We start from the raw sequence: 144,179 nt of genomic DNA on the forward strand, positions 1-144,179 counted from the left end.
GATGCAGCAGACGTCGGTGGTGATCGGGGCGTCGGCCGAGTGCGCTGCCTTGGCGAGGGCGTCTGCGGCTTCGTTCCCCTCAATGCCAACGTGCGAGGGCAGCCACTGCAGGCGTACCGCGCTGCCCTGGGAGGCGACGGCGCACAGTTTTGCGTACAACAACGCCACCGACGCAGTATGCCCGTGTGGGCGCTGGAGTCGCTGTAGCGCGGCCTTATTGTCGCAGTAGATGGTGAAGCTGGCGTAGTTTGCCTGCTGATCTAGGGCCATGTCTGCCGCTAGGTGTAGCCCTGCCAGTTCGGCCGTGGTGGAGCAGGCGGGGAAGGGCAGGCGGCATTGTGTGTGCGCGTTTAGTTGTGGGGCGACGCACGCTGCCGCGGCGCTCTTCGGGGGCCCTGGGGTCACCGACCCGTCGGTGAAGAGGGCGAGCGCTTTGCCGCATCGTGGCCCGCTTCGGCACGCTGATGTTAGGTGGTTGAAGCGGCCACATCTTTCACATTGGATAGGGCGGGGGTCCAGATGTTGTACGCGGACCCGCACGCCGCGAATGTAGACGGCGTCAGGCGCCTGTGGGCCCTCAAATGTGACGAACATGGAGCTGCCTCGTAGGGTGGCCCGCAGGATGTTTATTGGTGTCTCGATTAGCGAAATGATCTCCGTTTCGCTGCCATGGAGATCGATGTCCCGGAGCACACCCCTGGCGTTGCGTGTGTTTTGGGCCACTTGGGCGCGCACCTCTATTCCACACAGGGTGCGAACAGCCAGGAGTGCCTCGCGGGAGCGCTCACTTTGGGTGTCCACCGCCGCGGTGTTCAGGCGGTGGTTCACTCTGTAACCTCCTATTAGTGGGATGTCAACCAGCTCATGTTCGATTTGAGTTTGAGTTTATTTTCTTGAAATGGTACATAAACAGGCAAGAAAATGTTGGGCCAATAGCCGAAGCTAGTGGAGGCCCATATACAAATGCGTTTGCAGCAAAAAACATCAACACAAGGTTTACGCTAGTAAATTTGAAAAGAGTAAATACACATCAGCATATATGTACTTGAATTCATTCTGCAGATTATACATACTGTAACGCAGTATTTTTGTTACCTACTGCCGCTACTGTAGCATGAAGATCGGAAGGAAGAAGTCGAGACGTCGAAGAAGTTTTAAGGTTAACTTGTTTACTTTACGGATGACATTGATGACATTTAGCACATACAAAGTTGAAACAATTACACTTATTACATAGATGAAAAAGACAGTCAATAGATTCAGAGTACTTAGCGGGACATAGCTGGCAGGCGAAGGGCTCCCGGCGGGAGGGCACGTCGACGGGTGGCAGAGTTTCTGACGTGAGCTGGTGCAGGCCGCCCTCTCCCGCTCTCAATCAATAGAGGGGCCGTGTTATATTTGCTTTGGGGGGACGCATTGGGGGAAAAAGCGCATCCTAGCGTGTGCGGACCGGGTGGAAAAAGGCTAAGGCACACCCGCAGCCAATCAGGAAGACGCTTCTTAGCTCCAATCAGACATGTCCCCGCCAAAGTGAAAAGGACCAAAAACACAGACACAAGGTTTCGACTCGAAAACGCGCGCTTGGAGAATTACGGGCGTAGAACAAGTAGTTAGACAAAACGCACTAAAGTAAACAGGGGAAAAGGGAAGGTCGTCGGAAGCACACAGCAGCCCGCGTAGGCGCGCAACGGGGGTCGGAGACGCCACGGCCGCGGTAACAGAAACCGAGGCGAGGGTTCGCTTCCCCCAACAGCCGCGACTCTCGGTTTCTCTCTCTCTCTCTCTCTCTCTCTCGGTCGGTAAGCGCGCAGAGACAAACTTCGCATGCTCTTAGAAAAAACGGGGCAGGGCCCAGCCGCGTCCGAAGCGCCTTCACACAAACACTTGTGAGGAAGAGCCCCGGCGGCCGCACAGAACTAAAAAACAACCAGAAAACATCAAGGGATCTCCTCTTCGCGACACCTTCCCCGACGGAAAAAAGAGTGCCCTCACTCTTGCACAAAGTTTAAAACATAAGAAAACGTTTTCGCCAACTCACAGAGATACTGAAATGACATGGCATGCGGACTCGAGAAGACAACAGGCTCGCACACATGTTGGTCGATGAAGTATTTAGGCTGGCTCAGTCACCACACACGCGTGCACCTAATAGAGTTCCGTTCTTCACTTCACGCACGCATAGTCTCTTGTCAAACACAGGAGAAACCGTTCCATTTACATATACGAACAAGAAAATAACAACACGGGCACTGGGAATAACACAGGAATAAGCATACACACTGTAAAAGTTACATCTTAAAGAAATCGACATCGTAAAAGCAGTTCCGCTAGCCAGCCCATGTACTGAGTTCTGGGGATTATGGCGCGAAAGCAATAATCTGCCCTTGGACAACAGGTCGCATAGACCATAACAAATCAAACTGCTAGCCCACGAAAAGTAATCCTAAAATAAAACCCAGAAATACTGTTACGACAATCGCCACTCCAGTAAATGCCTTACAGAAACGATTACAAACAATTCATAAGAAGGCACTACAAGATAGAAATAAAATTATATACAGGGGCTCACTGTGTCGAAGTTACGTCTGACGCGCTAGTTGAAATCCACGCACTCTGGGGCACTATACTCAACACATTTCCACTTATACTCAACTCTACTTGTTCTGCCGCCATACTCGTCCATTATGAAAAAAGAATACCCAAAGTAGATCTTCCCGTTCGTTCAAACACTCGAAACTAACACAAAGGAACGGCTGCGAAAACGAGTTGCAAGAAAACTACTAGACACCAACACAACAAAATGGCTAAAAAAACTACTTCCGAGAAAAACTGTCAACCATCTAAACATAACAGCTGCAAAAATAAAAACTTGGCGGTCGCGCATATGAAGTATGATACAAAATGAACATTGACGCCTGACGAAGCCCTTCAGAACAGTTCAAACGCTCCTAACCGCTCAATGATCCGATACAAACAATAAAACAAAAAAAAGAACATTGATACACACTTTTTCATGAACAGGAGCGGTAACGATATAGGTAGAACATGATAAAATAACAAAGAGGACGTTAAAGCTACATTACAGTTAGTGTTCATGCTTACAAATGAAGAAAAGATTGTCACATCTCAGCAGCGGTGAGAAACTCTCGCCAAACCGACGTATTCGCAAAACTGCACGCCCGCGAGCTCTCCCCGTCCGCGGCATCCCGGGCACCCCTGCTGGTGTCTGTTTGTACTTCGAGTAGCGTCGTGCAGAGTAAACATCTCGTCTGAACTCCTCGTTTCCCTCAGGCCCCCAACCCCGAAGTGGCTGCCGTATTTGCTTCAAGACATAACCTAACTCCGGTGGAAAGGAGCCGAGGAAACGGATATCAGCAGTCTCTAATATAGCGAGATCTGCGTAAAAATCAGCCTTTGCATAGGCGCGTGGGGGCTTATTCTTCGGGGCTCCTTCGCCGGGAGAGCCGAACGCCTGTGCCGTTAAGATTCTGATTACAAAGCTGTCCAACTCCCGCGCGAAGAGCCCACATACCCCACGATAAAACTGCTGCACGCTCATAAATGTTTGCCTCGGCATCAACAGCGGCTAGTTACATAAGCCGGCTGGTGCTGGCAAAGAAAATGAAGCAAAGACAACCAATCAGTGGGCGCCCCGGACACGCGGAGAAGAAAAGCCTACAGGCCCACAGTCATGCGGTGCGCCGAGAGGCGAAAATCTCTCACCTTACTGCATGCGCGGGAAGCTCGCCGCCGCGATGGAGATGGGCCGTCGCGGGGACGGTCGGTCGGCGTCTGGCCCGGGGGCTCTTCTTTGAAGGAGCGGGTGCCGAGCACGACGGGCCCGGCTTGCCTCGGGCTGGTGGCGCGGTGGCGGCCGTGAAGCGACAGTCTTTTACGCTGTCGAACATGTCGCTTGCACTTGCAGGCCACGGTGTCAGGACGAATGACGCGAATTTAGATGATTCTTGCTCGGCAGACTGAATGGAGAGGCCGACGACGAGCAGCAGGAAGATGAACGATGAGTGGGGGGAGCCCATGATGGCAGAGGGGGTCTTCGGTACCCCGCACCTATCACCACCTTTGTAACGTAGTATTTTTGTTACCTACTGCCGCTACTGTAGCATGAAGATCGGAAGGAAGAAGTCGAGACGTCGAAGAAGTTTTAAGGTTAACTTGTTTACTTTACGGATGACATTGATGACATTTAGCACATACAAAGTTGAAACAATTACACTTATTACATAGATGAAAAAGACAGTCAATAGATTCAGAGTACTTAGCGGGACATAGCTGGCAGGCGAAGGGCTCCCGGCGGGAGGGCACGTCGACGGGCGGCAGAGTTTCTGACGTGAGCTGGTGCAGGCCGCCCTCTCCCGCTCTCAATCAATAGAGGGGCCGCGTTATATTTGCTTTGGGGGGACGCATTGGGGGAAAAAGCGCATCCTAGCGTGTGCGGACCGGGTGGAAAAAGGCTAAGGCACACCCGCAGCCAATCAGGAAGACGCTTCTTAGCTCCAATCAGACATGTCCCCGCCAAAGTGAAAAGGACCAAAAACACAGACACAAGGTTTCGACTCGAAAACGCCCGTTTCTGGCAAAAGAATTACTGGGGAGAATAAAGTAAAGGTATACAAACTCGAAAAGGAGATAAGACAGGCGGCCGTTTGAAGGAGACCGAGGGAGAACATAGCGGCCCGCGTCAGCGCGCAACGGGGGTCGGAGACGCCAGTGCGTGCGGTAACAGAAACCGAGGCGAGGGTTCGCTTCCCCCAACAGCCGCGACTCTCGGTTTCTCTCTCTCTCTCTCTCTCTCTCTCGGTCGGTCTGCTCCCTGCGGGGGTCAAGGTCAGGCGGAGCGAGCGATCCTGTTCTTGCATTTAGGTCCCCGCAGAGAACATCTCTTCCGCAGAGGTTGCGTAGAGTGCGCAGCTCCGACGGGTCCCAGGCGCGGGAGGGGGGAACGTAGATGGATACGACGGTCGTATCGGTGCGAGCGTATCTCATCGTGGCCCCCACGCACTCCATGTGCGGGCTGGAGAATCCCGTCAGATTTACCTCCGAGTGAGCACAGCCGCTCCGTGCGTATATGGCCGCTTTGGAGCAACCCGGCTCGTGCGCTGCTTCTCGGCAGTTAGTGGCTGTACAGTGGGACTCCGCGCAGGCCGTGGCACTGTGGTACGCGACGTAACCCGGTAGCCTGTGCTCACTGGGGAGGCAGTATGTCTCTTGCAGACAGATAATGTCGAACTGACTATTGGCCAGCAGAAAGGTGTGCGAGTCTGCGTGTCGCATCCGCAGGGACCATCAGTTCCACTGCAGGATGTTGGGGCGGGGCAGCTTTTCGGGGGCAACGTTTGGACTATTGGCCGCCATTTGTTAGCAGAGCGATTGCCGCGTTCAGTGCGTTGGCAGTGGTGGACAGGATTTGGGCCACAGCGAGTCCGGGGGGAAGTGGTTATGTGCTGGTGGGGGCTGGGAGGGGGACGACTTGGGAGACTTGCCGAGGCGCCTGCAGAACCTGCAGAACTCGATCTTCTGGAGTGTTCTGGAGTCCGCAAGCACTGTACCCGCTCTTTCTAAGCCGACTGGGGTTCAGTGCTGTCCGGGATGGGCGCTGTGGGGGGGAACAGGGGGGTGAGCACTCACCCGAGCTGCTGCCGCTTCTGGATGTTGTTGTTGTTGAAGGCAAGATGGAATCCAGGGTCGTCTCGCCGTCACTGTCGAGTTCACTTTCGTCATCCCTCTCTCGAGATTGAAGCGCCGTCATCCCAGAGACGAGCGCCATGAGATAGGCTGGAGAAGCCATGGGGCAGGGAGGAGAGTGACAGTTTGAAAGAGGAGTGCTGGCGGAGAGAGCAGGGTCAGCGCATAAAGAAAGTAGGAGAAATTAAATTATGCAACTGAAAATGAACTATGGCTGAGCCCTGAAAAGGGCTTGCTGCGGGGAGTGGCCTAAGGAAAAACTAAATATACTGGGAAGAGAAGTTGCATAAGTATGGGTACAAATGGTGGAGCAGTAGAAAAACGTGACTTTCCGCCTCGGATGCTCAGCATCCACCCGAAAACTCTACTTGCTCGTGGTGTTCGCATTCTAGTTCAGCAGCAATTTCTTCCTCGGTCACGCTCTTTTTCCTCTGGTCCTTGTAATCCGATAGCCCGCTATTCCACAGGATGGGCCGCTTCTGTACAGCTGCAATAAATCTGTCGTTGAATTCGATATCTGGCATGGGTTACGAGACCTTGTGGACTTGGGCCCCGCTACTGATGTCTGGGTTGTGGACCTTGAAAAATTAGGCATGGTCAAAGTGCATGCTGAGGAGCCGAAGGCCTGCTGGGTCAACAAACATAATGGATCTGTTCGCTGCAACAGATCTCATCTGGTCGCAGTACGTCAGCCTGCTAACAAGCCGCAGCAACAAGATGCAGGCCCTTCAAACCCACTGTCCACAAGCAGTGACCATTCTCTCAGCAGGAGTGGGCAGTGCGTAGCTCCACCATTGAAGTTTGCACCACGGCCTTTTTAGAAAGGGGACGATGTAAAACACTCCGCTACACCCACATGTGTACACATGAAAATAGAATAATAAAGCACTCTTGCCAAGTGCCTCGCACCACGGCCCTGTCATGTGCTAGCCGATGGACAAGCATTCCTTTCAACTCAGCACACAAACGTGCTGTGTCAAAAGGACGAAACATGATCTCGTACACTGCTCGAAGCGTCAGAAACAACACACAATTCGTGGATTTCTGTCCACAAATCACACGGTGCTGGGAACACAAAAATGGAGTGGAAGGCTCCGCGGCACAAATAGAAACACCAACCACTAAACCACTAACAAATAAAACCACAGTAGTGAAGTGCCCTCCGCACAAATCAACGACTGGCAGCCGCGAACTGACAGCCACGTAGAATCAATGCCGCCGCCGCAACTGGCGGTTAACCCGTCGTCGTAACCTCTGGAAATATGCCACACGCCGGGCACGGGGCATGGCAAAGCGAGCAACAATTCGGTCGCGGATCAGCCTCCCCCTAATTAGCAGAAGCCTCTCCCCGGGGGGCGGATCCACCACGGCTGCCTCGTCTGCCTCACTGTGCTCGCCGTCACTGCCACTGCTGCAGCTGTCGTCATTACTGCTTCGCTCCTGAAGGCACAAGTTGTGCAATACGCAGCACGCTCCGATGATGCATACTGCCGGACGAGGCTGGTAACCGAGCGTTCTGTGCCGTTGTAGGCAGCGGAAGCAGCTCTTCAAAACGCCGATGCAGCGCTCAACGGCAGACCTCATTGTACCGTGTGTGGCATTGTACTTGCCCTTGGGGGTCTCGGGGCCCGGGTGACCGGCCACTGGTGTCATGAGCCATGGCTGGAGCGGGTAGGCGCTGTCCCCCAACAGGAACTCCCCAGGCTCAATACAAGAGCGAGAGGTTAGGCGGCGAGAAAACGCTGATTGCCGCCACACGAAGGCATCGTGGCAAGACCCTGGAAAGCGTGGTTCCACTGCCAAGATCTTGAGGCTGGCGTCGCAGATCTAAAAAAGTATGGAAGCAGCTTTTATTGGGGCATCCATGAAACAGTACGGCGCTAGTTAATAGATTTTAACTTGATTCAGCATCGTATGATCTTTGGACTTACCCAGCTTATGTGTAAATGTCACACTCCATTGTCTGGGGCTTCTATATCCTATTGGCCCCACTTATGCTAAAATATCATTATAATGCGAGCGGTTAGAGGTTATATTTACTTGCGTATTTTTATATATTCACAGCCGACCAACCAACCTTGAAGATCAGAAAGCGTGCTCTATTCTAGCCTTGTCTTTTCCTTCCTTTGCCTTGCCTCTGAACACCTCGGGTTAGACTCTACGATCACATAGATAACCCTTGGACCCAGTGAGCATCAGCCTTGGTATGATGCCTGCCACTTGATACTGACACACGGTACGTTAGCACCACACAAACACTAACATGGAGCAAGAGCAGATACTGCTTGTCCAAGCTTTCGCCATTGTGCCTCTATTGTTCGCAGCGCAAAACCTTTTGTAAAAGTAAAATCAATGGATCCTCCTTCGCCTAGGTGTGCGTAGGTTATTGAGGCGTTGTAGTTGACAGACGGCTACATCCAGCGGCAACAGCGTGAAAATGATCGTTGAAAACACGCTAAGGTCCGTCGCCGAACTATTTGGTGTATACGCTTGAAGGAGGTGCTTATACGCCCCATTCGTCACGCTTCTTTCTCCTTCGATGATTTGGGATCCTACTTTTAATTCCTGAACCGCAGTAAATTGGATTTATGCTAGGCCTCAATAAAGCATCTCATTAGGGCCTTTGTAAGCATACAATTGGAGCAGAAAAGGGCACAGACAAGAACTTGGCCATTGATTGCCACCACTAAGAGTGCTTGCCGCTGTTTGGCGAATTCACTTGTGCATTCCTTGACCCTGGTCGGCGCACACGGGCAATTCGGAACTGGAAAGTCTACCTGAGATGCCAACCCTGGTAGCAGATATGTTGGAGATGGGCTGGTGGCTTTCAGTTTTGGATCGCTGGCGCAAATCTTTAGTATACCGCCCGTAATAAAGAAAGAATAAAAGTAGAAAAAGAAGAAGAAATCCGAGAGAGAAAAGGCGAGGGTGTCGGAAAGGCATGCGCACATTCCTACTTTCAGGCATCTCCATGAGCTGCTGCGCACGCTGCTTTTGCTCGAGAATCATTCCATGCAAGGCCATGAGCCTCACGAGGCTGCGGGAGCAGTCGTAGCTGTTGGTGGTGCGGCATTGCAGTATATCCTTATGTGCTGCGGACACACTTGTCCAAGGTGGCGGCAGGCTGTTGCTCGAACACGTGGTCATGCGCTCTGGCTGATGAGTTGTTGAACTGTTCTTGGAAATGGTCGTACAAGAACAAACCTTTAGTACACTGCCTGTAGGGGTGTGGGTAGAGAGGGGGTATTTTCTTTGTGCGTCGCAGTTGGGATCTTCTGGCGCAGCCTGCTGTTCCCTTGATGTGGGCTTCTCCGCAGAGAATGCATGCTCCTTGCAGAGGGAATGCTTCTCTTTGGTGATCGATTACACGCAAGAATTTCGTGGTATATACGCCTATATATTTCAAGTAACAAAACTTTATCCCTCACTATCCCTCACTCTTGAAAACGTTAGCCTCAAGGCACTTTTTCTGCGAGGCCAAAAGTTCCAGGAGAGCCTTATTCTGCTTCTCCTACTGCAGGGTTCTCTCTCGACACATTTCCCCCTTTTTAATCCCTCTCATAGCTCAGTTTATCATTGTCGGTGTTTGCCGATGTGTCGTCCTCAGCGGCTGCTGAGCAGTCGCTCAGGCGGCTGCCAAGGAGGCGGCTGCCAAGGACTGTGAGAAGTTGGACAACTTCCTCAGTCCCAGGCTGCCAAGCGTCCTGCCACCAAGGAACGCCTCAATGTGCTCGACAACGAGCGGAGGACCAACTTTGAGTGCTGCCAGGAACTGTTCGACAAGGCCTCCGCAGCTGGTCGCCTGCGGAGGTGTCGGGGCGCGAGCGCATGTTTGCCTGCCCGGCGGAGCTGCTGGGCCAGAAGAGCGAGCACTCAACAGTAGTACCCTGCCGCACCTGCGCAGCCTGTACGAAATCCTCGAGTACCGCAACTGCTGCAGCAGCGACCAGCGCGATGCCCACGCGGCTGTCGTCAAGAAGGCGAAGGGCCCTGGTGTAACATGGGTGGACAAACAGCAGCCCAAGGACCCGTCGTCTCTGAGCTTGGGAAGCCTGCTGTCTGCTCCGGACTGGCGCTTGTAACGTGCACTTTTTTCACTGCATTTATTTTTAGCACATGCGAGATTGCTAGTATGTAGAAAAAAAGGAAGACAGTCATGTATTAAAAACTACACAAGCAGCAGTATGCAGGCCATCAAATACTTCCAGCTGGCATCTGTAACTAAAAGCAACTATGTGGCCATTGTTGCATTTGTAACAGGTCTAATTTTTTATTATACCGAGGCCACACTTAAACATCTACATATGAAGCAGTACTGCATTGTCCATTATTTCCAGTAGTATGATAATTAACTGATTACATGAACAAATATATATGCCCCTAGCATCCTTGCACAACCACTAATCCAAACCAATGGGACTAGAAAATTAAGATACAACAAAATTCTGGGGCAATTTCGGCCCCTACCAGGAATTTAGGAGGTTTTCATGCTCCATTTACATGTTAGGCAGACAACCATTTAGGCAGACAACCCTAGACAGTGCAGTTCCAACTCGTACACGAAAGGTTCTTTGAGACAAGTAGCTGGCAAGTGTGTTCATCATGTTACCTGTTATGCCGAAGGACTTGAGGTCACTTAGGATGCCATACCGCCACGCGGTATCGTACGCTTTTTCCAGATCAAAGAATACCGTCATACAATATTGTTTGTGGAGGAAAGCATCCCTTATATAGGACTCGAGCGCGACGAGTTGGTCGTTGGTGGACCGCCCCGCCCTGAAGCCTGCCTGGCAGCTCTCGAGAAGACCATTGTACTCAAGAAAGTACACGAGTCTCCTGTTTATCATCTTCTCGAGGAGCTTGCACAGGCAGCTTGTGAGGGCGATGGGCCGATAGCTAGCAGGAGAGGAAGGGTCCTTTCCTTCCTTCAGGAAAGCCACCACTATAGCCTCCCTCCAAGAGCGAGGAATGTGCCCCGAAAGCCATATGTTGTTGTATAGATGTAGGAGTGTTTCAAGAGTGTCTGGGTGTAGGTGTTGTATCATGGTGTATGTGATTTTGTCTGCACCTGGAGCTGAAGGCTTACATGTGCTGAGAGCAACCTTCAGCTCATGAATTGAAAAAGGAGAATTGTAAGAAGTGTGCGACTTGTTGTTATCACGCAGACTTCTTTTCTACAGATGTTTTGTGTTTCATGAAAGTGTTTGTGTAGTGTGCTGAACTGGACACGTGTTCGAAGTGTTGTGCAAGTGTGTTAGCCTGGTCTTCCAGTGTGTCCCCTGTTGTACTAACCAGGGGCAGGCTGTGTGTCTGTTGTTCTTTTAGTTTTCGTATTTGTGTCCAGACTTTGTGTGTGTCAGTGTATGAGTTGATGGAAGTTAGGAAGGTGCGCCAACTCTCCCTTTTCGCCTCACGACGCACTCGCTTCCCAAAAGCCTTTGCCCGTTTAAAAGAAATGAGGTTATCTGACGTGGGGTACCGGCAAAGGACACCCCACGCCTTGTTCTGGGCCTCTCGCGCCCGCCTGCAGTCCTCGTTCCACCAGGGCCTCCTTGGGGTGCGGGACCCACTGGAGGCCTGGGGAATGGACTTTTCGGCGGCGGCGAGGATGTGCGCCGTTACGAGTTGGGCGGCTTCATCCACGTGTAGGTGTTTTAAGGATGTGTGGTGTAGTTGAGATGTTTGTGTGAATGTGCTCCAGTTTGCTTTTGATTCATTAAACTTTTTATGGGAAGATGGACTGCTCGGGCCTATACCTATATACGTTAATGAAGTGGGGAAATGGTCACTACCATATGGGTCTGTGCCCACACCCCACTCAAGACATGGAAAGAGAACTGCGGAACCAATCGCCAAGTCAAGATGCGAGTATGTATTGTGTCCTAAGTTATGGTATGTAGGCTGTTTTTTGTTGAAGAGGCATGCTCCGGAGGATGTAAGAAACCTCTCTATCAGGCGACCTCGGGCATCCGTTCTGGAGGAGCCCCAAAGAGAGTTGTGCGCATTAAGGTCGCCTGTTAGTATGTATGGTTCGGGCAGCTGGTCGACCAGCGCTTCGAAATCAGAGCTCAAAAGTGCATGATCAGGAGGAATGTAGATGGAGCATATCGTTATCAACCTATTAAATATTATCGTACGGATCGCTACAGCCTCGAGGACAGTGTTTAAAGAGAGAGGGTGGCATGCTAATGATTTCCGGGCGATAATGGCCACACCTCCTGAAGAGTGGGTGCAGCCAACCCTGTCCTTTCTGAATACCATGTACCTATTTAAGAAATTTATTTGTTTAGAATTGAGGTGGGTTTCCTGGAGACACATGATACTTGGCTGACTGGCATGCAGAATCTCATACACATCGTCAAGATTTTTAAGGAGGCCTCTGCAGTTCCATTGAATGATGTTTTCTGTTCCCATTATTTAAATTTAAGAATGACTGGAGTGTGTGTGTTTGTGTGTGTTCATGTGTCGTCTTTCGGGGCTGTTACTCTTGGATTAGGCTTTTTAGGCCTTTCTACTGGCTTGGTCGTCGGAGGCCACTCCTTGCGCTGCGTTGCAGGCAGGAACGGCCCGACATCCATTTCGTCGTCGGATGTCCGAGGGGTGCCCGACGGACCGGGCCCCCCGGACTTGGTCCCCCTTCGGGAGCCCTTCGTTTGAGCCGCCACCGCCGCGGGCGTCGGGGACGCCAGAAGTGGCACGGGCGGTGCGGTGACGGTGGGAGCCGATGCGGGGCCCCCGATGTCCATCCCCTCGACACCCTCCAACGCACTGGAGGACGGGGAGGAAGCGGCGGGAGCGGCACCGGTCCCGACAGAAGAGGTTGGCACCACAACCGCTGCTGCCTCAGCAAGCTGCATGGTGCCGGGTTGGGCTGCCTGAGGCAACCCAGGGAAGGGGGGGGGGGGCCGAAGAGGGACCAGGTCAGACTCGCGTAACTGGGTCCCTGTGGAAACCAGGCGCCCCAGGGGGAAAAGAGGCGAACCTCTTCCGCGCCTCTGGGAAGGTGATGTTCTCGGTTACCTTGATGTTGATTATCTTTTTTTTCAGTTTGGAATTTTTCGCACTTGCGGGAGTAGGCTGCATGCGCCCCCCCCGCAGAAGAGAGGGTGTCGGATGGACAGTTGTCGCTGGGATGGTCATGCGATGCGCATTTTGCACAAGTCGTTCGGCCACGGCAAGAGTTTGTACCGTGCCCGAACCGCTGGCACTTAAAACAGCGCCGCGGGTTCGGGATGTAGGGACGGATGGAGCAACGGATAAAACCTGCATTTATATGTTGTGGAAGAACTGCGCGGTCAAACGTCAAGATAATGTGCTTGGTGGGAATCTCCTTGTCGTCTCTGCGGGTGGTGATGCGTCTCACGGCAGTGACGGCGTGATCCTTCAAGCCGGCAAGGAGATCCGCATCCGTTTCGTTCAAGAGATCCGTCTCGGATATCACACCTTGCGAGCTGTTGAGGCTCCGATGGGGTGTGACCCTGATGTCTAGATCAGCCAGTCTAGTCTGAGCTAGAAGCTTCGTGGACTGCTGTTTGTCATTTACCTCGATTAGTAGTTCACCAGACCTTTGTTTTTTGCACTTATGTGATTTTCCTATTATGGCTTCAAGATATTTTGCGATCAAGAAGACTGACTGCGATACAAGAGGTTGGGTTGCATTGAGCGATTCCATCACAGAAATCGAGAAAATTATCCGGTTCAGGAAATGTTAAAGATGGCAATGAAGGAAAAGATACTTCGGTGCGGCCATAGGGCGTACCGTAGGGCGTACTATAAAAGCAGGGAGACTGGGGTACTTTCTTCTTTGACCTTACCCTGGTAGTCAAAGAGGTCCAGGAGCTCCCTGCCTGGTAGACAGACAGGGAGCCCATCGGCCGGAGCTTGACCAAGGCTCCGACGGCCACCGTTTACGGCTTCTACCCTTCACCTGTAAACACCTCGCCACGGTTGGACACGGCTTACGTTGGGAGCTCGGGGTCCGCGGTGTCGCTGCTCACCGTCACCATGAATACTCAAGGTGCCCCGTGTGGGGTGTTGCAACATGAATAAGCATATCTCATAAAAAGAAAAAAAAATATTCTGCTTATAGTTTCTAAAATACAGCTTTGTTGCCTGTGGGCAACACTAGGCACGAGTCATAAGGTAGGCTTCACTGCGTGCTTCTTACGGGTTAGTGTGGAATTTGTACATGCAATCCTTTCCTGGAGTGAAACAGAGGTGTATGTTGCATTTCCTGCACATGACGCGCGTGGTTCCTGTGCAGTTTGGGTATTTACACCGGCCTTTCTTTGGAGAAAACATCGGTAGATGGTCAATAGTATCGAGCCTTATCTCCTTGCATGGAACAGGAGCTGCTGGCTCGCGCCGCTTCTTCGCCTGCAATTCATTCTCGACTTTTGATGGGCCCAATGGTCGCTTCCTGGAGGGGGTTGATACCTTTCCCTGTTGCTTCAACGCGCAGGCAATGTCTGCTTTGAATGATAGCAGGCTCATTTGGTCCTTGCAAGGCACGTTAGCCAGTGTGGCATCTCGGCGGTACAGGAGCCTGCAGTTGACTACTACTACATCCAATAAATGAAAAAAACAGCCTCCTGTACCACTTTGATCTTATGTCGATGCGGTAGAGTGCCACAAGCATGTCCATTAGGTCAACACCTCCCATGCATTCATTGTAGATGCCGACTATAGCAGGGCGGGGTATGCTCACCGTCGTTCGGGTCTTCTTGTCAAAGTGCTTCACAGCCTGCTCGGGTGACGCAGAAGCAAACGTGGACAGTAAAGTAACGGGGCGGTTGTCAAACCACTTGACAGCCCTCAGGCACACCCCTTCAAATGTGGTCTTCATTTCCACGTAAGAGCCACGCCCTTTCGTTTTCAGATCTTTGTCGTCGGATGGAAATTTGCATCCTTTTAGGCGAGCCTCGCGTACTGTCCCTACGGAACTGATTCCAACCTTCTTGAGGACTACTTGTAAGTCCACACCGCAAAACCAGTTATCAAAATACAAGATGTAGTCTAGACCGCGGGGCACGACACTCGCCATTCGCAGGACGATGTTGCCACTTGCGCCGATGTCAGGAAAACCTTGCTGCTGAAGAATTTTGCTTGTGTAGACTTCAAAGTTGTACATTATGCCGCATTCGTCACAGAGAAGGAAAAGCTTATAGCCCCATTTTTTGGGCTTGTTGGGCAAATACTGCTTCAATGAGCTGTGACCTTTGAATGGCACCAGCTGCTCATCAACGCATAGCTTTTGAGACTTTGGTATCTCGTGGCATTTGGCGACCAGGTGGTCCAACAGGGGCCGCACTTGTACAGCCTGTCACGTTCGGGTCATTCTGGTCTGGTGCTTCCTGGTTGTCACTAAAATGCAGTGACTGCTTGATTTCATCCCACCTGTCTCTCGTGATGGTGTCGGCGACTTGACTGACTCGGAACCTCTGCGACCAGTACATGTGTGTTTGAGGCAGCTTCATAAGTGACATAGTTAGCACTGCATCGATAAACTGCTCTAAATCATTGACTGTCATTGAAGTAACTTTGTTGGGATTCCTCTGAGCGCTATACAGGGAGGACTGCTCACAGATATGAGACAGGAATGTCACGTCAAAGAAGTGTCTGAAATAGGTAATGGGAGACTCCACCGGAGATGGGTAGGGTGGTACGTCTTTCCACTCAGGCATGGTATTACCCGAGGAGCCTTGGACAGCCTTAAATGTGGGAGAATCCTTCAAAGGCTTGGGGATTTCTTCAGGTGCATTGTCGATACTGCCGGTGCTCAAATCTCTTCAGACCTCTTCATCTTGACTGTCAGCTGACGGTGCTGTAAAAATTGCACAGAAAACGGTTGCGATGTCAACAGTGCATGAAAAGCCAAACAAAATTAAAAATAGTCTGTGAATTACTTTTGTAAATTTCATCAGTGCTCCCTGTGTTCAGTACAATCAATTTTCTGCTAACGAAAAAAGTTGCGGAATTACTGTTCCTCTAGCTGGCCTAAACAATGATACTGTTTGAATCACAGAGCCAGGTTTGCTGCGAAGCGTAAACAGAAGTACAGACTCTATAAGCATCCCACGTAGAGCTGACGAACTTGGGAACGCCTAGAGCCGCCTGCCATGAGAGACGCTGGCAGCCTCAAGTGGGAGCGCCGAACCACACGGCCTTTGTACTACAAGCCACCCCTTCCATCACCTCATCCCACTCCCCTTTATTATGCAAGAGACCTTACTTCATTCGTCAATCGAATGATAACGTAGTTCTGACTGACACAACAAAGTTAATGCTTACCTGTCCGGGCTGAAGCAGCATTTTCAGGCTCTTCGTCGCTCGTTGAATCCAGGTCAGAGTCAGGGGGCACTTTTTCTGTAGTCAGGGGGCACTTTTGCAGCAAATTTCCCATAAAATGCGCCCGGGTCCATTCTTCGAACTCGTTGCTGAGTCTACGTGTCCTGCGTGAGGTCGTGCAGCGAATATGGTAGCGGTGCAGGCAGCGGAGCGCGCTACCAGAGAAAATTGCACAGCGCAAACACAGCGGGATAAGAAACACAGCATAGTGCCTGATGTTGCCTGTAGGCAACAAACATTTCACCTGCCCGTACGGGCACAAATTAGCAGCGCCGTTTATAAAATTTGATAACGTGCAATATGAGGAATTCTTCTAAGCAACTGAGAAAAGCCAGAGAGAGAAAAATGAATGCAAACCCGGAAATAGATGTTTGAATGCTGAAGTCGCGTCGTCGAGCGCTCTGCAAAGATTTGCGCGCCAAACTTCTTTTTTCTCTTCGTTGCTTTCATAGTTATACATCAGATGGCGCCACACGTCCATGTGTCAGTAACATGGGCAGACGTTGGAGGGAAAAAGAAGCGTGTGAAACCGAAAGTGAACCGCAAAAAAAAAATATTTTCTGCTATGTTGCCTGTGGGCAACGTTCGTCAATAAAGGGTTAAACGTGGTACTGCCACATTAAGAGGTTGATTTTGTCCAGACAACAAATGCGGCTTGGTTTCGAATATATACGTCGTAAAAAAATGTTTCATGGATGTGATTACCAGAAACCTGACAATATCTTGTGCCTTTTATGGGAATATAAGCTACACAACAATTTTAAGTATATTCCAAGGCACTCCGTCATTACGTACATGCACACTAATGCCCTATACCAAGAACCAAGTAAAGTTAGTGAAACCATAAAAAAATAAATGGTCTGCAAGCCGGACGAAACGGACTAGCTTGCACGGGAATGTACAACCCAGTGAAGCCTCGAAAATGCTAAAGAAGTTCCCCTAAACGTAAGCCAAGTAGGAATCACAACTGGCTTTGTAGATAGCGATCTGCCCACGCGCGCTGATTCTGCGTGCCCAATTTGTTATTGCTTGTTTGGTTCTTTTTAGTTCTTTGGCTCTTCTTAGCTGGCACTGGTTTTAATTCTCACTTCTCCGCTGAATACGCGTTTTCTTTTTTGCTCGGCTTGCCATTGTTATTTCATCTTTCTCTCGGCCCGTTGTGCTCCGTCGTTGCCGATTCACAATGGGGGTAGTGCAAACTTTCTGTGAGATCGGGAGTGTGCTGAAATATGAGTTTTTTTAAACGCGAAACTGTTACATGGATAGGCTGGCGAAAGCACGCACTCGGCTAGGGTCCACTGAACGTGCACCCACCCGGATATCGTCTGCAAAAAGTGTCCACGGCAGATAACCCTTTGCTAATGTGTTCAATCTAATTCGATGGCGTGCGTACATTCACAAGGATAAAACAAAAAACATATCCAGTGTAGTTTTATAGCATGGAATAGACAAAAAGGAACAGAAAGAAGCACTTTGCGTGCAGCTTCATATAGTGTGACAAAAGAAAAAGAAAGAAACCGGAAGAAACATTTGCCGCGTGGTAAACTCCCATTGACTTACAACGCATAGCACGAATATTACAAAAAGAAAAAATATAGCGGCGTCAGAAATTTGCCCTTGGCTGTTAGCTACCGAGGCAGTGTTGGAGCAGCATGAATAGTTATTGTTGAAAGGGTAGCTGCAGTGAGTCTGATGCCAAGGTTGTAGGTTATAGACGACTTAGGCAGGAGGCGCTTCGACAAAGCTAACAAAAAAAAAACATTCACGAAAGAATATGTTGAAAGATCCTGCAATATTTTTGCACCATGCTTTCAGTGAAGATATTGTACGTGATGTTCTTTGTTGCGTACAGCTGAGCAAGCCCGGCATGTGCACGGTAAATGCAATGATTGATTGATGAAATGATTGACTAGCAAAGCTGTGGCTACATTGCCTCGATCTGGACCATGACAGCATGTACGATTAAGTGGTTGATCTCCTCCCTTTCTTTTGCAGTGGATGGAAAAATCGTAAAAGGGGCTATCATCCGGCTCCTCACTCGCATAATTCAGTTTGACGAAAGGGATCAGCCATCTTTGCTTCAAATGTGAAAATGGAAGCCGTAAATCCTTGTATTGGGAACACTTGAGGTACAGAAAAGCATACAAAAAATAGGAGCGTGAGCTGGGGAGAATTCTGCAGAGAAACGGCAGTGCCGGAGGAGGGTTCTGAGAAGCAGTAATGGACCGCAGAACACTGTGGATGCGCCGTGTATAAAGCGTTGCCGCGTGGTGTCAGAGCTTCATTGCACATCCCGATGGGTGACGGCATACAAGGCCCAAGTCTCAAGCGGTGGAAATGCATGGAAGTATCCAACGGCAAAGGAGGCTAGAATGGCCTGAAATGCAACTGCCATAGGGAGGAAGCGGCTATGGAAGCAACTTGAAGAAGAAAGTTGTAAACATCCCCCACAATTTCCGTTCTGTCTGCAATGACATGAAAAAGCTGTAAAACTAGAAACCCTGTTAAAGGAAGGCGTATGCATTTTCCTTAGTAGAAAAATCTTGCCACACTGTTTAGTCGGGACTTTACAGCTGATGTCATGGAATACTGAAGAGTTGAGGATATCCAGAATCTCTGTGCATGTCATGTATTTCCTCTTCAGATAGCAGCACATTTGTGGCTGCCGTTTGTCGCTGCACTTTGGGGTCCACAGGGGCCAGTTGAAGATGGGGAGTCATTTCGTCGATTTTGCAGAGCTGTACATTGCGCTTGGTTGCAATGCGGCTGCAAACGCGCGCTTCTCCTGCCATGCAGGTACATCCACCTCGCAACACTCTTCAACACACCTCCGCCAAAACACAGGCACGATGGTTTGGTCTGTTCACACTTTGGGAAGGTCCTACCTTGGCCTTTAAGACGGCAACCTCGGCGTTAACATTGTGCATCATGACCTCCCCTGTTGAGCGACGGCAGTGACTTGTAGCAAGCTACATCTTTTAGGTCGTTCGTCTTTCTGCGTGGTAGGTAGTAGGTAATGTCAGGTCCTCTGACGTCTGGCCAATCCCGCATGTCGGCTGACCATTCATGGATGTTGACAGGGTGGGTGTAGACAAGGGTTTCTGCAAAGGAAAAGAGAAAAACAGGTTGGTAGGATCAAACTTACCGAAACAATTCAGCTTTTACGACAGGGAGATGTTGCGACAAGCTGGCAGCAGGCCAAGCAGCGGCGTCAAAAACTGCACCGGTCTTGGCCATCAGTGACATATCTCACCTCACACTAACACTACACTACAGGTGACGCTACAGGTGACAGCTGTACTGAGCTGGTTGGTTCTTCCTTACATGTGCCAGCAAGCAAAAATAATCACTGAAATGTTCAAAGAACTAGAACAAACCCACAGATTAAACGATATTTAGGACACCAGAACACTTTATTAAAACAACGTGCCAGAGGAGGAATCGAACTTGGGCTCAAGTGCTCTAACATCACTTCCCTGTCGCGAGGAGTTAAAAAAAAGTGATGGTACACACATACGTGTGTATACCAGATAGTTTCATCTACTTTGTTTTCCAACACCCGGCGTGGGCGATACACATAGACCAAAACCAGCAGCTGGCCAAAATCGTAGTGCGTAATTTCAGCGCACCATTTTGACAGTTGTGTGTATGTATTCCAGCTATAGCAACATTCGTAATTGCTGAATGCGAATGGAACAACGGATGAAGCCTGCATTTACATGATCTGGGAGTGACGAGCAATTGAATGTTAGTACAATATGTTTGGTGGGTGTTACCTTGTCATCTCTGTGCATTGTGATGCAGCGCATGACTGTGATGCCCTGTTCTTTCTATCCTTCGAGAAGGTCGGCATCTGTTTTGTTTAGCAGAACTGTCTTGAAGATCACACCCTGCGAAGCTGTTTAGGCTGTGGTGGGGTGTGACCCGGACATCTGGATTGACCATTTTAGTCTGCTCAAGAAGTTTTGTGGCCTGTTGCTGGTTCTTTACCTCAACAAGGACTTCACCTGTTTGTTGAGTATCTGCATCGTATTTTTTCCGAATTTTTCTTTCGAGATACTTTGTGGCCCAAAATACATATTCTGAAACATTAAGGCGGGCTGCATCCAGCGATTTGATGACCAGGAAACGGGAGTAGTTGTCAGGCTTTGGAAAGGTTATGGTTGGGAGTTTGGAGTTGAGGAAACGAGACTTCGGTGCAGCCTCTTTTCAGAGACCAAGCACGTTTTGAGGGGGAGCGTAGGAAAAAAGCAGGGGACGGGGGTACTTTCTCCTCTGACCTTACCCTGATCGTCAGAGCAGTCCCAGAGTCTTACAGAAACCAAGATTTGTACAGAATATGTGTACCGTCTTGGTTTGATCAACTAACCTACGATTAAGGCCCCGCAAAGTTACGACTGAGTGCAGAAACACAGTTATCTATGCGGGATTATGGGGGCCTAAACAGTACCCAGATTATGCCACAAAGTAGTTAGCTAGCTACTGTGTCTGCCTCAGTCTTTTTTTCTAGCACTTGACAAACAGGATGCATGAATGACTTTTTGTTGTAATTAAACTTTCCTGCATGAAGCCATAAACAGTACATTTTTATAAACATTTTCATGAACATTTTTTTTGTAAGTACGCTGCTCAAAAGCAAAATAAGACGTGTCACCTTTAGTAGGCTGGCACATTCAGCTTTATGCTTTGGGCTGAAAGATGATTCTAGTGAAAAGTTCCTGTCTGCCATAATCTCGTCACCAGGGAAGGGACACAGTACTCCTGAACACCACAATCCTTCACAATGAACTTGTCTGACGCACGGCCCCCATTATCTTTCGACACAGACATAATAAAGCCATTTGGGGCAACCGCAATCAGGAACCTGACCCTGTTAGCCTTATATTGGCTGTAGGCTTGCGCTCTGGCCTTCGTTTTTGTTCCTTTGCAGTGAAACCTTCGTACAGTCAAGGATGCACATGGTGCGCTCATAGCCACTTTTGATGAATGACTGTGGCATGCTCCTTTGTATTCATGAGCTCGGTATCCACACCACAATGTAGCTCATCATTTTGTGAACCGCCTTTGGCACCTTGTGCAAAATCTTGCACATGCCAGAGGACGAAATTTAAACCCCCCTGTCTGCCGCAATCTCGTCACCAGGGACACAGTACTCCTGAACACTGCAATCCTTTACAATGAACTTGTCTGAAGCGCGGCCCCCATCATCTTTCGACACAAGCATAATGAAGCCATTTGGGGCAACCACAATCAGTAACGTGACCCTGTTTTTAGCCTTATATTGGCTTTAGGTTTGCGCTTTGGCCACCTGTTTTTTTTTTTATTTGGCCTTTGTGAAGACCTCCTGAGGTCTATCCAACTCCACCTTTTTGGAGACCCAGCCTCTTATCCGACCTACCCGGAAACACATTACACCGGCCAGGCAAATGATGAGTTGGACGCACCTTTTATCCTCGCCGAGCTCCATGCTGTACTTGCCCGCTTGAAACGCAATACTGCACCAGGCAAAGATCAGATAACATATCGCATTCTCCGAAACCTGGACGAAGACACCCTGCACGCGCTCCTGGACCTGTACAACCGCCACTGGGTTGAAGGCACCTTACCTGAACAATGGAAATATTCGGACATCACTCTAATCCCAAAGCCAAACAAGCCCGTCTCCCCCACGACCCTTCGGCCCATCTCCCTGACGTCCTGCCTCGGGAAACTTTTCGAACACCTGGTCCATCAACGTTTATCTACGTACTTGGAAGATCACAATCTGTATCCATTAACAATGTTCGGGTTTCGACAGCATTTCTCTACGCAAGACGTACTAATTCAGCTCAAGGAACAGGTCCTAGATCATCTGAGCAGAGCCACTCCTAGGGCCATCTTAACACTTGACGTCAAGGGAGCGTTCGATAACGTTACACATCAAGCCATTTTGGAAAACCTCAACACGACCAATTGCGGCATCAAGACTTTCCACTTCGTAAAAGCTTTTCTCCGAAACCGGACCGCAACACTGCGACTTGGGCCCCTTCGATCCCCCATCTTCCACACTCCGCCCAAGGGCACCCCACAAGGCTCCGTTATTTCGCCATTGTTATTTAATATTGCCCTCTTTCACCTTCCGAGTCGCCTACAAGCTATCCCCGGTCTCCAGCACGCTCTTTACGCGGACGATTTGACCATTTGGACAACGCAGGGCTCCAGCGGCGCACAACAAGACGCTCTCCAACAAGCGATCGACACAACTATCGACTATCTCTCGCCCAGAGGTTTGACATGCGAACCTAACAAATCGGCTCTCCTAGTCCTTCGCGCTTGCACGCGAGGTCGGCCTGCTGTGGCTACTCCCGATCCGCAAGTTACCATCCAGGGCTCACCTATTCCCCAAGTCCCCACTCTCCGTATATTGGGTGTGCCTATCCACTACGATGGTTCCGGCGCCACCCTCCTGCCACAGCTACAGAAAACGGTCACACAGCTCACTCACCTAATACGACGAATAAGAGGATCCACTCACGGCCTCAAAGAACAAGACACCTGCCGCTTGGTCCAAGCACTGCTGGTCAGCCGTATAACCTACGGAACTCCTTTTGTCAACCTAAAACCACAAGAAATCAACAAGCTGGATGCTCTAATACGGAAAACGTACAAAGCTGCCCTTGGACTCCCAACTTATACTTCCAATGCGCGTCTGCTTCACCTCGGCCTGCACAACACGCTCAGCGAACTACTAGAAGCACAGCGGACGTCCCACCTCCATCGCCTCGCCCTCACTCCCTCAGGTAGACGCGTTCTCCAAAACATTGGCCGGCCCTCCCCTTCCCCTCAACACGAACTCCAACGCATCCCCCTGTCCATTCGTCAACGCCTGAAGGTTAGCCCGGTACCCAAACACATGCACTCATCTTTCAATCGAGGACGTCGCGAAGCCAGAGTGAAGATGCTTGATAAACGGTACGGCGCCGACTCTCAAACCCGATATACGGATATTGCTACAACTCCCGACCGCACGCGCACCACCCTAGTTACTGTGGACTCGAACGGACATCTGGCCACAGCCGTCGCCTATCGAAATCTGCCGGTCACCTCAGCCGAAGCGCTTGCCATCGCCCATGCAACTACCACACACCAGCATCAACCATACTTGACTATCATTACGGCCTCCCAACAAGCCTGTCGGCTGTATCAAGCTGGCCTTGCACCACCCCAGGCCCTCCCTGTGCTCCAACACCTTCCCGAGGACATTGAAATTTCTATCGTCTGGACCCCAGGCCATGCTGGCCTTGCCGGGAATGAGGCGGCTCATGCCGCAGCCCGCGATCTCCTTACCCGGGCACTCCCAACCGCAAGGACCGACACCGCCGGGCGCCTCATCTCTGACCATGAAATCCTAACTCCGCTGGACTCTACCTACAGCTCCCTCCTCGCGCACTACACACACACACCAGAAGAACATACCCTCCTCCACACCACAGTCTCTCCAACCACCAAGCTCACATATATCGGCGTCTACAAACAGAAACCTTCTACAACCACACTATCCTCTCCCACATATCTCCGTCCATTTTCCCCCACAACTGCCCACAATGTGACATCCCTCTCACAACCTACCACCTTGTGTATTCATGTCCCCACCACCCCCACCCCATTCACTCCCCCTCCCTTGAGCAGTGGGAGTCTGCGCTGACCAGCTCGGCGCCGGAGCATCAAATCGCCCTGGTGCAACGAGCCCTGGATTCGGCGCAGGCTCGCGGCCTCCTGGACGTAGGAGGCTGACCACGTCCCTTTCCAGCTCCCTTGGCTGCTCAATAAAAAAATGTTTTTTACCACCACCACCTTTGTGGAGAAACCTCTGTGCAGTCAAGGATGCATGTGGTGCACTGCGGCATGCTCCTCTGTATTCGCGAGCTGGGTAGCCAATGTAGCTCATCATTTTGTGAAGCGCCTTTGGCACCTTGTGAAAATCTTGCATCGTTGCATCCGTGAAAAATCTTGCACACGCCTGCTGGTGAAATGGAAAAGCTACAATCAAGGTCTCCATACAGAAGGCCAAGCCTTAGCTGACCTTTTTCCAGTAGAGATCTGCGCATGCGCGACTCTCGCACCCAGTGCCCGTGTCGCCATTTTTGGCAGTAATGATATACAAACCGCTGCCATTTTGCCGTCTTGCTTTTCTGTCAGTACTCACTCTCGCAACCCAGCCTCGTACCCTAACGTAGCACGTTTTGTTTTAAGGCATCTGATATGCGCAGCGCGGCTTGTCGAGCCGGGAAACCAAACGCAGCGCGCACGATGAAGCTTATCTGTCGCGATTGGGCTCTCGCCCAAGGAGCGGCAAGGCCGACCCTGCTACGTTTGCTATCGCTAGTTCCGTTCTGAAAGTAACGAAGGAAATAATGCTTACCCTGCTGGGCATTCGCAGTACGCTGCGAGAACGGTCGCAGAGCTGGACTCCAGGAGCGCAAGCTGCTTGTAGTGCCCAGATTTCATGGACGGGGCACGCATGTGCTCCGCACGTAGATGCCAGCTTCTGCCTCCCGCCACATCGCGTTTCTGATAAAGTACTCGACTTTAAAGTTCCACCCGCGAGACCGTTGCCGGTCACAGAATCCGGCAGCCACATCGCCGAAGTTTATTTTTACTAAAATGATTTACTTTTACATTCATGTCACTTAAATGAACAACCATTCTTTGGCGCTCTTTTCCCTCAGTCGGCCTTGCGCCACAAAAATCCAAACATCATCATCATCACAGAATCCGGCAGCCACATCGCCGAAGTGCCGGTACAGCTGCGTCTTTGTGAACTGAGGCACCTCGCGGAAGTCACTGTTCCATTTACCTTCATTGTACGAACTACAAAAACGTCTGGCACGTCGCAGAGGGCAGGCTGCTTGCGCATGCCATCCTCGCGGTCGCAGGGATGCGCAAGAAAAACGTGTGCGTCAACTGCAAGGAGAAACACATACACACGAACCGCGCTGCGAGGAATGGCCGAATGGCGGTCCGGGCAGTGTGCATCGGGATCCGTGAGGGGGCGGGGTTGCTGCCAATTTTAGTTCATACAAACGGCCGCTAGACGGAGAGAGAGAGAGATGGAACTTTATTCAAGCATCCGGCGTGCAAAGGACACGATTCCCGGCCACGCAGGGCTCGGTCGCGTCCCCTCTATCTAATCACCCTAAGTCGCAAAAGTCCTAGGGCGTCGGGCTTAGACCCCGAGGTGGTTGGTCTCGGCGTCCGCTCGAGCTACTCGGAGCGCTCCCGGCCGCCACCGTCGGCCCCCGACCCCCACCTCCCGCATGGGAGGACGGAGTGCCAGGAGGGACGGGCGGGCGCGGGGCCCCCTTTCGCCTTTGCAGAGCCAGAGCCGCCTCGAGCCGCTGGATGGCCCTCCTCTGTTGTTGGGGCTCCGCAGAGCCCACGCATTCGCGCACGTCCGGTGGGTACGGGTCCTGTGGGTCCTGTCCATCCCCCCCCCCCCCCCACCGTCGCGCACTGCACAGTCACAGCCCCACATGATATGGGTCAGGGTCGCAGTTTCGCGTTCACACACACTGCACCGAGCACTCTCGTAGAGGTCCGGACACACGTGCCGCGCGAGCGCCGGCGTCAGAACAGTCTCTGTCTGTAATTGCCTGAGCTTCACCGCCTCCGCCCGAGACAGGTCCCGGTGCGGGAGCGGAAAAGCACGCCTCTGGTCCCAATGCCAACGAAGCACCCCGCCGTAGTCGGTGAGGGGCTCCGCTTCTTCGTCGTCGTCGATGTCAGTTGTTTCACCGCAGTCCTCGAGGGATGACGACAGCGGACGGGCTGTCGCGACCCGGCACGTGGCGAGACCACGGGCCGCAGCGTCCGCCTCCTCGTTGCGGTTGCATAGTCCGGGTGCCAGCTCCCAGCCCGCGTGGGCCGGGAACCACTCGATGATCGTAGTCCTCGTGACCCCCTGCGCTGCCGCCCCCGTCGTCCGCCAGGACTCCAGGAGCCGCGCAGTGCCACCACATACCACGCCACGCCGCGAGCAAAGTTTCAGATGGCCGTCTTTGAGTCACTGAGCACCATGCGCACACCCGGCAGGCCCAGGGCCAAGGCGATCGCCGCCTCCTCTGCCTGGCTCACCGACCGGGCGCACACGCTGCCCGCCGTCAGTAGTTCACCGGTGACCGGTACTGGAAAAAGGTCCATTGGTCCTCAAGAGGCAGTTGTGCCGATGGCTGCAGCACTCTTTGCAGGCCCACTAGGATGCTCTCAAACATATCTTTGGACACTCCTGTATAGAGCAGGTTTTCAGCAGGTGACATCTGTGATTTGACATATGGGCGTACACTGTAGTTGACTGGTTTGCAGTAACAGTGGTCTACCATTGTGGGGTTCTTCCACTGGGTGGCTTCCTCATGTTTGCAGTTGGAAGGTCAGCTGCAGCAGAGTGCTGCTGTTTCTGCAGTCAATTTTTTTTGCGATGTCAAGTGTGGAAACAAGAAATTTCCAGTGCCTTATTATGGCTTATTTTTTACTGTCGAAAATTTCGTAAAAAAATTTTTGACAGTAAAGAAAACTCAATGGTTTTGGACGTACCTTCGTCTTACTGAAGTTAGAATACCTCCAACCTGTGCTGAGGTGTCTGTAAACATTCGGATCCATCGGAGCAACGTTGCATCAAATTCTCCTGGTGGTATCAAAGCTGTGCAGAGGCAAAGATGCGCTCGGCAAGAAAACTGCTTAGGAGCATAAAAGTAGCAACAAAGGAGGTGTAGTCATTAATGCCCCATGAGGATGTTTGCTACTGGGTGCAGCTTTTCTGAGTGCTTGTTTTGGGGCTGGGTCTGGTGGTGTTCACTTTATTGTTGAGCAGCCAGCCAACAATTAATTGTTAATTATTTTATTTGGACTCCTACTTGTTTGTCCAGATATGGGCAAACTAAATCTCTTTCTTGCTTTTATTCGTTCTTTCCACATCATGGTGATCAGGCTGTTGATGAGAATTCTCTTGGTTCGTCCATTTACAGTACTCTGTGTTCGGGGAGTTGTGTGTGTGCTTTCTTTTTGCAGGAGCTGAGGTTGTGGAGTTGCAGGCATGGGCCACAACAGGTGTGAACAGGGGTGGCTGGAAGCAGTGATTGTTCCTGTTTGGTGCTCTCTGTCCCAGCTGGCCTCTTGCACGGACAATGGCAATAGACAATGGTGCATTTATGCCTGACTTGAAGACATGACGGGTTCCAAAACTGTTGTTAGCCAGCAAAGAGTGGTACCATTTCCTAAGTAATTGTCTTTTGTGATTCCAACAATTACAAATTCACTTGACTCTATTGCAGCAGTTGCATCTTTCTCACATGCAAGCAAGTCTTCTTCTGCCTGACCGTTTCGTGTATTATACACATTAAACTTTGCATAAAATGTGGTCAAAAGCACATTGCTTTGTTTGCCATGTAGCAGCAGCTCCTGAATTTGTCAACTCCTTCGGGTTCCCTTTAAGCAGCTTCATCGTCTGCTCCCACAAATGCTGGACTATTTGCTGCATATCTGTATGAAAATAAAAACGAATAAAAAACAGCAGTATGCACTGTAAGTGGATGTCATGTTACAAAGTGCTTAAACAAAAATAGATCACCAAGCCATGTTTAGAAAATGAAGGAACGTGTCTCAAGAGGCATTACAGGAAGAAATTGAAAAAATAAAGCATGCGCTTTAGCTAATGCACTTCTGTACATGCCCTTAAAAACTTATGCAAATACATATTAATTTTTTTCAGGCATGCCTGCTGAGGTGCGGACCAGTCAGGACTTGCGTGAAGAACCAGTGGAGCCAGACATTACCATCTGCAAGGACCTCCTGCTCCTAGAGGCTTGTGTGCGGAGCTGCTCTACCGTCTCGTCTCATTGCATGAGCCGTTGTTATAACAAAGGAATAAACGTTGTTTAAATGAAATCTTGCTTCAGTGTAGGCTCTTTAATCGATTGCAAGGAAGGCCAAACGGCCGACCTTGTGCGGCTCACTTATAGCCCGAAACGTTTTAATGCGAAATAGTTAACTCGTAGGACAGAAATTTGACAGTGGGGCCAAGAGGTGGCGCACAAAATGTCCAGCATCCCAGACTAAATAACAGGTGGCATGGTGAAGACTTCAAATTTCTTGGCTCGTTGCGATATCAACATTCAGTTACCAGAAGTACCAGTGCTACTTAAAAAAAAACACGGGTTGATATTACGATGGAAACTGAAAAAGTGTTAGAGGTGAGATAAAAGTCAGAAGCGACAGGTGTCTCCCTAAGATGCCCCAAGCGCAGGAGAGACACAAGATAAAAAGATGTGTGCTAAGCAGTATCAATGCAGGGAAGTTAAGTTAACCATAGTAAAAAGGCTGCCTAAGTGGTGAAATGGAGGAGTGGGATAAGAGTATTTACATGTGCATGAGGACAGGAAAAGAATGACAAGACAACACGTTTACCAATTTAATGCGCCTTCGTTCGCTAAGAGAACCTCACAATTTTGTTTGCGGTTTACAATTTGGCTCAAACGAAAAGTTGGCTGCAAAGTGGCTAAGCAGCATTGCCAACAATCTGTTGGCATCAGGTAAGTATTGGCAAACCCATTCCTAAATCGGCATATCTTAGCCAGCTTGTTAACAATGGAGCCGTTCTAGGGCCGGACTTGGCGGCAGTCCGTCCTGGTATCGTGTTACACTCCCTTGAAAGCAAGTTTCTCTGCCCTACAGCAACGGGTTGCAAGTATAGAAAATATTCAAAAAATACAGGATGGTCCCAGGGCCTTCTTATTTTAACGTAAGACTGCTTACCCCTGGAAAAATATCTTCCCAGCAATGCAGTTGTAGATGTGAGGCCAACTTTAAGCAGATTGGTGTAAGCTTGGTTCTTGTAAACTGGCTTTCCCACATTGCCTGTTGCGCAGTGCAGTACGGCCACCTACTGAGGGAGTGTGACTACAGCAAAATAAAAGTATCTCGAACCAAATTATGTGACAATTCGCCACGAAGGGGACTCTACCATTCCGCACAAGAAAGAAGCTTTCGCACTGGGTAGAAGTGGGTCTTGGGCATGCTGCTGTAAGGAGCTCCTCTTTGATCGTCATGGCTCCAAAGAGGTACTGCTCTGAAACATTGTTCAAGCGACGCAGGGTCATTTTATTTGCTGGCAGTGAGAACTGAGTGCCATTGCGCATACTTTCCTTGCCAGAGGTAGGAGGGAGACCAGCGTAGGCAAGGCAGAGCCATATTTTAATGCGAGGTCTTGATGAAAGGATTCAGTCTCCCACCACAGATGTTTTTGAGAACTTGGTGGATGGACGGGGAAGCATAGCGAAAGCAAAGCTCAAACTACAAGCCTAGTTACAAACCATTAAATGGTTTGTAACCTTCAACTTTGAAATGTGTTCGAAACGTGTACTCAGTACCACAGAAGGAATTTGAACACGGTAACTATACAAGTAGCAATTAGACTTATGTTAGGCTAACAAGGACCTCTTGGTCATACTGAGAAGAAGAAATGCTACAAAGAGAAAAAGATGGTGGTGGTGATGATGTGGGCACGGAAGCAACTGCAGGTACGTCGTCATTGTGTGTAGAATGGATGCGTAGGCTTTCATGTGCCACTTGTCCAATCAGTTTCATTGGTGCGGTAGCGATGAACTCTGAACCATCTACATCGACAGCAGCTGTGAATAATGGCGGCACACACAATACTGGTATGTCCGTTTCACACTTCAACACCCAACCTTTTATGCTCACTACATCGCGAGTGCCCTAGTGAGCTGGAATTAGCATTTTGGGATACTCATCAAGCAGTTTATAGTCTCCTGATATTCCTGTCACCATCTTCTGGCATCATCAAATCTTAGCGCCACCTATGAACGAGAGATGACGTATTTAACTGCACACACATTCTGTACGAGATCACCAGAACGTTTGTAGGTATACCCAGAAGTGGGAATTATCAGATAGGGCTGAAGTGGTTCGGGGCACTCATTTCCATTCATATACCTCTCCGCATGTTCACTTTGGAGGTCCTTATGTCAAAGGGCCTCCCCGTAAGGGGCACCTTGAGCAATCTTGGTGGCGGTAGTGGCGACACCGCGGAGCCCGAGCCCTCATACATAAGTTGTGGTCAACCGTGACGATGTGTTTTAAGGTGAAGGGTAGAAACCTCAAACGGTGGCCGTCGGAGCCCAGGTCAAGCTTCGGCGGATGGGCTCCCTGTCTGTTTACCAGGCAGGGAGCTCCGGGACCTCTCAGGCTATCAGGGTAAGGTTTGAGAAGAAAGTCCTCCCGGCTCCCTGCTTTTACACGTATGGTATTTTCAACCCCCCCCCAAACGTGATAGATCCCTGAAAAGGGGCGCACCGAAGTATCTTTTCCCTTATTGCTATCTTTAACATTTCCTGAACCGGATAATTACTCTCGATTTCTTGTCATGGAGTCCCTCAGTCTATCCCACCCTCGCATCTCAGTCAGTCTTCTTGATAGCAAAATATCTTGAAGCCATAATGGGAAAATCGTATAAGGCCAAAAAACTAAGGTCTGGTGAACTCCTCATCGAGGTAAATGACAAGCAGCAGTCCACAAGGCTTCTAGCTCAGACTACACTGGTCCAAGCCTACAGAAAGGCCCAAAAAGCCAAATCCTAGAGTAACAGCCCCGAAAGACACATGAACACACATAAACACAGACTCCAGTAGCTCCTAAATCTCCATAATAGGAAGAGAAAATAGCCAATGGAACTGTAGGGGCCTCCTTAAAAATCTTGATGATGTCTATAAGATATTGCATTCGAACCAGCCAAGCGTGATGTGTCTTCAGGAAACACATTTGAATTCCAATCACACAAATTTCTTGAATAGTTACATGGTATTGAGAAAGGACAGGGATGGATGCACACACTCTTCTTGCGGTGTGGCCATAATCACCCGCAAATCGTTAGCATGCCACCCTGTCCCATTGAACACTGTCCTTGAGGCTGTAGCAATTCCACAATAATATTTAATAGGTTGATAGCGGTATGCTCCATATACATTCCTCCTGATCTTGCACTTTCGAGTCCTGACTTCGAGGCTCTGGTTGACCTGCTGCCCGAACCATACATCTTAACAGGCGACCTTAATGCGCACAATTGTCTTTGGGGCTCTTCTCGTACGGATGCCCGAGGTAGCCTGATAGAGAAATTCCTAACATCTTCAGGAGCATGCCTGTTCAACAAAAAACAGCCTCCATACCATAACTTAGGATTCAATACGTACTCAAATCTTGACTTGGCTATTGGTCCTGCAATTCTCTTTCCATGTCTTAAGTGGGGTGTGGGCATGGACCCATATGGTAGTGACCACTTCCCCACCTCACTAACATATATAGGTAAAGGCCCAAGCAGTCCATCTTCCCAGAACAGGTACAATGAAGCAAGAGCAAACTGGAATACATTTACCGAAACATCCAAACTACACTACACATCCATAACACACCTACACGTAGATGAAGCTGCCCAACTCCTCACGGCGCACATCGTCAACGCCGCCGAGAAGTCCATTCCCCACGCCTCTGGTGCTCCGCGCAACCAGAGGAGGCCGTGGTGGAGTGAGGACTGTAGGCGGGCACAAGAGGCCCAGAACAAGGCATGGGGTATCTTTTGTCGGTACCCAACATCGGGTAACCTTATTTTGTTCAAACGAGCCAAGGTGTTCGGAAAACGTGTGCACCGTGAGGCAAAAAGAGATAGTTGGCGCTCATTCATAACATCCATAAACTCACACACAGACACGCAAGGTATGGACACGTATACGCAAACTCAAAGGACAACAGACACACAGCCTGTCCCTGGTAGTACACCAGGGGACACACTGGAAGACCAGGCTAACACACTCGCACAACACTTCCAACACGTGTCCAATTCAGCACACTACACGAACACTTTCCTGAAGTATAAAGACTCTAGTGAAAAGAAGTCCCTACACGACAACAACAAATCACAGACTTCTTACAACTCCCTGTTTTCAGTACATGAGCTGAGGGCTGCTCTGAGCACATGTAAACCCTCATCACATACTCAATGTTACAACACTTACACGCAGACATGAAACACTTCTACATCTATATAATAAAATATGGCGTTCGGGGCGCATTCCAAAGTCTTGGAGGGAGGCCATAGTAGTGGCTTTCTTGAAGGAGGGAAAGGACCTGTCGTCCCCCTTAAGTTACCGTCCTATAGCCGACAAGCTGCCTGTGCAAGCTCTTCGAGAAGATGATCAATCTTTTTTTTATGAAACTTGACAAAAATCGGCTACCGCGAGCTGCAATACTGCAGCACTTTCTTTGCAGTTTAAATACACATGTCCAGAATTTCAGTGACGCTTCTAAAACCTCCACTATGGTGTCGTGCGCTTCTTATGGTCCAAATTTCAATGCAGCCAGAACCATGAGCATGCACACAACAATTTTTTCAGCAGAAGCGTATGGAATTTTACTGATTGTACGACACATTCTTGAAAATCAAATTCTCAAATCCATTATCTATACAGATTCCTTGAGTGTTACTCGCGCACTATCATCGCAAAAGCCACCCAAAAACCACATAGTTAATCTTGTATTCAACACTATCATGTCTGTGTATGCGCAAAAGCATGAGCTGCTCCTCTGCTGGGTCCCAGGACACGCTGGGATTGCTGGGAACGAGTTGGCAGACGAGAGGGCCACTGCTGCTGCACTCGGGAACACTGTAGACATTACAACGATACCCTACACAGACCTCAAGCCACACATAAGACAACACTTGCGTAGAACATGGCAAACACACTGGAGTGAACAGTCAGACAACAAACTACATGTAATAAAGCCACACTTGGGACGATACACAACTGCCTCACACAACAGACACACCGAAGTGACCTTAGCAAGTTACGGATAGGCCACACACGGATAGTGACCTTAGCAAGTTACGGATAGGCCACACACACGTAACACACTCCCACCTGCTCACTGGATCGCCAAGACCCATGTGCAGCGGGTGTGGAGAGGCCCTATCCGTTATCCACATGCTCATCCCATGCAAGGCACTTGACAGAATTATGACAGAATCCCGGCGTGACCGCACCGCTTTGTGCGGACATCAAAACACTGCGGAGGCCGGTAGGGGCGTTGTTTCGACCACGGCGCTGCGGGAGCTGAACGGCTGAGCTGCCGAAAGGTGCTAGGCCTACCATTGCGGCAGAAATTCGATGACCGCTTTCAATAAAAGTCCTGATGGCGACTTCTATTGTGATTCCGGGCTATATTATCGCTTTCTTTCCCGTGTGTGGAACTTTATTTTTGGCAACAGTGCTTTTCTGGGCAGCGGTTATGCCTGTAGCTCGGGGTACGTGCACCCATTTGTGAATGTGCCGGCGGCCCGGCGCCCGCTCGCCATTTGCGGGGCCGTGCACGTGAAGTGACATCACGAGTTTTGGACAAGCGCTGTCGCATCACTTCTTTTGGCTTTCACAGGATGATGTCACGCTGATGTCCATTTGCTGATTGTTGCTCCGCGCACTGCTCCGTCGGCGCGATAAATGACATCCAATTGAAGTATGTTCTTCGCGTCGCAGGCCGCTCATATTTCAGCCAGGGTATTCTGTTGAGTAAAGGAAGTAAACTGTGCAATAATATTAATGCCAAAAATTGGTGTCAGCATTCCTTTAAGCGTTTTGTTGAACCCGAACATTTTGTCCCTCTCAGAAAGCGTGCATTTTAAACTGAGAGGTGAAGAAAGCCTGCCATGCAGGGAGCTGAAGCTCCCAAAATACCAAGCACTCGGAGAGTTAAACTCAAGATACAGTTCAGAGAAAACAAATGCAAAGCTTTATTCCTCACTGCTCTAATATTTACACCGTCGATTCAAATTCTTACACACCCTGTGTACATTTGAAGAGATTTTCGAGGAAAAAGAAACAGTATATCCGATCTTTCGAAGCCACACTATTATTTACACCATTGATTCAAATTCTCAGGAGCTCTGTTTTGCCCCTCTCTTTGTCGGCTCTCCGGTATCCTCTTCCGCCCCCTCTCCAGAGGCGATGTTTTCTTCCATCCTCTGTGCCTCCGGTTGTCGGTCCACAAGCTCTTCCTCCTTCCGCTCAGGAGGAGGAGGGATCTCAGAGTCCACGTAGCTGATGCCGAGCACCTTGCATCCAGGTAAGGCCTCCTCCAGCATCAGGGCAACCAACTTGAGGTGTGGGACGTGTGTCAGGTGTCCCAGTGTCAGCGTCTTCAGCTTCCTGCATCGCAAAACAATCCGACCTCAGTAATTGCAGCGTACAACAGTGGCTGTGGGTGTGTGGCATGCACGTTTCTTTTCTTGACTCCAGTAAAATTGTACCCACAAGGATTTGAACATGGTTCCCTGACTAAAAAAATTTTAAGGCACATGAACGTTTGATTGATTGTAGGGTTTAACGAGCCGACGCAATGCAGGCAATGAGGTGCGCCGCAGTGGAGGGCTCCGGGTTAATTATGGCCACCTGGGGATCTTTAACGTGCACCGAAATCTCGTACACGCAGGTATTTCCCTTTTCCCCTCCATAAGAAAATCGGCCGCCGTGGCCGGGAATCGAACCCGCGACCTTGTGCTCAGCAGCACAACGCCTAAGCCACTGAGCCACCGTGGTGGGTACATGAAAATTTGGTTGATTAAAAAAAAATTGCCTCGTTAGAATAACTGCCACTTTTAATGCAAAATTCACTAAAACAAGCTATATAATGAGGAAGTCAGAGAATGTGGCTGTGGCTCCTTAGCTACTTTCCCGCACTAGAGCTGTGACGCATTATGGCTCACTTGCGTGATTGGCTGAGGCCGACAAAATCGAAGACAAGTTAAGCGGATATCCTGAGCTATCTGTGCTTAAAACTTAGCGCATATTATTTAAAGCACTAAGAATTGTTGGCTGAGCAATTGAAGTTACGAACGAGTGGTAGTAATATGTATGTGTTTACGGCACAAGGGCATCAAGCCCAAGAGCGCCATGTCAAAATGAGTGGTCTTTAAGACAGTAAAATACTATTGGGATGCATGTGAAAAGGCTAAAAAATAAATAACTGGTATGGGGTGTACGAGGCCCTTAGTCTAACGTGTGAAAACAGTCACGGTGAAATGATGATGTCAACACAGGACGTAAAGAGTTCCAGGAGCCTTATAAATGTCCCATGCGTTGTCAAGAAATAACTTGGTCCTGGCGCATACCATCTTGGAATTACGCGCAGTAGGTAATAAGTTTTAAAAATCCAATATCTCGGACGTAAGATAAAACGCAATTCGAGGGAAATATAGGGTTCATATGCTAAAAATAGCGATAGGTGTAGAGATATGGCATGTTTATAAATCTCAGAAAAGTGTCGGCATCCAATGTTTTAAAATCCTGTGCATCCAATTCACATATAGAGAACTGAGAGCTGCCCCCCCCACTTCTGTTGCATACTGGTGGTTGTGTGCTCTTTGATAGATAAGGATGAGTACCATATGTGTGGCCGATTCTCTGCGTGCATATATATATTTCAGTAAATCTGTTTCATTTTTCTGAAGTATATTTACCCGACTGCAGCTCTATTAAATGTAATTTGTTAAGTGTTTGTTCATTCCATTCCTGTGGTCATTGTTGATGATCGTTAGAGTTTTTGGGCGCAAGGCCAACTGGGGCAAAGAGCGCCAAACAAAAGTATCTAAAATAAAATATAGGCTACTAAAGCCAAAATAACAATAAAATCAATTAACGGCAATGGTGATGGCTGGTGTATAGGGCCAGATATGATTATGCGTGATAGGAGATGAGGTTTAAAAACTTGACGTCGGACAAATACTCAAACACACGTTTCACGGAAACAATGGCATCATCACCTAGGAAAAACGATGGATGTAGGGGAATATGTTGTCTGTAGAGTTCTCTGAAGTGTTTGTGTCGTGTTGTGTGAAGTGCCTTGCATGTGATTAGTATGTGCACTACGGATAGGGCCTCTCCGCACCTGCCGCACTGGGGTCTAGAAGATCCCGTCAGCAGATACGAGTGCGTCGCATGGGTGTGCCCTATCCGCAGCCTACCCAAGGCGACTTCCGTGTGTCTGTTGTGTGAGTCAGTTGTGTACCGTCCCAAGTGTGGCTTTATTACATGTAGTTTGTTGTCTGTCTGTTCGTCCCAGTGTGTTTGCCATGTTCTGCGCAGGTGTTGTCTTATGTGTGGCTTGAGGTCTGTGTAGGGTACCGTTGTAATGTCCACAGTGTTCCTGAGTGCAGCCGCACCGGCCCTCTCGTCTGCCAACTCGTTCCCAGAGATCCCTGCGTGTCCTGGGACCCAGCAGAGGACCACCTCATGCTTTTGTGCATACACGGACATGATAGTGCAGAATACAAGATTAACTATGTGGTTTCTGGGGGGCTTGTGCGATGACAGTGCGCGAACAACACTCAAAGAATCTGTATATATGATGGAATTGGGAATGTGATTTTCAAGGATGTGTCGTACAATCAGTAAAATTCCATACGCTTCCGCTGAAAAAATTTATGTGTGCACGCTCATGGTTCTGGCTGCATTGAAATTAGGACCATGAGCAGCGCACGACACCATAATGGAGGTTTTAGAAGCGTCACTATAAAATTCTGCACATGTGTATTTAAACTGCAAAGACAGAAAGTGCTGCAGTATTGCAGCTCGTGGTACACGATTTTTGTCAAGTCTCATAAAAGAGAGGTCACACGACACAGGGCGAACTTGCCAAGGCGGTAAACTGTTAGAAAAGGATGACCTGTACACATCTAAAAACGAAGCACTGAGATCCGAGGCTCGCTCTCTCACTCTCAGTGAAAAGGGCAGAGGAACGGATGGGCGATTTGCAAAGAGCAGAGATGTTGATGTATCGTTAAAGACAGGATAAAAAGGGTGATTATTCAGTGATGAAATTTTAAAAGCATATAGCAAGTCCATGTACGTTCGTTGGTTCTCAAGGCTCCACTTATCACACTCGACATACAGACTCTCGACAGGGCTAGTGCGAAAAGCACCCGAGGCGAGACGGAGCCCCAAGTGTAGCACTGGGTCAAGCATTCGCAACGCTGTTTTAGTCGCCGACCCATATACCACACTGCCATAGTCTAAACGAGACCCAACCAATGCAGTATACAAGCGAAGCAGGAGTTCTTTGTCGGAACCATAAGATTGATGGGAGAGAACCTTAAGTATATTCATTGTTTCCAGACATTTATGTTTAAGTTCCTTGATGTGTGGAATGAATGTGAGTTTCTGGTCAAACACAACACCTAAGAACTTGTGCTCCTTGTTCACAGGAAGCGACACGCCATTAAGAGTAATGTCTGGGTCCGTATGGACCCCGCGCTTCCTGGAGAACACAACGCAGGAGCTTTTTACAGGATTTAATTTAAAACCATTCTTGTCTGCCCAGCCGGCAAGTTTCTTTACACCAAGCTGGACTTGACGTTCGCAGATTGACATATTGCATGATTTATAGGATATCTGCACGTCATCTACATACATGGAATAAGAGATTGTAGGTGGCAGTGCCTTACCAAGAGAGTTCATTTTTACTATGAAGAGAGTGCAGCTCAACACGCCACCCTGTGGCACGCCATTTTCTTGCACGTAAACGTTTGAGAGTGCACAACCAACTCTTACTCGAAACGTTCTGTCTGACAAGTAACTAACAAGAGTGTTTAACATGTTACCCGAGACACCGAATGACTTGAGGTCCCTAAGGATCCCATAACGCCAAGCGGTGTCGTATGCCTTTTCAAGGTCGAAGAAGACAGTTAAACAATACTGCTTATGCGCGAAGGCATCCTTGATGTACGAGTCAAGAGCTACCAGCTGATCGTTCGTCGATCGCCCCACCCTAAAGCCTGCCTGGCAGCTCTCGAGAAGACCGTTGTACTCGAGGAAGTACACGAGCCTGCGATTTACCATCTTCTCGAAGAGCTTGCACAGGCAGCTCGTCAGGGCTATAGGACGGTAGCTTGAGGGGGACGACGGGTCCTTTCCCTCCTTCAGGAAAGCTACAACTATAGCCTCCTTCCAAGAGTTTGGAATGTGCCCCGAAAGCCAAATCTTGTTATATAGGTGTAAGAGTGTTAGAAGAGTGTCTGCGTGCAGGTGTTGTATCATTGTGTATGTGATGTTGTCTGGGCCTGGAGCTGAGGGTTTACACGTGCTTAGAGCAGCCCTCAGCTCATGTAGTGAAAACAGGGAGTTGTAAGAAGTCTGTGATTTGTTGCTGTCGCGTAGGGACTTCTTTTCACAACAGGCTTTATGTTTCAGGAAAGTGTTTGTGTAGTGTGCTGAACTGGACACGTGTTGGAAGTGTTGTGCGAGTGTGTCAGCCTGGTCTTCGAGTGTGTCCCCTGTAGTGCTGACCAGAGGCAGGCTGTGTGTTTGTTGTTCCTTGAGTTTACGTATTTGTGTCCATACTTTCCTTGTGTCTGTGTAGGAGTTTATTGATGTTATGAATGTACGCCAACTCTCTCGTTTTGCCCCACGGCGCACACGTTTTCCTAACGCCTTGGCCCGTTTGAACAAGAGGAGGTTTCCCGACGTGGGGTACCGACGAAGGACACCCCACGCCTTGTTCTGGGCCTCTCGCGCCCGCCTACAGTCCTCATTCCACCACGGCCTCCGCTGGTTGCGCGGGGCACCAGAGGCGTGGGGAATTGACTTTTCGGCGGCGTCGAGGATGTGTGCCGTGAGGAGTTGGGTAGATTCTTCAACGTGTAGGTGTCCTATGGATGTGTGGTGTAGTTTGGATGTCTCTGTAAATGTATTCCAGTTAGCTCGTGTTTCATTGAACCGATTATGGGAAGATGGACTGCATGGGCCTTTAGTCATTAGTTCATTCATTAGTTCAGCGCTGCACGAGAATACTGAATGACTTTTAGCGGCCAAATGAGGTTCGGCAGCTCATTCAGCACCCAAATGAGTAGCCTCCACAGCAGTGGCGCGTCACTAGACACGGAAGTTCAGTAATACACCAAAGAATACTGTTTCTAAAAAGTGTCAGTAAAGCTATATTTTCCCCTTCTTATTGCTTTTCAAACAAAAAAAAAAGACAAACAAGTACTTAAAAAAAAAATCTCGTCCCCTATACACGCGCTACCCTGATAGGGATTTCATGCGGACTTGTCTGAGCATGTGATGCCAATTTATGTCACCTAAACGATGATTTTCTCCTTTTTAACTTAAAAAAAATTATCTGTTTCGTTTTAAAAAAGCTAATATGTATGAAAAAATTCTAGATGCACTTGAACTACAATTTTTCGACCTTGATAATCGTCACTGCAATCACTATCAAATGACATTTGTTTCACCATGTAGACCCGCACAGCCAAACCAAGTTTCACTAACAGCTAACGTCATTTCCTTTGAATGACATTAGATTTATCTAGTGACAGGGGTATTACACCAGTTCAAGGCTGCCTGTGTTGTAGCAACACCGAAGTTAAGCCAACAAGTCCCAGTTTTCAGGCAACTAATCATTTGTGCAACCCCCTCCCACCCTCTCTGCAATACATGGCTTGGCGACACACGACGCACACTTGACACGGAGTACGTTGCGTGAAATACTAACGCAAACCCAAATGGTCCGACAGCACGAGTTTCTTGGGATAGATCAGACCACAACATCACCACTTAACCAGTTGAAAGCAGAATTACCTTGAATGTTTTTTTTCTTCCTCCTGCACTAAGTTTGTGCAGTTTACAGTAACACATCATTGCCACCCTGACAACAGTTTCTGATTGGGGTAAAACGGCCTCCTCACCGAAGCCTGTAGAGTGCAGAGAGGCCCCGCTCGGTAATCTGCGGGCAGCCAGACAGGTCCAGGTGCTCCAGGGTTTCCCGGAACTGGCTCAGCCGGTCCAGGAACCAATCGTCCACGTTGGGGTTCCCACACAGCCGCAGCGCCTTCAGGCCTTCCAGGCAGGCTGGGGGGAAAAAGGGGGTGGGAACACTACAGGGCTTGACCTAACGCCTACGCTGTTCACTGTTCTTCTTAGGCCCACGACATCTCACTACCCAATTTTAAAGTTTTGCGCACAATTAGGTGAACAGTTTTAAGGCATGTCTCAAAAATGAAACAAATTCGTCAGTCCACCCAGGCCCTACAAGTTCTAATGTGAGAATCACGGCCACTATCCTCCAATTCATTTCTGATAAAAGGAAAGCAATTTCGGGGTTTTGTACACAAGTTGTGGTGCCATTAGGATGTCTGCGAGGAAGAAAAATTCATCATGACTCTTATAATGCGCTTCGACTGAAACGAGAAAAGGCAAAAATACAAGACATCGCTAAAATCTCGAGGTTCATCTAGTCGTCGACAAAAAAGAATTAGTACAGTAGCAGACTCGCATCCAGTTATAACTCATACCCACGCGGGGTATTGGCCAAGGCTAATGGTCATTGTTGAGGAAAGACTAAGACAACAAGCTTGTATAGGGCACCATCACCACCATCAACCAAACCAGTAGAAGAGGAAGTGGAACAAAGGCGTTCTGAGCGCTGCCCCAGGTCCAGTTTTTCAAGTCGCTACACTGCATTCTATTCTACGATGGGTGCACGCCCTGCACTTTCTACACAATGCGGAATCTTATTTATGAGCGGTGATCGGCTGTACTACCATACCACAGCGTCAAACAATTTAGACCATGACAAACCACTCCAGGGCAGAGTGGGCTGAGATAGCTCCAGTGTGAACTCCCGCGTGGCCGCAAGATTGACTAAGTACTTTCTAAAGTGTTACTGCAACACCCTAGTGTGGTGCACAGCCCACTCACTGAGGTTATCCAGGCCCTCGTAGTACAGCTCCGTGTCCGTGGCGTCGATGGCCTCCAGGACCCACCCAGGCTCGTACTTGTACGGAAGGCCCGTGTCGTCATCCTCGGTCTTCGTGTGCCAGCCATCCTTGCCGCGAAACTTGACGCGAGCTCCCCGGAAGACGAGGAACGAGGCAGCTGCCAGGTCCGGGCCAAGGATGCCGTGCCGCTCCGGGAAGAACCTGAGCAGCAATGACCACAGCAACCGTTTTCCTCACAAACGCATCAATGTGGAAGCTAGACGGGAGGTGGAAACAAGGGGGAAACCTGGTAGCGGTTCTATCGTACGCTATGACGCACTTCTACCGTACCATATGATGTGTTAGAGGTGATGGGAAGAACTAATGTGAGACAGAGTGCTGAGAGAATGATGGCAGCGTGGCGTGACAGAACGCTCAGAGGCCACAAAGCACGCGGCGGGCGGGCGGAAAGTGACAGTGAGAAGCGTGGGGTGTAGTATGTGTGTAGAAATGAAAGAATCTTTAAAAAGCCCTTGTGACAGGCCTAGCAATGTATCCGTCTGAACTTTGACAGGCCTGGTTTAAATTAAAAAAAAAAAAATACTCATCCATCTGTAACAAGTGTCGCACCATCCTGAATCTTGCTAGTCATTCTCTTTCCAGATTTGCAGCAAGCAGCCCAGCTGCGCATTCCGTGTGCCACATCTATTTAACAGAACAAGTGTGAAGTGCTAAAAGTGAGCTTCCAAATTATCATGCAAGCAGGATCATGGAATGCTTAAAAAGAAAAAAGGCGCTGCTGTTGCTCATTCTACTTCTGCCAGCCAACATGCACTGCCGCTCTTGCTCCAAGAAGATATAACCCTCGGTTTTAAGCTGCGTTACTCTCCCTGATTATCCTGACAGCACCTGGATTGGCAGCAAGCTGCCATCGAGTGATGGAATCGGTGTGGAGAGCCTGCGGATTGAGAACACAATTGAGTCGTAGAGTCAGAAAACATAAGAAACACAGCACCGTAGAAAGCTCACCCAGCAACGAAGAAGCCTAGACAAGGTCAATTTCGCAGCTGTGTGCAAGTAGCAACGGGGAGCAAGATTGACGGAACAGGGACATAAACTTTCTGATGGAACAATTTTTTTGTAGGGTTTCCTCAACACGATTAAAGCATTTTTTTTTTTAAATTCAGGTTTACATGCTATTCTGTCTGCATGGGGCCTTAGAGATAGAAAAAATTAACTTAGCACTCCTGCTTTTTTGTGTACATTCTGCTCTGCAGATGCGCCTTTTCAGGATCAGCTTCAAAAACTTTAAACTGGCTGTAGCAGGAACATACACCATTAAGATTTTCCTAAAATAGTCGCATATTTTCATGAGTGGGAATGGGTTGAAAAATTCGGGTAGTCTACCAAGTTGACATTTCCAAATTCCCTGACTTATACAAGTGCTTGTTTTAGGTCAAGACAGGCTGACACCATGTTGCCAGATGCTGTAACTCTCTAAAATAGCATGTTGTAAAAAAAAAAAACACATAATACAGTTTGAATGGTAACGAGTAACTTTTATTTCATTTGAAAAAGTAGCAAAATTCACAGTAAATAAAATATTAAAAACAAAAAATCCCGGGCCATTGCCCCTAACGTGAAACCTGGGGAGGGGCGAAGCATGCAGTGCATAAGTATATTCTTGGCGCCTTGGCGTTTTTGCCAACGCAGATGAAACCTTTGGGGGGTACAGGTATACAGCTTTGCTGTAAAAGTCTCATGTCTGAAGCATGAAACGGTCCCGCGCAAGGTGTAAATGAGTGTCCCGGTGTTTTTTTAGTACACGTTACGTTCTAGCACGAGGCGCAAACGAGTTTCCCAGTGTTTTAGCACCGTGACTAAATGAGACAAACGAGGATTACGATGATGATGACGACAACAGGAGACGCCGACAGCACCAGCCCCTAAGGGGCTCCGCTCCTACAAAAAGTGTAAAACTGTACTACCGTGTTCTCAGCTCAAGCACAATGCCTCAGTGCTGTACTTCACTGCTTCAAAGAATTTATTTTGGTTTCGATGAGGGACAGCTGTAGCTCGGCATCAGCCAACACTTTGTTTTTTGAGCTCAAGCTCCTTCAATGCAGCGGTGGCACATTTCCTTTCCTGTTGATTCCTCAATGCGTCAGCCTTTTTTTTTCCACGTCCTCCCCATCTTTTCCTTCCACCACGCCTTCGCCCCAGACCAGATTGTTCCTTCCGATTTTTGACTGGCTGATAGAATATCTCTGCTCAACGGACACATTTCCATGCAAAAGAGAGAGGATCATCTCGACAAAAGTGGACAGGTCCTTGTTCGCACCACAGACGCCTGCCCAAAGGGCGTCCAGCCGATGCGTGCCCCTGTCAAAACTTTTCAGTGCTGCCTGCACATGCTTGTAAGATTGCAAAGCACGATCTGCTTCCGTTCCGGTCAACCAGTGATGTTCCGTTAAAACTTCGAGTGCATCACCTAAATGTCTTTCCGCGAGCTCAGACATCAGCGTGCACGCGAGATCTAGACATATCGATCCCCTCGTCAGTTTGAGCTTCAAAACACCGCCCTTTCCGCAATCTTTTTGGCGCAGTCCTTCACAAAAGGGGCACAGTCCCTCCTAAATGCGAGGATAGCCAAATCTGAAAGTTTTCATTTCCTTTCAAAGTTTTTGCTTTAAACTTTCAGGAAACTTTAAAGTTTCCTTAAAGGTTTCACTCCCTTTGTAAATCACAACTAATTTTCTCTCATAGAAGCACAAATTCCCTCAGCTTTTTCAGGTTATTCAAAGAGCCTGAGAATTCCCGGTTTTCCCACTTGGCAGACGCCCTGGTTGATACGCGTATGCTCGAAGCAGAATAGTGTATCAGAAACAGGTTGAACAGTGACGGATTCAAACGGAGAGGGTGTTTCGGGACAAATTGGATGAAGACGGGTCCAAGCAATCTGAGTGTTCAATTAGCGTGTACCACAGCCTTGAATCTTTTGAAAGCCATAAGCAATAAAACCGAGCCATCTCCACCAACATGAAACCTGGGGAGGGGCGATGCATGCAATGTACAAGTGTACGATGCGGTTTCAGTGCATGCTGTGTTTTTGAAGTTATAATAAAGCGTATAATGCAGTTCCGATGCTGAACGCTCGGCGTCTTAGGCTTTGGTGTTTTTGCCCACGGAGATGAAACCGGTGGGGGGTAGAGGTACTTTGCTGTAAAAGTCTCGTGCCTTTGAAGCATGAAACGTTTTAGCGGAGGCGTTGGAAAACGAGTGTCCCGCCGTGTTCTTTTAGTACGTGCTTTTGCCCATGGAGATGAAACACTGTACCGCGAGGGATTGGAAAACGAGTGCCCGGATGTTATAGTACCGTGACTACATGAGATGCCAACAGCCCGAGCCCCTATGGTGCTGTGTCCCTAAAACGGCCTCTTTAACACTAAGCAGTCGCGAAAAAAGCATGCCAGTTTTTACAACTCCCAGTGTGCATGAATTGCCCAATGCATAAAAAAAAAGTACGAATGCGTACCAGTGCTTATAAAGCTTAACTGGCCTTAAAATTTGTGTGCGTGTATTGCGTATGTGACCTAAGCAACTCAATTTTGGGCGCGTGAATTCGTGGTAGCGCTTTTCTTTGTGCTTTTTTTTTCAGCCTACAGAAAAAGTCACACTAAAAAAAAAAAAAAAACGCCTAGAGCAGGCCATTTCTCACCAACGTCCGGAAATAAAGTTCTTGACGCATAAAATGAACCTGGTCCGACATCCTACCCGTTTTTATTATTACTTTTTTTTTTTAGGCAAGGACGCGACATGCGACCTTCACTGCCCTCAACCCGTCACGCGCACAACGGTCGAGCTCAATAAGCACTGGACTGCACAACGTTTTAGCACACTTACCTCTGGCTAGCGGCGCGCAAGTTGGCTTCTCTTTTCAGCTTCCGCTCAAAAGTGGCTTCTCGGGTGAAGTAGGTTGGAATCTTGTGCATGCCAGAGACAAAATCCGGGCTGAGGCCCTTGAAGAACGACCCGGCAGTTTCCAGAATATTGGGCCGCGAGTCGATGGCCACGTAATCGTCATTCGTGTTAACATATTTCGCCGTTTTCTCTGCTGTCTTGTCGCTGCTCATGAAACGGCTGCCATGGAGCGGGAGGTTGGCACGCGTGGCCTCGAGGCCCGAACCCAGGGTCCGTCCCAAGTGCCGCAACATCTCACTAAATACGTCGAACGAACGGGGAAATACGTGTGTCCAAGGCGCTACTGGCGCTGGGTGTTCCAGTCTCGAAATAAACCGGTCAGACGTCCCAGCAAGCTAAAAACGTGCCGGCCTTCAACAGATGCGCACCGCAACGTTAGGAATACCGCGACACAAATGAAGGTCGCGCCTTTTTCGTACGCATACAAAGAGGAACTTCAGCACGTTTTCATCTTGTAACTTTTCTTTCCGCTTGCACAGAAATTCACCGAGCGCGGTGCATCACGAGCATCGCACATAGACAAAATGGGAAAAACAGACGTGAATACACGATGGACGTCAAAATAAAATGAAGCTGTGGAGCAAAAAAAGTTGGTCATAAAACCGAAACTGCACTGGCGGTCAGTGAATGAAGCTGTCAACGAAAAATTTGCAAAAAGCAAGCGAAACAGTGCGAGAAAGCTTGTGCAGTTATTGAAAAAAGATATTTTGTATGCGTTACGCCCCTACGCCAGCTTGATAAATCCGCACGTCAGCGATGTAAGGGGTCCGGTTTGTTTACAATTATTAAACGTATTTCGTCAAAAGAAGTGAATATCGCTTTAACTAAGTGACAGCTGATGTAAAAAAGGCGTTTGTAAATACAAACGTTCTACTAGAAATGTGTTGACGCATCCTACCGGGGAAGTGGACATGTGCGTCGTTACCCTGTGCTAATAAATCGCACATTTTCTGCTAACTTCACACTGCTATTCTGTGCGAACACGTAGATCGAACGCCAATTCCACAAAAAAAGCATCCAATCCCCATGAGACACGAGTTGTAACACCAGCCGCCACTCCGGGCTATTTGTGATGTTTGTTGATCTCCGGCCATCTAGCGTAGCCAAGTGAAAGCTGCCAGCAGACGTAAAAATCATGTAATTTTGGGACCCGCTACTCCACACCTAAACGGCGAAATGCGGGCGTTCCTATTAACTTTGGGTAGCGTAGTTTTAACTACTGCAGTTATTGGCAATGCGTACTACCAGAAGAAACAATTTTATCCCTCAGTGGTCTATTTAACCAAGTCAAATCCCAGCATGGCGGTGAGTGGCGTTAATCTACGTAAGCCTTTGCACAGGATGTTTTGCTAGCTGTCTTTCGGCGTCTCGGTCAAGGACTTGGCGTCTCAGAAAACACCGATTCGAGCCCGAATTGCTACTTTACCCACCCGCGGTCCCGCAGCCTGACTGGCTGGCGTAGCGTGTAGGTTTCACAAATGTTTTGCCAGCTGTTGTAAGCACGGTATCTGACGGGTTATCGGGACGCCTTTGGCGAAGCTGTTGCTTTGACAGGACTTGGACCCTGTGAGCGTCGTGTCAGGAGTACGCAGTTTGGTACTGCGTCTCTAGAGAGTGTCCGAGGTTTCTCCAGGGAACATCCGAGCTACTAACAGTCAGTTGATGCCGTAGTGCGCGTCCAAATACGTGTTTCAGAGGCGACAAATAGGTCAACCGGTAGAATCGCGCTTGCTTGCTAGTTTCGTCTTGTGACGGTCGAGTTAGCTGTATGTGCGGTAACAAGTCAACTGTAGAGAAGTGTGTTGCCACTGTAGTGGGAATCTACAAGAGGCGCAAGCTGTTATCTTTGAAATCTTGAAAGTTTACGACTACTGGCACATTTAGGTAGTGCCCGAAATCTCTGTTGTCGTTGATTGTAGTCGAGAATTTACCGCATTCAGCACTTTTTTATCCGTAGCCTGCTGTAGTCGGCATTTTATAGACGATCAGAGAACACTTCGCCCTAGGCATATCAGCTGTGCTGACGTAATCTGTCGCGAGTCGTTCTAGCGTGTGTTGTCCGAGATGAGAAATGTGACAGGTAACTAGTTGTAGCCGAAAACTTGCAATATTACGCACCTTCGCTTCCACTCGCGGTAAATATAAGGAGTTCGATGTCAAGCCAGCTGACGCTCAAATTGTACTGCTTGCTTGTTGCCACTCCTTGAATTGCTCTTTGCTATTTCAAAAGAAAAAAGAAAAGCAATCAACAGCACCCATGTAACACACACGTCTCCAGCATCTTTGCTTTAAAGGGACAATAAAGTGTAGAAACTAGGAACAGGTTGGCCCCGGTAGACTACAGTGCTGCGTTTGCAACCATACCGCTCTCAGCAGAAGCAGTTGCTTGATTATGCAAGAAATGCCAGACTGGTGTGGGAAAACTGGTGTGGCTGCCCCATTCGCTTTCCCGCAGTGTGATTTGTGACATCACACATCGGAAATGGTGAAACAGGATTGGTGGAGCTTGTCTAGGCAGCTTCCTGAAAGAAACATGAACGAAGGTACAGGTCCGTGCAGAAGTAAACGGAGCACGCGAGCGGTGGCCGAATTGCATCGCTGCGCCGCGTAGGAGTGCCAGTGGGAACCAAGGAGTGGCGCTCCGCGGGAACGCTCGCACTGCCCTCGCCACCCTATCTGATATGCTTATTCGCTGCTATGCTGGTGTGACAGCTTTGAAAGGGCAGCGCTGGGCTGTCTGGTGGCACTGGTTACATTACCGGCAGCAGTGACCGAATCCGCCGCTTCTGGGTTCGCACAAACTGCACCCGCTCGAAAGCGTGTCTTGTTGCGCTCAGAAAAGTGCAGTTATGCAACTCTTGTTCACAGGCGGCATAGTATTGCCTATTTTCCTGGTTTCTAGCGATGCATGAAATCATAACTCCTGGGGTGTTTTCTATATTCTTGAGGTACACTTTGCTGTCGCCTTATATATGTCTTGAATCGCATGGATACACCACCAGAAACAAAAAAACAGGCAATACTATGTCGCCTGTGAACAAAAGTTGCATAACTGCACTTTGCTGAGCACAAGAAGCCCCACTTCCGAGCGTGTGTAGTTTGTGCGAACAAAGAAGCGACAGATTCGGTCACTGCTTGCGGCCATGTAACCAGCGCCACCGGACAGCCTAGTGCTGCCCTTTGAAAACTGTCACGCCCGGTCTGAAGCGCAAGCAGAACTGCGATTAAGCATATCAAAATAGGGGGGTGGGGGCAATGTGAGTGTACCCGCAGAACGCCGCTCCTTGGTTCCCGTTGGCGCTCCTACGCGGCGCAGTGATGTAATTCAGCCATGGCACCCATTCTCCATTTACTTCAGCGCGGACCTGTACATGTAAACGTAAAATAAACACGTTATCTCCTGTGGATCACATGTTGCGAAAAGGCGTGAGCTTTTGCTCTTAACCATTATTTCGCAATACTACAACTGCTGGTGACATTTGTTTCAGTTTTGATTTTGCTCCAATGTCTTCTGTTGTCAGCCATCAGAAGACTTGCGCGACTGAATGCTAGAGCTACGTCCATGTTTATTTATATGGGAAAACCAGCGGCAAGACTGCGACATTGCCGGTGCAATCGGCTAAATAACGTGTGGCTGCTGGGCTGGGAAATCGCACCAGTAGTTTCTCCTAGATGGTAGCAACTCTCTCGCTGGAAATGCTTCAAGAAGTAACTTTGTAGGCAGTCCCGATGTGTGGCATGATCTTAAGGGTCACGTAAAAGTGGAAGAAAAAGAAGAAAGGGATATGACAGCTTTAATTATCATTACTACATGATTAACACGTGGAGCATGTTGGTGAATATTTTGCGACGTCCATCCGTGGATGCAGACCAGCTGAAGCATTGCGAATGACAAAGTGCATGTAGAGACAGAGGCATCAAGCCGATCGCTGAGCCGGCAGCAATAGTGGCTGCATTTGCAGTGCCTTCCCACCGCTGCCTCTGCCCGACGGGGCCATCGTCTCTGGCTTCTCGGCACATTCCGTCATCATTTGTACGCAATGTGAAATGCAAGGCCGAGCACGCAGCAAAACAGGGTGGAATCAGAATCACGGTGATGAAATTTCTTTACTGGTGGATACAAAAGAAGCAACAGGCTGACAGTGGCGATGCTAGACATAACAAACATGATCACCGGGAAAGTTGCAATGCAAAACACTGTTTGCAGAGTGTGCGTGAGACATACAAGAGGGGTGCAAAAAATGCGTTGTGGGCTTCTAAAGCCGGAGCAAAGGGATGCCATAGGCCCGAGCCTCGTGTTCATGAGGGAGAGGGAATAAACGCTCGCACATTCTTAAAACACACCAATGAGTCATCTATTCATTTTTATAAACGCACTACATATTGTTAGCCATTAAAGAGCCAAAGAAACTTTGAACAGGGTGATGTTTCAGTTAAAACGAGAAGTTATACAGACAGCCTTTTGTGTCTCTTTCGAGTAATGAGTGACAAAAGGTAGCACTCCTTTATTAGTTTTCCTAATGCTTTTGTTTAGGATTACGTAGCAGTAAAAGCCCTGTTCATTAAAAGTGAAGTACAAGGAGCTGGCCAGAAGAGAATGTTATTGTTCTTGAATGCTGATTCATTCCCAGTTATGGCGTTTTCTTTTAGAAAACGCCATAACTACGTTATGAAAACTTGTTCCCACTGTCCCCTCTTTTGTTCCACTTAAGTCCAGATAATGCATGTTCGCATATCAAACAAGTTTTAAAGCAAAGCTTTAGTGCTCTCACTGATTGCATCTGTAATGCGAAAATGGGTGAAGCGGGAAAAAAAAAAAACTTTTCCCCTGGTGGGAATTGAACCTGAGTCCCTGGTGCTATGAGGCCGGCGTCTATCCGATCACTCCATTTTGACATGGTCGAAGCAGTTTGAGCTTGGAGAGGGGTGAATGGACATGCAAAATTAGACAAAAATCCTGCACCCCACCGTGCAAAGACGACGACGATCCGTCACCAGAAAGCTTTGTGTCCAGCCATTGTCGTCGTTGATTGAACGCAAAGGGAGGGGTGCCTGATTTTTATTTTGTGGTCCCCTGAAAAATGTACCGTATTTATTCGAATATAAGGCGAGGTTTTTTTTTCTCCCAAAATCCTTAGTCTCAAAGTTATACCCCTCCTAATATTGAAAGCTCAGTGTATTTATATGGCGATTTTTTTTTTAACTCTCCAAACTGCACCCTTGCCTTGTAATCGGGACCGCCTTATAATCGAATAAATGTGGTATATACAGGGTGTGCTAAAATTGCTCACTGTCTGTCTCACTTGAGAAAAGGTTTCAAGGCTGTAGCACTAACAAGGCCACACTTAAATGCAGTGTTTTCACAGAAGGTCTCTTTTTCTCTCTTTTTTTTTTCCCCCCACGTGTCCCGCAGATTATTTACCTCCAGGCATTCGTCTTCGTAATTCTCATGGGAAAGCTAATGCGGAAAGTCTTCTTTGGACAGCTGAGGGCGGCTGAAATGGAGGTAAGTACAAAGTGGAGTCGTAACTGCGCTTTCGAGCAAGGAGGATATATTTCTTCTTCTTTTCTCATCGCAGCACCTCATCGAGAGGTCGTGGTATGCCGTCACGGAAACGTGCCTGGCATTCACCGTCTTCAGAGACGACTTCAGCCCCAAATTCGTGGCCCTATTCACGCTCCTGCTGTTTCTTAAGTGCTTTCACTGGCTGGCGGAGGATCGAGTCGACTACGTAAGTGCGCTTTCCGACCCCAAACGGGAGTGGTTCTGCAGTGGTTGACTTTGGTGCAGGATGGTTTTTGGGGGAGGGGGTTACTGGACACCGATGCTTAGATGACTCTTTTCGGTTTCAGATGGAGCGGAGTCCGGTCATATCCTACCTCTTCCATATGAGGGTCATTGGTGAGTAGGTACTTTACACCCAATTGTCATTGAGGGAACAGAGTGGGCGTTTGAACTGCTCGAATAGCCGTATTCAGTCATCCCGTAGTGCTGAAAGGAAGCCACTTGGATAGCCTGAATTGCATTCGATTGTTCGTTTTGTTCAGCTAGCCGCGTTAATTTGTTGTTATCAGATTTTGGGTATGCCTGTCACCGACCTTTGCTGCGAAGTTAGGGGTTGTTTTGGGAGCCCCTGAGAGCAATCAAGTTCCATTTAACCAACATTTAGAACCATAGTTTAGGTCAAGTTCTCTTTAGACAACATCTAGAGTGTTAGTTTATCAGTAACGGGCATGAGAAAAGAAAACACCACAGGTCGTTTGCAGCCACTGCATCAACTATAGCACAGACGTTTTGGCTTCCAGTGCATTTTTATGCCGTCTCAGCTATCAAAATTTAGCTTTTTGCCAGCTTCATAATTAACGTCAGCTTTTAGTTTGTTCACGTTTAGTTTGTTAACATTGAACGTGTCAGCAATCCGTTGCTTGTCAAACGTGCCGGTAAGCATTCGTGGTGACAAATGAGCGGAGGAAACCTCGACCTCTTCTTTCCCCTTGCCTCCTCCCCTTCTGGCAGCCCTGCTCCTGCTCTTGGGTTTTCTGGACCATGCATTTGTTGCCCATGCCTACCACACAACTCTCACCAAGGGGGCGTCTGTGCAGGTGGTCTTTGGCTTCGAGGTGCGCTGATTGTCTTTCTTTCTTTTTTTTTTTTCTTTTGCCTTTGGTGGTAGTTGTTTAAAGGTACGATAAAAAAGGTAATCATTCGATTGAAGCAACGTTGTGTAATGAAGTGTGATGTTGGGCTAGCTGGTCAATCATACTTTCGTGACCGTGGAAAAATCAGTTGTTTTTGGGTGGTCCAGGAAATATTTTTTTGTTGCCACAGAAAATGGTTGAAGCTGAAGTGTAAGGTATGAAATGATAGAGGAACGATGGGTCTTTCCAACAGTAAAAATTTCAAACAACAGATGTATTACGAATTGTAACAAAAAATTGATCAACACAAAATAGTAACAAAAAGGAAAAAGAATTGATGAAAACATCAATGCTGCTTTGCACAGGGTACACAAAAAAAGATTTGAAATACACAATTTGATCGTGAGGCCCTTATAGAAAATGCTGCGAAAATGAGCTGTGTAGGTACAAAAGTTAATTACATACAAAAATATAAACACTAGTGTTTATCATGCCACCATGCGAAGCAGTTTCTCGATGCGGTGAAACAGAGGTTGCCTGCGCATGTTTTGGAGACATTTGTTTTCTGCTCAACCTTCCTTTCTTTGTAGCATAGTTTGCAGTTCTGGTATTTTTCAATTTTTTTGTGGTTGGTACTGGGGACCCTGAGGTGCAGTTTTAGGCGACACAACAGGGGGGATGGTGGTGGGGCCCATGAGATGTTGCTCATCATAGCCCAGCAGCTGTTCAGAGAGCTCAAGTCTGAAAGTGAACTGATCGAAGTGCAAGCTCCGTGACAGCTCCGGAACTTCTCAATGCTCCTGACGAAATCGACGACTATGACGAACCGCCGCGTGTTACTCTGGCGTGTCCTTCGAGTCTTTGGTTTCACTACTTACCCCTTAAAGTTGTACGTTGTCTTCACGGTCCCTTCAAAGGGACCTAGTAAAGGTAGGTTCGTTGTAAGGTGGGTGGTGTCGTCGTGGATGGGTGAAAGTATTCGATGACTTAGACGCAGGAGATAGATGATAAAGAAAAGTCTATTTACATGTATGTACAGAAGACGATGAAGCATGACGTAAAACGAAACGAAAACTGGGTTACAATTAAAAGGCGCCGCAGTGCACAAATGGGGGTATCGCGGCACGATCCCTGGTGGGGGGCCAAAAAGGTGCCAAACCGCCGCACGGTTGGCTGAAAAGGTGCGTGGGGTTCTGGCGCCCAGAAACCGGCACGGGAGCGAGTCTTCGTGGGACCGCTCGCGGTTGCAGCTCTCTACTAACTCGTTGAAAGATGCCCGAGCAGGGTGCAACCAAAGCCGCCTCCTCACTGCAGCGCACCTGCCAATTAGGGTTTTGACCTCCACTCCTCCCTCCCCTGTCCGTCGCTGAAGGTCAGGAGGACAGGAAAGCCTTCCCCGACGCTGTGTAAAAGGCCGCCGGCGAGGCCCATACGAAGGGTTGCAACTCGCTGGCGTCGGCGGTGGCCACCCATCGCTCCTGCCGAAGGTGGGGGACACAACAAGGCCACAAGAAGGGAGGGGGGGTCATCGTCCCGACAGGGTCTGTTGGCGCTATTATCATTACAGATTTCCTGAGAATTTTTCTTCTCCCAGTGGAAGGTTTTTCACCCTCTTCAGTGTTGAGGCAAGCAGAGAGGGCAGTGCTTTAGTTAAGACCAGAAATGTTGCAAAAGAAAGGAAAAGGAAAGGCAGGGATGTTTGCCAGTGCAAAATTATTGACCAGTGCCATAAAACTTGCCTTAAAGCTGGTGTAAAACAGCCAGGAGCTGTCTTTTCTTTCGGGAAGTACTCACAGACTGCCGCCGTGTCTCCTCCCTCCCCTGCCCTCGCAGTATGCCATCCTCCTGAGCATCGTGGCCAACATCTACGTCAAGTACTTCCTCCACACGATGGACCTGCACAGTGAGAATCCGTGGGAGAACAAGGCCGTGTACTTGCTCTACACCGAGCTCATCATCAGTGAGTGCAAGGGCCCCTCTTGCTCTTCAACACGGTGCTTAGTTTGAGCTCGGGCAGGGGGGCTGTGTCAATTGATGGGGGTATCCCGAGTTGTGAAAGTATTGTTGGGTTCAGTGACTTTACGATAGAGATTTCGTAGTTTCTCTCGCATTTAGACTTCAGGTAATCTTGGTCTGTTGTTCTGGAGAAACAAATGTACTAAGCATATTCTTTGCGTTCTTTGTGCCTCTCTTTTAACAAGCCACACATTTTTGGTGAGGTGATGATTGCCTCTCGAGTGACAAGATGCTGAGGGGTCCAATCAGTGTTGTTTTTGGGGTAGACCTACGAGCCATGGTGGGGGTTGCAGTGTGGGTGGTTAATTGTGTTGCATGTCCTAAATGATGCATTCGCTGTTAATCAGCGAACTGCATGGTGGTCTGAAAGGAGATCTGCTGTTCAACAACTGTTTGGAAAATGCGCGGTTTAGTTGCCAGGGATGCTGACATTAAAAGATAGGAGTGGCATTTAATTAAAGGTGAGTCACAACTGTGCAAAGACCATTCTCGAACTATTTCAGCATACCAAACATAGGTCTAGTACATGGCTTTGTCTGCCCCCACGCATGGGAGTTGCGGAGGGAGTGGTGTAGATGAGGTTTCCCTAATCTGGGCTGCATAAGTAGTGATGGGCACCGATGGAGGGATGAACTACAAAACTTCGGGGCCAAAGGGTGGACTCGGCTAGCACTCGACAGATGTGGCTCTTTGGGAGAAGCCTTCGTCTTGCAGTGGACACAATCAGGCAGATGATGGTGACTCAAAAAAAAAAAAGAGGGACATTTTATGGAATAACCTGGTCAGTCCTGATTTTTCCAGTACCACAGCAGACCGAGCCCTGACGTTTTACGTTGTGTCATGTTTTCTGTCAATAGCGGTAGGTTTTATTCACTCAGTAACCTGGGAATGGTCGGTGTTTGTCATACGAGTGCATATTGTTATGAGAGTGCAATAGAGAAAAGATGGGCATGTTTCAGTCTGAGTGCATTCTTTCGCTGCTTCCGGCAGTTTATCTCCGGCCTGATAATAAAGAAGAAGAATCATGGCTGAAACTGGTTATAAGGCGCTAAAATGGGCACGTATATACTGCATATATATAGGGTTGTTCGTTTTCGGGTAAAACCCGATTTTACCCGATTCTTGCACCCCGAACAAGTTTCAGGAGAATCGGGTTAAACCCGATTTCTCCCCGAATAAACCTCCCTGTAGCGATCTGCACAATCGTGAGTTGCTGCTAACTCGTGTTGATGCTCTTCCCCTTCTCTTCTCACCACTACCTGTCTCCTTTGTCACCCCTTTCTCCTCTCTAATCTTTACATCCCCTCCTCCTCCCCCCCCCCCCCCCGCACTGGGTTGTATGCAGGTGAGCCCACATTTGGGCTCAATAATATCCCCAGTGCACTTCCTTTCCTTTTCACCCGAACCACTTTCTCTCTCTTGACGGTCTGCCGTTCTCTCCTGGCGCCCCGCTCACAAACAAACGGGTGCATTTCACCCTGCTGCTTGGAGAGTAGCGCTGCAGTTTTTATCCACGCTTTCTAGACAGGTCGCCGTGAGGGCGTACATGCACCCCCCCCCCCCCCCTAAAAAAATGCTTGCAGAAGAAAGAAACACAAAATTTCGGGTAGTATACTGTATTTGCTATAATACTCTGGTGTCTGTCCCAATTACCAGCTTGAAACACCAAATTTAACGTGTTATACTTAAAAAGCCCGTGATACGTTTTGATAAGCTCAGTGTAAGTTCTGATAAGTACAACCGTATATTTAACCCGAAAAAACCCGAAGTAAGGAATGGTTTCGCAAAAAAACCGATTTTTCCCCGAATATCAGTTTGAAAAATACCGCCCGATTTTTACCCCCCGAATTTGAAAAAATATAAAACCCGAAAACGAACAACCCTACATATATACTGGCTATGGCAGAAAGCCAATCTTGCGGCTTTCTGCCACAAAATCTGGCTCTCAGCCACAGATGAAAAAGGGCCTCGCTGACAAAGGAGCGAGCTGCTGGAGGAAACTGCATTGCGACTTTGCTCTGCCATTTCGTAATGTTGCAGACGTCGCGCGTAGTGTTTCCGACTAATATTTTTGTTGCTTCCTTTCCAGGCTTTGTCAAGGTGGTGCTGTACCTGACATTCATGGCAATCATGATAAAAATCCACACATTCCCATTGTTTGCGATCCGTCCCATGTATCTGAGCATGAGGTAAGAGGTCGCTGGAATCGGCCGACAGTATTCTACGCTTTTGCATGGAGTTTGCCAGAACGAACGGTGGCACTGTTATCTGTGCAGTTAAACTAGAGTGTGCATTTTTTTATGTGCAGTACTCAGTTTCTAAACTGTTGAATTTAGGAAGTTCAGTAGCATCAGCGGCTCAAAGTAGCTGGCATTTGCATATTTCGTATGCACTTCTGTGTTGCTGACGTAGACCATTTCTTGAGTTTATTCTAGCCTGTGAAACACACAATTACTATTTTACTGATTATTGTGCAACTGAAGGTTTTATGCATTAGTGGAAAGTGCGTGAAGTTAGCTACATGGCTGAGGGCTGTTGGTATTGTGAATGTGTAAACTGCTTAGGCTCGAAATATTGGCGAACTTTGACCTTTGTGCTGTACACTCTTTCGTGCAGGGCTTTCAAGAAGGCTTTCAACGACGTGATTATGTCACGACGAGCTATAAGAAACATGAACACCTTGTGAGTAGTTTTTTCTCTCCTTCTCTTCCTTAGCTAGCTAGCCATAAACTCCTCGTTGCCTGACACGTCAGTTTAATCGGGCCTCCTTGCGTAGTTTCAATGGTAAAAAAAGCTGTTTGGTGTCTGCTGTAATAAATGAAAAGCCCTCAAACTCGACAAGAGCCTGATGATGATTATTCAGGGTTTTATGGTGCAGGGTGCCAAAGGCCAAGAGTGCCACGACAGTGTCGACACCAAAGTCTGTCCTTGCACAAGGATTGGGATAACACTCTCCTTAACACGGCCTCGTGATTGTCTTGGCGAAGTCTGTGCATTTACTTGTGCAAAAACATTATGCATTGAAAGTTGCGCATGTGACATCAAACATAATATAATGATGATACACGTGCTGGATTTTGGGGATCTGCGGATGTTCACAGGACATTCTCCACTCGACTTGGTTTCACTCTTCACTTGACCATTGGTTGCACACCCCATACCGACGCAAAAGCGGCGAATGAACATTTCACATTAACATGGGTGGAAATTTGATAAGAATGGAAAACTGGGCTAGTTGGTACACATTCATCTTTCTACAAACAGCACTAAACAGACGAAATGCAGGGGTGAGAAAGGCACAGGAAAGGGTGATGAGAATTGGAAGTTGGCGCGAAACACCGCACTGGTTATGGTGCTTTTGTGGACTCCAGTCCGCCAGGACGTGGGTTCGATTCCCAGCTGCGGCAGCCGCTTTACCGATGGAGGCGAAAAGCGAAAACGCCCGTGTGTTCGAGATTTGGGTGCATGTTAAAGATCCCCAGGTGGTCAAAATTATTTCGGAGCCTTCCACTACAGCGCGCCTCATCACCTGTGTAGTGTTGTTGCGTTAAACCTCATAGTCAATCAATCAACTCCAGTCCGCCACCTCTGGTTCCAACTGAGGACCCACTGCTGGAAGCCCTCCCCCGACAGCAGCTCGTTGTCCCCCTTAGGTACCCGGACGCGACGGCGGAGGAGCTGGCGTCGGCGGACAACGTGTGCATCATCTGCCGGGAGGAGATGGTGGGCGGGGGCAACAAGCGTCTTCCGTGCAGCCACATCTTCCACACGGCCTGCCTGCGCTCCTGGTTCCAGCGCCAGCAGACCTGCCCCACCTGCCGAATGGATGTGCTCAGGCACCCGCCCGCTGCAGCCGCGGGAGGGGCAGCAGCGCCAGCCGGGGCTGGGGCACCCAACAACGCAGCGGCAGGGGCGGGGGCAGCGCCCCCTCCCGTCGCGGGGGCGCTGGGAGGTGCCGCCCAGGGGGCGGCGGCCGCCAACGGTCTTCCGGCGGGCTTCCCACAGTGTGAGTGCTGCTTCAGCTCTTCTTTTTCTCAAAGCAAAAATGAAAAATTAAAGCAGTTCCGCTCAACGTCAAGTGCGATGCAGTGGTTCGCCAAAGGTGCTGCGGTGCCCTTTCTTAACTAGTTTCGGTACCAGCCGTGCATTGATACAGCAAGTAGTCATGAGAGGTCACTCGAGAGCTTCTCGAGGAGATGATGAACAGGAGGCTCGTGTACTTCCTTGAGTACAACGGTCTCTCGAGAGCTGCCAGGCAGGCTTCAGGATAGGGCAATTGACGATCGATCAACTTGTGGCACTTGACTCGTACATCCAGGATGCCTTCGTGCATAAACAGTATTGTGTAATGGTGTTCTGGCGTTAAGCTTGGCGTTACGTGATCCTTAGTGACCTCAAGTCATTCGGTGTTTCGGGTAACATGTTAAACGCCCATGTTAGTTACTTGTCAGAGAGAATATTTCGAGTGAGAGTTGGTTCTGCACTGTCAAAGGTTCATGTGCAAGAAAATGGCGTGCCACAAGGTGGAGTGTTGAGCTGCACTCTTTTCATAGTTACAATGAACTCTCTTGGAAAGGCATTGCCACCTAAAATCTCTTATTCCACGTATGTAGATGACGTCCAGATTTCCTTTAAATCGTGTAATATGTCAATCTGCGAACGTCAAGTCCACCTTGGCGTCAAGAGACTTGCTGGCTGGGCAGACAAGAATGGTTAGAATGGTTTTAAAATTTGTCCTGGAAAGAGCTCTTGTGTTGTGTTCTCCAGGAGGCGTGGGGTCTACCCAGACCCAGACATCACTATTGAGAACGTGCCGATTCCTATGAACAAGGAGCACAAGTTTTTAGGTACTTTATTCGATGAAAAGCTTACATTCATTCCTCATATCAAACAGCTCAAATGCAGGTGCTTAAAAACAATGAACATTCTTAAGGTTCTCTCGCACCAATCTTATGGGGCCGACAAACAACTCCTGCTGCGCCTTTACATTGCCTTGGTGGGGTCTCGCCTTGACTACGGCAGTGTCGTGTAGGGGTCGGCGCCAAAAACAGCACTGAAAATGCTCGACCCAGTGCTGCATCTTGGCCTTCGCCTCTCATGCGGTGCTTTCCGCACTGGCCCTGTCGAAAGTCTGTATGTCGAGTGCGACAAATCGTGCCTAGGGCATCAGCGGGAGAGTATGAGAGTATGTTGCTGCTGTATGCATCTGAGATCGTCTCTCACCAACCATCCTTTTATTCCTATCATGAACAATACATCAAACTTGCAACTCTTTTTAAACAGGCCATCTATTTCCTTACCTTTCTCTCTCAGAGTGAGGGAGGGGGGTTCTGCACTCATTGTCCCCCTTTCAAACACGTACAAGGCGCCCATCCATAATTTTATTCCACCATGGCATCTCGTCCTATATCGTGCGACCTGTCATTCACGCAACTAGAAAAAAATAAGGTACCCAGGAGTGCAATTCTGCAGCACTTCCTGTTCCTGCAGGATAAGCACAGGTGCGCAGAATTCTTCAGCAACGCGTCGAAAACTGCTTTTGCTGTCTCTTGTGCAGCGCACGGACCAACTTTTAGTGTTACTAAAACAATGAATTTTCATAGCAGTATTTACACGGCAGAAGCATATGGCATCTTACTGGTTTCAAATCACATCATCAAACATAAAATGAATCAAATATAAACTAAAACAATGAATTTTCATAGCAGTATTTACACAGCGGAAGCATATGGCATCTTACTGGTTTCAAATCACATCATCAAACCTAAAATGAATCAAACATAAACTAAAACAATGGATTTTCATAGCAGTATTTACACGGCAGAAGCATATGGCATCTTACTGGTTTCAAATCACATCATCAAACATAAAATTCCCAAGTCCACCGTGTACACAGATTCTCGAATCGTTTTACAGGCACTGTCATCAGGAAGGTCGTCTAAAAACTATGTGATCCATGCTGTTTTCAAAGTACTAATGACTGCATATGCCTCAAATTTTCAAATAACTATATGCTGGGTACCAGGGCACTGTGGAATCCCTGGCAATGAGGCCGCCGATCAAATGGCTGGTGCTGCTGCTGTCATTAACTCAGCAGTACCTTACGCCGACCTAAAGACACACATCAGACGACAGCTTCGTAACACATGGCAACTACACTGGAGTCAACAAACAGACAACAAACTACACGTAATAAAACCACAAATGGGACACTACACAACTGACTCACACAACAGACACACAGAAGTCGCCCTGGCTAGGCTGCGGATAGGCCACACACATGTAACGCACTCCCACCTGCTCACTGGATCTTCTGCCCACTGCTCACTGGAGCAGGTGTGGAAGGGACCTATCTGTAGTCCACATACTAATCACATGCAAGGCACTTGACACAACACGATGCAAACATTTCCCTGAATTACACAGACGACACATTCCACTGCACCCGTCATACCTTTTAGCCGACGAACCAATGTTTTGTAGTCAACGTGTTTTTAAGCTTTTAGCTGAGGTAAAGTTTCTGCAGCTCTTGTCATATCACGTGTAATCATCCTGGCCCTATACACCAGCCATGTCCATTGTCTTTGGTTTTTCATCGCTTTTACTTTTACTCACGTTTTAGTATTTACGGTCTCATCAACAATTCAGTAACTTCTTCTCTGGCTCTCTTTGCCCTTGTTGGCCTTGCGCCATTAAGCACCAACCATCATCATCCGTGATTCGCCAGAGAGGGCTGTGGTGCCCTCCCTTGACTAGTTTCAGGATCCGCCTGGCGTTGATACTGAAAGTAGTCACGAGAGGGTGCTCTAGCCCCTGAAAAAACCCATAAAGAGACACTAGATTGAGTGTTCATTAATTTGGAGTAATTAATGTGTTGATTTGGAATTTTTTTCCCCTGATATTATTATGCGCTCATTTGCGGCCTGGCAACGGCAGCCTCTGTGATAATGGCACAGCGCAAAGATCACCTCTAGTACTTTGCATATGAGCAACGTGTGCGTGTGGGGCACAATGGGATTGAGTGGGCTTCGTAACACGAGGGACCCAGGTTCACTCCCAACTGGGGAAAGCGTTGATCTTTTCGAAGCCTCTGTTTGGATGCGTGACGCCGCGTGACTGCGGTGGCTAAATATTGCGACTCCAGACAAGCTACGACAGTAAATGCTCCGCACTTGAAAACTGCTTGTGGGGAGTTTTCTGCTGGGTGCCTTCATTGAAAAGGCATGTGCAGCAGCAGCCATTGGAGAGATATAAAAGAAATTTATGGAGAAACCTGCTCGGTGAGGCAATATCAGTAGCGGGCATGCCACTGCGTTCATCCTCTCTCCCCCCTGCTAGCAGCCAGAGGGTGCCCACAAAAGTGGGAAAACCTGCTTTGCAAGTGTTTTCTCTGGGTATGAGGTCATTGCTAAGGCGTATGCATCAGGCAGCAGTGAACCAGTTTTCTTGTTTGTGGGGCAGCTTCATTGAGCAAGTTTTCATTTGTACAACTTTCGTTCATGCATCTCCATTGCGGTAGTGTTGAGAGGTTTCTTTATTATTTTTTGTATAAAAGTGATGTTGATTTGAGTTACAACCGAGGGGCCTTGTGCAACGGCGGGGCCTTTGTTCTGACAGCTGTGCTGCCACTTGCGGCCAATGTTTATCTATTGATTAATTTGTTGATTTATTCAAAGTACGGCTACATATCCCCATGAGAGAGTATTACACAGGGGGTTAACATGCAAAGCACACATGTATGGTATATATATGGAGATACAGAACTTTCTGCTTGGTCCATGTGTTAAAAAGTGTGCCTTGATTTGCGTCCCCTGGGTTGGGAATTGTGGATTACCCTGCCATCTGTTGGCAGGAAGTGTAACCAGCAGATGATTCGCCATAATGCTTTGCATGTCAACTAAGTCACTTGAAATTGTGAAAATAATTGAAATGGCCTGGTTTTCAATGCTTAAGTAAGTCGTTATGTGGGAACAAGTCCACACGAATACTTACCCAGCTGTACAACTCCCTTTCTTCATTTTTTCAACTGCAGACATCATGTCAATGCATTATTCTCCAATAGGTGTGGTCGTGTGTGCACAAAATCGCGAGGCTGACACAACTGGCGTATATATCAGCACATGCTTGGTCTGCAACTGGTAGTACGTACTGACGAACTCTGTTCATGCCAGCACTTCAGCGGGCCCTGGTGGGAACAGCACAGGGTTTAGCAGATGAGATTTAGTTGAGGTGGCGTTATTGCAATTGTGTTATCGTGTATAATTTTGTCAGGTGCAATGGCTATTTGAAGCATCATTGATTTCGGCGCTGATTGAAGGGAACTTGAGTGAAGTAAAACTGACAGGGCATGTAAAGTGACCTTTGTAGTGCAGGGAGCGCCTCAGCTCTTGTAATGTGTTGTCGGAACTACGAGCCGTGACGTTACTTCCCTTTTTTTTGTGGCAGGGCCGGGTCTTCCGGGATTCCCGATGTTCCCGCCCTTTCAGCAGATGCAGCAGCACTTTATGCAGCAGCAACAGCAACAGCAGCAGCAACAGCAAGGGGGCACGCAAGCAGCCAGTGAGTCTTGGCATCTCGGACAGTTCCACGGGCAACAATCTCTGCATGTGCTCTGAGTTGCGAAGCAAATGTTGTGACATAAGGCTAATGCGGGGGCGCATTGCCAAATTTCTAAGGCGTATGTGTGATATGTTAATTGGGGTGAAAAAAGGAAATTCAGGGGTATCGGCTAGTTTTGCCACGAAGGGAGTAGACCTGTTCAAGTGGCATCAATGGATCAAGAGAGTTGGAGAATGCAGGAGAATGCTAAAGCTATTTTAGACTGTGTCATGTAAGCGTGCATAATCTACTTTATCGGCTGTTATATTTATGTTTCGTTATGTGTTGCTTAAATGTCGTTATATCTTGTAATTGCAGTGAAAGTGTCGGTGGGCAGTGCTCTGCCCATTCATTGAATACTCAGGAGTGAGTGAGGTTCTTAAATGAGCGAATACATAACATTGTCTTGATAACGCATTTGCATTTTATACTAGTTCAGTCGTGACACTGCATGGCAATGGTATTTCGTATTTGTCACGTGACGGTGCAGGTGCCACATTGTATGGACGCTTCTGAAAACGCTTCAGAAGTAAATGGATGGGACAGTGCTTCTGTAGCTTTCAGTGCATGAAGGAGTTCAAGGTTGAGCTATGTTGGATGTTTACACTACAAGTTGCAAAGAACGTTTACGGAAGCCGTCACTATGGCTCAATAGTTAAACCGTTGTCCTGCAGGGCACCTCAGAGGGAAGGGGGAGCAGAAACACCTGTGGGTCACTGGTATGGGCATGTGTTGAAAATGACTGGGCTCTGTCCAGATTAGTTCGTAGCCTTCCGCTATAGTGCTCCTCCTGATCCGGAAGGTGCTTTGGCATTTCAACATCTCAACAGCGAAGCTGTTCTTATTCGAGCTTTTCATGGGACGAAATATGGTAACGCGGTCATAGCGATGTCGAGAAGGGTATAGCCTAGAGAGGAGGAGAGCAAGCTCCACGCATGCATGCAGCAAGTGAAGAGAATGCTTGAACGAGGGAGGCGCTTATATATAGGCAAAGCTTTTTTAGACTACTAAGTCTAGTGGTAGTGCTTATACTTGTCAACATTGTTGAGCAATAACAAAACTATACGCATATTTGAGGCCAGACATCAATGCGTAAGTAATATTTGCATTGTTCTTTTAATTAAGAAAACATGGCTGCTTGATTTCTGTGATAGTGAACAAAAAAAATGCACTGTGAAAAAAAATTCAAAAAGCGCTCTCGGCGCCCTCTCGGGGCAGTGTTCCAAGTTCAAAAGTAACAAAAAGTTCCAGTGGATGGCAGAAGCAGTGGAACACGGCAAATATGAATTGGCTTCAACGGGAGTCGATCTACTGTCTTTGAGAAGTTGTATGAATCTTTGCTTTGTGATTAGGGAATGCGAGGCAGCTTCCCTGCAAACATCAGTGCTCGCGATTCCTAATGCACCGTTGACGCACTCTTGCTCTGCAGGTGCACCCAGCCAAGCAGCTGCTGGGGCTTCCACCAGTCAGCAGCAGCAGCAGCAACAGCAAGCGCAGCAGCCCGGTGCTTCGGAGGCGGCTGGGGCGGCGAACATGGCTGCTGGCGGCGCCTTCTTCCTGCCGCCCTTCTTCCCGCTGCGTGAGTTTCACACCCGTGTCCCGTCTGTTTTTTTGCGCGTCAGTGTTGCTGCCTCACTACACACACAACACACTGCGTAGGAATGGGGCGTTGCAGTCCAAATTCTTGGGGTGAAAGCACTGCAGTGGAGGGGGGCAGTAGTTCTTGATAGGGAGCACAGCAGATGAGTGCCAGGGGACACCTAAGAGGAGTTTGGGGGGGCTCAGGAGCCAGCAGTAATGCCACAGGGGAAGCAGACACGAAGGCTGAAAAGTTTTGCATCAGTTTGGCTGTGCAGTATTTATTAAACAACTCACAGAGGGGGAAAATAGCATGGGGTTCATTTTTGTTCTCTTCTCGAAACCATCACATTTCCTGTGCCACAATAATGCAAACTAGAACTGAGGGAGCGACTGAAGCGAGTGGGGAATCGTGTTGACGTTGGAGCGCACCTGCCCATTCAGGGAAAGGCTTGTGGGCTTGTGAGAAGCAAAGATTAAGTGAAGTTTTGCCGTTAAACCTGTGCCATCCTACCTTTATCGCGAGTTCGCTTACTATTGCAAGGGGTGTGCCATCGTGCAGTGTTGAAGAGTATGAGATAACAGGCACAGCCCCTGGCACAAGTGTGAAAGGAGCTTTTGACAACCTAGGAGCTCTCGAATGAGTAAACAGGTTGGTAGCTGAACCTTTCGTACAGCAATGTCTTTTCTTGGCCGCGTCCCCCACCCCATACCTCCTCACCCTGCAATGAGGTCTTTACGCACAATAAAAAAAGCTTGATGACCACTAGTGTGTTCGTTATCTGGATAAACATAACGTGATTGTATGATAGTCCTTTCTTTTATGAAGATTGAAAAGTTCATTGCATTTGTCAGTAACACGCCCAACGTATATTTTTGTGTTGCTTTTCCCAAAGCATAGCATGAGGGTGTGGAGGCCATATGCATGGATGGGATATACAGTCAGACCCAGCAGTAATGAAGCCGCCGGGGAAAGCCAAAAAATTCCCTTTTGCGAGAATTTTGTTGCCGCGAGAATGAAACACAAACGACAGGAAAATCACCCGCAGACTAAAAATTTATTTCGGAAAGTCAGTTATACCACTTCGCGAGCCTTACCTTGCAGCAACTTCACTGCTCAGCTCTCACTCCACAAGAAGTGGTTCATGGCTAGTCGCTGTGCAGCGTGTGCGCCCAAGGACAACTGAATTGTGTCAAACGCATCCTAAACATCCCGCAGGTGCACTTCTCTGCACATTTTTCTCCTTGGTCCTCAGCATCGAGCATGTCTGAGCATGCAGAGCAAAGTCCAGCAGCTAAATATACTTGTTTGCTGGATCCCTGGACAGGCGGCCGCTTTTCTGATGGAGGCGAAAAGCAAAAACGCCCGTGTGTACGAGATTTCGGCGCACGTTAAAGATCCCCAGGTGGTCAAAATTAATCCGGAGCCCTCCACTGCGGCGCGCCTCATCGCCTGCGTTGCGTCGGCGTGTTAAACCCCACAATCAATCAATCAATGGATCCCTGGACACAGTGGCATTTCGGGAAATAGAATTGCCGACCAGAATGCCACTGTGGCGGCTCTTCGTACTGGTGTTGACATACCACAGGTCCCTTACCTCAATTTGAAATCAGTGATCCGAAGAGAAATCCATAAATCCTGGCAGCACGCATGGGACACACAGGCAAATAAACTCCTCTCAGTAAAACTACACCTGGGAAGATACACAACAGAAAAACTAAACAGATTCGTGTAAGTACCGATTTGCAGATCGCGCATAGGTCACACTTATGCTACACACGCAGATCTTTTGAATGGCACACGCCCACCAGTTTGTGACAAGTGTGGGAAATAGCTCTCTGTCCTTCATGTATTATTTGAGTGCACATCCTGCAATGAGACCAGAAAACGGCACTTTCCTAAAATCTATAGCTGCAGCATTCCCCTAAATTTTTTTTTATTGTGCCATTTTGCCCGAAGGCATCAAAGGAATTGAAAAAAAAAAAAAGAAAACGAAAGTGGCGGGAGGCAAGCGGCTTCTTGGACTACAGAATGCCGTATAGGCCAATTTCAGTAAGAAAGTCCAAGAGCTGCCTCCCTCACTGTTTTTAGCAGGGGAACCTATGTTTACAAACAAATCTCTTTTAAGTTATCTTGCAGACGTCAAGTTTTTGAAGCTCGTCTCGTATATGACCTGAGAGCCTTCAAGCATTGAGCAAGGCCCTGATGTTTCCTTTGTTCGCACGGGGGAGCCCGCTCATGTAGTGGGCTCTTCAGCTTGAGCTGCAGTCACGCTTCCATCCATAATCCCCTTCATCAGCAATTATGAACATCTTCATGTTCAAATTTTGGCACTCATCGATCTTAGATACCCTTGTGCCAATAAGCGTAAACATACATACATACATGCATTCTTCTGCTGAAGAAGTTTGCCAGAGAGTGGTGCCTTGTTTTTCCAGTGCTGTTCACAATGGTTCACAAAATAAAAGTGAGCATCGCTTTGTTGACGTCCGGGAAGAGCGAGTTGCAGGCGGTTCCAAACTTGTCGGCGCTATCCTACCTTCTTCCACTTGGGCCACTGACTTGGGCTGTGATGGCTGCGTTATCTTGTAGTGATAAATACTTCCGGTTTTGGGATGGTGGAGGCAGGCATATTAGTGAGTTTTAGTGCGGCTAACGTATGCTAATGCTATGGTGGCAGGTGCTGGGACCAGACTGGGCTGGTGCACATTCGTTGTGCAAGGATGGGCACCCATGCCTCGCTGAGCTCCTGCATTCGTTCTGGTGAAGTGTGGCCTCCTCACCATCCTCGAACGTGCATGCGCAGTTCGGTTCCGGTAACCTGCCGCTGTAGCATCAGCAAACGCTAGCCGCAATGTAAACTCTCTATTTTGAGAACAAACGTGTTGATCGCCACACAGGCAATGAACACGTGTGCTGTTCAGCGGTAGCCGGCCAGCGTAGCCCAAGCCAAAGCCGTGCCGTGAGTCACCAAGTGTCGCGCTCTGGAGATGTCACTGCGAGGCTGCCTCTATGGCTGCCTTCTGCACGGCCTTTTTTTGTGAACAAATATGGCGGCAGCCATGCAAACATGCTGTGGCAGAAGTTTACGCACTTTGACCTTGAAAAAAATGAATTTGAGCACTTTTTGGACACTGCTAGCCTGAAATGGGTAGATAAAATGGCGACCGGACTTGCAGCAAGCTTCGTTAACGCGGGGTCACTTTCCAAAAACATTTTGTCGCCGCAAGATATGAAATACATGGGCTTCTGTGGACATTTGCCGGGATCCGAAAATATTTCATTGCCGCAGGGATTTTGTACTCGTGGGATTTCGTAATTGCGGGGTTTGACTGTATGCATGACAATACGGTATGTATGGATTCCTGCTCCTGACTAACGTATAAGCGGTGGAACTGTGATCCAGCAGTGCCCCATGTACCACAAGGAACTCATGTTCCACCTTGTTAGAGAGAAGAGTGAAAATACCCTGCAACTGCCGTGATGTTTATCGTTCCGCTGTGTGAATTGTGAATGGCTGCAGTGCTGCCGCCGCCCCCTCCGGTGCCCCCTGAGGGCCTGGAGGCCCTGTCGGTGGAGGAGCTGAACGCCATGGAGGGCCAGGAGAGGGAGCAGGTGGCGGCCCGCATCCGCGCCCTCCGCAACATCCAGACTCTGCTCGACGCCGCCGTGCTTCAGCTGCAGCAGTACAGCGCCATCGTGGCCAGGTGAGCGGGCTGTTTGCACTGCGTGGTGGCCACGAGGTTTGGCCTCGGCGAGGACAGTTTGCCCGGGAAGCTGACGGCTGAGGTGTCCATTTCAGTTGCATGCTCTCTCCCGTAGCATGGCCGGAAGCAAGTGAGATTACATGCCCATCTTACGGCATCTTCTGCAATATAAAAAATTTTCGTAATTGACCAGATTTAGGGGAAATCCCCAAGGTGGAGTAAGATTATGCAATGGAAAATTTGACATTCCCCTGAAAGGCAGTTATACGGCTACAAGGGAAAGCTGCACAACTTTCTCAGGAAGTTTGCAGGTGAAGAACAATTCATCCTGGTCCCGGGTTTGAATTCTGGACCAGGGTGAATTGTTCAACTGTGGAATTCTTAAAAAAGCCGTGCAGCTTTCCTTTGTAGCTGTATAACTGCATTTCATGTGGAGGTCAAAATTCTTTTTTGTTAAAAGGCTTGCAAGTTCAGGCTTGTACTTCAGGCTTGCAAGTATCTGCATCCCTAACCTGCTGCATCAGTTTAGATTTAAAAATCAAAGCACAGCAGGATCGAAAACAACTCAGTTTTCATTTTGTGTATGGTGGGATGCTGCATTACCGAGTCTGAGTCTGCCGATCTGCTGAGCGTGGCAGCAGTGTCGCACCATGGTGGGAAACTGAAAAATGCCTCGTTCTCATGATGATTTCAGGTAGAGTTTTACTATTGCAATGCATCTAGAAGTGTCGACTAGTGCTATTGCAAGACTAATTTGCCGAACTGGCTGATGCAGGCAAGAAGCAGCTGCAGATGGAATTAAGTTGAATGTGAACGTCTTCAACAGAATTCTCTCTGTCAGGTCGCATGAAAACTTTACTAAGACAAATATCCCAATCAAGGGCTTTAGTTTAAAAGAAAATGCTTCAAATAAAGCTCTTGGTTGGGGTATTTGTTTCCACCTAAATGTAATTAGCGTTTTGGGTTCGTAACTTGAACCTTTTGTTGGTGAAATCTGAAATAATGGTATTTTGCGACGATAATGCACTTAGCAAGTTTTGTTGCCTTAAACATGCGGGTAATGCACGTGTTTTAAACGTTGAGTATAGCACCAAAGATGTCATGCCATTTCCAAGTGGCTCTCTTAGCTGTGGCAAGGCATTTGAAACAAAATGGTTATGAAAACTGAAACCCGCATCTGTTTAGAAGAGCACTGATAATTCAACCGCGTGCAAGTCGTCTGACCCTAGCCAGTTATGTCATCTGGAAGAGTGAAGCCTATGGCTGCACCAGTACGTCACATACCATATGCTATTACATGACGCAGTGGCAGTATTAAGCAGTGAAAGGCCTTGTTAGATTACACAGGGTTTTGTAATGCCTGGCGGTGGGGACAGCAGCTCTTGCAATTAGCCATTTTGATGCATGGCTCCTGTAGAACTCGTTAAATTCATCCACCACCCCAGCATGCCTAATGCTGCACTGTTTGGACGTAGAGACTTTAGCTCAGCCGAAGTTCATTATCAGGCACATATTCTGTCCACTGCAGTTACCCAGCAGCAGGCACATTTTTAGCACTATTTAAAGATCAAGCACTGGAATGGCATTTGCATTATATAAATGCCTTTTAATAGTGGTTCTCAGGTTTTCTGATCTCATTTCTCTGGTTTCTATGATCAGTTGTGCCGGCTTTGTCTTATAGTAGCTCCCCCTTTTCTCCTGGTAACACTGGCTGGTTACGGAAAATTTTCAGGTCTTGTCTTCATTAAAGGATGCAGAATTTACTCAGTGCTTACTAATAGGGGTGTGTGAATACTCGAATATGAATTGAACAGTGCATCCGCAAATAATTCGATTCGCGAATTTAATATATACTATTTGATTTTTCGAATAGTCGAGTGGATTTTCCGAGTGTGTCCGGATCTGTGAAAGCGAAAGATATCAGCCCATGCAAACGCACTGCTGGTGCACCATCTGCTCGGCTAGTTTCACCGAAATCGTAATTTCGATGAGCGTGTCTTAAGGGGGGACGTGGCTTTCAAAATCAACTTTTTTATTTCTTTGTGGATTTTGATGAAAATTGGCACAGCAACTGGAAATGCTTCCGTGATAACACCATAAAAATTTCAAGCTAATATTCTGAAAACTTTTTTATGTATTAAATTTTCTTTCTGTTCCGCTTGTACCGAGCTTGAGCGGCTTATAAAACATGGTAGAAAATTTGTTCGAAGTGCTTTGCATTCCCAAATGAATGGATGAGGTCGTGACAGTTTTAGAATTTTTTTTTTTACAACACAATGTTTTTTAGTTTTCATTTTTTTAGAGGTTAATGTGCAATAGGCATGTTGACTGTGAACGATTATGTGAATAAAAAAATCACAAAAAACAAATCTGGAAAACCAAGAGTGTCACGACCTGAACTGTTCATCAAGGAATGTAATGCAAGAAACGGAACCAAATAGACCCAGCGGTCACAAAGAAATCCCTGGTACAAGCGACACAGGTGGCAAAAAAAACTGTTTTGAGAAAACGGCTTCCAAAGTTGCAACATAGGTTTCACTTATCAAAAGTCGTCACGGTTGTAGCCTTTCATGTCCTTTTGAACATGGGGCTTCTGGAATGCCTTGCCTTGAAATTGGAGTGCCTCTCACAGCCTTTCTCTTTCCAGAAAATATCATTTTCAGCTCCTCTGTGAAGAGTACATACCCCACTTTGCAGATCAAATGAAGGGGGAGATAGGTTTCAATGGGCTTTCAATGCAAAGTAGGTTAGCTGGTTGGCTGTATCGCACTGAACAGCCTCCTTTTGCAGTGTTGTCACCATGGCAACAAGTTAAGCATTTTTTTTACTTAAATTTGAACATTTTTGGCTTTTTTTTATGTTTTATCATCTTGCCTGGCACAGCAACTTAGTACTCATACGTGCAGGTGTTCATTGCCAAAAGTTTGCATACCACAAGGATGAAAATGAGCTACTTTGAAGCTTGGTAGAGTATTCTGCATAACTCCCAACTTCAATGCAAGAGCATATTTTTTTACTACTTTTGACATTCAAGGCATCCAATATTTCTCGCAGCAAAGCCAGTATGCCCTGAGCAATGGAATCAATAATTTCACTAAAAAATCACTGTTAAATGCTGCGACAAACGTACATTTTTAATGCAGAGAACATATTTTTATTCCTATATTACTAACTCAAACCTGTTTGCATGAAAATTACAAGTGCACGGGAAACGTTGCGCAAGAAAGGCGATATGGCTCGCGCGCATCTTAGCGCACGCTTACCGCGACATATCGAACTTTGATTACAGCTGATATGGCTGGTCAGGTCGCTTTTAAGATTAAATCTAACGACGCAGGCATTAATTACAACTACTGGCGTTCAATCGTAACCGGTTGCCCAGTCATGTGCTGCCCCAATGCGCGTCGGCTATGCCGTGCGCGCCGCAGCGTTTGACGCGTCGACCGTTTCTTTCTCAAGGCTAGCGAGCCCACAGTCAAAACACAGCAATAACTAAGCGTGTAAACATCGCAAACCCGACCAAAAGTTCACTTCACGAACCGCTATTGCAAGCGCGCACACCGCGTCACCCTCCGGGGTCTGGCGACGGTAGAGTCACGCGCACCACGAAGCGTTCGATGACCTCCTCCTTTCGAGCCACACAACTTCCCGTAATCTGGCTCGTTATCTCCGGCATTCCCACCGCGATAACGTCCGTGTTGAATGCCATAGATTGAACAGAAACTCGGCCGAGCGAAGCGGCGAAAATGAACTCAACCCGCTCGCTACGCAGCTCAGGCGGCCGCCATCTTGCATTGCGCCCGTGACATCCAATCAGGAGGGTCGGTGTTCCGCGCCCCGACCGAGGACCAATAGCGCTTCAGCATCTATTTCTAGCTTCGTTTGTGCGTCGTTTCTTTTCTGCCGTTTGTGCGTTTGTGAATGAACGAAGATAAAAGAGGCGAGCAGAACCGGAAAGACGATCGCTCGGCCGATCTAACCATATCAAAATGGCCGCGCCCGGTGGCACCGGTGCGGAGATAGAGCGCTCCGAAAATTGCCGTTTTTTCGCCCTTTTGCGCTGATAGTTTGTCACCGCGCCTGACAAAAGTATTTTTTTATGCCACTTTGCGACGCTTTTCAGCCTAAAAACTTTGCAGACGCATAGAATAGGAAACATAGAAGCCGAATATGTGGGTTTCAAAAAAACGATGTTTTGGTCATTTTTCCGAAGTTGAAAGCCGCGTCCTCCCTTAAAGAGGCCTTAAATTTTATCCTGCCGCACAGAATTTGTGATTACGGTGATAGGTTCTTTTCTTCGTGCTGCTGTTGTTAGAGTTCCTGTATATAGCTCCCCTAGGGGAGCAGAGTTGCGTGTCCATCCGCCATCTTGAGTTCCAGGTCGTGCGGGAAAGCCACCCTTCTCGCATGCAGGAGCTGCCGCTGGGCCGCCGCGCCAGCGGCAGCTGCGAGGAGGAGTGGCGAGGATTGCCGCGTACAAAAACTGGCGCTCGATTCTCAGATTCTCGGGTGCTTATCAGCTGAGCCTGAGCGGCCGCCGCTTCCGCGACCGCCGATGCTCAGTCGAGCAAAACTGACTGAATACGGGGCCTTGTGCGCAGCACTGAAAGTGGGTTTTCCTGTCGAACTGGAACCCGCGGCATGTGGCGATCAGACGCGCAACTCTTGTGCTATGCGATATACAGGAACTCTAGCTGTTGCCGACTCTTGCTGCCATTTTGAAAACAGTTAAACCTCGATATAATGAACTTCAATATAACGAAATTCTCGATATAACAAAGTTACAAGGCATACACAACTTAATTCCCATTGGAAACCATGTATATTTTATCTTGATATAACGAAGCAAATGTTGCTGTAATTTCATTACAATGAAGTCTCTGAACTTGAAGATAATTTACCCACAAGGACAACTTCCCCGTGACGACATCTGAGGGAAAGCGTTGGCAGCGCGAGCGACTTGGCCGCGAGTTACCCACGCGGCCGGGCCTTCCGGGGCACGCGGCAAGCAAGGGAGAAGCAGCGAAATCCTCCCGCTGTTGTGAATGGGCATGCCACCGCAGTCACCAAGGTTGCAACTCGCATCCCAGCTTGTCACCGATGTTGGTTATCAGCCATCCTGACGCTGTCTCCGCTGTTAGGACTGGGCCCGCTCACCGCAGCCACCACTGTTGCGACTGGCCATCTGAACGCAGCCACCGGTGTAGCGATGTTGCCTTGATCCGTCCGCTATTGACGTGGCATAGAGCAGAGCGATGAAGTTCTCGAGTCGACGAAAAGTTGAAGCAACATTTATATACAGTATGTACAAGGGTAAGCAAGCGTTATTAGGCTTGCACAAAGGCGACAGCACCTCTCCACTCGGTGCCTCCGAAAAGTGCCGCCGAAGAATGCCGACGATAAGTAATAAGTGCCTCCGGGCGGGTTTCTATACCCCCGGAAGTTCGTTGGAGCCCCGAGAAGTTTGAATCGCTCCAATCAGGACTCTCGATGGCTGAAGTTTGAAATCCAACGAATTGTAGCGAAGCGACGTCCACGCCGTCTCCGCAAGTCGGTCGTTCACCCGGTGCAGGATTCGGCTGAGCCGCCGCGACGCTGCATACCTCCTCCCCCTATGCTCCCTTGCTGCGACCCAAAGCACCCAAAGTGGTCTCCCTCTTTCTCGTGACTTCGCATCGCCTGGTGCGTTCTCTCGTCGCTTTTATTTCCCGCGTGCGACGCCGCCATGAGTAGCTGTAAGCGGAAAGCTATTTCGCTTGAGCAAAAAGCGGCGATCCTGGAAGCCGTTTCGAAAGGGGAAAAGAAGAGAGATGTTGCAGCTCGATTCGCGATATCACAAAGTACGCTGTCAACAATTTTAAAAGCTAAGGACATCATTCTCGGCTCTGCAAAATGTGGCACGGGCGCCCAGCGCAAGCGACTGAAGATGGCTACATACCAGGATGTAGGCAAGGCCGTATTCTCCTGGTTTGACGCCAGAGCGCAGAATGTGCCAGTGAGTGGTGCAATTTTGCAGCAGAAAGCGAAGGATTTTGGTTGCCTGCTCGACAAAGATTCCTTCAAGGCAAGCAGTGGTTGGCTCCACCGTTTCAAGGCCCGGTATGGGATTGTCGGACGTGTGCTGTGCGGGGAGTCAACATCGGCCGACGCGCCTGAAGCCGCTACTTGGCTGGAGAAGGAAATGCCGAAAATATTGACGCGATACCAGCCATCGGAAGTCTGCAATGCGGACGAAACAGGATTTTTTTATCAGATGCTGCCGAATAGGACGCTAGAACTGAAAAGGGATCGGTGCCACGGCGGTAAGCAGAGTAAGTTGCGTATCACGGCTCTTCTGTGCGTCAGCATGGATGCCAGCGACAAGCGGGTGCCACTTGTCATTGGAAAAAGCAAAAAGCCGCAGCGCTTTAAGAACACTTGGAAGCTGGAAGTGCAGTATACGTCGAACAAGAAAGCGTGGATGTCCCGCGACATCTTTTGTGACTGGTCGGGAGTTCGACAAAGAGATGAAGAGCGCCGGCCGCAGCGTGCGCCTCTTGGTGGACAATTGTTCTGCCCATCACGTGGATGACGTGGAGCTGACAAACGTCGAGCTACAATTTTTCCCACCGAACTGCACTTCGTTGGTTCAACCACTTGACCAGGGAATTATCAACAGTGTGAAGTGCTTGATCGTCGGCGGCTGATCGACAAGCTGCTGTTCGATCTCCGCTTGAAACAGCCCACCAAGGTGGACATTTTTCAAGCTCTGGAGAGGTTCTCTGCATCCTGGAAGGTGACATATAAGGAAGTAATCCACAACTGCTTCCAGAAAGCCGGATTTGAGCATGGTTTGGCTCGAACAGCAAGTACCCCCGAAGAATGTGACAGCGCTGAGGACAGTGAAGAAGCTATGATTGCTGCTCATGCACTGAGCGAGGAAAACGATCAAGCGAGGCTTTAAGAAGCATGGAGGCACCTGGAAAGTGATGGGGCCGTTCCTGATGGTGTCACTCTGGACGACTTCCTTTACGCCGACTCTTGCGTTGTCGCTACCGAGGAAGTGACAGACGACTCCATCGTGCAGGACTTCTGGGAAACACGCAGGAGGACCCAGGCAGTGACACTTATGCCGAGGACATTGAAGCCCCAAGCAATCGCGAAGTGCTTGATGCAACTGACGTGCTTCGGCGCTACACGAGTTCGACTGGGCAGCATGATGCAATGCAGTCCCTGTGGACCTATGAGCGCACTGTGAAGCCACATCTGATGTCAAACCAGACGCAAAAGAAGGTCACGGACTACTTCCAGAGGAAATAAAGGACTGATTGCTTTGGTAGGTACGGAATTTCGATGCAACAAAATTTCATTATAACGAAGCAAAGTGCCGATTTTTACGACTTCGTTATATCGAGGTTTAACTGTACTGCGACTGGATGTTTACATTTTAGGGCAGCTTCCGGTAAGCGCCTCCGTGTTCTGGCTTTTTTAACACAGTTGGTGTATGTTTGTTGCATATTGTTGTTTTTTTTACCACAGGGGATAAAAACAATAGACATTTTTACTGTAGTGCAAGATTTCCTTTAGCAATGCATCGTTCACGCTTCACCCTCCCAATGTGCTGGCTTCCAAAGTAGTGCCTCATCGTGGTCCGTGGTTGTGGTTGTGCAGTATTTTCGTGTCACATTTTTCATGCCTGCAAAGTGCTCACTCACTATGGAGTTGTCTAGTAGTCTGTGATCGCAGTACAGCAAATCTGGTGCAAGCCGTCCTTAAAATGCGTATTGTGTCTGCTCCGGATTCCTGAAGTACCGCCTCATAGTTTGGCGACTGGCCTGCAGTGAATGAGGGTTGAAAAGTGCGGTTCTTCGGGTTGAAAGAGAATGTCATGGCTCCCAAACATGCAGAGTAGCTTCTGTTTTTGCACGAAAACCTGTGAAAAGTCAAGGCCTGTAAAAAAAAATGGGCATTCGATACGATATTCGACTTTTTTTTCCGAATTCGATTCGATATTCGATTCAAGAGTTACTTTTCAGTATTCGCACACCCCTACTTCGTAACATTTTGGCTCCGTTTTCAGTTCCAAACAAATTTCAGGCAGAATTTTTGATACCTTTTCCTGCACAAAGAACTTCAGCAGTTGGAAAGGAGCTGTAATTTGTGCCACGTTTATGATTTTTTTTTGTCCTAACACACACCTGAAGAATTGTGTTTAGGTACTTTGAGGTTAATAACTGAAAAAAAATAAAAAGAAACAACCAAGAATCAGAAAATACAGTGGGTATCCCATCGGTCGCACAATTGGCCAACACACTGAGCAGTTTCCTGTGTAAAAAAAATTTTGGTTCATCCATCTCTAAGGAAGCGCCGTATGGGGGAGTGTTCGCAGATGTGCCTCTCACCCTTTAACGCTTACGGTTGGGCCGATCGTCGTCACGAAATGAGGGATTGTTCCCGCTCTTGTTTTCGTGATTACTTTGGTTTTTAGTGTGGCAATAATAGATGCATCTTCAGTGCTTTGTCATTATGTAGCGGTACAAGGCAAATTTTGAGGGTTCTTCCAGTAGGCAGTTCAGTTATTCTGCGACCACTACGAAGTAGAATTCATTGCTGTTGGGGGTGGTTTTCTAGTGGGGTGCTCTTACGAAGATGTGTGTTGTTGTCGCTGCTAGATTTTGAAGGTGTTGTCATTGTCGACTGCAGGGAAACCGTGGCCGGGCAGCAGACGGCAGCGCAACAGAAACGGCCATCGTCTACTACGTCGGCTGCTGCTGCTGCTTCCACTTCTTCCGCTGCTGCCTCCTCAGCCGAGAGCGTCGGAGGGGCGACGTCAGGCGCTGCGGGCGCTTCTACATTGGGTACGGCCGCTTTTATTGCTGCTCACCTCTGAGTGATGGGACTGAAAACGCTGGGGGTACTGTCACTAACGGAAACCAAATGTTTAGAGGCGTGGCCACAGAAGAAGTGCTGGGAATTCAGCGTTTAAAACCGTAAAAGCAAATATACTAGTGCTTCTCTCATGTGGCACGCAAGAATGTAGCACTCATTCTTGGTCAATGCCCTACACAGCTATGCGGGTGTTAGGCAACTTTTTGTGCAGCATCTGAGGGTTGCTGAAGCCGTGCCTCCAACGGCTGATGCCCTAAAACGCCCATCATATTTGTCATTTTTTGCACCATACCCCAAGGGAGAGGATGCCAGTGTCCTGTCCTTACAAGAAAAGCTGTCTTAGGAACAGGCTGCGGGAAAAGCAGTAGAGGACGTGCATGACGGTGCTTCAAGCTTGAAGTATCGCTAGCACGAAATGCTGGCGTTTTCAGGGTAGTGGTTCATGTCACTCCTCATTGTGTAGCCATCGGCTGTTTGCAGCCTCTCAAAACTCCAACCTCTTGCATGCAGGAACCAAGGAAGGTGCAATGGCGTCGGCCGGCCTGGCGCTGCCGGAAGATGACCCCAACGCCGAGGTGCGCCGGCGACGGCTCCAGCGGTTCTCCCAGGGCTCCATGCCCAACGGAGTTTCTAGTCCAGACACGGCCAACTCAACTGGCAATGGCGACGACAACGGCCGCCCCCATTAGATGTGCCCTCTCCCCACCCACTTTCCCCCTCCACAGCACAACTGGCACTTGCAGCAGAGCAAGAGGCAGCAGTCGTCTCCTTGTTTATCTCTCTCTCTCTCTCCTCCCAACCCAAGTCATTGTTTCCCCCTTTCCGAGATGCCCTTCCACCCTCCCCGTGACCCCGGCCTCTCGTCGCCTGCTCCGCACGCAAAATCAGCTGTCAGTGCGCACCTCGACACCTCTTCGGTTCCCGGGCTGCTCTCGCCACCACCAGTGCGCGGACCAGAAGTCTTCTCCGTTTTCGAAATCGCGTCCCCGCCCGCCGTGCCCGTGCGGCAGGTTAAACGGGGGAGTGTTCACAGATGTGCCTCTCACCCTGTAACGCTTACGGTTGGGCCGATCGTCGTCATGAAATGAAGGATTGTTCCAGCTCTTGTTTTCGTTATTACTTTGGTTTTTAGTGTGTCTTTTCTCACCCTGGCTCTCTCTCTTCTGGTTTTTTTTCTTTTTCCTCGTTTCTTGTGATTCATTAGAGCGCAGTCTGCGGTTCTTAATTTGTGTGGACTGCCGAGGGAGCCTTGGGGCTGCCCCTCTCTGCCCAGTGACACTCTCTGGGTCTTATGCTGGAGTGTGGTGCCTCTGACAGCATCATCGGCCAAGAGAGGGGGCATCCTGACAATGGTGGTGACCTTATTTATTGTACAGAATGTGTATAAAGAACGTGACCAACTGGAAGGAATTTCAGCCCGGTACTTGTTAGACATTCCTTTTTAAATAAAAGAGAAATACACCGGCCAATAAAAAGCACTGCATCGCCACTATTCCCTGTTCCCCTTGGAGCAAGTCAGCTTCGCTGCACTGGGTCACCGCCCGGACCAAACGCTGCTCCATCCCGTCGTGTCGGGACGTGCAATGACTGCAAGGACTAGGCTTGCTGTTTGGAGGACTCGTTCTACCAGCCACTGCGTGAATGAGCCTCTTGAAGTGATATGTTCAAGAACACAAACTTTGTGACCTGAAATTGCTAATTAAGGTAGTTGGAACTGCTCTATCGTTGCAACTTCCCAGTATGGCCGGCAAAAATCCTAAGAGCTCAGCATCACAAACTGCATTGTATGCAAAAAGCAAATTGAGGCAAGACCACAAAAGCGTGCTGCGCCTTTCAGCATTGACAGACCGCATCACGCTTGAACAAACGAGCAAGAACAAGTGTGAGAAAGCAAAATATGGTATACCAAGCACGTAGCACCCAGTTTCACACTAAGTTCCTTGTCATAGTTATCGGTTGAAAAGAAATTAGTATTTGGTTTAGAGTCGTATGCTATTGCAAAAGCTACGCCACTTAAAGCCGACACTCAAATTGTTTCAGTTAGCTCCTTCCCAGCTCGCTTGTAGCAGGCATGATGCGGGGCAAGCAAGCCCTCAGTGTTTGACCAGATGTCAAAGAAGGCAATATTTCGGGGACCTGAAATTGCGTGCACAGTAGTAGTACTTCATTTTTGCAGCAGACTGCATGGATATCCGATGCAAAGCTTGTGGTGCATGTCGACTTGCGTCATGAGCGCTCGGCTTAGCGTGCAGGTTAAGCCACTGGGCCGCTACAGCTATATTACCGCTAGAGCTGCTACCCCTTTTTCACTGTTTGTGTTTGTTTATATACGACAAGCAGTGGCAAAACTCTAAGATTGCTATTGCAATCAGCTAAATGTGAGGTGCGACCATTGGCTGCTGTGTGAATTCGCTCAAGTCGTTTCTACTTCTACTAGGTGGCACCACCTCCCTCTCTGGAAATGCCTTCAGGGACCACGGAGGAGACAAAAAAAAAAAAAACTCCCCCCACCTCCCCGAAGGGGATCGTGCGGAAATGCGAATGCATTGGGTGCACCGATGAGTGCGCTGCGGCAAGCAGTAACGGAGAGAGGCGTGCGCTCCACTGCATTTATATACATTTTCCGAGCGCAGCGAGCGGAGAGAGGGTACGCGGAGAGGAGAGACCCGCGCAACACGCCCGCCCCGCGCGCGAGCTCTCTCTCCCGCCGAGCTCCGCGATGCGAGCGCCCTCACACGCCCGAGCGCGCTCCTCCTCTCCCCTTGCCCTCCGCTACTCCCGCCCGAGCTACCACCTGCTCCGGTTGCTAGGCGCGCCACAGCTGTTGCCAGGGGCGAGGAGGAGCGCGGAGAGATAACACCTGCGGGCGCACGCCGACGGAGCACGACAACCCCCGACTAAGAAATGCATTCGCATTTACGACGACGAAGGCAGAACTACGAGGCGCGCGCTCACGTGCGCTCGCGCTAGAGGAATGCAGGCGCACGCCGGCCAACGGAGCAAGACAACCCCCGGCTAATAAATGCATTCGCATTTAAAAGCACTGATGAATACTATACTTCCAAATGAAAAATTTGGGCGCAGCGCGAACTGCAGTCTTCTCGATCACGGCGCATGTATCTGTTGCATCTCGGGAAGTGATTGCGTGATCAGCGAACGCACGGCGGCGTGCGCTGCTCTGCCGTTAGAGGGTTTTAGCATAGCGGCTCCCGTACGCTACGCTAAGGTTAGCGGGTAGCGGGACCGGACTGCGCATGCGCGCGCGGGGAGTGCGAGGAGGTTGCCCCTCAGCGGAGGGAAAGAGCGTGCATGGCGAAGGCAGGCCGCGCGGAACTAATCCACCCCACCGTGACGAATTTGCTCTCCCCAGTCGCGCCCCGCTACCCGCCGCCGTAGCGTTAGCGGACGGAGCACGCTATGCTAAAACTCTGTTATCTCGCAGGGCTCGCCGCTGGTGAGCATGTTGTTGGAAATCGTGTTTGAACCTCCCGCCCCAATGTCACGTGGTCGGATAGCCATGAATGGAGGAAGAGCATCTGGCGAAAGTGTGAGGGGAGGACGCCCCTCGGCAGCGACGCAATGGAGAAAGTGTGAGGTAGCGGCAGGGAGAGATGCCCATAGCAGGGCGTGCTGCCCTCTCCCTCATACTTATGCAAGGTGCTCCACCGCCAACTTATTTCTGAGAGATAACAAACTTTATTGAGCCTTCTAGAGCCGTTTAGGCGCTTGATGGGGTGGTGCCCTCTTCTCGGGCCCCATATGTTTCCAGGTAGGTACTCTGTGCTCTGGTGATCAGCGCAATCTGTTCTACCAGGGCAGGGCTGGACAACAAGGTATTTCATGCCTCAGGGTTGATGTGAGGGGAGGCGGGGGGGGGTGAACTTGGGAAAATTGCACTCTCCTATTATGTGTTGGAGTGTGCCCAGTTGTCTGCAGTTGGGACATTCTTTCTTGTATCTACCCGGTTGAACTTGTTTCGGCGATAAGTGTGGGGGAAGGACCTGGCTTGGATTTGTCTATATATGACTTGCTGCGCTCTGCTTATAGATAATGGTGTGGTTTAGGATATTGCTTCCTCCCGTCTTTATAGAGACTGATATATGTCCTCGTAGCTCGTTATGGGTTGCTGTTCCTGCTGCTCTGCCCGGCTGATTAGTTCTCTGGCCTGTTGTTGGGCAAATTCATTGCCCTCCACCGAAGAGTGGGCTGGCATCCTTATTAGCTCATGGTGGTTTGGTGGTACTTTCTTTTGGAGGATTCTCACTGCCTTAAGACATCCATCCTTTTCTGAAGTTCCTATGCGCTTTATGGGAGTCCGTGACTATTTTCGTAGCTTTTGGTTGAGTCAACACAACGGCAATTGCTATTCAGCTTCCTCTGGGCTTGGTGTGATGACTGAGGCACGTGATGAGCATCGTCCCTTCCTGTTACTGCAATCGTTGCTCTCATTGAGTGCTTGGGAAGTGAGGCGTCTGTGTACGTCACGCCTTTTTCTTTAATTAGAGACTCGTTTAGGGTCTTGGCTCTGGCCTGTCATCTTCCTTCGTTTCTGTCCGGCTTCATGTATGAGGTACCGGTTTGCTAGTTATCCACTGTCTCTGCCCATGCGGGCGGTATAGGGCCTTTGTTTTGACGATATTTTAGCTAGGACGGCTGTTCCCGCTTTTGTTTGGCTCAGTTGCACCGTTTGGCTTGGTAGGTGCGCTTCAATCAATTCGGAGACCGTATTATGCTTGGGCACCCCTAAGGAGCCATGAAGAGAAAACAAAAGTTTGTTTTATTCGAAAGATTAGGTGTTTCATAGTACCCCAAGCGCTTTCCCGGAAGCAAATGATGCTTTATTCACTGAGAAATAAGGCAATTTAAGCCAAAATTTTAAATCTCCCGCTAAAATTGAACATTCCGTGACGTGTACAATGGCGTCATAGAGCCGGTCCATGAAACAGATACTTAGTATGTCGACTCCGTATAGCACCCACACGCGGGAGTCGATCGAGACGGCGGCCATTTTAAAAATACTAGTAAAACCTAGTGCACCCGCAGCCCTAGTCATGAAATCGCCTGATACGAAGAACAAAACTATCGCCGAGGAGCTCGGGCTTGCATTTAACAACCTCACACCACAAAAACGCTCAATGCTTCTAAGTGCACGAGCGGCAAGAGTTGTGGGATACGCGGTGGATGGGAAAGCGACCATTCCGCGATAGCCACAACAGACGAACGCCCAGCCGTCGGCACCGCTGCCTCGTCAGCCCCGTCGCGACGGACGAATATAGACTGGTACGTATGTGCCGTATTTTGATTACGGTTAATAATAGTTCAATTTCAGTAGCAGTATCACTTATGCCAGTTGGCCGGTGTCGTGTATGGAAAGCCGTTCGCGCGAGCTCTCTGCTTCGACCAGAAAGATACGAGCGTCAATGCGCGGTGTTTACGGCATTTTTTTTCCCAAGGTCAGAGCGATTTGACGAAGTCGGCGACGAGCGCCAGCATGTCCCAGGAGTGAGCTAACGTAAGGGTCCCTGCCGTAACTGAACAAACTGAAGTTTTCAGTGGTTGTAAACTGGAAACGAGCTCGTAACGACAGCAGCAAGCCAACACCATTCGAAACTTACGCGACGACTGGCACTATCTCGTCGCTTCTTGCTGTTCCTTACTCCCCTCGTTTCTATTTTTACCTTTGCTGGTTGGCGATATGACGGCCAACCTCCTGTGAAGGGATTACGATACGAAGCAAGGTCGCGGCTGTGCGTGCTGGAACGGTTCGTTGGCCCCGAAGAGCCTCGAACCCGAAAATTCGTCTGCGCGACGGCGAGATGTCGAGCTCGGCCGGCGCTAGTTTCGTATGCATTGGCGCACACGCTTGCGAGTTCGTTCGGACCTTCAACCGTTTACTCCACCGTTCTTTGTCATAAAAAGAATGTGCAGTATGTTTCACGGGCATTTAGCTCTCTATGCAAGCTGTAAGCCCTGCCTAACATGCGTTTGCTTTTGCCGGCCTCCGCCAATCGCAGAGCATTCCCAAGTGACATCACAGGTTCTGTTGCGGAAAATGAGCTGGTGGGTCGCATGGTCATTTCCTTTTTTCCTAATTATGCAGCTTATTTGAGCGAAGTTTGCGTTATAAGTGGTGTCGTTATGGTTCTAACGAGGCAATCTTTCGAATGAACCAAACTTGTGTTTTCTCTTCATGGCTCCTTTAAAGGGACCCCGGAAAGCTTTGTGAAGGTGGCAATCAAATGCATTCAGGTGGTAGAACACTTAACAAGAGATTTTTGAGCCAAGTGTGAGCCCCATACGTTGTACGGATAATTTGTAAACAATTTTTGAAGATTGCCTTTCTCAGCCGATGAGCGCGACGCCGCAGCGAGCCGACCGCGGCTGACGCAACGGCGAAGGCGCCCCCTGATTCGCCCAATCGCCGGCGAGGTCGGCCGCCGGCGGCGTCACTGCCATTGGCTTCCGGCTGCTCTTCCTCCTTCCTGCGCGATCCCGAGGCAAAGCAGGTCCGCAGCGATTGACGCGTGCCTAGGTGCAGGAATGTATAGCTAGCGCAGATCGAACGGAAGTCAAGCCAACGTTTTTAGATACTTTTTCAATTCCGTATCTCCCCGCCGCGGCCATGGAGGCCATGGAGAGAAGGCGGCCGGCCGCGACTCTCGCCACCGCGGCGCTGCGGTTGCGAGTTGCGCTACGAAAGCGAGCGTCGTCTGCTAGCGGGGAGCGGGTTCCGCTCGGCATCTCCAGTCCTCACCACTTGTGGGTGCGTACTGCAAAAGAAATAACTATTCGCGGATGTTTCATCATTTTGTTGCGGCCGTTGCAGTTCGAGATCTATTTGAAACGGGCGGTATTATGCAAGGAGTCGTGTAAGTACGCCCGGGGATTTGAAGCGGTGGCTTAAATATCAAGAACGACAGTGTTTTAAATGAACGTTCGCGTAGCAGTGGCTGTCAAGCGTGCACACAAATTATCTTGCCATGCCAATTGCGCAAATTTATTGCATCACGAATGATATTTCATCACACGACTGTTGGAGCAGCTTCCGTTTCGTGGACAATATAGGTGGTATCGTGCCTCACAACAACGCCCCCGCTTTCATTCCGGCCGCGTAAAAAACAATATCCCGCCGCTGCATGCCTCGGTTCTTTCTAAAGTTATAAAGTTGGCTGGGAGCTGTACCGCACTATTCTCGACCATCTGAGCAAAATCGGTGCACTGCAGGGGAACAGCTAGGCGCCTCATGGTTGGACAACTCCTCTTGTCGCTCCATGGGCAAGTGCTCTCCTTTTGTAATCACCTAGCTTGTGCGCAGACGCTGCCTTTCTCTTTTTCGGAGATCGCTGCCGAGTCTGCTTCCGCAACAAATTAAGTTGCTGGGAAAGTTCGGAAAGTTAACGGAAACTGCACCTTCCTTCAGTGTGAGCCCGGTCGATCTCGGCGACTTTACGTTAATGATACCTATATTTCTTCGCAACGTCCTTTTCGAGAAAATGAAGTCCACATACTTTGCGCGTTTTCCTTAGCTCTTCGACCGCGCGGGGAAATATGGATCCGATGGCGGCGCTAAAAAGTGACGCTTCCGAGTGTTGCTTCTGTATCTGCTCGTACGTATACAGCCATGTGCGGAACACGTTGGCATTTCGGTAAGCCATCAAAGAAAACACAGCGTATTGACTTAGTCAATGAAATCCTCGATGAAATCGGTACTGTTCAATAGCGTCACAAACTGAACGCACTGTAAGGGCAAGGTTCGCGCACAGGGGTAAAAAAACAAACGCAAACGAAAGGAAGCAACTTGTAGAGACATGCAATTACTCAGCCTACTGGAGCACGCGTATGCAGTCGCTATACCTTGTTCAAGGTTTAATTTTCACACAAACACACACACACGCACACACACACACACGCACACATATATACAATTGAATGTTTCATTCCTGACACATAGTTTCACGTATACTTTGCAGTACGCCAATCCCTTTCGATCCTCTTACGACGAGTTTCCTATGCGAAGCTTCGGTGCAGGGCGTGGGAAAAGCACAGGCCAGTAGAGGTGAGTGAAATATTTAAAAATGTCATACAACCAGAATCGTATTTCCACCCTAGCTGTCCGTAGCACTGCCACACAAGAACAGCCACGACTGATCGTGCGGGCCTGCCGGACGACTGGCATTGGAGCCCTTGACTGAGGACACACCCCAACGAGGCTTCACTTCTGGCCGCCAGTATTTGCAATAAAAGTTTGTACCACCACAACCAGAATAGCACTGCTATAGTAGACTCCATCTGAAATGACCCAAGTATCTCCGCGCGTCGAGATACCACCAATTCCCCGCACGGGGCACCTTGAGTAATCTTGGTGACGGTGAGTGGCGACACCGCGTACCCCGAGCCCCCCATATACTTAAGTTGTTACCTACCGTGGCTAGAAGTTGAAAGGTGAAGGGTTAGAAGCCGTGAACGGTGGCCGTCGGAGCCTTGGTCAAGCGCCGGCCGATGGGCTCCCTGCCTGTCTACCAAGCAGGGAGCTCCGGGACCTCTTTGACTACCAGGGTAAGGTCAAAGAAGAAAGTACCCCCGTCTCCCTGCTTTTTCCTATGCCATATGGATAATTCAACCCCCCCCCCCCCCCCCCCCCACCCACCAGATGTGATCGGCCCCCGAAAAGGGGCCGCACCGAAGTTTCCTTTCCATCCCTTCCAACAATCCACATTCCGAAACCTGACAACTATCCTCGATTCTTGGTTATCGAGGCAGTTGACAAAACAAACCCTGTTTCTTCCATGTCCGTATTCTTGATCACTAAGTTCCTGGAAGGCATCCTCGGAACATCGTTCGATGCTAAGAAACTCCGTACCGGTGAAGTCCTAGTCAATGTCAAGACGCAGCAACAAGCCACTAACCTGCTGTCGCAAATCTGCATGGCAGATCTGGCCATCAGAGTCACTCCCCATCGTAGCCTCAACAGCTCTCAGGGTGTGATTTCGGAGACCGATTTGTTGAATGAGACCGAAGCTGATCTGTTAGAAGGCCTGAAAGATCAGGGTGTAACTGCAGTGAGGCGTATCACCATCAGACGAGACAAGCAGGAAATCCCCACAAAGCATATAATCCTGACTTTCAACCGCTCCACATTTCCTGAATCCATTAAGGCAGGCTTCATCTCGTCCTCCGTCCGAGCGTACATCCCGAATCCGCGTCGCTGCTACAAGTGCCAGCGGTTCGGGCATGGTACTAACTCATGCCGGGGCCAGCCAACCTGCGCTAAATGTGCCCAACACCATCTCACTGATGACTGTTCATCCAATCAATTGCTCTGTGCCAATTGCCAAGGACCTCACGCTGCATATTCGCGAACCTGCGAGCGGTTCAAGCTTGAGAAAAAAATAATAAACATCAAGGTCACGGAAAACATCACCTTCCCAGAGGCGCGAAAGAGGTTCGCCTCTTTCCCCCTGGGGAGGTACGCCGACGCAGCTCGCCGGGGGGCGGAGCGGCGTCTGGTTTCGGCGGGGACCCAGTACCGCGAGTCGGACTTGGTCCCGCCCCCGCCCCCCCTGGGTTGCCTCTGGCAGCCCAACCCGCCTCCGCACCACTCGCTGAGCCAGCAGCGGTTGTGGTGGCAACCTCTTCCGTCGGGACCGGTGCCGCTCCCGTCCCTGCCTCCCCATCCTCCAGTGCGTTGGAGGGTGCCATGGACACCACGGGCTCCGCACCGGCTCCCACCGCCACCGCACCGCCCGTGCCACTTCTGGTGCCTCCGATACCTGCGGCGGTGGCGGGTCAAACGAAAGGCCCTCGAAGGGGGGCCAAGTCCGGGGGGCCCGGTTCGACGGGTACACCCAGGACATCAGACGACGAGATTGACGTCGTGCCATTCTTGCCTGCAACACAGCGCAAGGATCGGCCTCCGACGTCCAAGCCTACAGAAAGGCCCAGAAAGCCCAATCCAAGAGTCACAGCCCCGAAAGACGACACATAAACATACACATTCCAGTAGCTCTCACACTAAATAATGGGAAGAGAAAATATTGTTCAATGGAACTGCAGAGGCCTTCTGAATAATCTTGACGACGTGTATGAGATTCTGCATACCAATCAGCCAAGTTTAATGTGTGTCCAGGAAACACATCTGAATTCCAAAGACACAAATTTCTTGAATAGTTACCTGGTATACAGGAAAGACAGGGTTGGCTGCACACACTCTTCTGGCGGTGTGGCCATAATCGCCCGCAAATCCTTACCATGCCACCCTGTCACCTTGAACACCGTCCTTGAGGCTGTAGCAATACGCTTAATAATATTTAATAGGTTGATAACGGTATGCTCCATATACATTCCTCCTGATGTTACACTTTTGAGCTCAGACTTCGAGGCGCTGGTTGACCAGCTGCCCGAACCGTACATTCTAACAGGCGACCTTAATGCTCACAATTCTCTCTGGGGCTCTTCTTGTACGAATGCCCGGGGTCGCCTGATAGAGAGGTTTCTTACATCCTATGGAGCATGCCTTTTCAACAATAAACAGCCTACATATCATAACATAGGACACAACACATACTCATCTCTTGACTTGGCTATTGGCTCCGCAGTTCTCTTTCCTCTTCTTGAGTGGGGTGTGGGAACTGACCCATATGGCAGTGACCACTTCCCCACCTCACTTACATATATAGGTAAAGGCCCAAGCAGTTCATCTTCCCATAATAGGTTCAATGAAGCACGAGCTAAATGGAATACATTTACAGAGACAACCAAACTACACCACACATCCATAGGACACCTACACGTTGAAGAAGCTACCCAACTCCTCACGGCGCACATCCTCGACGCCGCCGAAAAGTCCATTCCCCACGCCTCTGGTGCCCCGCGCAACTAGCGGAGGCCGTGGTGGAATGAGGACTGTAGGCGGGCGCGGGAGGCCCAGAACAAGGCGTGGGGTATCCTCCGTCGGTACCCCACGTCGGGTAACCTCATTTTGTTCAAACGGGCCCAGGCGTTCGGAAAACGTGTGCGCCGTGAGGCAAAACGAGAGAGTTGGCGCACCTTCCATACATCCATTAACTCATACACAGACGCACGCAAGGTATGGACAAGAATACGCAAACCCAAAGGACAACATACACATAGCCTGCCCCTGGTCAGTACAACAGGGGACACACTCGAAGACCAGGCTAACACACTCGCACAACACTTTCAACACGTGTCCAGCTCTGCACACTACACAAACACTTTCTTGAAACACAAAGCCTCTTGTGAAAAGAAGTCCCTACGTGACAACAACAAATCACAGACTTCTTACAACTCCCTGTTTTCACTACATGAGCTGAGGGCTGCTCTAAGCACGTGTAAACCCTCAGCTCCAGGCCCAGACAACATCACATACACAATGTTACAACACTTACACGCAGACACACTCGAAACACTTCTACATCTATTTAATAAAATATGGCTTTCGGGGCACATTCCAAAGTCTTGGAGGGAGGCCATAGTAGTGGCTTTTTTGAAGGAGGGAAAGGACCCGTCGTCCCCCTCAAGTTACCGTCCTACAGCCCTGACGAGCTGCCTGTGCAAGCTCTTCGAGAAGATGATCAATCGCAGGCTGGTGTACTTCCTTGAGTACAACGGTCTTCTCGAGAGCTGCCAGGCAGGCTTCAGCGCGGAGCGCTCCACCAATGATAAGCTTGTTGCATTGGAATCCTACATAAAAGATGCCTTCATTCACAAACAGTTCTGCATTACAGTCTTCTTTGATATGGAAAAGGCCTACGACACGGCATGGCTATACGGCATCTTGAGTGACTTGAAGTCATTCGGTGTTTCGGGCAACATGCTTAGCACTCTTTCTAGCTACATGTCTGGACGAACTTTCCGTGTAAGAATTGGTAGTGCACTTTCTAATGTACATGTTCAGGAAAATGGAGTGCCTCAAGGAGGTGTTTTGAGCTGCATACTCTTCATAGAGAAGATGAACTCACTCCGTAAGTCATTGCCACCAACCATTTCTTGTTCAGTTTATGTAGATGATGTCCAAATATCTTTTAAATCATGTAATATGTCAATCTGTGAACGGCAAGTCCAGCTCGGCGTGAACAAACTTGCTGGCTGGGCGGACACAAACGGCTTTAAGCTGAACCCCGTAAAAAGTACTTGCGTTGTGTTCACCCGTGTTCGCGGGATCCATGTGGACTCTGACATTACTCTAAACGGCGTGTCGATTCCTGTAAAAAAGGAGAACAAGTTTTTAGGCCTAATATTCGACAACAAACTAACATTTCTTCCTCATCTGAAAATGCTTAAGCAAAAATGCCTAAAAACTATGAATATCCTTAAAGTTGTCTCTCACCAATCGTACGGTGCAGACAAGCAGCTACTCCTGCGTCTTTATACTGCACTGGTAGGATCTCCCTTGGACTACGGCAGCGTCGTATATGGGTCTGCAACGAAAACGGCACTTAAAATGCTTGACCCAGTTCTGCATTTGGGGCTTCGCCTTGCTTGTGGCGCCTTTCGCACCAGCCCTGTTGAAAGCCTCTATGCAGAGTGCCACAAATGGTCCCTGTATCACCAGAGGATATACACTGACTTGTTGTATGCCTCTAAAATCATGTCTCTGACAAATCATCCTCTTAACTCGACCATTCATGATGCATCCTCACAGCAGCTCTTTTTAAACCGTCCATCTATTCCCATGCCGTTCCCTCTCAGAGTGAGAGCAGAAGCTTCTGAGCTAGCAGTGTCATTTTCATATATCCACAAGACACCGATCATTGATTTTATTGCACCATGGCAAGCCAGGGATGTTTCTTGTGACCTGTCCTTTGTGCAGTTCGACAAAAACAGGGCACCAAGGGCAGCTATTATGCAGCATTTTCTCTTTCTGCAGGATAAGTACCAGTGTGCAGAGTTTTACTCCGACGCATCAAAGACAGCTGATGCTGTCTCTTGTGCTGCGCATGGACTGAACTTTAACGTGGCAAAAAGAATGAACTCCCACAACAGCATTTTTACAGCTGAAGCACACGGCATTTTACTTATTTTAGACCCATTGTCCAACATCAAATTCCAAAGTCCATAATTTTTAAAGATTCTCTTAGCGTTGTACGTGCACTTTTGTCTAGAAAACGCTCAAAAAATTATCTAATCAATCTTGTTTTTAAGGGCCTTATGGCGGCATATGCATCGTCTTGAAATAACAATATGTTGGGTTCCTGGCCACTGTGGAATAGCCGGGAATGAAACCGCAGATGAAATGGCCACTGCTGCTACACTCTTGAATTCAGTGGGCATAGCAACACTGCCGTACACAGATATGAAGCCACACATCAGACACCAACTTCACAACACGTGGCAAACACGCTGGAGTGAACAGACAGATAACAAGTTACATGTAATAAAACCTCACTTGGGACCATACGCTACTGACTCACAGAACAGGCACATTGAAGTTACCTTAGCTAGATTGCGGATGGGCCATACCCATGTAACGCACTCGCACCTGCTCACGGGATCTCCAAGACCCCTGTGTAGCAGGTGTGGGGAGGGCCTATCCGTAGTCCACATCCTAATCACATGCAAGGCACTCGACACAACAAGACACAGACACTTCAAGGAACTATACAGACAACACATTCCGCTACACCCTTCCTTGTTTTTGGGTGATAATGTCATGGTTTCTGTGCAACGCGTTTTTAAATATTTGTCTGATGTTAACTTTTTAAACCTCATTTCCTATCATGCGTAATCAAAACTGGCCCTATACACCAGCCATCACCATTGCCGTTATTGATTTTATTGTTATTTTGGCTTTAGTAGCCACTATTTTCTTTTAGATACTTTTGTTTGGCGCTCTTTGCCCCAGCTGGCCTTGCGCCAAAAAACTAACCATCATCATCATCGATACCACCAATTTTTTTGCGCACAAAAGCATGCTCAGATTTTCCTTGTGGGCCTCTGCTTTCAGGTTGATTTGAAACCTTATATCATCGCCATAAAGTGAAATATCATCGCCATAAAGATCTCAGCAGCCGCGCTCCAAATGTGAATTACCAGGATGTGTATATCGTATTTTTTGCGTATCGCGCCGGCGCAGAAATGACGAAGGACGCTTACTGACACAAAATTTCAAAGCTGAGATAACTACGTGAAAGGCTTCCTTGTATACGGAGATATCTCCCAGCAAGTTTCCACAGAACTTCGTTTAGTATACCATATTTTAAAGCCACTTTAACTTTTGTGCGCAAGAGAAAGCTCAAAACGGATACCCTTTCGACATCGACATCAGCATGACGCCTTCTGCTCCTGGCTCCAAACTGCCGACACCAGGGTAGGCCAGAGCTCCCGTGATGTTGCCACGCGCTGGTCAACCTCTATTCGTTCAAGCCACACTCACCGACTGGGAATCCTTCCGCAAAGACCCCCAACCCGTTCCAGAACCTACCATTCACCGAACTTGAAGAATGGACCTCTCAATTAATCAAGAGGCATTCCAAGTCGTGTAGGCGTTTCCTAGTCAGCGCAGCCAAGCGACGCATGGCACCATCTAGGGGCATGTTTGAAGCTATGTCCACATGCATGTGGCCCTCAATTTAATCGCTCAGGACCGCTTGCTCTCGTAGTGTAGTAGTACCGCTCCTGCGAAGCAAACATCTTAGCCCGGGATCAAATCCCGTTACCGCTTTTTTTCTCAAGGGTTTGTCATATTTGAATATTAACATTTCTTATCACGCATACAAACTATGACATCTTTATGCATTATAAATGGGATTTAGGGTATTTTCGTTGCCTTTTGGTCAGCTTCAACTATTTTGCGTGTCGATTTTAGGTCGGTTTCGGCTGTTATTTATTTCAGTTGGGGTGGTTTTGTGTGCTTTAGGTACGTTTATGCTGTGATATAACCCCCATAAGCAAGCTCAGGTTTACTGACTAGGGAACGCATATACGTCATTCCAAGACAATTCCCTTACGGTCGACAATCCCTCGGTTGACTCCCATCTTTTCCATCTATGGTAGGCTTGACGGGCCTTGTGCATCGATGGCGGATGAAAAAATACAACCAGCGTCTTAAACGCCGAATCGCTGCCCTGACTCAAAAAGCAACTGTATACCTTACACCCTTCACAGACAAAATTGGGCTACCTTTTGCGACCAACTCGAAGGAACACTGAACATTAAGCACACGTGGCATCTTATCCGCTGTCCTCTTGGCTCGAAACCTACCAAGGCTGGCACCAACAATCCCGCCCGCCGCCGTCTTCATAAGCATCCTCCTCCAGCGATCAGCCCCTAGACGAGCCTTTTTGGCCCCGAGAGCAATCCACGCCTATTACCCGCCGCGGTGGCTCAGTGGCTACGGCGTTGCGCTGCTGAGCACGAGGACGCGGGTTCGATTCCAGGCCGCGGTGGCCGCTTTTCTGATGGAGGCGAAAAGCAGAAACGTCCGTGTGTACGAGATTTCGGCGCACGTTAAAGACCCCCAGGTGGTAAAAATTAATCCGAAACCCTCCACTACGGCTCGCCTCATCGCCTGCGTTGCGTCGGTGCGTTAAACCCTACAATCAATCAATCAATCAATCAATCAATCAATCAATCAATCAATCAATCAATCAATCAATCAATCAATCAATCAATCAATCAATCAATCAATCAATCAATCAATCAATCAATCAATCAATCAATTCACGCGTATTGCATCAGCGCACCGAATCCTGCTCTTGACGCTTCATTCACACCCCAAGAACGCCTTTGAAATAAAGTGTATTCCTCCTCCTCCCCAAGAACTTGACCAAGCTCTCTCTTGTCTCACTACACACACCACACCCGGTCCAGACCGTATCAACAAGATTATCCACAACTGCAGGACAATGTTTCTCTAACATTAACTGCTTTACTGGCACCCTTCCTTCCCAATGGTGGTACGCAGACATATTCATACCCAAGCCCAACAAGCCAATCTAGCTCTTCAGCCTTCCTCCCATCTCCCTCACCTCACGTCTTGGCAAACTGTTCGAACGCATGGTTCACACCCGACTCGCTGATTCAAACACATGCCAAACCAACGCCAAGGCCTCAAAGAAGATACGGCTAATACGATACGGTTAATACAATACAATACGGTTAAATAATACAATGCAATAATTCAATACAATACAATACGGTTAATTCAAACACTTAATCATTGCATAACATATTCCACCCCATACATCGCCCTGAAACCCAAAGAACGGGAGACAGCGGACATATTAATTAGAAAAGGTTATAAAATAGGACTTGGCCTCCCCGTTCAAACCTCTACTTCCGGTTTCTTTGAACTCGGAATTCATAACAGCCTCGAAGAACTTCAGGAAGCTCAACGTAACAACCAACTCTCCAGACTCCTCCTCACCCCCACCGATCAGCACATCCCCCAGACTCTTGGTTACCCGACCCCACCTGCTTTAGAAGTCCCTTCAACGCATTTCTCCTTAATTAAATCCGGTCCCACAATACTGTATGCAAAATGCCTAACAACAACAACAACAACAACAACAATATATCAATCATCAATAATTTATTTGCGTTCCCAGGAATAGCCGGGGGGCCTTTGTGCTGCTGGCGCACGGAGACAAAAACACACGAAAAATGATGTACATATCTTTCAAAGAAAAAATAAGAGGAGAGTAGTAGTGGTTACACACGAAGAAAATTACACATTTTGACATAAACGCACACAAACACAGACTTACAAGCACCCATTCATACACACAAGTAAGGCCTAACAGAGGCATATCTGACCGACGTAAACAAGACAATTAAAAAGTGAATAAAAAGAAAAGAACGAAAAGATAGCTTATTATGAGGTCACAGGTTGGAAGTCAATCAAGTTCATGAACACAGGGGCAAAAGCAAATACAGAATAAGTAAAGTTGACAGTTACGCCAAAACCAACTCACAGACATGTTTGCGAAACAGAGTAGGGCAATCATTAAATATATCCAGGTAATCCGAGTACCGATTGTACGTGCATTGCAGTCGGAACACAGGGCACAAGAGACGCAGACATTTACAACTACTACTGCTACTACTACTACTACTACTACTACTACTACTACTACTACTAGTACTACTACTACAACTACTACTAATAATAATAACAATAATAATAATCAGCCAATCTACGCCCACTGCGGGGCAAAGGCCTCTCCCATAGATCTCCAATTATCCTGGTCGTGTGCTAACTGCGACCAATTTATCCCCACAAACTTGGTTTCATCTGCTCATCTAACTTTGTGCCACCCCCTGCCGCGCTTGCCTTCCCTAAGGATCTACTCTGTCGCCCTTAATGACCAACGGTTATCTTGCCTTCGCATTATATATATATATATATATATATATATATATATATATATATATATATATATATATATATACATGCCCTGCCCACGCCCATTTCTTCGTAATTTCTACTAATATGTCCTTAACACGCCTTTGTTCCCTGACCCACTCCGCTCTCTTCTGGTCCATATATACATCTATAATATTCCGTTACATTCCTCTCTGAGTCGTCCTCAATTTAAGTTGAACCCTTTTAGCGAGCCTCCAAGTTTCTGCCTCGTAGGTGAGTACCGGTAAGCTGTCATACACTTTCCTCTTCAGGGACAATGGTACGCTGCCATTCATTATCTGAGAATGCCTGCAGAATGCACTCCACCCCATTCTTATCCTTATGATTATCTCTGCCTCATGGTTGGGATCCGGGATAACTACTAGCTAACAATATGCACTCGGAATTCAACCAAGCTAGAAGGCTCTCCCGGGTTGAGTATGTTCGATCCCAATTCTACTTCCTCTCAATATATAGTCGCTATACTGACGCTGCCCTCCACCCCTCACTCCGGGCTCATGCTTCGGCGGTTGTCAACTCGAAAGGCGCACTTCTCACCTCCCTCACGCGCAGGTAGTTAGACGAGGTGCGGCGAAGCCCTGCGTGGCCTGACCCGCACCTTTCTCGCAGGACGAATCAATACAGGTCATTTCTCTCTCTCTCTCTCACGACTCTCTCCACATCAACAACCACTGCCGAAGAAATCGCCATAGCCATCGCCGCTACCACTGGCTCCCAATACCTTACAGTTATCACAGTGGGAGGTGACGCGCTCGTTTTGGCGACCACGGTGACGCAAGCGCGGGAACATGACCATGCAGGGATTGCCCTCATCCGGCCTTGCCGAAGAAGACGCGGCAAATCACACTAGGGGAGGACGTGGACCAATAAGAGGCAGCCACTACAGAGGAGCTAGGGATGCCAGGCGAGAACAGAGGAGAACGCCGGGAGTCTTTAACCGTTATTCTTTCCCTGGGTGCTTCCGTCATAGGATATTGCCACAGAGATGTCGTGATCGCCTTTCATTCCTTTGTTGCGGCGACAGGCCAGATGCCCCGCTAGATAGCTATGCCTTCATTCGCAAGTTTTTTTTTTCTGACAATCCTGTTCTATTCAAAGATTTCTTTTTCTACTCTCAATGTTTTTTCTCGTACTTCTTTTTTTTTCTTTCTCTCTAAAATGAACCGGGTCACAGCCTAATTATTACAGGCAGCTTCTTGGCCAATCCCCAGCGTGGGTACGCGCCATAACATAAGGAACCAACCAACCAACCAACCAAGCCGGGAGAAGTGGACGGAGCAGGTTCGAGGTGCGCGACGTCCAGGTTGAAGACTCGAAGCTCGTCGGGTTTTCGGGCCCCTAGCTCGGTAGCGTTCTACCTCCTGGCGCCTTGGCATCGACCCGCCGCCTGCTGCCCGTAGGCGATCGGCAGCGCACGGTTGCATCCTGCCCGCTGCTACAGGGCGCCATATCGTGAGCGGCTGCCAAGCAGACCGTTGCATAGGAGGACAACGGTGCGTCTTCCTCGTCGACGCTCCGGCGTGTGCGACGGAGTCGTTATATAGCCCCGCAACACCACACCCCGCCTCGTTCCCAGCACCCACGATGCCCTGCGGACGGCGCCTCATCGCCCTGAACGTTTGGTGGGGACTTTTCTTTGTATTCTCTTTAGAAGTGGAGGTTCTCAGAGTTATGTACATTTGGCAGACCTTTGAATTGTAATCGGATTTCAGGTGTAAACTTTTGTGGTTTGATGTTTATTCTGTTTTCCTAGAATATATGTTTCTTTGTGCCGTTACCAAGCACCCTCGTCTAATTATTGGCACTGTAGCAAGGCCCAGTCGCAACAGAATATCTGAAAAGAACCTGCAAGGGCGTTTCCCCTCGCCACGCACAGATCCCCAGCAAACCTGCCGTAAGATTCAACGTGTACGCATCTCACTTCCAGCCTTAGCCATACTCCCATCAATCAATCCCCTCCACGAGCTCTACATCGCCTGGACACCTGGCCACTCGTCCATCGAGGGAATTGAGGAGGCTCACGCCGCTTCACGCGCACTTCCACACCGGGCATTTCCCCCAGGGACAGAACCCATGGCCCAGTCTCCTCCACCTCCCGCTGTTCCATCGCGCTACCGCGACATCCTCCACCATTATCGCAACCTTCACCTCACCTGCCTCAACCTCACCCTCAACTAACCAGGAGGAAGCAATCATCTGGCGTCGATTACAAACACCTATTATAATGCACTCATCCTCCACTCTACATCTCTCTCAATATCCCTCACATGTCCTACCACATGGTGTGGTCCTGTCAAAACACCCCATCGCTCACTGCCAATCCCAACCCGTCCCCAGAGCAGTGGGAGGGCCTGCTGTCCAGCTCCTATCACGCTGACCAACAGGTCTCTTTAATCTCCCTTGCGAGGGCTGGAGCTAAGGCCTAAGGGTACGTGGACCGAGGCGTGACGGCTCAACGACCAACGCTTGCACGATTTAACGTTTATTCTTTTTACCTCTCTCCAATTTCCTAATTGCTATTCTTTCTCATTCTTCCATTTTCTTTACTCCAACCGATCCCCTGCTCGCAAAATGCAGCAGCGCGGAACACGGCCAGCTATCAGATGGCGAACTGAGTTTTCTACGTATACGCTTCCCATACGTAAGCAATGAAGAAGGCGCGACCTGCGCCTGGTTGCACCCGGACCTTGCTCCGTGTGTTCCCCGAAGTCCCATTACCTTTCCAGGTCGCCCTTCTCCACAATTTCAAACTGCCTCTGTTCCGGGTCATCGTCTGGGCCTTCCTCCTCAAATTCAACGAACTCGCGGTCATCTGGGAACCAAGTTTTCTTTCTCGCGAGCTGTTCAAAGTGCGAACGTACCGATCTCTACAGTGCAACATTGAAGTCACGAGTCACTGTGCAGCAGAAGCCCTCCAGCCATGGAGGAAAGAAAAGCTTAGAGAGGTCCTGACGTCAGCTCTATTAAAGCCATAAACGCCATTTTAAGCTGCTTCCTTTTAATGCATAACATTTTTTGTCGAGTGCCCCCATAGCCAGGATAGTGTAATGCCCTGCATTTCCACAAAAATGGAGGTTTGGCGGAAGTAACACCTGTAATTGGAAGTAACACCTGTAATCATCTCCATGGAGATGATTGGTCGGGCAGAATTTTGAAAAACAAAAAATAGGAGCAATAGGAAAGATAACGTTTTAACAAAAATTGCATACCAAAATCAGAGATATGCATCCTATACATTCCCCCGAAAACCGAAGACTAAACAAAAAAAAGTCCGCAAAAGAACGTTCGGAATACGTATAAAAATAGCGTAAACGAACCAACTATCCTGGCATCTTCGAAAAAAAAAATTGCGAAGTAAAGGCACTTCATCGCTGAATGGCATTTATTTGCATCATAGGATAAAAGAAACAAAAGAAAACTTTAAAAGAATAAAATAATCCAACGTATTTCGCTACCCATGGCCACATTTGGCCGTAAAGAACTCCCACTCTATATAAGCGGCATAAGAATGCTACGAATTAGCACACAATTATCTGAATTTCTGAATATTTTTTGCTTTTAATTTGCGCACACTCGCCACCTCCACCGCCTTTGCTCGTCCCAGTGTCGTGTGCTCCATTTGCGTCTGCCAAACATTGGATATCAGCTGGGCCGCGCAGTGACATAGTTAAGGTGGCTAGAATGGTGGCCTTCGCCGCCGTCGCTACGACGCGGTTGCCAGGGGCCTCTTCAGAGAGGGAAAAAACCACGCGACTTCCTCCACACTTTTTTCAATGCGCCGGCGGTCATTGGGGCCTCCCAAAGCTTTCTTTCCTCGATGCTTCCAACCAGTTATATTTCTTCCACTGTCATGACTTGAACGCGTGTACATAGCGCCAAATCCCGGTTTGATGATACAGAACATACGGACAGAAATCGCTCCATTTGTGACACTTTTAATTTATGCAGCCCCAAAAAGCTGGGTATGTGTCTTATTGTCAGGATAAAAAATAAAAAAATAATCAAATCCAAAAATCATGAAAAGTTAGTGCCTGCTGCGTGTGCTAATGTTAGCCCGAGCTGTTTGGGGCGGGGGCCTGAACTGGACCATCGCGTTCGGATTGTCCGACTGGTCGGCGTCCAGGAGGTACGCGGCGCCCACGACCACGGCGAACAGGAAGCCGACCAGGAAGACCCCGACCAGCATGCACTGGTGCACCTTGGACCACGACGTGCGCGCGGGCGGCGACGACGGCGCCTTGACTGCTCCGCCGGGCTCGTCAGCTTCGAGGGGGTCCTCGTCACCGCTTCCGCGAGCACGACGGGTTGACCGGGGCGGCGGCTTGAGCTTCGTGGTCGAGTCGCAGCCGACGAGGTCGCAGCTGGCATCGAACGCGTCGAGGTAGTTTGACGTCAGGGGCGACATGCCGGGCTCACCGGATGCGGTCATGATTTCGTGTGGGCCTGTGTGGATGACTGGGTAAAAGTGGAGAGGTCACCTCATATAGCCAGACTTGTACACATGACTGGAAGAAAGGGATCGATTACAACTACAATTACTTCATTTTGAATATTAACCGTTTAAATCACAGCCTGAAAAAAGCAATCGAAAAATTACTCCAGAGAAATCGATCACTTCCCACTTTACGCTCAATACACCAAGCCGCCGGTAAATAGAGTAGGAAAGATTGGAAACTGCTCGTTCGTACCTCAAGTTTTAGTCGAATGTAATTTTAGCGGCACACTAATCCCCGACTTTCCGTGCTTCGTGTTTTGAAAAGAGCAAAAAAAAAAAAAATCCCGAATGGGAAGAATTGACCGTTTTTATCCACGATTCCAGCAGATCATCAAGCCCCTCTCGAAAAAACAAAATGCGAAAAATATTGTAATGACATCTTAATTTAAAGGAGCCATGAAGAGAAAATGCAACTTCGCTTAATTTGAAAGAACTAGGATTCAGTATCTCACTCAGCTCCATTACAGCCACAAAAGATGTTTTTTAACGAAAAAAAAAAGCAAGAAGTATTTAAAAACTTTCAAATTTTGCGCCACAGTGACGTATTATGAGCAAGAATGACGTCATACGGGCCAACAATAAAACATAATTTTCAGTGCGTTAACTGCACGTTAGCATTCAAGTGATGCGGTCAAATGGAACTAGAGGCCCCATTACAGACGTCCAGTCTTGTGTCGTCGCGACAGGTCAGTTAGGGGGCCGCCAATCGCACAAACAATGTTCTGTGACGTCATAGAAAAGTTGCGGGAAATTGGCTAGGGGGTTGCGACTGCTTCACACGTTTTCTTTAATATATCCGTTATTTGTTCGAAGATTGCGATGATATTGGTATCGTTGTTATCGGGACTAAGCAGTCTTTCTAATAAATCCAACTTGTATTTTGTCTTCATGGCTCCTTTAAAGCGAAGCTTTCCATGTCTCACTGATGGCGTCGAAAAGTGAAAACGCACTGCAGGAAAACCACTTTACATAATGGGTTTCACAAATTTGATTGCAAGAGAAAGCACATCAAGCGCCTAAAAAGAAAAAAAAAAAAGAATCCGCTTCCCGTACTCAGAATCGAACCAGGGTCCCTCGCATAATGAAGCCGACGTCTACCGATTGCGTTATCCCGACACGGTGGAAGCAGTTTGGATTCTGGACTTTCACTCAGGTTGCATGGGACTGGGAGGAAGCTTCTCGTTTTAACCATCTTCGTTTTAATATGGGCCTTTGATTTTTAAAGCGAAGCCTTGCTAATCTCGTCGAGCGGTTTCGCTGTCTCCGTAAATCTGACCTTCATTTGACCGCAGCTGCGCCGTACCCTTCGCGACGCATCACCTGACTCGACGGGCTGAGCTCTTCCGACGGCCGCGTTCGCCACTGCCGGCTTAGCGCATGCGCTCTCCACAGCTGGTTCGCGCCTGACCACGTAACTCGCCGCGTGCATGCGAGCTTGGCCGTGAATAAGCTAGAGCGGGGCCGGGCCGTCTTCTCTGAACGCTGCGCGGGAGATGGAGAGAGAAAACTTTACTTTGTACATTCTGGGTTACTGAGGTGTGATGACCGACAGCTGCATCTTGCCGGTGACCCCGGCCGCTCGTTCCGTTAAATTCTTCTGAACCTCCCGGTCCGAGCTGCCCAGCGCCTCCTCCCAGTGCTCGCCAGTGGGTATTAAAGGAAAAGGGTCTTTGGGTCAATTCCACATAAGATGAGTGATGGTGTCGTGTGCACCACATGCAGGGCAATTGGGTGAGGGGTACACAGTAGGATTAATTAAATTCAACCTGGCGCGACATGGAAGTGTATTAGTTTGCATGAGGTGCCACAGCCGCTCCTCGGCGTTAGTTCCGGGTGAGCAGGCGGGTATCGACGGCGGGTAAGGCGGTAATGCGCAGTGACATCGTGGAAGCTCAATAGGCTGTCGCGAGCCGACTGGGCTCCATGGAGGGGGACAAGACTAGGTCCTGCTCGGATGGTAAGCTCTCGAGCTGTTGTGTTGACCACTTAATTGCCCCCCAGCCCTGTGGGCAGGAGTCCAGATCAGCTCCACCTGGGAAGTTGGAGGCTTTGAGCCGTCGTCGGCAAGAAGCGTCGGACCGCACCGCGGATGTCACCCGGCGAGGTGTTCGGCTAGAAAAGCGCTGGAAGCGGCACCACGGCCGCACACAAGTTAGGCTTGTGAAGAATTGTTTACTAATTACAGCTAAATCAAAGGTTAACCAAGTGAAAACAAGACTTGACCTGGCTAAGCCAAGCTTTCGCTTTGCATATCCAAGATTAGCTGAGCTAAGCCGCAACCATTTTTTGTAATCGCTCAGAGGAAAATAAGTAATTGAACCCCTTAAAGATGTAATTGAAGCGTTACAATGTGACAGTAAAATGTAACCGATTACAAGAAATTCGTTACTTGTAACGTGTTATGTGCAAGTCTGTACATAGCCTACGTCAGGGGCGTGCCACGGTACTGCTTTTCGTCGCTGAGGACGGCGCTCATATTGCTCCTGATGTCCTATCACCACGTCGCGCTTTGTCATACAAATCCTCATTTTCATACTGGGTGCATTATACTAGCGCAAAAGACGGACCATACGAGTAAGAAAATCACAGGACGAACGCTAGACATCAACTGAATTTATTACAAAATACACATGCACGTGCACACATTGCAAATACACTTGCAATAAATTCAGTTGATGTCTAACGTTCGTCCTGTGATTTTCTTACTCGTGTGATCCGTCTTTTGCGCTAGTAAAACGTACCCAGTATCATCTAACCAACTAGTTCAACTTTCCGTCCTTAACTCATTTTCATCTACGCATGGTTGAATTTTTTTTTAGGCAAACCATCAACACGAAATACAAGTTTGGTTCCATTGAAGCCACCCGTCACCTATTGCAATGTTTCACTCTCTCTCTTCCGTGATTCTACAGCCGCAGGTGATAAAGTATACATGCCTGTGAAGGTAGAACTACACTGGGCCTGTGAAAGAGTGCTATGAATTTCGCGCGTAACGCATTACTGACCAGTGGACGTCAAAAATTTGCAAAACCGGGGCCGTCTTGATCCTTCTTTTGTTTTATTCCTCTTGAACATTGACTATCTGTGGGTAAATAATCTAATGGTCACAGCCACGTTGGAGATAACATTCGTTTCGTAATAAGTACCTCGGTTAACGGACCCTCTAACTGCTGCGATAATTTCAATGTTTTTGCATCTTCTGCTAGCGCTCTCCGTCCATCGAATATGAAAATGTTCTCGCCTTGTCCCATTAGTTGGAAAGTCGCACGTTAAACTCCAGAGGATGCCAGACACACTGCGAGGCGAAAGGACCCGCTTGGGCTCACCTTTTCGAGGACCTTCTTCTTCTAGCTTATAAATGCCGGTCATCCGAAGCCACACACGCGACTAGAAGCTGATGCCAAAGCCAGTAGAGGAGACAGGAACACACACGTTTAAGATATACAAAGAAATTGCCCTGGAGAAAAAGCATATTTTGTCTCGGAAGCCAAGGCATTGAAAGGTAATGAACACGTCGTTATTTGGATAAAAATAAAAGTAATGCTACGCAGCAGCTGTACCAGTTGAACCAGAGACCGTTGGACTGGTCAGTAAAGGGAGGAAGACGACCTGGATGCAGAACTGGAAGTTAACTTTTGACTGGAAAAAAAACAAGTTGAAGTAAGAGAGGAGTATCAAGATCGAGAATAAGCAGAAAAGGAATCAGGATGGAAAAAATGAGAAACAGGAAAAGCAGGGGAAGAAAAGGAAGAGGAAGGGGAATTGGGGTACGGGAAGCAGGAAAGGAATTCGAGAAACCAGAATAGCCGATCCCCTCTGCGGGTGTGTGCACTGTGAACGGGAAGGATAATGATGAAATGGAGCCAACTCCATTGCTTTGAGCGGAGTGGTAGTAGTAACAGTAACAGTACGAAACCTTTATTGAGCCATGAAGTAGGAGTGGTTTCCTCGACGTCCAGGTAGTCGCTGGTGGTTCAACCGCAGGTCAGGGAGCGAAGGTGCAGGCGTTAGGGCACATGCCTGGTGGTAGGTGTCCTTAATCCCAAAGTCGCGAATCCCTCAAGGGTAACGTGGTGGCACACGCCGCTGCCAGCGTTCATTCACATAGAGCCACTTCCCAAGAGGGACAAGAAGCCCCAGCTAAGACAACCCCTCAGCCCGCACAACGTCGAACATACGGGCCTGTTTTGGCAGTGGCTGCAGATATTTGGGAGAGGCCTTCGTCCTGCAGTGGACACAACGAGGATGATGACGATGAGGACCAACGAACGCATCATATTCCTGTGCACATACCCTGGTCCATGCTTCTTGCGAGACGAAGCCGCCACTTTCCGTTGACTACAAAGTGGTTCCTACTCGCATTACATCCTTCTACATGGCAGTGTACTCAAAGGGAGGGTCTTATTGGAGATCTTCCCGCCGCATTATGGTGTTTTTACTGAAATGAATTAGAAAAAAAACTTTAATTAAGTGAGGTCAGGTTACCTAAGGTAAGACTCATGCGAGTTCTAGGTTGGGCAAGGTTAGGTTAGATAACGTGGTAACAGTTTTCAAGGTGTATAATGTCTTCTCGTTATTTAGGCCAAGGATAAAAGAAAAGAACTTTCCGACCAGAGGAGCCGATGTTTCTCCACGGCATATGCAAGTACGAGAAAAGATCGTCGGTAGGCATATTTCATCCTCAATTTCCTTTTTGAGAATGTATTCATACATGAGAAGCTATTCGTATCGATATTCCTATGGGTGTCTTTAGCGTCTTCTATAGCCCGTTGTGTGGTTGTCTTTAGATATTCGTATCGACATTCCTATGGGTGTCTTTAGCGTCTTCTATAACCGGTTCTATGGTTGCCCTTAGCTGTTCGTATCGACATTCCTATGGGTGCCTAGCTTCTTCTATAGCCGGTTCTATGGCTGTCTTTAGCTCTTCTTTCGATATCGCTATGGCTATAAAAGAAGCTAAAGACACCCATAGGAATATCGATAGGAATCACTAAAGGCAGCCATAGAAACGTCTATAGCTAATTGGACCAAATAGCTAAATACAACCATTAAAAGGATTTTCAATAGCCGACCATACGATATTTTTGCATGAGCTGCAGCCAGAAGGGAATCACCACTACTTGAAACGCAGCGACAGCAGCAGCCGCTGAGAAATTATTAGCACGCTACCATGCCGGCATACAGCCTTGCGGACTTCTTGAACTTCTCCTGTGGCACTTAGGTTGTGTGCCTAGCTGCATTCTGTAATATATGATCCGTGAACACTTCAGCGATATAGGGGGAGTACAAGGTTGCGATTGCAAACACTTCACCAGTTTTCATTCACAAAAGGCTTAAACACAGGAATTCAAGAAAAGTAAAACCAAGGAGTTTATTCATCCAGTTCATTGCATAAAGGGCTACTCTGCCGCCAGTAAACAGTTGTTCGCATACGCCGTTGGAAACACACAGCACACGCATTCCGACACTCGGGCTCACGCTTACGTTACTCGCTCGACGGCCACACTACGCGGCACATTCCCCGCGAACGCCCGCCGAGCCACAAATACCTACAGGTGCTGGGTAGTCGACAGAAAAGAGAGCACTCAGAAGTCGTTTATTACACTCAGTACTCAACGTACAAAGCTGCAAATACGGTGGCTGAAATGGAAATGCACTCTTAATAAAACAATGAAGACGGTCGCACACAATGCAATTATGAAAAAAAAACGTTTTCCAAGTCCTCTCAATTATTTCCTTGCAAGTTTTCTCACTTCGGAAAAAAATAATTATCTTTGTCACATCAACGTGGCCAAATCTTCACTTCTGTGTACGTTGCAATGCCCATGTGGTGTAGTTTGGAAACGTATCCTTGAACAGCAAAAAAAAGTCCTGCATTTCTCGCACTATACAGCCTCCTCAGTTCGTAAGATCACTCACCCTGGAGTTTTACGTACGATGAAATTCCTGCCGCGGTATCGCACGTATCCATTTTCGCATGACTTGAAGATGGTGTTGAATTAATCGTAACGCTGTCACCGTAAACACCGAAATTTACGACAGCGAAAAGAGACACGAGTACGATGATGATGATGATTAAAGGCCTCCCCTTTGAATTGGGGTGACGTCATGCGCCATCTAGCCTATCTTAGTAATTTAAATTAAATTTAGTTAACCCTCAACTCGGATTTCTTTTTAATTCTGCCCTGCCGCTACCCCTGGCTGGAATGACACTTTATCGACTTCCCTGCTTTTTTTCCACCAATACTCTAGCCGCTGCTTAGTAATACCTACTGCTGACCAGTTAATGCTCCCATCAATTGCGAAGCCCAGTGCCTCAGGAAATAGGGCTTTCCGCCCCAATTCTAGCCGGTTGAATCTTTTGGCATTGTATTACTATGTGGTCGATTGTTTCTTTATCCCTTACACATCCCACACATGTCTCATCCTGGGACGAATATTTGCTCGTGTAAGTTAGAGTTCTCAAGCAGCCAGCCAGCGCCTCAAAAAGCAATGCACTACCTTTAATTGTTATCATAAAAGTTCTCTTTCCAGATGTCTTGTTTGCTTGCTTTATAGATTCCCAGCGATGCCTTCTTTTCCATCCTCTCTTTCCACATGAGCGTCTCTGTTTCCTTCACTTGCTTTTTAACTGCCCCCCTTTGTTTATTTGCCGCGGTCAAGGTATATTTAGTCGCCAGCTTTTGCGTCCTCTTCCGCCATTGGGTGTCCACACTTTTAAGGTACAGGTACCTGTGCACTCTGGCTGCCCAGTTCTTCTCATCTAAATGTCTAAGCCACTCCTCAAAACGTATTTTACTTTGCACTTCCCTCGCCTCAAATGAAGCCCAACCCATCTCGCCTTGTACCGCCTCATTTGTAGTCTTACTGTGAGCTCCCAGTGCTAATCTGCCGACTGCCTTTTGGTTAACCTCCAGTCCCGACAGGATATCGGACTTTAAGCATAATACGGCAGTAGAGAACGTGAGCGCCGGCACCATTACCCCTTTCCAGATGCCTCGCACTACCTCGTACTTATTGTATCCCCAAAGTGCTCTATGTTTCATTACTGCTGCGTTTCGTTTTCCTTTCAGTTTGAGATGTTCTTCAGGGGCATTCAGGTAGCCTTTTCCTTCATTAAGCCAGATCCCCAAGTATTTCTACTTATTTACTAATGGTATGGCTTCCTGTTGAATCCTTAGTGGTGCTGTATGAGCTTCCTCGTTAAACACCATGACTCCAGATTTCTGTGGCTTAAAATGCAGGCCTAGGTACGTTGCCTCATCACCACAAATGCCGGCCAGCTTTTGAAGGTCTTCCGCATTATCTGCCAGTAACACTATATCGTCCGCGCACATCAATCCCGGAATCCGTCGCTCCACCAACTCTCCATTGCTTCGGTACGATAAGTCAAAGCCTAATCCACTATTTTCCAATCGTCTTTCCATTCGTCTATAATGTAAAGTGTGAACAGCAATGGCGAAAAAGGGGCACCCCTGTTTTAAACCTCTTTGAATGTACACGGGCTCTGTGCCTGTACGCCCTCCCCATGTAATATGCGCCTTGTTATCCTCAATATTGCCCTTAGCAGACCTACAAATTCTGACCCAATCCCCTCTTCTTTCAATATATGCCACAACAATCCCCTATCTACGTTGTCATAGGCTCCCTTTATGTCCAGAAACAGTAGCCATGTTTGTCTGCTCTGTGCTGCCGAAATTTAGATGGTCTGTGTTAATACGAAAACATTATCTTCTAAGCGCCGACCCGGCCGAAATCCATTTTGCAGTTCCCCTAAAATACCGTTACTTTCCACCCACTTCAACAACTCGGATTTGATGGCTTGTATAGCCAATCTATAGAGCACTGACGTGACTGTAATCTGCCTGTATGAGCTCGGCTTGTCCTTCTCTCCCTTGCCTTTATTGATCAAACTAATTCTGCTTTCGCGCCATTGCGTGGAATCCTCTCAGATTTTATAGCGCGCTCGATCGCTGTATACAAGTGCGCCTTTCCCGCTGGTCCCAAATTGTTGATAATCTCTATTGGAATTCCATCCGGTCCTGTTGCCGTATTTTTGGCAACATTGTGTTCTGCCTTTTCCCAGTCCAAAAATTTGATATTAAATTTTTCATCTGTCGCACTCCTATTGGCCCCCTGTATCCGGTTAGCCGATATCTCGCGTGTTTGGCCAAAAGTATTTGCAATGACCTCATGTACGTACCTTAATGCGCTGTCCCCTGGAGAACGTTACCGTCCCGGTCCTGTATTTGAGTCTGCACCTCTTTAGTCATCGTTCCTAATTCATTTAAATGATTCCAGAATTTTTTTGGGGCGCTCTTATCATTCTTACGTATACCTGATACCCATTTCTCACTCGCACTTTTAATCTTCGCTTGTACTAGTTTTTGCAAGTCTAATTTCTTTTCTCGGTACGGGCTCCACTGTAACTGCACCTCTTAACAAAGTGTACTGTTGGGCGAGTTGGTAGTTCATTGTAAAAGATGCTACAGCGCGAAATAAAACACAGACACAGAAAGACGACGGGACGAGCGCTGCCAGCGCTCGGCCCGTCGTCTTTCTGTGTTCGGTTGCGCACTGTTCGCAGCTTGTAACCATATGTTCAATGTGCATGTTGCACCCAGGCTACCAGACACAGTCCAATTGCTCGTTCCTTGCACCGGCGAAGTCCTTGATGTCCGTCATGAAGGAGGGCCAGCAAATTGGCTCGCAAAGCCCGATGGATTACTAGGCAGCGGTCCAAGAGTATAATTCCATTGAAAGTGCTCAATCTTGCCCTTTCCTTCCAAAATAGAACCTTGGCGAACTGAAACCTTGCTCTTGTCTGGCCAGCCATTTTCTATGACAACTGACTGCGAGGCATTCCTCGTCGTGGAGCTGGGCTTGTCGAATATCTTCAAGGCTGCTTTCTACTGGTGCTGAGAAGCCTTTGCAGACATCCCCAATAAGGAGTTCAACAGCATTTACTAATTTGGGAGGAGCGGTATCGCAGGTAGCTCTGGACAGCGTGTCTGCAGTTGCCAGCAACTTCCCCGCCACATAGTTTACTTGAAATTGGTAACGCATCAACTATATGCGCATGAGCTGAATCCATGGTGGCAGCTGATCGAGGTCTTTATGTCCGAGAAGAGCTACAAGGGATTGATGGTCAGACTCCACCGTGAAGAAGATACCACTCAGGTGCTGGTCGAACCGCGTTATAGCCCATGTTATCGGCCGTGTCTCCTTCTCTGTCTGGCTGTAGCGGGCTTCTTTATGTTGGAGTCAAAGATCTCGAAGCGAAGGCGACAGCGCGGTGAGCACCGCAGGGTTGACTTTGGAGAAGCACTGTGCCGATACCATACGAATTTGCATCCGCCGACACCACGGTTGGAAACGATGGGTCATATAGAGCTATGCAACAGTCTGACCTGAGGATCTCCTCGACCTTCTTAAACGCTGTATCTCGATCCAAATTCCAGGTCCGGTGACTTTTCCTGTTAAGTAAAGCTCGGATGGGCGCAGTCACTCTTGCGAGGTGCGGGAGGAAGCGACCAACGTTATTGACCATACCCAGTAGCCTGGGTACTCCGCTGGTATCTGTTGGTGGCGGAAGACTTTGGATCGCCTTGACTTTGTCTGGGTCTGGTGATACTCTGTTCTCGTTGACGAAAACCCCGAGGAAACGGAGAGACCTGACTCCGAACTCACATTTCTTCCTGTTGAGGTGACCCCTGCCTCGTCTAGGCGTTTCATGGTGGCTTCAAGTCTTTTGTCATGTTCCTGACGGTTTTTCCCGAATACCAAAATGTCGTCAATCATGTTGACAACTCCCGGAAGACCCTCCTGGATTTGAGACATCAGGCGCTGGAAGAGTTCCGGAGCGGAAGCTATACCGAAAGGAAGGTGACGATAGCAATACCGACCGAAGGGTCTGATGAAGGTAGTCAGCTCTTCATTTTCAGGGCAAAGATTTACCTGATGAGTCACGATGTGGCGTCTAACTTGGAGAACACGTGTGCGTCCTTCAGCTGACCTAGCAGTTGGAAGGACGTAGCGTTCCCGCTGGACATACTGGTTTAGATTGGTGAGGTCTACACAAATCCTGTAGCCACCTGTCGACTTTGGTACAACAACGAGACCGGTGCACCACGGCGTTGGTTTGCATACCTTGCGGATGACGTCTTGACTCTCCATCTCGTCGAGTTGAGTTTTGACCACTGGCAGTAGTGGAATTGGAATCCTCCGTGGGGTGCACAAAGTGAATTCAGGGCTGTGCATCCGGTACAAGGCGGATCCTGTACGTTTCTGGAAGTACACCCAACCCTTGAAAGATTCGAGGCTGCGGAGGAGGCATCGTAAAAGATGTCGCGTCGACAAACTTCGCGACACCCAGGTCTTCAGCCCATGTAACGGGGTGTTCTGACCTCGCATGACGTAAAGTCGTTGAGTTGTCGACTTGTCTTTCCAATCGAGGGTCGGGGAAAACGTCCCGAGCAACATACTTTTCAAATGTGGCGATTCACGTAGGCCATTCTCCCGGATTTGTGAACACAAATGGGCCGGCGCTTGTCGTCCGGAGGCGCCGACACGGACGACGGGAACATTTGGGTCGCTAGACATGGCTGAACACTTCTGACACCATGTTTGGAGCCCACGAGAGAAACGACCGACTCGTTCAGCAGCAAGAATGGAACTCCCAATTCCCGACAGGGAATTGGGAGTTCCATTCCATTCCATTGGGAGACGTCACGCGCTCGACGTCAGGCGCTCTCGCACTCTCGCTCACACGTGTCAGAGTGGCCAGCAGCCCCTACAACCGCTTTCGCTATCACGCCGGGTTACAATACCTAGCACAACTTTTCACCACACGATCATGGACTTCCTTGTATGTGGAACTGTTTTTTTCAGGATAAGGTTGATTCTTGCAAGCGGTGACAAGCTGTAGTCGCAGCGACCTGAGGCGGTTCCAGCCGCTTCGTGGGCCGTGGGCAAGCAGGCACGGTCGGCGTGTGCATACGGAAGCGCTTCCGCACGCAGAAAACGCTTCATGATTTCCCGATTTATTCATTTCTTGACAACGACGCGAGAAATCTACAAAGTAAGCTCAACAATAGTCGTAATTCGCAATGTGTATTGGAAAAACTAACCGCGGTTTCACTTCAGCCGTGGTCACGCTGAGAGAGACGCAAGGAACGCAAGCTCCTCTTGAGGTCAGTTCTGGGGCGCCCGCTATTTCGGCTAAATAGCGCGCGATATCCCAAAAACCGAAAGGATAACTTGGGTTCTGCGCAAGCGTGGTACCGCACCCCAAGGCGCCTTGGAAACCTAGAGTGTTGAGGCCCCCAATTTAAAAATTCCCCAGTTCTGGCCACTGCCCCCTTGTGGACACGTTACAAACGCATCACCATCACCCTCAATGAGGATGCTATCCTTACGATTAAAAATCTTCCTCGTGTCGAGATTACGCAAACAAGAAAAGAAGAAGAAGAAGGAAGGAAACAATGGCTGGACGGGACTCGCTAACCGAGACCGAAGCGAGCCCATGGATACGTTACCCAGTCATCGCGGTCAACTTGTTCATCTTTATCATCGGCATGGTGGTCGCAGCAATGTCCGTGAGTGCAGCGCTGTTTGCGTCCACTGTGCAGATGCGAATGTAGGGAACCTCCGTTGTGGCCCTAGTGGCTAAGGCATTGTGCTGCTGAGTAAGGAGGGCGCGGGTTCGATTCCCGGGCTCGGCGACCGCTTTTCTGATGGAGGCGAAAAGCGAAAGCGCCCCTGTGTTCCTTATTTAGGTGCACGCTACAGATCCCCAGGTGGTCGAAACTAATCCGGAGCCCTCCACTACGGCGCGCCTCATCGCCTGTGTAGCGTCGGTGCGTTAAATCCCTGAATCAATCAATAAGCGAATGCAGGGAGCTCCCTTCGTACACGTGCAGTGCCTAGCGCGGCTTCCTCAGATTGCGACCCCTGTTTTTTCACATGCTTTATGAATTGGTCTCGTGCCTTTAAGGCAGTTGGTATCCTTATACTCTAACCAGCGTTGTTCCTTCTGTTGATTGCCCTTTTCGAATTCGTTAGCCACCCCCACCCCCCTCCACCCCACTCCACCGTCACTTTGTCATCTAAGTTGCTTGGTGGAATTTGCTCGCCGCATTGATGAGTCCGATCTAACTGGGTTGCGGATAAGTTTACAGGGGGGGGGGTAACTCCTTACGTAGTGACCATTGTCCGGACAACATCGAGAATTACGTTCCCGAATTTCTCACGGCGGTCGCCCACGATTGGCTATAGGCGCGCCACCTCAAGCATCGTTGGGTTAAATACTGCGCGAAAACCTATTCTGCCGAACGCTTTAGTGGCGTTGTCCTAAGACGGGAAGACTTCGGTTCGAATCCGGAGTATGACAGCTTGTTTGCGGTTCTTAGAATTGGGCAAGTTCTTGTTCCGGCTTTTGTTAGCGAATCGTGGGCAGAGGGGTATCCCCGCGATTATCGCGCGATCGATACGGAGGACGTCTACTGGCTTGCTATTACAGCTATTACAGCTTGCTATTGCTATTAATAATTGCAGCTACATCAAAGGTTAACCAAGTGAAAAACAAGACCTAAGCAGGCTAAGCGAATCCTTTGCTTTGCATATCCAGGGCTAGCTGGGCTTAGCGGCAGCTATTTATTTATTATTGTATCCTTGGAGGCTGATGCTTACTGAGTGCGGTGGTGGCGTCCGCAGCTTGGCCCTATGTGTACCTGTCGGACGTGGTGCAGGCTTACTCGATGTACCTCCGCTGGGATGAAATGTCGCTGGGGCGCGGCTCGCTGCTGGTGAGCATGGTGGTGAACCTGGAGGTTCCGCTGCTCGTGGTGGGCGCCTACCTGTCGTTCGTCGCCTCGCTGGGGCTCATTGGCGCCCTGAGGGAGAACCTATGCTGCCTCTACTGCTACGACTGGATGCTCTTCATGCTCATCACGGCCACCGCGGTATGCTTCGTCCTGCTCATCGTCCTCCCGCACCTCGCAACCAGGGTGAGAAGCGCCACCTGAGGTACTTGTGACACTATGTGTAGACAGGTTACGGAACAACCTGTCATTGGGCACGAAAGTTCCGTTGATGTGCTTGATTGAAGAAATAAGCAGTATTTATGGCAGAGGATGGACAATAATGTCGCGCTCAGGGCTGTACAATAAAGAGGGCACCGCTCCGATAGGCATGCATGAGAATCCCTCACGTTAGTTTGAAGGAGACCTCCGCTACCGGTCGGCACTTACTGCTGGTGCAAGGTGTAAATACTCAGTCAATCCTCACTCTTACTTGACCGAAAATGAGGGCTGAATATGTAATGCCTTATTCATCCTAGCACTCCATATGTTGTTTTTGATGTGCTTATGTGTTTTACTGTTAAAAAGAGTGCTGCCATTAGCCTGGTGACTTGGACACTTGTGGAACATTTTGTTCGCTCAATGCTTTTAAAACATATCTCACTACAATTAATTCAATATAGGGGGCTTTTGTAGCGTGGCTTACGTCTGTTGGAGAGAGAAAGGAGAAATCACTTTATTGAGACTCAGGCTGGAGTCAGTTGTACAGGTAGCTTGCAGTGAAGCAATAGAGGAGCGAAGGAGCATCTACAATCAAATTTCAAGCTGTCAATCTCAGTTCCATTCCATTTCAATCTTTTCCAAGCCGCTCGCACGGCGAAAAAGCATACCTTTAATTATTCTTTCACTGTTTCATGAAGGCATTCAAGACACCTACATACATGCTTACATGCACGCGCATGCACGCACGTACACATTAGCTTAGTTCATATTGGGTAACATCGCGGGGTAATTAAACTGGAATCAATTTTTTCCTCATCTGTATACGTATGTATATCCAGCTGAACGATTGTGGGGGCCCACGACACGTAGGTAAGATTGTTATTCGGGTGGTTCAGGAAATGCACCCGTTACAATATAATTACGATGCAGTGTTACATGGTTAGCTTCTCGCTATCTCGCTAGCCTTGCCTGTACACTATATACTTCTACAAAGCTCACGTCTATATGAAAGCCCTCACGACGAAAAGCGCTCTTCATGTTTCGAGGGCAGAGTTTAATTGTGACCTGCTTGTTTGTGAATGCCAAGCATCGGAGGGAGTTCGGACGTGTTTTTTGAAGCTCTCTTTGATGCACTAGGATATGAGACCAAACCGGCATTCGTAATTGCAGGTGTTTCTTCTTATACAGGCTGTGCTCTTTGCGGATAGTACTCCTGAGTAGTATGGGATGATACATTTTAGCAACTAAAAAAGTCCGTGGACCCTGAAGCATTTAAGTGTTCTAAGTGCGGAAGCATTAATACGGAGTTTTAGCATAGCGGCTATCGTACGCTGCGCTAGGGTCGGCGGGTACCTGGACTCGCGTAGCCACGTGCGCATTCGTTCAGCGGGGACGGGCGGCCCGCCTCGCCAAGCCCGCGCATTCGCTCCGGTGAGGGGTGGCCCTCCCCGCCATTCCCACCCGCGCATGCGCACTAGGGTCCCTGTACCAGCCGACCCTAGCGCAGCGTACGATAGCCGCTATGCTAAAACTCTCTAATGTCCAACCGAATGCCTGAGGCGCTTTGCTTCCGCTACACGTTCTTAAAGGGCTTAGCTCCCTTGCCACTTGAGACCATTCACGTCGCGATCCGCTTTCGCCTCACATTTTCCAATGGCTTCGATCTGTCTCGCACGCGTTGCGCTACTGCTCGTCACTGCACCCATCCATTGGGAGAGTTGACGACGACGGTGGATTTTGCTGCCTGTCTGTTTGCTAGCTTGGCTGCGTTTTTAATCTCCCTTCATGGGCTGTGAATGGCCGTTGCCGGCCACCTGTACTGCCGACTCTAATTGCGTGATATGGAACGCCTCGCTATATGCAACTCTTCGAAGGCACGTGGTTTAGGATCTAGGAGACAAGGCTTACTCACACCCTGACTTGGCAATTGGCTCTGCAGTACTCTTTTCATCTGTTGAGTCGGATGTCGGCACTAACCACTTTGGCACTAGTTGGCACTATAGTGACCACTTCCCTACCTCACTAAAACGTGTATTCAAAGGCCCAAGCAGCCCATCTTCCCATAACAGGTTTAATAAATCAAAAGCAAACTGGAGTACATTCACAGATACATCTAAACTACAGCACACAGCCATATCACACTTACACGTATACGAAACCGCCCAACTACTCATGGCGCACATTCTCGATGCTGCCAGAAAGTCCATTCCCCATGCCTCTGGTGCCCTGCGCAAACAGAGGAGGCCACGGTGGAATAAGGACTGTAGGCGGGTGCGAGAGGCCCAGAACAAGGCGTGGGGTATCCTTCACCGGTACACCACGTCCGGTAACCTCCTCTTGTTTCAACGGGCAAAGGCGTTTGGAAAAGGTGTGCGTCGTGGGGCAAACCGAGAAAGTTGGCGCACTTTCTTGAAACCCGTAAACTCATACACCAACACACGCAGTCTGGACACGTATGCAAAAACTCAAAGGACAACGAACATGAAGCCTGCCCTTGGTTAGTACAACAGGGGACACACTGGATAACCAGGCTACCACACTCGCACAACACTTCCAACATGTGTCTAGTTCAGCGCACTACACTAACACTTTCATAAAACACAAAACATCTCGTGAGAAGTCCTTGCGAGATAACAGTAATTCGACCTCCTCTGATAACACCCCCTTCTCACTTCATGAGCTGAAGATCGCAGTCAGTACTTGCAAGCCTTCAGCTCTAAACACTGACAACATTACCTACACTATGATGCAACACTTACACGCGGACACACTTGAAACACTCCTTCAGATCTATCACCTCTACAACAAAATATTTCTTTCAGGGCGCCTTTCAAGGTCTTCGAGGGAGGTCATCGTAGTAGCTTTTCTGAAGGAGGGGAAGGACCTTTCCTCTCACAAGTTATCGTCCCATCGCCCTGACAAGCTGCCTGTGCAAGCTGCTCGAGAATATGGTTCAGACGACTGGTGTACTTTTTGGAGTACAATGGTCTCCTCGACAGCTGCCAGGCAGGATTCAGGGTGGGGCGATCTACCAACGACCAACCTGTAAGCTTATAATTATACACAAAAGATGCCTTTCTACATAAGCAATATTGCATGACCATATTTCTCGATATGAAAAAAGCATATGATACGGCATGGCGCTATGGAATTCTCATAATTTAAAATGTTTTGGAATATCAGGTAGTATGTTTAACACTCTTGAAAGCTACGTGTCTGACAGAACATTTCGGGTCGGAGTAGCATCTGCGCTTTCTCGGGTTCGCGTACAGGAAAATGGTTTGCCTCAGAGGGGAGTTTTGAGCTGCACACTGTTTATTGTATAAAGATGAACTCACTGGGAAAAGCACTAGCATCAACAATCTCTTATTCTATGTATGTGGATGATGTGCAAATATCCTTCATATCTTGTAATCTGTCTATCTGTGAACGCCAAGTGCAGCTTGTCGTTAATAACCTTGCTCGCTGGGAGATCAAAACGGTGTTAAACTTAATCCTGGTAAATCGTCTTTTCAAAGGTGTGGTATCCAGCCCGATTCTAACATTGAATTGAATGGTGATGATTCTTGTAAAAAAGGAACACAAGTTTTTAGGCGTCGTCTTAGACAAAAATCTCACATTCATTTCTCACACCAAGTAACTCAAACATAAATGCCTTAAAGCAATAAACATGTTAAAGGTCCTTTCACACCAATCCTATGGTGTGGACAAGCAACTCCTCTTGCGTGTCGTTACAAGCTTGGTGGGGTCCGTCTTGGGCTATGGAAGTGTGGTGTATGGTTCGGCAACAAAAATGGCCGCGTATCTGCTCGTTTAGTTGCAAATGTCGACAAAAGACGATAGTCGACTGGTGCCCCTGCCAAGTAAAGGCCTCCCTTCTCTTTCCCACTCACTTCTCATGCTGTTTCTGTCCTGTCTCCATCCTCCCAAAGCTAGAGGTTTGCTCAAGTCAATTTACATTAGCTGCGTTCCACTGCTCCAAATTGGGTGTCTCGATGCCAGCGCTTCGTACGGCGGAGACGCGCGTAAATTGAGGCACCCCACTACAACGTTTATAGGACCATGTTGCCCTACTCCACGAGCGTTCAAGCGGAACGTGTATTCCATCTCGTGGAACCTTTCGCTGCTATTGCGGTTTGGTGTCTTAAATGCCACCAGGAGGTAGCGCTGGCAACAGCATGCGACGGTTTTCTGCCATTGAAGTAGTATTTCATTTGCTATCGCAATAACCAAGCATTAATTAATTTTTTAATAAAGGAACACTGCAAATACCGCTTATGTATTGATTTGCTGTCTTATATTTGCGTAATGTTTTGTTGTTCAACAATGTTGACTAGTATGAACATTGACACCGACCTTAGATGTTTAGATTTGGCTGTGAGTGTGTAAAACTATTGCGCAGCTTTCGTTTCGCTTTGGCCGGACAGACAGAGAGACCGAAATTTCCGCGTTTAAGTAGCCCAGAAAAGACTATCGTCTTTAAAACAGCACTGATAATGCTAGACCCAGTGCTGCTCTTGGGGCTTCGCCTCGCGTCGGGCGCTTAGCCCCGTACAAAGCCTATATGCAGAGTGCGATAAATTATTCCTAGATCACCAGCGAACATACATAGATCTTCTTTACACTTATAACATTTAGACAAACACCCACCACCCGTTCAAACATTTTATTTGTGATACACCCTATAGCCATGTCCCAAACTCTTAATCAGCCATCTATTTCTGCTCCTTTCTCACATAAAGTGAGAGAGGAAGCGTCAGAACTGGCTAGTACCTTTTCAGACGCCTGCAAATCAACCCTTTCTGACTTTTCATTGTCCACGGCAGCTTCACCCGGTGTCGTGCGACTTGTGTTTTGTAGCAGTTGATAAAAAAACCAGTGCCGACAAGTGCAATTCTGCAGCAATTCTTGTTTCGTCGGGAGAAATACAAGTGTGCAGAATTTTTTTAGCGACGCATCAAAAACTGCCTTTAGTGTATCGTGTGCTGCGCATGGACCATAATTCGGGGTCTGGAAGTCCCTGAACCTGAAAAGCAGCTTCTTTACGGCAGAAGCTTATGACATTTTTCTGGTTTTAAAGCACATAGTCCAACATGAAATCCCAACGTCCATCATCTTGACAGATTCTATGAGCGTGGTTCGGGCATTGGCATGTAAGGAGCCTTGTAAAAATCATCTTATTTATTTAGTTTATAAAACCATTATGTCAGCATACGCGTCAAATCTTGAAGTGACCGGGTGCTGGGTGCCAGGTTACTCGGGGATCGCCCGAAACGAGACAGCGGATCAAATGGCCGCTGCTGCTGTGCATACAAATACAGTGAAGATAACAATACCTAAACTGACTTTAAGTAACACATCAGACAACGTATTCGCAAAACATGGCAAGCACACTGGAATGACCAGAAAACAAACTACACGTAACAAAGCCACTCTTGGGAGCATACACCACTGACACACACACAACAGACACACGGAAGTTAGCTTAGCTAGGTTATGGATAGGCCACAACCATGCAGCACACTCCTACCTGCTCACGGGATCTCCAAGACGCCTGTGTAGCAGGTGTGGAGACGGCCGTGACCCACGTATTTCTCTAATGCAAAGCACTCGACACAACACGACGCAAACACTTGACCCAACTCTACAGACAACACATCACACCACACTGAGCGTTTATCCTGTCTGACGACCATGTTTTCTGTCAAGCGTGTTTTAACTATTCAGTGGAAGTGAAGTTTTCAGACCTAATTTCATACCATGCATAATCACAAACTGGCCTTCTACACAAGCCATCCTCATTGTATTTCACGGATTTTACTTTTGCTCTTCTAACCAATTTTACTCTCTACCTCTTCATCTCTCATATATAACAAGTTTTGGCGCTCTTTGCCGCAGTCGGCCTTGCGCCATTAGCATCGAATCATTATCATCATCACGTGGTTTAGGAGACGTATCTCTGTTACGGACGCCGGACGTAGGCTTTGTCTGTCAAACGGCCATTTATTGCTTTCGCAATAAAACAGCTCTCAAGACATATGAATGCGGTGGAGGAAACTTCCTGCTTTCTTTTATTTAGTCCAACAGTAGCAATTATTATGGGATGGCTCGCGCCTATTTCACGATTTTGCGTTGAATACCGGGAAGTCTATTTCTTACAATAATGTCACAAAATAACCTCAAGTAATGTCACGTCCAAAACAAGAAACAAGTATGCTTAACGCTAAAATTATTGGAGCTAACTTGCGCAAGTAGCGTTCGCGCCACGGATACCTCCAGCCTTCTGAAAGCCGCAACTCATTCTCAACAAGTTTCCTTGTTTATGCAGGATCTGCAAAGGATCGCCAGCATCGAACTAATCGAGCGTTACCGGGACAGCGCTGATTTCCAGCGTCTTGTCGACTACATCCAGGTAGGCAGGCACGTTGTCTGTGTACTAACCAAGCAGAGCGCAATGCTTTTTTTGTACTATGTTTGATAACACGGTAGTGTGCATGTAGATGAATTTCGGTTGCTGAAATTTGGTTGTTGCAGCGCATTTCATCGCGGTAAAAGAACGACGAACTCACAAAAAGATGCCGTTTAGCTCCGCCTTCTTTCTTTAGAATTTCGGGGTTAGCTTGCCTGCGCTGTCGCTTAGCTTCTCCCACTAGCTTCCGTAGATCGGGATTAGCTTCCATTCGCTGTCGCTGGGCCTCCGCTGCTTTCTTCCCCAACTCCGGGTAAGCTCGCCATCGCCGTTGTTTCGCTACCGATTCCTTCGCACGCACTGTCGAATTTGCTCGCCGACGGCGCTGACGTTCTCGGGTGAGCGGGCGTCGACGTTCTGGCCAAGGGGCATACATGACGAGAAAAGGGGTGTGGTAGCTCGCCCCTACGAGGAAGTTGCGCCATCTGTTGGTATTTCTAGAAACCGGTTTTTGCGCTTCGGAGAAGCCGGCTACAGGGAGAGCGTGACACGATACCACGAGAGACTGTCGTGCGGACCAGCCCTGCAACAGCTCCGCTGTTAATATTGCCGTCCTGAATGATGATAACTTGGCGCTTGCGCAGGTCGAGTACAAGTGCTGTGGGGTCACGGAGCGAGCGTATTTAGACTGGAACAACAACATGTACTTCAACTGCACTATCAGCAACCCAAGCGTCGAGCGTTGCTCCGTTCCACCGTCGTGCTGCCGCACGCCGGAGCACGAGAGCGTGGAGACGGTGCTGAAACGCCGTACGTGCGGCTACAACGTGCTCGCGATGAGGGGAGAGGAAGCCTGGCAGAAGGTACTCGTTCTATCCTCGTACCCTGCAACCGGAATCTGACGCTGTCTTAACAATGCATCAAAGCCGATATTTGGGTTTTTTGTCAGTGCACGCGACATATTTAGCTATTTATACCGGTAGTGTGGAAAATGGCGGCGCGCCCTTGGGGTTTTTAAAGGTTTGTTGCACATTGTCGAAAATAAAGCATAATTTTTTTTAAATTTGAAGGTACCACGATCACTTGAAGATACGAAGAACACGGATAAGATTCCGGCTGTGATGTACTTACGTAGGATTCAAATTAGGAAGGAGCAGAGGGAGGGAGAGGGAGGCCATAAAATGAAGAGAAAATAACTAAAGTAAAATAAAAAGCGAAAAAAGGGACAAGAAAGCTTGACAAGGAACAAACTCAGAAGTAAACCCGGCAAATTCCAAATGCTATGGATTTACTGTAGGAGGCCTTGTGATTGTTTTGTGTTTGTTTCTCTTCAGGGGTATTGCAAAATTTTTGATGGTCTTTGCGAGAGCACAAGCTTTGTGGGTAGCATACGAGAAAAAGTTATTGTTAGTCCTTCTTTTGTGATAAGCAGGGCTTGGCGACGGATGTTCGACCATGAGGCGAACACCTGTTTGGGTGCGTTGAACCGGCACGTTGGGGCATTTGTACCCGTGTACTTCCCCTAGCGGCACTATTTTCACGTCAGCCGTCTACATAACTGTATACTCCTGATTTAGATAGGATATTTTACCATCTTTGTTCTGCTGATGCCCATAAAGGATATCTTTGCCATCCACATTTTTAGACTCTTGTTAATCAGCTTGAACGACATTTTTATTATTCCTATTTAGTTGGCTAAGTCAACACTTCACTTATTCCGAACCAACAGGTTCCCTAACCCGGTTTGACTTCATATACAGTACCATAACCAGCATTCACCGAAATGCAGGTTCTGCGGATAGTAAGGCTCCCTGTACCACATAGTCTGGGAGTGTAGTCAGTCATAACCCGGACTTGCCACCCCTTCTCCTTACCCTAACCTAGAGCAGTGGGAGACTGCGCTGCTCATCGTTTACTTCGTCAGAAAGTTTATGCTGCCGGAGAGGGCGGAACGTGTGAAGACGGCATTTGGACTTCTCGACTGAGAAGTCACTCCTACACATAAATACGCTAAATGAAAGTTTCTCAGTAAGGCTTGATGTCGGGCTAGTTGGTGTAACATGCTTTTGAAGGCACGTTGCGCTTGCTGTGAATGCAGAGACGGGCACGGGAAAAAAACAAAGACTTTCACGAGAGGACGGCGTGAAAGTCTACGTTTTTTTCCCCGTGCCCATCTCTGTGTTCAAAGCAAGCGCAACGTAGCTTCAAAAGAAAGTTTTTGTCGCTATCTATCTATCTCGGTCTCTCTCGTGCTTCGATTTTACTCTGTAGAGATGTCCAAGGGCTCCACGTGTCTCTGAAGGTCGATGCATTCCATATCACGGGTGTTTGTTTACTGTATGCGAAAGGCGTGGACGCCGAGGACGTTCACAGCAAACATAAAATGTTTCACCTCAACAGAACTACGTGCGTCTTTATGCAAGCTTGAGTTAGGTCGGTTGTTACAAAGAGCCCACGTTTCACGCGTGCAACACAATGCCATAGCAATTTACCCCACATTTTTCTCAATGCGGCTCAGGTGAACACCCGCAACTGCGTCAACAGCTTCGCCAAGCGCGTGCAGACGCAGTCGTTTGTGCTGCTGGTGGTCAGCGTAGTGGCCATTTGCGTGCTTCTCCTGGTCAAGGCCATGGCGTCGTGGGTTCTGGCCGACATCCGCAGCATCATCAAGGAGTATGACATGCACGAGCGCAAGACCGAGTACCGAGAGCGCATGCGCCGAGCCTTTATCTCATCACTGACCTCTCCGGCTACCGCCCAAGCGTACTCGTACGTAACAAACTTTTGTCAGTGGCTAAGGCGTTGCGCTGCTGAGTACCAGGTCACGGGTTCGATTCCCGGCCGCGGCGGCCGTTTTTCTGATGGAGGCGCAAAACAAAAACGCCCGTGTGTACGAGATTTCGGCGCACGCGAAGATCCCCTGGCGGTCAAGATTGATCCGGAGCCATCCACTACGGCGCGCCTCATCGCCTGCTTTTTGTCGGCGCGTTAAACCCTACAATCAATCAAAGTAACAAACTTTTTAAATACGCTAGTCTTTCTTGGGCTATTTAAACGAGCAAATTCTGGTCTGTCTGGCTGCCTGCCTGTCTGCCTGTCCCTCGATTCAGCCGCCCGGCCAAAAGTTAAACGCTTGAACGAGAATTTTATAAACACAAATCATTTCCAAACTACTAGATCTGGTGGCAATGTTCACCCTTGTCAACATTGTTGAGCACAAAGAAACAATAGGCATATTTGAGCCAAAACATCAATACGAAAGGGACATCTGCAGTGTTCTTTTAATTAAAAATACGTGACTGCTTGATTTGTGCTATAGGAAAAAACAAATACTCCTTGAAAAAAGAATGTTTTGACCCAAAAATACAAAAACCGCTCGCGCGGGACACTATCCATCCAGGTGGCATTCTATGAAGTCCAACGGTAACGAAACGTTCCAGTACGTGGCGCAAGAGAAGTGGTGCGAACAGGGGAGGGGGGAGGGGGAGGAGGCAAAAAATAAGTATGCAAGGCCAGTAAACGGGGGAAGGATTACTGGGGGAAGGAGCGATGAGAGCAGGGGCACTGACACAAAAATTTTGCATATTGTTTTTTTTTTGTTGCGATAAGTAGCTAGTGACCTACTTATCACCTGTAGAAACCTCGTTTGCCTCAGCGTGCGACGGTTGTTTAATTAGAGGCATTTTCAATGCGGTCAGTCGCAGTTTCGGTTTCAGCGGGTGCCGCGAACCGATGGATTTTGTGTGAACAAAGCTGACCACGTGACCCTAGTCGAGGTTAAAGGGGCCCTGAAAGGCATTTTGAGCACACTAAATGAACTAGCGCAATCGTTAGATTGGGTCGTCAACGTCACCTGTGGCAAGTATTACTCTTTTACGCGCAGCGGAAAGCTCACACTTTTGTTGCAAAGTTTGTCGCCCTTTTCTCACCCTTTCCTTCGTGTTTTTGGACGCCGCCATCTTCACATGTCTACATCATCGATTCCCTGATGTTCGTCACGAGGTAGAAATCCTGCTATTGGGCGGCTTTTTCACGCACTTCCGGCAAAGAGATGTGTCGTCTGCTCAGCGTCGGCTCGCCGACTGATCTGCCAGCGGAGTGCCGGAGTGCTTTGGCATTTTACGACAAACGAAACAAGTGTAAACAAAGGCTTAACCGTTTGTATTGAATGCAACACGGCCATAACACGACATGGATTTTATCTTACGTGAGTACGTACCATAAGGAAAGCCCCGTGGCACTTCTTTGGTGCAATCGCAGAGAACGCCCTGAGCCGAATGCCCGGGTTTGACGCGTACATTTTATTCAACTTCAAAACAATCCAGAGATGCGTTTCGAACGAACGCACCGTCACAACATGCGTTTTCAAGTCTGAACCGCGATTGACAGACGATGGGTTGCCTCCTCCTGCCCGTCGTAAATTCGGCACTCACCTTACACCCGGTTTGCGGGGACGAACAGCAAGTCACAACTCTGGCGCGCAAGCGAGAAGGCTTTTAGCCAGGCACACTACACATACCCCATGCGAGGTTGAGTGGTACGTCGTTCGAGAAAGATAATCCAGACCATGGGAAGCACTATCCACCAGCGGAAGTACAATGTCGCATTTCATCGCGAAACGAACGCGTCCACAACACACAGGAGGCGATGCACACACACACACACACACACACACACAGCTTCGGTCGCTGCATTGGCTTAGCTGCAAGCTTCGTTCGGACAATCAGCGATGCTACGACGATACATAGCTGCGTGAGGACGACGTGCTAACAACTTCACGTATTTAAAAACACAGGGGCAAAGAACTAGGTTCATCGGAAGCAAAAAAAATTCCCCCGCATTTCCCCGAGGGGGAGAATGTGAAAGTGCGAATGCACGGTTGTCGGCCCGCTTGCGGCGCTTGCGCTCGGCCCCCGCAGCCCACCGCCTCGCCGCCTTCTCTTCCATCTCTTCCATCGGGTTTGTAGTATCACGTGTACACCACGCAGTTATCAAGCCGCTATAACGCCGCTGAGTCGCCAAAGCACGCCGCTGACGACGTAGTTTGAATGCGTTAAAGATATAAGGCGCGTTACTCACACTGATATCAGCGTGGCGTCCGTGGCTCAGTCGGTAGAGCGTCGCGCTGCGGCCGCAAAGTCCTCGGATCGAAACCTGGCGCCGGATGCTGTTTCTTTTTTTTAAATATAGAGGAGCACTGCGGACGCCGACGCCGCCGCCGCCGCCGGCGGTGGATGGTTTGGGGTCGCTTATAAAGCGCACTTAAAATCTCCTCCATAATAGTGCCTTTCAAATATACTGGCTACTGTGCCGAGGGCGGGCTCCAGGCGGACGCCGGGAGCCATGGAGGAAAAAAAAGCTTAGGAGAGGCCCCCAGCTATCCCCGCGCATTGGCAAAAGTGTGGAGGAAGTCACGTGTTTTCGGCGGCCATTGGAAGTCGCGTTAGCAACAGCGTCCTAGCAACAGCCCGCCCGCCGTTCGCCAGTCATGGAGGAAAGGCAGCGCCTGCCTTGTCGTCCGATTGCGAAGATTGCTGCTTCGCTTTGCTGCGCTGTGGTCTTGCGGAACTCGAAAAGGATGCTGCGAGTTGCGACAGCTGCGCCGATGTGAATATGTCATTTAATTTCTACTTGCAAGTGCACCTTGTACCGCGTCAAGCTTTTGCTCCGGTCGCGATCACGACGCGCCTATTGAAGTGCAGATATCGTGAACGCGCCGTCCCGTCGTACGCGCGGACACCCGTCAGGTAGATTTTCGGGAAGTGATACACGGTGTGCAGTACGTAGGCGACTTGCAACCGAACGATTCGCAACTCAATTTTTTGGTTATCGCCGCTGCAATATATAGTTTGCTAGGCCGGCAATGCGGCGGCGGCAGTGCCTTTGCAACTGTTACAAGGTAGATTCCCAGTTGATATAATTCCATCATCCTATTACCTTAGTAGGTGTCCGTCTGTTGACTGGAAGAGTGCTGGATCTGGAATCTGGATCTTTTTGTGGTCTCGCTCTGGATTTCGCTTTTCAACGCTTCATACTGCGAGGTTAGTGTATGGACGTTTTCAACTGATATCACCTTAAATTTATTGACACTGAGACAAGTTGAAACTTGGCGAAAAAAAGTTTATTGACGCCACCCACCCTCTCATTTTTTTTTTACTCAATAAAACGTTTTGCCTCCTCCTCCTCCTCCTTCGCAAAAAAATTCTATCGAAGGCACGCGAACAACGGTAAAAACATTCCACAATTTTTTAGCGTGAAATCTGCATGAAGTACTGCTTACCTATATATATAGAACGGCCGTTTAATTGACTAGTCATCTCTGGGATTGCCAGTGAAACTGCAACGCAAACTTGGGCACTTTCCAGTCCGGTAGCCGCACGGCGTTCGCCCACTGTTTGCGGCGTTCTCCATCGCTTGGGAACCTATAAACGGCGGCGATTGCAAACAAAGGATGAATGCACACCAATGTACAGCAATACTTGTCAGCGGAATGATGCACTAACCGGTGGAAAGTGACGCCCAATTCCTTGGGTACTGATCGCGACTTGCAGCCTGGCACCGAGCATTGCGGCATTGCTAGAGCGAGCCGCTTCGCAAACCTGCTGCGGCCACACTGAAGACGTGTAACAGTGTAACCGCGCGTTTAGGTTCACGGTCACGCGCTGCAAAACGGCCTTCTACCTGCCTATCAGCTGATTTCCGCCGGCTCGGCGCTGGCAGATGCAGACGACAAGAGAGGCGATACAGGACGGAGGAGGCGGAGAAGGTGCACCGAGAGAGAGAGGCAAAGAGAGTCCGCCAATGGCATGGAGGGCCAATGGTCCGCCATTCGACTTACAGAAATGGCGTTTCCGGCTGCGCTGGGTGTGACGTCAGGGCCTCTCCTAAGCTTTTCTTTCCTCCATGCCGGGAGCGATGTATGCGGACGGCTGCCGCTTGGGGCGCTGCCGTGCGGGAGTGTGCGCGTTCGTCCGGCCCGAGCAGATCGCGCGGTTACCTCCGAGCTGCGTAGCAGACGGCAGCGGCAGAACTTCCCATTCCCGCTTGCGACGAAAGCGAGCGAAAGCGACGGGAATTCTGTCGCGCGACGAAAATTTGTCCCGACCATGCGACAAAAACGATCGTCGCGCGACAAAGCGACGGAATTCCTGCCGCTTTCACTCGCTTTCGTCGCAAGTGCGAACGGGCCTTTATGCGCTATCTCCGCCCCACATAAAACAAGCTCTTGCTTGTCACCTGAGCACACGGTTGATATCTGACTACGTTACACTGTGCTTGCCAGTGTATTTAAACGATGTCACTAGGTTTGAAACGTACGCGCGCGGCGTGCAGCTTTGTAAACGCAAGCGGTCTCACATACGCACGCTATTTTGCTGCTAATAGAGTTTTACAGCGTTTGCAATCAGCGTATTACAATCAGCGTTTTACAGCGTACAGCGTTTGTGGCCTTTGCATACGCTAAACGCTAAATTTTTGCGTCCCGCTACGTAAACACCGCGAGGGGAGTTTGTTTTAGTAGAGCGTCTCATCAGTTTTGCGTAGCGACACACTAATGCATACGGCGCCATCTGTCAAATGTTTTCCGAAATGTCTCGCCGGCTGATCTGCTAGCGGAGTGCCGGAGTGTTTGGACATTTTACGACTATCCAAACAAGTGCAAAGAAACGCTTTCCCGTCAGTGTTGAATGCAACACATGGGTGCAGCTTGCCAGAACACGGGTTCTCGCTGATCGAGTGCGGCGTTGGTTTGCTCTGCGCCTTCCCGTTCATCGCCGCTGATAAAGCGATCCGATCCGGCGCGTTTTGTGCACGGGTTCTGTGTCGGTTGCAAATGTCTTTTTTCACATGCCGCCGGTAGTAGGAATTACAACCACCGCAAAATAACACCCGGCACCAGCGGGGCCACATCTGAGACCGCGCTTTTTGGACAAACAGTGCGCGGTGCACCAAAGGGAACGAGCGCACGATTCTCCCCGCGCGGCTGCGAGTTCGCCGCCGATACCAACTGCAGCTACGTACACCGCGAAAGGGCAAGGCCAGGCCGCACACATGCGGCCAGGTCTTTCGTTCGCTTTTCCAGCCTTTAGAGGAGTGTCCATGGTGTCTACAAAGATGAAAAAGCCGAAAGAGCTGGCGCGTAGCAGACGGCAGTCTGTGGGAGCGCAATAGAGGAAGTACGTCACCGCTGAGGAGCGGAGCATCATGGGAGGGGAGGCCAACAGCGAAGAAACAGTTGAAAGGAGGAGGAAATACGGCGCGACGATTGTGCGCGGTTTTTGATTTACGATTTCTCAGCTAATACTCATCGCTTTAACAAAATTCTTGCAGGAGGAGATTGCTAATACATTGCTTTATTTGGTTACATGTACATCCATTCATCGGCGGTAGGCATTTCAGAACCCCTTTAAGATCGCGTCGGAGGTTTAGGGTGCAGCGCCGTACCGGGCAACTAGACGGATCTTGCGGCGAGACAGGGTCTCGGCCGTTGTTTCTCGAGCGGTTTGTGTACGCTCCGAGAACAGGAGAGGTAGACGAAGTAAAGGAGCTCGAGTGATTTGTGCGCACTCGGAGCTAGCGTCTAGCTGAAGTTTGAAGTTTTTCTTTTTATTTCTCATGTACCCAGTTTTTGTACTGTAAATAGCTGTATATAAACTTCCGTTTCATATAATCAACCCCAACGCCTTGAGTTCGTCAATTCGACCACCGTCTCCAAGAACTTCAACACCATCGCCCTGCCAGCCTCCTGCCAAATCAACCGGAGCCCGGGCGATTGGGTTCCTGATCGACACCGTACTTTACTCCGATCTTTACTCCGTCCATTCCAACCGAATATGTATTTTGCATATACAAGGCGCAAATTTATTGCAGATACGTCCTGTGCTGAAATGCCACTTCTTCACTCCCATTTCATTCTGTTCCTCTGAAAGTGCAGTACTATTCGTTAAGTATTCAAATCCTGAGATCGTTGGAATTCCAATGTGTGAATGCTGGAACTTGACGCATTCAAATATTTAGAACTTAGCTGTGAAGTTGTTCTAGGATTAGTTTTCACGTTATCTAGTGCGCCATCTTTAGCAAATACACATGCTAACTGCAGTTTATTTTTCAGCCAAGCATTGTTCAGTGGAATTGCGGTGATACTTCAAAAACAAAAACATCAAATTCATGCTGCATTTGTTTGTTTCTCTTCCTAATGACAAAGTTACCAAAACAAGAGCAGAATGGATACTTGTCGTTGTTAGTTGACATTGATGGTTGGCCGTGTCTACGAGGTTTTTCGGCGTTGGCAACTGCACGAGGGTGCGAAAGTAACCAAGTTTTCAGCCCCAGCTGCTAGGTTCGAATAGCGTGGGGAAACGGAGATTCTATGCTTCATTTAGAAAAGGGCTTCCAACCATAGATAAAAACTCGGTGATAAGTGGGAGGTATAAAAATGGCGTCTTCTTAGCGTGCTCTAGCCCCAGTAATTTCTCGCAAAAGGACTTTGGACCTGCATAAAGAAATCAGGAGTAGAGGTTTGCGTGCGCAAATAGTTTCGGTTTGTTCTTCCAGAATATTTCGCATTTGACTATGTCTTATTTTTTACCTTTCGTGTGTATCATGCCTTCTTAACAAAGTTTGATTTCTTCTTTTTGTTTGAAGGTCATCGTTACCAGCGGCCCAAGCAGCAAACGTGGCGCCACCCGTGCCAGCGTACTACCAACTGCACGGGTATCCCTAACCTTCAACCAAGCCTCTTTACTGACAGAGGGATCCCAGTTTTTTCACAAATAACCCTGATTCCGCCATCATTTTGATCAGGAATAATACTGTCTGCAACATAATGCAATGATTTAATAAAAAAAACACGTCGTTGAATTCTCTTGTTTACTATGTTTTAGTCTGAAGCTGCACCGGTCTTTCACATGCAGCATCAGACACTATCAGCCACTATTCGACATACCTTTAGGTATGTCGAATCCTGGTGTTTACTTCGCAATTTTTGTCATATAATCATAATCATTATGAATTCATTTTAAAGCTACTGTGCGTTCTATCTTATTGCCAGGCTTATGCCGAAAGTTTCACAACCAGCAGTAGGCATGCTATGAATGATGGACACAAATAGAAAGTGAATACAAAAAATAACATATGGTTCCCTCCCAGTTTAGCACGCCGTCGTTGCTCATGGCGTGAAACGCCTGACCTATCGCTCCTACTAGAAATTATTTATTCAGGAAGCTGTTTGGATTTGAAGTCTGCACATCCGATCACATCACAAGCCTCCTCTGGTGACGTGGTTAATAATGCCAGATGAACCTGTTTCGAATAACTATCAGAGAGAACTGCTGGATATTTAAAAAGATCGGAAGAACAACAGCTGCCCGAGTTTATTCCTAAGAAACAGAAAAAATGGCGCCGGAGCACCGTCCCTGTACTAGATCATCTAGTACGCTCTAGGAGACTGCCATCAGCCGGTGAACGCGAAGCCAGAACGCGTCGTAGTTCCGTATGTACTTGGACGTATAATGTGAGGCTTGATTACCACCCTTCTGAAACGTTCCGCATGTACAGAATTATGGGAATGCGGAGTACATTTCTAGCATCACAAAAAGCCACCACAAAAAAGAAAGGTTTTTGGGAAGCACATGAAAAGAAAACAGTGCATACCTGTCGAAAAATTTGACACCCGTTTTACGTCTGTATGATCCCTGGAACCGCGAAATCATTGTCCGTATGAATTCCGTATATACGGAGTATACGGAAATCGCACAGAGCGTGATTTTGCTTATTATTGAAGATAAAAACATGAAAACTGTGCCAAACGTTCATATTGTGCGAACTCATATGATTCCCGTGTTTGTGGAACTAATATCTACTTTCATTACGCTTGGGGGCGTAACACTCCGTATGAACTCCATATTCCTATAATTCCGTATATACGGATCATTTCAGTGGGGCAGATTACTGTCACCCGGCGGTATTTTGAATTAGAGCAAAGGTGCTGCTGTGTTTGGAAGCAGACGAACGTACGCTTGTCTTCGGGCAGGCAGGGTCATCTGTCTGTGCAAGGAAGAGTGCGCCACGGCTGTGGCTTCTGGCCCCGTACATCGCCAGTCTTCCCGGCAGTGACACGCACTTGTGCACAGGTGGCGAACAGGACCGTACGAGCGCCAAATATCCCACGATACGCTGTAGAACACTATAAGACCCACACTACTCATCGTGTGGGACTGCCGTCGGTTTGCAGAGTAGCGAAGAGGGGTTTTCAGCGATGCTGACATACTCCTCCACAGAATTTTGCCGAGTGGACACTGTGAAGGGAAAGCAGCCAAAATTGTGAGCGGTGCTTGCTCTTCGATCTTGGAACACTCCCGCAGTCGCTTATAATAGATGGTTAAAAAGGGAACAAGGAACAACAGGACAAACGGAGAGAACACAAACAAACGCTTTGCGCCAAGAAGCCATTCGCACACAACACTCGCAAAAGGCAATCCTTGCGTCAAGAAAGCAGGGGTCGCGAAGGTGTGGGTTAAAACGAGGAAAAGAAGCCCACGTACTAGAATGAACTGAAGCAGCACCGAAAGTTGGGCTAGTTCGCATACAGTGGATGGTTAAAAAGCGCGCAAGGAACGAGGGGCATACAGAAGGAACTTAAACGCGAACCCAGCTTTCGGTGTCGCTTTGATAAATTTGTATTACCCGGATGTTTTCCCATCTTTCCTTTCCTATTTCCTTCTTTCTCTTTAAATTTCCATTCCCTTTTTCGCTATTCCTATATAGACCAAAATGCGGCAGAGCATGACACGCTGTCTGACTCCGCAATACATTATAAGAGCGCACTTTACGCTGCTGTGTGCATTGTACGGTAAATCTTTCAGGCCTTGTAAATTGTGGCCACAACACTTTTACGGCAGCTACCGTCTCCAGTGGCAAATCCCCTTCCAAGGATGTGTGTGATTTGCGGGTGGGTGCGTTGAGGTAGCAGCCAAAGGGGAACTGCATGGTAAAACGACCGTAAGCTTCTAGCGAAGCATGCATCGTCACTGGCCTATCCCCTGATGCGGGTGTAGGACCAGACTGAACAACATTCAGAATTCCGTGCTGAGATGCTACGAACCTGTAATAGTGTAGCTTAATAGAATCAGCATGGCACACTCACGATGCAGCTGTGTAGAGTATTGCCAGCGGAAAAAAAAACAATAATGCTTGCACACTGAAAGTACTTCAGCAATTATAAAGGACCCATGAAGACAAAATACAAGTTTGTTTTATTTGAAAGATTTCCGGTTTTATAGTGCCTCCAGCTCTTGTCCGCATGAAAACGATGTTTTATTCACTGAGAAATTATTAAATTTACGTTAAAATTTTGGTTTTCCCGCTAAATCGTGGGTTTTCGTGGTCTGCAATGACATCATAGGAACCGACCGCTCTGCAGCCGATTGGAAAGCCTTGTTTACCGTTAGTGAACCTAGATGGCGCCACCATACCGTGGCAAACTGGGGCCCTGGACCTAGGGTTTCACCCATGAAATCCACACTACTCTATCCCCTACCCCATTCCCTCCTTTTACTATTCCTCAATAAGGTTTGTTCAATCATTCAGTCAAACCGTTTTCTGCCTCTGGTTGGTTTTTGGCTGCATTTGAACCTGGCTTGTTTTTGTTCAGGGAGAAAATAATTTTCTGTGAAACACAGTGCTCGCTCGACGAATATGGTCACGTAAGACACCGTTGCTTGGGTCAATCAGTCAGTGCCGTCTAAAACTACCCCAAAGCCCCGCAGTCCTGTGCAGCTGAACCTAGCATAGGTAGCGCAGTACCAATAGCAGTACGCATCGGTACTTCTATGTTTACGTGTGTTTTCGTAACTTCCACTGTCGGTCCCACCATTCTAATTGCTTTGAAAAGAATGTGGCCTAAATTTAAGCGCAAATAGCCCGTTCGGCAAGCTCATAAGCTCTGCCTAATTTGCGTTTGTTTTTGCCGGCCTCCGCCAATCGCAGAGATGGCTGGTATGACATCATAGGTTCTGTTGCGGGAAATGAGCGAGTGGGTCGCATGGCCTTTCCCTTTTCCCCTAATTATACAGCTTATTTGAGCGAAGTTTACGTTAAAAGTGGTGTCAGTATGATTCTAACGAGGCAATCTTTTGAATGAACCAAACTTGTGCTTTGTCTACATGACCCCTTTTAAGCCACGTTTCGTGCAAGCTAGCGCGTGCCCTAGATTAGGCGCCTGTTACTTCCGCAGACAATACTTCACTCGAAATCGTCCCACATTCTCTGAATCAGAAGGAACAACTCTTTGCAACATTCAAATAAATAAACCTTCGTTCATCTGATTTGCTTGGTCATCACTTGAATTCGCGGGCTCCACATAATCTTTTCGCCCTAATAAATGCCTTTTACCGCCACATTAAGGGAAGGCAGCAACGCTTAGTGCAAAAAAAAAGTACGCCGTCTGCGTTCGTTCTGTTATAACTGTACCGCTTGTTTGTTTGCAGTGCAGAGAAGCCAACCAGGGTTGAAGCGCAGTCTCGAGAGCCTGTGAAAGCAGGAGGCAATGAAAATACCGAGTCGAGCAACAAGTACAGCACGCATATTTCAGACAGCTGACGAGCCAACGGCCGCGATTGCCGGCCAAACGCTCGGAGTCCGCAAGAATACTGGCCGCTCGTTGTTGTTGCTCCTTCACTGATGGCACATACCCACGTAGGGGATTAGTCAGGAAACGGGGCGGCTTTTTGGGGCTAACACGCCCACCTCGTAGAACTATAATTATAAGTCAGCCACACTATAAAGTCAGCCCCAGAGTGTTGTTTCGTCGTCTTCGGAGATGCTGCTACAAGCCTACTAATAATTGACGTAATCTCTGGGTGCGCACCATTCCTGCGAAAGAGAAGAAGCCGGCGGTCATCAACGAGACCCGCCCAGCTTAAGCAGCTCGAGCCTTGGTCTTCCGTAATCTCGTTAGAGGACGAGGAAGTTTAAGTGGACCGGTGAAGACGCTCTCAATACTGGCGGTTCTTCCCCCTCACTGTTGTGAAATAGGAGCTGCTGCGCCATGGCTTACTACTCTCGCTCAGGGCCCAGCGTCGCCAGGGGTGAGCACCTTCTCTACGATGCAGTCAGACCCGATTACACGTCGCATTGTTCTAATGAGCATTTAATCATTGGTATTCATACCGCTTGAGTTAGCACTGTTTCGTTCGGCGGATGTAAAAGCAAGTTCGGTTTACATGCAAAATTGCCGTACTGCTGACTAAGGAATGGACATCTCGGAGTTTCTAAAGCTCGCAGGTGCTTGGGAGAGTGTTAAATTACGACTTTCATTTGCACGACGGCTATTTTCAACAATTTCCTCTGCCGCATTACTAAGGCGTTTACGATAGTTAAAGGCTGTGGCTAGCGTTCCGTCCAGACGGAATGATATACAAGTGCTAAAGTTCCGTCCAGACGGAACGGAGCTCTGTGGGTTATCCTTCCGTCCAGACGGAATACAAATGAGAGCTTGGCGTTCCGTCCAGACGGAGCCTGCGTAAAATTTGTACAGTTCCGTCCAGACGAAAGCAAAACCGGCTGATTAGACACCATGCTCAATCTTCAGATTTGGTGTAGAGGGTGCGCCTCCGATAATGGTACTCTTGTACCGGGTTTGATTCTCCTTGGACATGCTTTATTTTTTTTTCGTAATTGTGCCAGCGTTTAGTAACAGCTAACTTCGCGCCCCCTTTACAATTGACGCGGTGAGAGCAGTCAGTCTTGATTTTGCACTCAACCGGCCGCTCCGCTACCGCTCACTAGAGCCAAGGCCGACGTATCCATCGCCAGAGTTCCGATCATCTGTTATTCGTAATGGTGATCACTAATTAACGGTTATTCTGGCTAGTCAATGAGCGGAACCGGTTCATTCGGTTGGGTAAATATCAAGAAAGACTGCTCTCGCTGCTTGTTGTGAAGCGGGCGTAGTCGAGGTAGCGGCTTGGAGTTCCGTTTGACAGAGTTAGAGTTTGTATGGAGACTCGGCGTAAGTAACCCCATTTAAGTATAACCGTGGTTACTAAACCTTGACCGCGGTTATCGCAAACTGCGGTTTTGTCTGTTACACGCGAAATTATAAGTGTGGTGACCGCGGTCACTTGGTTGTGAGCGTAACAAAAATAAATTAACACACTTTTAACTTCACAATAAAAAACAAAACAAAGCAGTCGCTTCAGAACCAAACGCAACGCACTCGCGCGCGGCGAGATTTAGGAGAGGGGCTTCCACAACAGCTCGCAACAGGCTTGGTTTTCTCGCGTTTGCTCGGTGTTGGGAAGTTTAGGCTTAGCATTGCGGTGGATATTTGACCCCCGGTCCGCCGCTATCTCTACAACTGCGAATTACAATCCATATCACAATTTTTCACCACACTAACATCCACTTTCTCGCATTTGGAAGTTCTTTTCCGCGATCAGATTGATTTCGAAGAGCAGCGACAAGCTGTTGCTGCCGTGATCTGTGCCGGTGCGGGCAGGCACGCCGGCATGTTCGCAGGCACGGCCGACGTGCGCGCCGATCGTTTCCGAGTGTTGAAAACGCCCCATGATTGCCTGCTTTGGCGAAGGACACGCAGAATTGACAAATTTAGCACGGCTTTTGTCGTAGTTGATCGGGTGGATCGGGAAACGAGCCGCTGCTGACTGGCAGTCGCGCTGACTGCGAGAGCGACGCAAAGAACGCAAGCGCCTCTTGGGGGCAGCTTTGGGGCGCCCGCTATTTGAGAACCTTCGTCTCCTCCGAACGCCAGGTGCTTTTTTTTTTTCTTTTTTTCACCTCCGCTGATGCGCCGCAACTTGCGTCCCACCTGACTTGTGCGATTTTGAGCACTGCGGATGCGGGAACTGCGGTTAGCGTGACCGAACTGAGGTGGCCGAGCTCAGTGTGCATTAACCACGGTTAGCGGGGTAACCGCAGTTTTGTTTGTCGTGTAACGCAGCAAGCTGCGGTTCGCTTAAAGGAGCCATGAAGAGAAAACACAAGTTTGGTTCATTCGAAAGATTGCCCCGTTAGAACCATAACGACACCACTTATAACGCAAACTTCGCTCAAATAAGCTACATAATTAGGAAAAAAGGAAATGACCATGCGACCCACCAGCTCATTTTCCGCAACAGAACCTGTGATGTCACTTGGGAATGCTCTGCGATTGGCGGAGGCCGGCAAAAGCAAACGCATGTTAGGCAGGGCTTACAGTTTGCATAGCGAGCTAAATGCCCGTGAAACATACTGCACATTCTTTTTATGACAAAGAACGGTGGAGTAAACGGTTGAAGTTCCGAACGAACACGCAACTGTGTGCGCCAATGCGTACGAAACTACTGCCTGGCCGAGCTCGACATCTCGCCGTCGCGCAGACGAATTATCGGGTTCGAGGCGCTCTGACCTTGGGGGAAAAAATGCCGTAAACACCGCGCATTGACGCTCGTATCTTTCTGGTCGAAGCAGAGAGCTCGCTCGAACGGCTTTCCATACACGACACCGGCCAACTGGCATAAGCGATACTGCTACTGAAGTTGAACTATTATTAACCGTAATACAAATACGGCACATACGTACCAGTCTGTATTCGTCCGTCGCGACGGGGCTGACGAGGCAGCGGTGCCGACGGCAGGGCGTTCGTCTGTTGTGGCTATCGCGTAATGGTCGCTTTCCCGTCCACCGCGTATCCCACAACTCTTGCCGCTCGTGCACTTAGAAGCATTGAGCGTTCAAGTGGTGTGAGGTTGTTAAATGCAAGCGCGAGCTCCTCGGCGAGAGTTTTGTTCACCGGATCAGGCGATTCCATGACTAGGGCTGCGGGTGCACTAGGTTTTACTAGTATTTTTAAAATGGCCGCCGTCTCGGTCGACTCCCGCGTGTGGGTGCTATATGGAGTCGGCATACTAAGTATCTGTTTCATGGACCGGCCCGTGTGACGCCATTTATCACGTCATCAAATGTGCAATTTTAGCGGGAGATTTAAAATTTTGGCTTAAATTGCCTTATTTCTCAGTGAATAAAGCATCATTTGCTTCCGGGAAAGCGCTTGGGGTACTATGAAACACCTAATCTTTCGAATAAAACAAACTTTTGTTTTCTCTTCATGGCTCCTTTAAAGGAGCCATGAAGAGAAAATGCAAGTTGGTTTTATTCGAAAGATTTCGTGTTTTATAGTGCCCCCAGCGCTTGTCCGGATACAAACGGTGCTTTATTCACTAAGAAATTAAACAACTTAGGTTAAAATTTTGATTTTCCCGCCCAATCGTGCGTTTTCGTGGTCCCAAATGACATCACAGGAACCGACCGCTCTGCAGCCTAGAATACCTTCATTCACGCATCCGCCGTACAGGGTAGAGACACGTATACACTGGCGCCGTCATTTTCGGTTGCTCGCTCGCCGCCGAAGCAAGTCATTAGAGAGCTTTAGCATAGCGTGCTCTGTCCGCTAACGCTACGGCGGCGGGTAGCGGGGCGCGACTGGGGAGAGCAAATTCGTCACGGTGGGGTGGATTAGTTCCGCGCGGCCTGCCTTCGCCATGCCCGCTCTTTCCCTCCGCTGAGGGGCAACCTCCTCGCACTCCCCGCGCGCGCATGCGCAGTCCGGTCCCGCTACCCGCTAACCTTAGCGTAGCGTACGGGAGCCTCTATGCTAAAACTCTCTCCGCGCTAAAATTATCGCCGCAACGCGGTTTACTGAAGAAGTTTGAATCATATTGTCTGTTTCGCGTTGCTAGGTCTCGTGGGAAGCGAAAAGAATAACGCTTTGAGCCCGTTGGCCCAATTGCGGCGGCACGTGACCGTTCAAAGGTTGTCTCCACCCTGTACAGCGGTGTTGGTTTGTTCCCGCGTTTCTTTACGTTCCGTAACCTAGATGGCGCCACCATACCGTGGAAAGCGTTTGGTTTGTTTTTGCCCGCATTTAAACCTGGCTTGTTTTTGTTCTGGGAGAAAATATTCGTTCCCTGAAACAGTGCTCGCTCGACAAATGGGGTCACGTAAAACACCGTTGCTTGCGTCAATCGGCCAGTGTCGTCTGAGACAACCCCAAGCCCCGTAGTGCTGTGCAGCTAAACCAAGCATGCTGTGCGCAGTACGAACAGCAGAACGTATGTTTACATGTGCTTTCGTAACTTCCACTGTTTGTCCCATCATTCTTATTGCTTTGTAAAGAATGTGCCCTAAATTTAAGCGCAAATCGCTCGTTCGTCTAGTTTGTAAGCTCTACCTAATTTGCGTCTGCTTCTGCCAGCCTCCGCCAATCGCAGAGCTTAGCTCATGTGACATCACAGGTTCTGTTGCGGGAAATGAGCTGGTGGGTCGCATGACCATTCCCGTTTTTCCTAATTATGTAGCTTATTTGAGCGAAGTTTACGTTAAAAGTGGTGTCAGTATGATTCTAACGAGACAATCTTTTGAATGAACCAAACTTGTGTTTTCTCTTCATGGCTCCTTTAACCGTGGTGAATTGTGCCCGTGTAACTAGAGTATTAGTCCGATCGCCTTTGTTAATTTTTACCCAACCGGTCAAACCACTTCCGCTCATTGACTAGCCAGAGTCACGTTTGATTTATAATAACTCTCAATGAGATGATCGGCCGTCAAACGAACCGCCAAGCTCGACCACGCTCGCTTCACAACGAGCAGCGCGACCAGTCTTTCTTGATATTTACCCAGCCGAACGACTCCCTTCCGCTCATTGACTAGCAAGAATAACCGTAATTAGTAATCACCGTTACGAACTACAGATGATCGGAACTCTGGCGATGGATACGTCGGCCTTGGCTCTAGTGAGCGGTAGCGGAGCGGCCGGTTGAGTGCAAAATCAAGACCGACTGCTCTCTAAGTTAGCTGTTACTAAACGCTGGCACAACCGCGCGCAAAAAAAAAAAGAAATAAAGCATGTCCGGGGGGAATTGAACCCTGTACAAGAGTACCATTGTCGGAGGCGCACTCTCTACACCAAATCTGAGGAGCCAGCATGGTGTCTAATCAGCCGGTTTTGCTTTCGTCTGGACGGAACTGTACAAATTTCACGCCGGCTCCGTCTGGACGGAACGCTAAGCTCTCATTTGTATTCCGTCTGGACGGAAGGATAACCCGCAGAGCTCCGTTCCGTCTGGACGGAACTTTAGCACTTGTATATCGTTCCGTCTGGACGGAACGCTAGACACAGCCATAGTTAAAACCTGACACACTCTAAACTTTTTTTCCTCCCATATACTCTCTTGAGGTTCTTTTTCGCATGTGCTCTAGTGGTCCTCCTTGTAGGAGTTTTTTTACTACATGGAACAGGGAGGTTTTGTTTACCTCCTCAAAACAGGTCGTTTTTAGGTAATAGAAAGGAGGTATTTCGGGAGTGTTAAGGGAATGTTCGGGAGAATTTAAGGAGGTCAAAATGGAGTATTCTTTACTTCCTGAAGGGCGTTTTTAAGTGGTTTATGGAATTTTTAGACGGTTGAATAGGAGCCTATCATGGCTTCCTTTGGAAGTACTTATGTTAGTTTAAGGGCGTTTTTAGGAGGTTCAAGGGAAGCATTTACTTCTTTTGAATGGAGTTTGACGAAAGCTTGGGGAGTTTTGTAGGCCTTCCGAAAGGAGGTTTTCAAGGCCACAAGGGAGAATTTCTAGTTCCCTGCGGGAGTACTGATTTCACACGGTCTTTCTCGATTTCAGGTTTATTTCAAACGAACTTTCGCAGACAAGTTTACATGGTACATGATGTACACAAGGAGGTTCCGAAATAAATACTTATGGCGACCTCATATTGCAAATCACAAATGGTACATTGCTAAATAACACGCCAGTTAGGAATTGAAGACAGCAATACGATGCTAGTTGAACAAACCGTAGAAACAATAATAATACAAGAACTGGAAATACTTGAAAAACAGATAGGCACAAACACAACCGCATGGTAAGTGAAATCATTATATAATACTAGAGGATCGAGAACGCGTCAGTATTTATCAGAACTTATCAGTACGCATCAGTACTAAGTACACAAAGTGAGGAAAAAATGGTGGTAAAGGCACAAGAGATAAATGATGTAGGAGACAGACTGCAGTGAGATGGCTATGGATAAATGAGTAATATAAAGAACGAAAAATATGCTGCGGAAAATACCAGTTCGTTTTGATAAAGACACAAATGCGCCAAGAAAAGTGATCGAGTCTGACGGGTTAATTGCAATGATATAGAACAGAATGGGTGGTATCGCGACAGCTTCTTTAGAGTGAGAACAAAAAGCCATGAAATTCGTGTTTTTCGGATAATGTTTAGGTGATTCATTTCGCACCAGTTGCCAATATTATTTAGATAATTGTTAAATTAGTTTGTTAATATTATTGCTTCACTGAAAGATAGCTGTATTATCAGCATACAGAACGGCCCATCAAATATCCCCTTTTCAGCAAAAAAAAAAGAAAAAAGTCAGAAATATAATACGGAATTCTTTTTGACTACTGCCCAATGATTACAGGATTGAAAACAAATATTAGTGAGCGATATTGATGCGATAAAAGTTCTAAATCTTTCACACGTGGTTTGGTGCTGGCAAGGTCCAAAAAGGCATGTTCCACAAACGTTAGAGCTCTGTGTGCCTTCTTGGGATATTGAATGTTGAAAACCCAGAACGATGCAAACAGACTACAGTCCTCCCAGTAAAGATGATGCAGTCAAGACACGCTGGCCATCGATGTGGAGGCTAACTTCCCCGTTCACGGAATGCAGGCAGGGAGTCAGAGGAACATCTGCCTGAAAAAGCAAAAAAGAAAAAAAATGCCCCACACGTAAAATCCAAACAGACACTATGGTTCAATGAACTTAATAATTTGGTACAGTAATAAAATTGTAAGGCCAGGTTCACTGCGAATTCCAGTACCTAAATTAGGAATGCAAAGGCTTCATAAAATCAAGTTCCAGTAGATTAACCGCCGTGGCTTTTGCAGCAATAAAAAAGATACTACTTCCGCACAATATACTCGAGCACAACTTTAAATGACAGTGAAGATAAAATGCAAGTCTCTGTAGGTTGATAGATTAGTTTTTGTTTTTGACTGAAAAACACTGTGGTATTGCATGATTTTGTTAACTGCTGTTTCTTGCTTTAAGATGCCAGCTTGCATCTATTCAAGTGAGTGGGCACACAGTTAAAGATGCAAACCTTTACACTGCCTCTCCCCTACCATGGTGGCTCACTTTCATAGAAAAAGTGCAGCTTTTGCGAGCTGGACGGCTGTTGCAAGCCGTGGCAATACTCACTTCTGCTGGAGGGGCCAACTTGGTTTCCGAATGCAGCCTTGCCTTGTACAGCACAGCCTATCCTGCCTTAAAATCTATGAAGTCATTCAACTCGATCTTGTATCAGGATCTGCAGAAGAAAATCGTGTCAGCAAATAATGAATTCATGCCGGACAGGCACCCACTGTTTCAGTTATACTTGTAGTTCCCTCACCTATTTCCCTCCTGGTGTTACATCCAAAGCTAATTTGTTACGGCTTGTCTCATCAAGTATGGTCATGTGTCATAACACAGCTAGTCATACAGGAAAGTCCTTCACTGGGTCAGAAAACACTTTCTTATTTTACAGTCGTGATAAACTAGGCGTACACTCAGTCATCCGTATTCTGACACCTTAATATTCTGTGTCACCGAGCTGACAAGCATGATTGGTGCATAAGGTCATTTGTAGCCGCAACCTTTACTACAGCCTCGTTAGCTAACGTAAGCCTCGTTCATGGCACCAAATTACTTGTGATTGCATGGCAAAAAAAAAAAAAACAGCTGAAATGGAAACGCTATTCTCGCAAACTTACCAACGCTGCATGCCACACACACCTGCCTTAGTTAATTTACCGTGATTGTAGAAGTTTCCGTCACGCAAAACCACAGTGCACTTTTTGGAGCTGCATGCTCCGTGTCAAAATCGAGTGTCAGATGAATCGAGTAATTTTTGTGTATGGTCTTACTATTGATTATGACAAAGTTATTACCAACAAAAGAAGAGTGTGTGCATTGTTCTTCTAAAAAATGATATCCTTTTTTATGCCCGGCAGACTTGTGTCATGCTACGGCAAACTCGGTTCTCTTCCATAAGGGCATGAATTTGTGTTTTTAATTTCGTGGCCTTAGCTGGCGACTGACGGGCCCCGATTGTATACAGACCCCTCATTATTATCCGAAAGGGAATAAAAACATTTCGGTTTCGAACCACGTCGCCGTCGTGGTCCACACTATATGCATTTAATCGTTCGATAGGCTCATAGCATCTTTTACGCATGTCACCGTTTCCTTAATGGTACGCTGTTGGATGTGAAGAGTCGACTCAAGCGAGCAAACAACCCCACCGAATCTACAGGGCACAGTTTTCGAAGGGGGTGGCCGTCTGATCTGCGGCTTTCGCCGACCAAAGCGCTAAGAATGAGTCAGAGCCTTGAACGAAAACAACACAGACTTATATTTGGACAGGCAAGCCACCAGTAGCGTTAACAAATAGATATTACAAAGTAGAGCAGTTAACTAAAAAGAACACGAGCAGTTCGATGCATATGAGAGACAGAGTCCCACAATATTCACCGACCGGGCCCGACGATGCACCGCTGTCGGAGGCGATTCGGCTACCTGAGTAACCGTCACGTTGCTTTGAAACGACGCCGCGCGCGACAAACGATTTCATCTCGAATGCCCTGTTACAAACCGGCCTACAAAAGAATGCGAATGCATACCCCAAAAGCCACAAACAAGTACAATAAAACGAGTGTGGGCTTTTTTTCTTTGCCCGTGCGTGTACGTGCTGTGTGCGGCACGGGTACTTCGAAGTTAACCCTATCCAAACGTTTGACAAACGCATTGACTGATGACAGACCACTTACCAGCGAGCTGTCCACAGCTGTCGCCGTATCATCCCGCCGCGGTGGCTCAGTGGCTAAGGCGTTGCGCTGCTGAGCACGAGGTCGCGGGTTCGATTCCCGGCCGCGGCGGCCGCTTTTCTGATGGAGGCGAAAAGAAAAAAACGCCCGTGTGTACGAGATTTCGGCGCATGATAAAGATCCCCAGGTGGTCAAAATTAATCCGGAGCCCTCCACTACGGCGCGCCTCATCGCCTGCGTTGCGTCGGCGCGTTAAACCCCACAATCAAGCAATCAATCAATCAATCAATGTCGCCGTATCCAAATGCTGTTAGCGGCCGTTCCTCGTGTGACAGGGGCACATAAAAATCTTTCCACCAAATGGCGCTACTAGTCCTTCTCAAATAAGAAAAAACGATGGCCCAAGGCGAGGCTTGAAGCTCCGGCCGCACCGAGTCACCGGCCGCGCTGCGTTGATAGCACGGAGGTTGTTTACATCCGGGCAGCAAGTCGTGCCGCCAGGGCAAGTTGAGTCGCTGCAGTCGGGTGCGTTGGCGCGCTGGCACGAGAATTTCAATCGTCTATATATGCGCAAGCAAGCGAAGCAGATGAGCATTGCAATTGTTTGCAACGGCGACAACTGTCTCTTTGTTATCAGCAGAGTTTGACAACACCTATCGCCAAAATAAACAGATTGAAACCACACGGCCGCGCTGTCTGCCTGTGATCGCGCTGGCTGAAGCATCTATACGGGTATACGTACGGTATGGGGTTTATAGCTGCATGCACCCGTCGCGTCCTGCTTACTCGGTCTAATTAGCATTAGGCCACGGTTGAAGTGCTGATACATGGAAACAACAAAAGGCTAACATGGCGACCGCCCGCTTGAGATGATTATCCCAGATGGGTAGTTTATTTTGGACGTGGTAGTATACAAGGAACCGAACGCCATCTCACAAATGGTGTTAAGTCGTTCTAAATCCTCCCTTTTGCTATACGGACGAGCAACGGTACTACCATGGAGGTTCGTCCACTTTTTTAGACCATGCCTAGGGAGTACATTTTTTGCTATAAGTACTTTTCAGGGCACATTACTTGATTAAAACTCCATTTCCGACTAGTTTGCGTTTACAGTGCAGGCATTTCGCACATATCCCGAGAATATAGTCATTTAAGACTGGCGGATGTGCTGTTTATTCTGCAGGTTATGGTTTTACGCCCGCCAGCCCGGAAGCACTGGGACGCAATGTGCTATCACCAGTACCTGGTGGAACTCTCCATGGTAAGCGTGCAAAGGACGTCTGTTTTCTTCTATACCGCGATAGCCCCTGTTGTCACATTCTGATGTGGTTCCATTTCTGCGTTGTTTTTCTGTCGGGAAGGCGTGATTTAAAATAGAAGATGCAATAAGAACTGAACGCAATTACATAATGACATGATTGAGTTGACTAATGCTACAGGAAGAGGTAGTGGGCGCAGTATTAGAAAATGAAATAAACTGTTTTTTTTTGTTACACCTAAAAGTTGTATTATCGTATTAGTGGTGCGCGCTTAAATGTGGATGCGCATTGAAACGTATCCCCAGTTAGTGCACGCTGCACTATGTTTACGTTAAACAGCCATTACCGATGCGTTAGCATTATAGTCATTGTCTTTCATTTTCGTTTCATTCATTTATCGAGAGTCCTGTGTGCGGGGTGAGCTTTGTGGTCAATCTATGCACGCGGTACTTGTAAAGTGACCTGGCATTTGGTCAAACTACACGTCAATTCCATTGGCATAAAAGGTTGAGCAATTCGTGAATACTCTTGCGTATAAACACTGAACGCTGCCTTGCGCATGAAACAAAATAAGGAGCCTGTTTTGATCCTGAGCAGTTCATCGACTTGTTTTTTCCCCGACAATTGTTGTCTCTAAAAAAAGGAAAGCGTAATTGTACTGTAATTCATATCAAGGCGACACCTCAACAGAACAGTTGCTTACTAAAAAGCAACTTAAGTGTCCTGCAACAACGGACGACTTCAAATTCTATACAGAGATATCGGAGCATGAACGAACCCGAAGCCGATAAACGATTCCGCACAAGTCTACAAATATACCTTATAACGACGTAATTTTCTGTACGACAGTTGCAAGTTGGGAGAGTTGGTAGGTGTTCATATCTAATCACAACGCGTCAGACGAGACAGACAAGGGAATAACCACAGGACGAGAGCTCGTCGTGTGGTTTTTCTCTTGACTGTAACGTCTGTCGCGCTGTGATTAGATATGATTTTCTGCCTTTTCACGCGAGTTGTTTTTACTAAGGCCCGCTAAAAGCAAATTTCCGGCGAGGCCCTACGCATCCTTCGTTGCGATAATAAAAAAAACTCTATACTTTACAGCTGTAGTGGTAGCCAGAGTGTGCGAATAGTGGCGGCGTAGGCAGAGACCATTGTTGATGACACTGTATGGAACCGAAATTCTCGTCAATAGCCCAGATGGTCCTTGCGGAGTAAAATTTTTCTGGATATAATATGCCCCCTAAAACACGTGCTACTCGACCCGTCTTGAATTACAGGCTTCTGTAAGTAAATAAAAGCAGAACAACCTTAGTATAGCAAACGACGAAACTAGAGATACTCATTACAGCAACACGTTTCTCGACGTTTTTGGCACTAGTGGAATCGATTCCCAATATGTTTAGCACTTCAAATGCGCACATCCTCTCATCTGCTAGTAATGCGTAGTTGGAGAATAATAAAGGCGTCAGTTCTTTTTTAACAACTAGTAATTACTGAGCTTGTTTTTTAATTAGTACTCAGAGCAAATCGGCCGGTATCGCGAAAATTGTTCGTTGACCAGACTGGTTCCTTCAGACTCGGTTCTGTGATGCATCGCAAAGACGAGCTCTCAGCTGGTCTACACTAGTTACGTAAAGTCCACCTAAACGAGGACGGAAATTATTGGACGAGCGAAAGCAGGGAGTTCATCAACATCAGCATTATCATTTTCACATAACCATAGTCATGATCATCATATTAATCTTTAGCCACCCGTTTATGTCACTGCAGGACAACTATTTCTTGCACAGTCTTCCAAAGACTCCTGTATTTCGACGCCCGAAACCATAGTTTTCCCAAGAAGGTTATGTCAACCCTCAATCGAGTTAACTGCCTTCCTATACTCCTAGTCTCGTCTTTCGGTTGCCACTCTATTAACCAGATGGTCCACTTGTTTGCTTGTTCTTCGACTTACTCCCCAGCTCGTTGCCTAATAAAAAACGAGCGTTTCCCATCCCTAAGGTCTCTCTTATAATCCGTTTTACCGTGGCTCGTTGGTCTGTGTCATTGTCATATTTTGGAACGACGATGTTCCGGCCCTGTGAGCCTGTCGAGCAAACTGAGGCCTAAGGGGTAAGTGTTGGGCAATGCAGTAAGCAAAGTTTTCTTTTGAAGGCGTTTATTAATGCAGCAAGTTTAGGCTCTATAAGTGATAACCGCCTGTGCGTATAGGTTGTAGGCCCTAATTTTAATGCTAAAAGTAAACCCACTGCTCTTTGTATGGGTGAGCCCGGTAAGTCCGTCCAATGGAACACCATGCAAAATCCTACGCCGAATTTATTTTTCCTGGTGTCAGCACCAATATGTCCAAGGTAGTTATACTCTTCCATCTCTTGGATTATTCTGTTAACTGTGTTAAATATGGTTTTCGAGTTATCCGTCTCGAGTGCTATCTCCGTTCACTATCAACGCATCTACGCGAGTTGAAAAAAAAAATGGCTGTGGCTGAACTCAGTCATGCCTGGGTGTGTGTAGG

The 144,179-nt window shown here is 48.4% G+C and overlaps 3 protein-coding genes and 1 long non-coding RNA gene across 4 annotated transcripts; 3 read left to right on the forward strand and 1 right to left on the reverse strand.

Moving 5' to 3' along the window:
- The first annotated feature begins 7,414 nt into the window (after positions 1-7,414).
- LOC144149467 (uncharacterized) lies at positions 7,415-21,409 on the forward strand. The gene has a single exon (XM_077681042.1). The coding sequence runs from the start codon at positions 9,429-9,431 to the stop codon at positions 9,783-9,785; it is 357 nt and encodes a 118-aa protein (XP_077537168.1). The 5' UTR covers positions 7,415-9,428; the 3' UTR covers positions 9,786-21,409.
- A 12,444-nt stretch (positions 21,410-33,853) lies between these two features.
- LOC144149365 (distal membrane arm assembly component 2) lies at positions 33,854-45,390 on the reverse strand. The gene is made up of 4 exons (XM_077680933.1): positions 44,741-45,390; positions 40,839-41,059; positions 39,827-39,989; positions 33,854-34,292 (listed from the first exon to the last, which is right to left on the reverse strand). The coding sequence occupies exons 1-4, from the start codon at positions 45,049-45,051 to the stop codon at positions 34,022-34,024; spliced, it is 966 nt and encodes a 321-aa protein (XP_077537059.1). The 5' UTR covers positions 45,052-45,390; the 3' UTR covers positions 33,854-34,021.
- A 502-nt stretch (positions 45,391-45,892) lies between these two features.
- On the forward strand, positions 45,893-77,344 carry Sip3 (septin interacting protein 3). Its single transcript, XM_077680932.1, has 14 exons — positions 45,893-46,123; positions 50,232-50,324; positions 50,398-50,550; positions 50,672-50,720; positions 51,336-51,439; positions 53,291-53,417; positions 55,563-55,662; positions 56,090-56,155; positions 57,127-57,479; positions 61,919-62,032; positions 63,501-63,650; positions 67,174-67,357; positions 76,040-76,194; positions 76,736-77,344. The coding sequence occupies exons 1-14, from the start codon at positions 45,995-45,997 to the stop codon at positions 76,912-76,914; spliced, it is 1,956 nt and encodes a 651-aa protein (XP_077537058.1). The 5' UTR covers positions 45,893-45,994; the 3' UTR covers positions 76,915-77,344.
- Positions 77,345-120,019: 42,675 nt separating this feature from the next.
- On the forward strand, positions 120,020-127,316 carry LOC144149904 (uncharacterized). The gene is made up of 2 exons (XR_013318386.1): positions 120,020-120,303; positions 127,177-127,316. It is a non-coding gene; the product is annotated as an uncharacterized LOC144149904 (long non-coding RNA).
- Positions 127,317-144,179: the final 16,863 nt, after the last annotated feature.

Source organism: Haemaphysalis longicornis, unplaced genomic scaffold (assembly GCF_048455015.1).
Source record: "Haemaphysalis longicornis isolate Haplotype H1 unplaced genomic scaffold, Haemaphysalis longicornis Haplotype H1 scaffold_8, whole genome shotgun sequence".
NCBI classification, from domain to species: domain Eukaryota; kingdom Metazoa; phylum Arthropoda; class Arachnida; order Ixodida; family Ixodidae; genus Haemaphysalis; species Haemaphysalis longicornis.

What these genes read in the sequence shown, in the direction of transcription:
- LOC144149467 (XM_077681042.1), top strand. Translation starts at nt 9,429, where the DNA reads ATGTGCTCGACAACGAGCGGAGGACCAACTTTGAGTGCTGCCAGGAAC.
- LOC144149365 (XM_077680933.1), bottom strand. Translation starts at nt 45,051, where the DNA reads ATGTTGCGGCACTTGGGACGGACCCTGGGTTCGGGCCTCGAGGCCACG. An exon ending in CGAGGGCCTGGATAACCTCA is followed by an intron (nt 39,990 to 40,838) that starts GTGAGTGGGCTG and finishes TTTTCCCCCCAG; the next exon opens with CCTGCCTGGAAGGCCTGAAG. An exon ending in TCTGCACTCTACAGGCTTCG is followed by an intron (nt 34,293 to 39,826) that starts GTGAGGAGGCCG and finishes TTTGCGATGCAG; the next exon opens with GAAGCTGAAGACGCTGACAC.
- Sip3 (XM_077680932.1), top strand. Translation starts at nt 45,995, where the DNA reads ATGCGGGCGTTCCTATTAACTTTGGGTAGCGTAGTTTTAACTACTGCA. An exon ending in CGGAGGATCGAGTCGACTAC is followed by an intron (nt 50,551 to 50,671) that starts GTAAGTGCGCTT and finishes TTTCGGTTTCAG; the next exon opens with ATGGAGCGGAGTCCGGTCAT. An exon ending in CTTCCATATGAGGGTCATTG is followed by an intron (nt 50,721 to 51,335) that starts GTGAGTAGGTAC and finishes CCCTTCTGGCAG; the next exon opens with CCCTGCTCCTGCTCTTGGGT.